The 144,179-nt window shown below is 46.5% G+C and overlaps 2 protein-coding genes, 4 long non-coding RNA genes and 1 pseudogene across 6 annotated transcripts; 2 read left to right on the top strand and 5 right to left on the bottom strand.

The window, feature by feature from the left end:
- Positions 1-39,316: 39,316 nt before the first annotated feature.
- LOC144299387 (uncharacterized) lies at positions 39,317-127,088 on the top strand. Its single transcript, XR_013366123.1, has 3 exons — positions 39,317-39,507; positions 40,047-40,137; positions 126,798-127,088. It is a non-coding gene; the product is annotated as an uncharacterized LOC144299387 (long non-coding RNA).
- Positions 52,352-89,989, bottom strand: LOC144299359 (uncharacterized). The gene is made up of 4 exons (XR_013366109.1): positions 89,883-89,989; positions 81,750-81,856; positions 78,531-78,652; positions 52,352-52,522 (listed from the first exon to the last, which is right to left on the bottom strand). It is a non-coding gene; the product is annotated as an uncharacterized LOC144299359 (long non-coding RNA).
- LOC144299358 (uncharacterized) lies at positions 72,656-79,439 on the top strand. Its single transcript, XR_013366108.1, has 4 exons — positions 72,656-72,698; positions 74,984-75,037; positions 77,260-77,348; positions 78,509-79,439. It is a non-coding gene; the product is annotated as an uncharacterized LOC144299358 (long non-coding RNA).
- On the bottom strand, positions 97,703-108,171 carry LOC144299624 (nebulin-like). The gene is made up of 9 exons (XM_077875015.1): positions 107,383-108,171; positions 106,604-106,709; positions 106,403-106,507; positions 103,049-103,155; positions 101,391-101,591; positions 100,994-101,098; positions 100,230-100,364; positions 99,242-99,343; positions 97,703-97,855 (listed from the first exon to the last, which is right to left on the bottom strand). The coding sequence occupies exons 4-9, from the start codon at positions 103,091-103,093 to the stop codon at positions 97,703-97,705; spliced, it is 741 nt and encodes a 246-aa protein (XP_077731141.1). The 5' UTR covers positions 103,094-103,155; positions 106,403-106,507; positions 106,604-106,709; positions 107,383-108,171.
- LOC144299376 (nebulin-like) lies at positions 108,744-113,317 on the bottom strand. The gene is made up of 6 exons (XM_077874931.1): positions 113,166-113,317; positions 112,188-112,500; positions 110,773-110,877; positions 110,562-110,666; positions 109,618-109,725; positions 108,744-108,840 (listed from the first exon to the last, which is right to left on the bottom strand). The coding sequence occupies exons 2-6, from the start codon at positions 112,326-112,328 to the stop codon at positions 108,820-108,822; spliced, it is 480 nt and encodes a 159-aa protein (XP_077731057.1). The 5' UTR covers positions 112,329-112,500; positions 113,166-113,317; the 3' UTR covers positions 108,744-108,819.
- LOC144299392 (uncharacterized) lies at positions 120,009-129,348 on the bottom strand. The gene is made up of 3 exons (XR_013366131.1): positions 128,206-129,348; positions 127,465-127,559; positions 120,009-120,338 (listed from the first exon to the last, which is right to left on the bottom strand). It is a non-coding gene; the product is annotated as an uncharacterized LOC144299392 (long non-coding RNA).
- Positions 122,239-124,521, bottom strand: LOC144299362 (peroxisomal trans-2-enoyl-CoA reductase pseudogene; annotated as a pseudogene).
- Positions 129,349-144,179: the final 14,831 nt, after the last annotated feature.

Below are 144,179 nucleotides of genomic sequence, written 5' to 3'. Positions count from 1 at the left end.
TTTACTGCATTGGATGTAAAAGGTGCCTTTTTCAGCCTGCCTTTAGCAACCAAGAGCCAAGACCTTTTCGCCTTTGAATGGACAGACCCCGAGAAAGGCATCAATGGCCAGCTCACCTGGACTCGACTGCCACAAGGATTCAAAAATTCACTGACCATCTTCGATGAGGCCTTACACGAAGACTTGGGTGAGTTCCAGTCCGAGCACCCTCATTTGACCTTATTGCAATATGTACATGATACCCTGTTGGCAGCGGAAGACCAGGACACATGCCTGCGAGGCACCAGGGACTTGCTCCAGACAATAGCGGCTCTAGGATAACCGGGCTCAGCTCAAAAACCCCAGATCTGAAGAGCAGAGGTGAGCAACCTAGGGTACACATTAGAGGATGGACAAAGATGGTTGACAGACGCACAGAAGGAAACCGTCCTAAGGATCCCACAGCCACAAACCGTATGCCAGGTACATGAATTCTTGGGATCAGCAGGGTTCTGTCGATTATCCATTCCGGGTTTTGCCAAGATGGCTAGACCCTCCTCTATGAGGCCACCAGGAACCAGCAGAATTTTGAATGCATAGAGGCCATGAACAAAGCCTTTAATGATCTTAAAACAGGCCTTGCTGTCTGCCTCAGCTCTTGGGTTGCCCGACCTAACCAAGCCCTTCTACCTGTATGTGGACGAGAAAGACGGGGTGGCAAAAGGGGTCCTCGTCCAGTACCTAGGTCCCTGGAAGAGACCGATAGCCTATCTCTCGAAAAAGTTGGCCATGGTAGCCACTAGATGGCCCCCATGCTTAAAAATTATTGCCGGTGGCCACTATGGTCAAGGACGCAGACAAACCGGCCATGAGGCAAGAACTGCATGTTACCACCCCACATGCTATTGAAGGGGTACTTAAACAGCCCCCAGACTTCTAGATCAGCAATGCCCGTCTGACCCATTATCAGAGCCTGCTGCTAAACCCCACCAGAATTTGATTTAAGGCACCAACAACCCTGAATCCGGCAAAGCTACTCCCTAACCCAGACTGGGACCCCCCTCTACATGTGTCAAGAAATTGTGGCACAGGTGCATGGAATCAGAGCTGATCTCCAGGACCAGCCACTGCCTAATGCGAACACCACCTGGTACACGGACGGCAGCAGTTTTGTCCTAGAAGGAATCAGATTCGCGGGGGCAGCCGTAACCATGGAAACGGAGAGCATCTGGGCAGCACCATTGGCAGCCGGAATATCGGCTCAATGGGAAGAAGTGATCGCACTGGCCGAGGCGCTAACCGTGGAGAAAGGTAAACGAATAAACATTTATACTGACAGCAGGTATGCCTTTGCCACCGCGATATCCACGGAGCCCTTCACAGGGAGAGAGGGCTTCTGACAGCAGAGGGAAAAACTATTAAACATAAAACAGGGATCCCTGGGTGCTCAGCGGTTTAGCGCCTGCCTTTGGCCCAGGGCACGATACTGGAGTCCTGGATCGAGTCCCACGTTGGGCTCCCCGCATGGAGCCTGCTTCTCCCTCCTGCTGTGTCTCTGCATCTCTCTCTCTCTCTCTCTATGTGTCTATCACGAATAAATAAATAAATAAATCTTTAAAAAAATAAAAATAAAACAGAGATCCTTGAACTCCTAAGGGCCCCCTGGCTGCCCAAGGACCTAGCTATCACTCATTGTCCGGAACGCCACAGAGCAGTACTACCAGTAGCCAGGGGAAGCCGAGTAGCCGACTCCAAAGCTAAGGACGTGGCCCTTATGATGACCCAGGTTTTAACAACCACACTACCTGATGCGGGGGCTGCAACCCTGCCTGATACTCCCAACTATACTGACACTGACTTGCACTGGATCAAACACTTGCCTACGACCCAATGCTTGCGTGGCTGGTGGAGGGCCGCAGACTCCAGCCTCATCCAGCCAGAGGAACTAGGACGGCGAGGCCTATCCAAAATGCATCAGAGTACTCATATGGGAACAAAGAAAATGGAAGACCTCAAACGGCACGAAAAGATCAGTATTAAAGGCTCTAGAGCAAAGATCAAGCAGATATTGGCGAGCTGCCACGCATACCAGTTAATGCCACTGCCCGTGGATCTCACCCAGGTACCCGACTCTGAGGGGACCGCCCAGGAGCCTACTGGGAAGTGGACTTCACTGACGAAAAACCTGGAAAATACGGGGACAAGTATTTACTAGTGTTTGTGGATACTTTTTCAGGGCAGACAGAGGCATTTCCCAACAAACATGAAACAGCACAGACCTTGACCAAGAAACTGCTAAAGACATCTTACCGAGGTATGGTTTTCCTGTTAGAATTGGATCAGACAATGGCCCAGGATTCGTCTCTAAGGTAACACAGGGAGTGGCACAAATACTTGGGGCAGATTGGAAATTACATTGTGCGTATAGGCCCCAAAGCTCAGGACAGGTAGAGAGGAGGAACAGAACATTCAAGGAGACCTTAACTAAATTAGCTCTGGAGACTGGCGGGAACTGGGTGACTCTCCTCCCCTTTGCCTATATAGGGTGAGGAACTCCCCATATAAGGGGGGACGGACTCCCTACGAGATCATGTTCGGTCTTCCTCCACCTGTTATCCCCAATTTAAAACCTGAGGTGCTTGCTGAATTGGATGATCACCCACTTCTTTTCACTCTCCAAATGTTACAATGAACCCATGAGCAGGTGTGGCCTAAGCTGAGGGCCCTCTAGGAGACTGGGCCACCCCCGGACCCCCATCAATATCAGCCAGGTGATTGGGTGTACGTGTGGAGATACCAACACCAGACACTTCAACCTCCCTGGAAGGGACCCTTACATCGTGATCGTGACCACTTCCACCACTCTCAAGGTTGACAGGATTACGCCCTGGGTCCACTACACCCACGACCAGCCAGCTGACCCACACGCCTTTCTCAAGGACTTTGTTCCAGAATGGAAAAGCCAACCAGAAAAGGTCAATCCCCGAAAGCTAAGACTGAGCTAATCTCACTTATTTCCCACCTCCAAGACTCCCTAGTCTTAGGTTGTCCTTCAAAATAGAAGGCGATTATACTTAGTCTTCTTACAACAAAGGGTGGGGGGTTATGTGCTGCCATAAACGAAGGCTGTTGCTTCTATGCTGAAATGTAAATCGGGGCGAGAACAGGAACAAGGTTGGATCGAACCCTGGTTTAATCATTCCCCCTGGCTGACTACCATGTTATCCTCCCGCCGTCCCACTCATCATCAGCCTCCTCCTTCTAACCTTCAGACCCGGCATCATTAATCGATGAGTAGCTTCTTGTCAAAGATCGGAGTCAATACAGTCCAACTTATGGTACTCAGGCAACAATGACAACCACTGCCTCTTTAGACAGAAACCCAGAACCGGAAATTGGATCCTGCTTAGGATCCTAGGAAAAGAGGAGAATGTGGCACCCAGGGAATTTAACAAAAATCCCCTACCCCTGTTTTAGTATATGTGCTGCCGAAGCGAGCACAAAAATCCCCTACCCCTGGACAAGCGGAGCAGGACTAACTCCATTTTCTGCTGCACCCGCCACCTCCTGCTATGACCCCCACAGGACCTGCTTATTGCTTAAGGCGCTGCCCCACCCTAGTCAAGCCACTGAGCACACCCTTACCCGAAATCAGATCATAAAAATGTAACCCCCGCTTGTGCCCCCCAACACTGCGCGCCAATTCTGACCAGAGTGATAGGCCAGTTCAAACGGTCACCATAGGGAGGGTAAATTGGGAGTCAACTGGCCCCCAGTTGCGGGCGGACTCACATGACTGTGCAACCTTCTGTGTGTGTTACAATCCCGTGGGCCACTGGCCCCCGGAAAGCTGCTACGCCTCTGAGCCCCGGGGTCCAAGTCCCTGCTCCGCCGTGTCGGGTATACTTGGACCCAAGCTCGAGCTTGTAAAGAAACCCTCGTGTGTTTGCATCGGTGTCGGCTCCTGGGGGCTTTCTCGGATTTGCTACCTGGGGCACAACGTGGGGTCCTGCTCCCGGGAGCGGGGAAGTCCGTCTCTTTCCTGCTGGACACGGGGCGACTGGCTCCATTCTGCCTTCCACTCGGGTGCCGGGTTCCCCTCTCCAGTGGTGGTGGTGGTGGGAACTGATGGCACCTCCATCTACTCCACGGACGGGCTCCCCTCTCACCCTCCTTCCTTAGAACTCCTTCCTGCCCGGCTCCTCTCCTCGGCCGGGATATCCTACACAAACTCAAGGCCACCGTTCGTCTTTCTCCCTCACCCACTGCCTCTGCTCACCTCGTCTTACCCTTCACTTCTCCTGATCCCTCCACTCCACGCCCCCCGTCTCCCTCTACCCCTTAACCCCCAAGTCTGGGACACCTCTAAACCAATGGTGGCCACTCACCACCCCCCAGTCAAAACCCACTTAAAAGATCAAACCCCCCCGCCTCCTCTCCTTCTCAGCCCCAATTCTCCATTTCGGAAACTCACCGACGGGGACTTAAACCTAGTACAGACCGACTTGGCCAGCACGGCCTCCTTATCCCCAACAGCTCCCCGAGCATCACCCCCATTCTCCCTGCCAGGAAACCTTCTGGAGCCTATCGCCTAGTACAAGGTTGAAGACTCATCAACGAGGCTGCTAGCCCTCTCCACCCGCTGGTGCCCAACCCATACGCCCCACTTTCTACTGTTCCCTCCACCGCTACTCACTTCTCACGCTTAGGCCTCAAAGACGCCTTCTTGATTCACTGCTCCTCCACGCCCACATTCATACGTTCTCTTGGCCTTCCCATGGGAAGACGCCGACACACATACCTCAGGACAACTGGCCTGGACGGTCCTGCCTCAGGGACTCCAAGGATAGTCCCCAACTCTTTGGCCAGGCCCTTTCTAGACATCTCCAACAATGCTCTTTCACACAGAGCACACTCCTCCAAGAAGTCGATGACCTTCCCCTTTGTAGGCCCTCCCGACCTTCCTCACAGGAAGACACTGCTCTCCTCCTCAGCTTCCTTGGTTCTAAAGCGTACCCGGTCACTCCCTCCAAAGCGCAACTTTGCACCCCCACGGTTACCTATCTGGGTATATCCTTAACCCCTACACCTCGAAAACACTCACTGGAGACCACCTCCGCCTACCACAACGCCAGCATCTCCGGCCTCCCCTCTCCCCGCCAGAACGCCGACAACCTTCTCTCTTTCTTGGCTCTCGTGGGTTTCCTCTGGTACTGGATGCCTGACTTCGCTCTCCTGGCACGACCCCTCCACAGGGCAGCCAAACCAACCCCACGGGGGCCACGGACAGACCCCTCCCCTGTCAAACACCTTTTCTCCAAACGGGAAGACTGCCTTACTTTGGGACCCGTTTCAGCTCTTCCAGATCCCCCAAAACCTCCCTACTTATTGACTGATGAACGTTCCCGCTCGGCCCCTCGCCTCCTGGTACAGCCAACAGGACCAACGGAGCGGACACGGGCGTACCTCTCACAACAGCTAGATGTCGCCGCTCAGGGCTGGCAACCATGTCTCAGAGCCCTGGCTGGGGCCGCCTCCCTGACAAAGGAGGCCCTTAGACTCACTCTACAAGGCCCCTCACCGTTTTCTCCTCTCACCACCTGGGACACAGATCTACTGAGCCAGAAATCTGTTTCTCATCTGGACCCCTCTAGACTCCAACTTGATCTTCTCCTCTTCACCGAAAACCCGGACATCTACCACCTACCAACCTCTCGTCTAAATCCTGCTCCCCTCCCGCGGGTGGGTACTCCCCCCGCGACTCACTCAGAACCCTCCCGTTCCTGCCCTCAACTCCTGCACGAGCTGACTCCTCCACGTCGGGACTTTCCTATCAAGCCCTCCCGAAGCCTGACCGAATCCTCTTTGTGGATGGTAGTTCTCTCATCGCCCCGGACGGCCAGAGAGAGACACGCGGCCTACGCCGTAGCTGCTTACCCTCGATGCCGTCCTGGAGGCGGCTGCCCTCCCCCTCGGGACACCACATACACTGCCTCCAAATACGCCTCCCTCATCACACACACACATTCTGTCCTCTGGCAAGAGCGAGGGTGTCTTACCACCAAGGGTACCACCCATAATCAATGGGCACCTCATTTCACAACTACTGGAGACCCTCAGACCCCCCAACCACACTCAAGTAGCCACTGTCCACTGTCGTGGACCGACCCTCCAAGGACCTGGTGTCCCGAGGCAACAACAAAGCCGACTCTCCACTGCCCGACCCACTGCCTTAGACCCCCACCAGCTCCCCTCCGTTTCCTCCACACACCACAGTCCCCCTCTTACACACACCAGGAAACTCACACAGACACCCAAAAGGATGGGAGGAATCGCCAGGGACAAAGGCCGCATCTTCATTCCAAAGAAACTCGCTCTTCCAGACCATTCAGCCCCCATGATCGTTTCAGACATACGGCAGGCCCTACACGTCGGGCCCAAGGCCTTACACCAGTTCCTACAACCCCTTTTCCACCCTCCACATGTGCCACAGGTTACCGGAGAGGCGCCGAAGTCTTGCAAACCCTGCTCCACGGTCAACGCTCGAGGGGGAATTCGCAGGCCCGGCGGGGCCCAATCCCCAGCTCTGCGCGCACCAACCTGGCGAGGACTGGCAGCCTGACTTTTCCCACGTGCCACGCCATAAATCCTTTCCCTACCTGTTAGCCTCAGTGGACACCTTTACACGGTGGATAGGGGCTTTCTCCATACCTCGGGACACTGCGGAGGCGGCGGCCACCATAGCCCTCCAACACATCATTCCGAGGTTCGGCCTCCCACGGACCCTACCATCTGACAACGGCCCGGCCTCATCTCCAGCATCACCCAGCAAGTCTCCGAGAGCCTAAATATTACCTGGAAACCCCATATCCCATGCCAACCCCAGTCTTCGGGTAAGGGAGAGCGGGCCGACGGCCTTCTCGAGGGACGTCTCACCAAACTGCCCTTGAAGCCCGCCCGTCCTGGCCACCCTCCTCCCGCTGGCTTTAACAAGGCTCAGAGCTTCCCCTAGAGGGCCGTGGGGTCTAAGTCCCTTTCAGCTTCTCGTGGGCGGCCCTTCCTGCTCACTCAAAATCTTCCCGTCACCGCCTCCTCTGCTCCTATCTTGCCTACCTTACCTAACTCTTCTAAGAGCCCTCCTGCGGGCCCATGCGACTCAGTCAGCCCGACTCCAGGGGAACCCACAGCAGATACTCCCCAAGCCCTGGCCCCAGGGGATAGCGTCCTGCTACAAGAACTATACCCAAAAACCTTACAGCCTAAGCGCACCGGTCCCGATACGGTGGTCCTTACGACCCCCACGGCCGCCAAACTCCTAGCACACCACCCGCGGGGTACACAGCTCTAAGTGAAAGCGAGGCCCCTCACAACACGGATGCGCAGGACCACCTTTGGGACCTACTCCAATACTGCTATGGCTCCATCCTCCTCCCCCTGGTCCTACCTCCTGGTCACTCCACCACTGACCCTGGGTTTAGGTGGACGTTTACATGACAGAAACCTGGCACCGGGGAATGTCCACCACTGATTGTCAACCACTGGGTTGCCAGGCCCTCATCAATTTCTCCATCCCCAATTGCCAGTCAATTCCTGTATCCACATCTGATCCTAGAATCTCTTCCACCTATGATCAAGACCCATCCTACCTGCCAAAACTACCCGGTTGAAATCCACGGATGCTGCCCTTATCGCTACTGGAATATTCATCGCCTTGGCCACTTGTGCCGGGACCCTTTCGCCGGCACCTTTGCAACCAGTGACCCATGAGGCCGCTTCTACAGAACACACAGTAACTATAGCCTAACTATTCTGGACCCTTGGGATTCCCACTGGGCGACGGGGGTAACCGCAAAATTGTACCGCTGCCCCTTTTCCTCCTACCCTACCGTCTTCTCTCCCCGCATCTACACGACATACACACGTGCGGGTCTCACTTCCACCAATCCAACCCGACCGAAGGAACCAGACTCCCACCATATGTGCACAGGAGCAACTTCTCCAAACCCACCTACAGGCTACCCCAGCTCAGGCCCGGGGCGGGGCCCCTTCTCCTAGATGAAACTTAGCCAACAAGGCACTTACTTCCCTCTCCAGCCTTTCAGGCATGGGCAATCTGTCCCACTGTTTTATCTGTGCCGCCTGGGGCAAAGCCCCCCTCTTCCCTGGTGGCCGTTCCCCTCCCTAACGCATTGAACTGCGCCAACCTCACACCCGCACCTCCAGGGCATTGCATTCTCCCTCTCTCCTGGACAATGCCTTATTCACGGACCCTCTCAACCACCACTTCCCTTTGTGTTACTCCACCCTTAGGTCTTCCCTGCGTGTAGTCACCCTGTCAAATGTGACCTCTCATCACGCCCCGATCCGTGGTCTCTCTTGGCGCAACGGGCAGCCTTTCTGAATCTCTAGGTACCTCTGCCTCTCTCCTCTGTCTGCCTGTCTCCCTGGTTCCGCGACGAACTCTCTCTAGTCAGGCAGAAGTAGCCCTCCAGGCCAGCCTCCCGGAGAAGCACAAACGAGTGATCTTTCTCCCACTACTTATCGGGGTCTCCCCGGCTTCAACCCTGGTGGCCGCCCAAGGACACGTCACTGGCGAGACAGGACCCAGGTAGGAAACCTGAACCATACCTTACTTACCCAGACCCCATAGAAAGGCAGAAGCGCTCATCGCCCCGTACCGCTTCCTCCAGTCACATGCCCCAATGCCTATCAGCCCGTACAGACACGAGCCCTTAGCACGCCCCCTTCAAAAGCCGGCTCCCCCGGCTCTGTTCCCTCTCGGGGCCTGGGAACCTCGCCCCAGATGCACCCACTGAAAGCCTCTTTTGACCCACATTTGCCTGGCCTCTCTAGTTCATTTGCCTACCAGTCGCATGAAACCTGAGATTTGGTGCCGAAACCCGGGAGGAGTTCGAGGTCCCGCTCTGGAGGGAGCCCCTCTCCTCTCACCACCAGGACCTGAACTGAACCCCACGCCTCGAGACGCCGGGTAGGTGCCCCCTGATTCCGTGCCCCTGTCCCGCTGGTCCTGCCGGAAGCCGCGGCCGCGCCAGGGCAACTCCACAGAGCCAGCGGGTGGCTCTCCGGTGCTCCCTGGGGATCAGGAGACGTCCTCATCCTTAGGGCCACCTCTGTTTCTCTGGTGACCCTGGGCTGCAAACGGGGACGCCTGTCTTCAGTCTCCGGGTTACCCGGTGCGAATCATGGAACTGCCCAATCCCAATGGGACCCCGAAACTCCGACGGGTTGTCTACTGTCCAATTTCAAAACCCGGGGCCGGGATCCCTGGGTGGCGCAGCGATCTGGCGCCTGCCTTTGGCCCGGGGTCCGATCCTGGAGACCCGGCACCGAATCCCACGTCAGGCTCCCGGTGCATGGAGCCTGCTTCTCCCTCTGCTTGTGTCTCTGCCCCCCACCCCCTCTCTCTCTCTCTGTGTGACTATCATAAATAAATAAAAACTTAAAAAAAAAGAAAAGAAAGAAAACCCGGGGCCTTTCCCAGGACCTGAAAAGGCGCCGCCTCAGCCTCATTCATTTCTCTACGGTGGCCCGGCCCCAATATTACCTGGACAATCAGTCTCCATGGCCCCTGAGGGTACTTCTGACTACCAAATTCTCACGGCCCAGGACAATCTCTAGACCTCAGGGCAAGCGGACCAAGGTCCCAGACATGCAGGCTTTCTGGGACCTCCGCTCTCGCCCCTCTCTCTGCTCCCAATGTTCCACCACCCAGGTCCTTTCGGCGCGGGAGCCGCTCCCTCCGCCCCCTCCACCCATTCCCTCAGCTCCAAGAGCCCCCGAATCCTTTCCCCCTTCCCCTGTCTCAGGGTCCCCTGACACCCTGGCCCGAACACCTACTAGGGGAACGCCAGCCCTGCCCCCTGCCCCCTTCTCCTCCTCCTGCCTCCCAACCACACACCTCCTTACCCGTTTCTGACCCCCAACCTTCACCCCCCTACCTCCCCTCCGATCCAGGTGCACAAGATCCCACAAGGTCTCGCCTCCCCTGACCTGGCCGGCCCCCTGCGACAGGTGGTGGGAGCTGAAGGGATCGTTCGGGTCCACGCTTTCTCCCTTCAGGACCTTTCCCACATGGAAAAGGGGGCTGGGCTCTTACTCTGCTAACCCGGGACTGCAGCCAAGAATTCAGTATTTGGCCCAGGCAGAGGGCTTGCTTGACTTGGCAGGATTTGCATGTGCTGCAGACCACCCCCCTTCCACCAGAGGACAGGGAGCGAATGCAGGCTGCCGCCCGACAACACGCCGGCCGGGTCCGTTTCACCGACGGGGCTGTGCCAATCGGTGCTCGGGCGGTTCCCGCCGAGGATCCCGCACGCCCTTAGCAGACGGGCCAGGAGCGGGGGGGCCGCCGCCGCCGCCGCCGCCGCCGCCGCCCCACGTCCACTGTCTCCACGCTGGCACGCGGGCGGTCTCTAACAGGGCTGTCTGTCAACTACGCTAGGGTCCGGCAAGTCGCTCAGAACCCAGATGAGAAGCCTGCTCTTTGCCTTCAGAGGCTCGCTGAGGCTGTAACCCAGTACCCTCGCCTGGACCCTGCCTCCCCGGCCCCGTCCAGGGCTACTGTGGTGGCGACGCGTTTTCTCTCTCAGTCCTCCCCGATACCCGGAAAAAAAAATTCAAGAAGGCCGAAGAGGGTCCCCAAACTCCCATTCCCGACCTGCTGACCATGGCATTGAACGTCTTGAACACCCGAGACGAAGAGCGGCTGAACCGCAGGGGCAGGCCAGACTGCAGCTGCAGCTGCAGGTGCAACTCCACACCCCAGCCTCGCTGGCAGCCCTGCGGCCGGCGGGCTCCGGGAGGCACACAGAGGGGCACCCCACCGCATCCCGCCTGGGGCTTGCGTCAGACGCGGCACCGAGGGACACCGGGCCCGTCAATGTCCCAGGATCACGGAGCCGACGCGGCCAGGCCCGCGATGTCGAGTGACGGGCCACTGGAAATCCGCCTGCCCTGGTCTCGGGGCATCCTCGGCGCCTCCACACGGAGGCAACCCTGAGCCGCAAAGTCCAACCTTCCGACTACTCGGACTGGACCACGACTCGCGGGGCCCAGACTCGGACACCCCCTAACCCAGGCCGAGCCTGCGGTGTGGGACCCAGGGAATTGAACAAAAATCCCCTGCCCCTGGACAAGCGGAGCAGGACTAACTCCATTTTCTGCTGCACCCGCCACCTCCTGCGATGACCCCCACAGGACCTACTTATTGCTTAAGGCGCTGCCCCACCCTAGTCAAGCCACTGAGCACACCCTTACCCGAAATCAGATCATAAAAATGTAACCCCCGCTTGTGCCCCCCAACACTGCGCGCCAATTCTGACCAGAGTGATAGGCCAGTTCAAACGGTCACCATAGGGAGGGTAAACTGGGAGTCAACTGGCCCCCAGTTGCGGGCGGACTCACATGACTGTGCAACCTTCTGTGTGTGTTACAATCCCGTGGGCCACTGGCCCCCGGAAAGCTGCTACGCCTCTGAGCCCCGGGGTCCAAGTCCCTGCTCCGCCGTGTCGGGTATACTTGGACCCAAGCTCGAGCTTGTAAAGAAACCCTCGTGTGTTTGCATCGGTGTCGGCTCCTGGGGGCTTTCTCGGATTTGCTACCTGGGGCACAACGTGGGGTCCTGCTCCCGGGAGCGGGGAAGTCCGTCTCTTTCCTGCTGGACACGGGGCGACTGGCTCCATTCTGCCTTCCACTCGGGTGCCGGGTTCCCCTCTCCAGTGGTGGTGGTGGTGGGAACTGATGGCACCTCCATCTACTCCACGGACGGGCTCCCCTCTCACCCTCCTTCCTTAGAACTCCTTCCTGCCCGGCTCCTCTCCTCGGCCGGGAGATCCTACACAAACTCAAGGCCACCGTTCGTCTTTCTCCCTCACTCACTGCCTCTGCTCACCTCGTCTTACCCTTCACTTCTCCTGATCCCTCCACTCCACGCCCCCCGTCTCCCTCTACCCCTTAACCCCCAAGTCTGGGACACCTCTAAACCAATGGTGGCCACTCACCACCCCCCTGTCAAAACCCACTTAAAAGATCAAACCCCCCCCCCGCCTCCTCTCCTTCTCAGCCCCAATTCTCCATTTCGGAAACTCACCGACGGGGACTTAAACCTAGTACAGACCGACTTGGCCAGCACGGCCTCCTTATCCCCAACAGCTCCCCGAGCATCACCCCCATTCTCCCTGCCAGGAAACCTTCTGGAGCCTATCGCCTAGTACAAGGTTGAAGACTCATCAACGAGGCTGCTAGCCCTCTCCACCCGCTGGTGCCCAACCCATACGCCCCACTTTCTACTGTTCCCTCCACCGCTACTCACTTCTCACGCTTAGGCCTCAAAGACGCCTTCTTCATTCACTGCTCCTCCACACCCACATTCATACGTTCTCTTGGCCTTCCCATGGGAAGACCCCGACACACATACCTCAGGACGACTGGCCTGGACGGTCCTGCCTCAGGGACTCCAAGGATAGTCCCCATCTCTTTGGCCAGGCCCTTTCTAGACATCTCCAACAATGCTCTTTCACACAGAGCACGCTCCTCCAAGAAGTCGATGACCTTCCCCTTTGTAGGCCCTCCCGACCTTCCTCACAGGAAGACACTGCTCTCCTCCTCAGCTTCCTTGGTTCTAAAGGGTACCCGGTCACTCCCTCCAAAGCGCAACTTTGCACCCCCACGGTTACCTATCTGGGTATATCCTTAACCCCTACACCTCGAAAACACTCACTGGAGACCGCCTCCGCCTACCACAACGCCAGCATCTCCGGCCTCCCCTCTCCCCGCCAGAACGCCGACAACCTTCTCTCTTTCTTGGCTCTCGTGGGTTTCCTCTGGTACTGGATGCCTGACTTCGCTCTCCTGGCACGACCCCTCCACAGGGCAGCCAAACCAACCCCACGGGGGCCACGGACAGACCCCTCCCCTGTCAAACACCTTTTCTCCAAACGGGAAGACTGCCTTACTTTGGGACCCGTTTCAGCTCTTCCAGATCCCCCAAAACCTCCCTACTTATTGACTGATGAACGTTCCCGCTCGGCCCCTCGCCTCCTGGTACAGCCAACAGGACCGACGGAGCGGACACGGGCGTACCTCTCACAACAGCTAGATGTCGCCGCTCAGGGCTGGCAACCATGTCTCAGAGCCCTGGCTGGGGCCGCCTCCCTGACAAAGGAGGCCCTTAGACTCACTCTACAAGGCCCCTCACCGTTTTCTCCTCTCACCGCCTGGGACACAGATCTACTGAGCCAGAAATCTGTTTCTCATCTGGACCCCTCTAGACTCCAACTTGATCTTCTCCTCTTCACCGAAAACCCGGACATCTACCACCTACCAACCTCTCGTCTAAATCCTGCTCCCCTCCCGCGGGTGGGTACTCCCCCCGCGACTCACTCAGAACCCTCCCGTTCCTGCCCTCAACTCCTGCAGGATCTGACTCCTCCACGTCGGGACTTTCCTATCAAGCCCTCCCGAAGCCTGACCGAATCCTCTTTGTGGATGGTAGTTCTCTCATCGCCCCGGACGGCCAGAGAGAGACACGCGGCCTACGCCGTACTTGCTTACCCTCGATGCCGTCCTGGAGGCGGCTGCCCTCCCCCTCGGGACACCACATACACTGCCTCCAAATACGCCTCCCTCATCACACACACACATTCTGTCCTCTGACAAGAGCGAGGGTGTCTTACCACCAAGGGTACCACCCATAATCAATGGGCACCTCATTTCACAACTACTGGAGACCCTCAGCCCAGACCCTCAGACCCCCCAACCTCACTCAAGTAGCCACTGTCCACTGTCGTGGACCGACCCTCCGAGGACCTGGTGTCCCGAGGCAACAACAAAGCCGACTCTCCACTGCCCGACCCACTGCCTTAGACCCCCACCAGCTCCCCTCCGCTTCCTCCACACACCACAGTCCCCCTCTTACACACACCAGGAAACTCACACAGACACCCAAAAGGATGGGAGGAATCGCCAGGGACAAAGGCCGCATCTTCATTCCAAAGAAACTCGCTCTTCCAGACCATTCAGCCCCCATGATCGTTTCAGACATACGGCAGGCCCTACACGTCGGGCCCAAGGCCTTACACCAGTTCCTACAACCCCTTTTCCACCCTCCACATGTGCCACAGGTTACCGGAGAGGCGCCGAAGTCTTGCAAACCCTGCTCCACGGTCAACGCTCGAGGGGGAATTCGCAGGCCCGGCGGGGCCCAATCCCCAGCTCTGCGCACACCAACCTGGCGAGGACTGGCAGCCTGACTTTTCCCACGTGCCACGCCATAAATCCTTTCCCTACCTGTTAGCCTCAGTGGACACCTTTACACGGTGGATAGGGGCTTTCTCCATACCTCGGGACACTGCGGAGGCGGCGGCCACCATAGCCCTCCAACACATCATTCCGAGGTTCGGCCTCCCGCGGACCCTACCATCCGACAACGGCCCGGCCTCATCTCCAGCATCACCCAGCAAGTCTCCGAGAGCCTACATATTACCTGGAAACCCCATATCCCATACCAACCCCAGTCTTCGGGTAAGGGAGAGCGGGCCGACGGCCTTCTCGAGGGACGTCTCACCAAACTGCCCTTGAAGCCCGCCCGTCCTGGCCACCCTCCTCCCGCTGGCTTTAACAAGGCTCAGAGCTTCCCCTAGAGGGCCGTGGGGTCTAAGTCCCTTTCAGCTTCTCGTGGGCGGCCCTTCCTGCTCACTCAAAATCTTCCCGTCACCGCCTCCTCTGCTCCTATCTTGCCTACCTTACCTAACTCTTCTAAGAGCCCTCCTGCGGGCCCATGCGACTCAGTCAGCCCGACTCCAGGGGAACCCACAGCAGATACTCCCCAAGCCCTGGCCCCAGGGGATAGCGTCCTGCTACAAGAACTATACCCAAAAACCTTACAGCCTAAGTGCACCGGTCCCGATACGGTGGCCCTTATGACCCCCACGGCCGCCAAACTCCTAGCACACCACCCGCGGGGTACACAGCTCTAAGTGAAAGCGAGGCCCCTCACGACACGGATGCGCAGGACCACCTTTGGGACCTACTCCAATACTGCTATCGCTCCATCCTCCTCCTCCTGGTCCTACCTCCTGGTCACTCCACCACTGACCCTGGGTTTAGGTGGACGTTTACATGACAGAAACCTGGCACCGGGGAATGTCCACCACTGATTGTCAACCACTGGGTTGCCAGGCCCTCATCAATTTCCCCATCCCCAATTGCCAGTCAATTCCTGTATCCACATCTGATCCTAGAATCTCTTCCACCTATGATCAAGACCCATCCTACCTGCCAAACCTACCCGGTTGAAATCCACGGATGCTGCCCTTATCGCTACTGGAATATTCATCGCCTTGGCCACTTGTGCCGGGACCCTTTCGCCGGCACCTGTGCAACCAGTGACCCATGAGGCCGCTTCTACAGAACACACAGTAACTATAGCCTAACTATTCTGGACCCTTGGGATTCCCACTGGGCGACGGGGGTAACCGCAAAATTGTACCGCTGCCCCTTTTCCTCCTACCCTACCATCTTCTCTCCCCGCATCTACACGACATACACACGTGCGGGTCTCACTTCCACCAATCCAACCCGACCGAAGGAACCAGACTCCCACCATACGTGCACAGGAGCAACTTCTCCAAACCCACCTACAGGCTACCCCAGCTCAGGCCCGGGGCGGGGCCCCTTCTCCTAGATGAAACTTAGCCAACAAGGCACTTACTTCCCTCTCCAGCCTTTCAGGCATGGGCAATCTGTCCCACTGTTTTATCTGTGCCGCCTGGGGCAAAGCCCCCCTCTTCCCTGGTGGCCGTTCCCCTCCCTAACGCATTGAACTGCGCCAACCTCACACCCGCACCTCCAGGGCATTGCATTCTCCCTCTCTCCTGGACAATGCCTTATTCACGGACCCTCTCAACCACCACTTCCCTTTGTGTTACTCCACCCTTAGGTCTTCCCTGCGTGTAGTCACCCTGTCAAATGTGACCTCTCATCACGCCCCGATCCGTGGTCTCTCTTGGCGCAACGGGCAGCCTTTCTGAATCTCTAGGTACCTCTGCCTCTCTCCTCTGTCTGCCTGTCTCCCTGGTTCCGCGACGAACTCTCTCTAGTCAGGCAGAAGTAGCCCTCCAGGCCAGCCTCCCGGAGAAGCACAAACGAGTGATCTTTCTCCCACTACTTATCGGGGTCTCCCCGGCTTCAACCCTGGTGGCCGCCCAAGGACACGTCACTGGCGAGACAGGACCCAGGTAGGAAACCTGAACCATACCTTACTTACCCAGACCCCATAGAAAGGCAGAAGCGCTCATCGCCCCGTACCGCTTCCTCCAGTCACATGCCCCAATGCCTATCAGCCCGTACAGACACGAGCCCTTAGCACGCCCCCTTCAAAAGCCGGCTCCCCCGGCTCTGTTCCCTCTCGGGGCCTGGGAACCTCGCCCCAGATGCACCCACTGAAAGCCTCTTTTGACCCACATTTGCCTGGCCTCTCTAGTTCATTTGCCTACCAGTCGCATGAAACCTGAGATTTGGTGCCGAAACCCGGGAGGAGTTCGAGGTCCCGCTCTGGAGGGAGCCCCTCTCCTCTCACCACCAGGACCTGAACTGAACCCCACGCCTCGAGACGCCGGGTAGGTGCCCCCTGATTCCGTGCCCCTGTCCCGCTGGTCCTGCCGGAAGCCGCGGCCGCGCCAGGGCAACTCCACAGAGCCAGCGGGTGGCTCTCCGGTGCTCCCTGGGGATCAGGAGACGTCCTCATCCTTAGGGCCACCTCTGTTTCTCTGGTGACCCTGGGCTGCAAACGGGGACGCCTGTCTTCAGTCTCCGGGTTACCCGGTGCGAATCATGGAACTGCCCAATCCCAATGGGACCCCGAAACTCCGACGGGTTGTCTACTGTCCAATTTCAAAACCCGGGGCCGGGATCCCTGGGTGGCGCAGCGATCTGGCGCCTGCCTTTGGCCCGGGGTCCGATCCTGGAGACCCGGCACCGAATCCCACGTCAGGCTCCCGGTGCATGGAGCCTGCTTCTCCCTCTGCTTGTGTCTCTGCCCCCCACCCCCTCTCTCTCTGTGTGTGACTATCATAAATAAATAAAAACTTAAAAAAAAAGAAAAGAAAGAAAACCCGGGGCCTTTCCCAGGACCTGAAAAGGCGCCGCCTCAGCCTCATTCATTTCTCTACGGTGGCCCGGCCCCAATATTACCTGGACAATCAGTCTCCATGGCCCCTGAGGGTACTTCTGACTACCAAATTCTCACGGCCCAGGACAATCTCTAGACCTCAGGGCAAGCGGACCAAGGTCCCAGACATGCAGGCTTTCTGGGACCTCCGCTCTCGCCCCTCTCTCTGCTCCCAATGTTCCACCACCCAGGTCCTTTCGGCGCGGGAGCCGCTCCCTCCGCCCCCTCCACCCATTCCCTCAGCTCCAAGAGCCCCCGAATCCTTTCCCCCTTCCCCTGTCTCAGGGTCCCCTGACACCCTGGCCCGAACACCTACTAGGGGAACGCCAGCCCTGCCCCCTGCCCCCTTCTCCTCCTCCTGCCTCCCAACCACACACCTCCTTACCCGTTTCTGACCCCCAACCTTCACCCCCCTACCTCCCCTCCGATCCAGGTGCACAAGATCCCACAAGGTCTCGCCTCCCCTGACCTGGCCGGCCCCCTGCGACAGGTGGTGGGAGCTGAAGGGATCGTTCGGGTCCACGCTTTCTCCCTTCAGGACCTTTCCCACATGGAAAAGGGGGCTGGGCTCTTACTCTGCTAACCCGGGACTGCAGCCAAGAATTCAGTATTTGGCCCAGGCAGAGGGCTTGCTTGACTTGGCAGGATTTGCATGTGCTGCAGACCACCCCCCTTCCACCAGAGGACAGGGAGCGAATGCAGGCTGCCGCCCGACAACACGCCGGCCGGGTCCGTTTCACCGACGGGGCTGTGCCAATCGGTGCTCGGGCGGTTCCCGCCGAGGATCCCGCACGCCCTTAGCAGACGGGCCAGGAGCGGGGGGGCCGCCGCCGCCGCCGCCGCCGCCGCCCCACGTCCACTGTCTCCACGCTGGCACGCGGGCGGTCTCTAACAGGGCTGTCTGTCAACTACGCTAGGGTCCGGCAAGTCGCTCAGAACCCAGATGAGAAGCCTGCTCTTTGCCTTCAGAGGCTCGCTGAGGCTGTAACCCAGTACCCTCGCCTGGACCCTGCCTCCCCGGCCCCGTCCAGGGCTACTGTGGTGGCGACGCGTTTTCTCTCTCAGTCCTCCCCGATACCCGGAAAAAAAAATTCAAGAAGGCCGAAGAGGGTCCCCAAACTCCCATTCCCGACCTGCTGACCATGGCATTGAACGTCTTGAACACCCGAGACGAAGAGCGGCTGAACCGCAGGGGCAGGCCAGACTGCAGCTGCAGCTGCAGGTGCAACTCCACACCCCAGCCTCGCTGGCAGCCCTGCGGCCGGCGGGCTCCGGGAGGCACACAGAGGGGCACCCCACCGCATCCCGCCTGGGGCTTGCGTCAGACGCGGCACCGAGGGACACCGGGCCCGTCAATGTCCCAGGATCACGGAGCCGACGCGGCCAGGCCCGCGATGTCGAGTGACGGGCCACTGGAAATCCGCCTGCCCTGGTCTCGGGGCATCCTCGGCGCCTCCACACGGAGGCAACCCTGAGCCGCAAAGTCCAACCTTCCGACTACTCGGACTGGACCACGACTCGCGGGGCCCAGACTCGGACACCCCCTAACCCAGGCCGAGCCTGCGGTGTGGGACCCAGGGAATTGAACAAAAATCCCCTGCCCCTGGACAAGCGGAGCAGGACTAACTCCATTTTCTGCTGCACCCGCCACCTCCTGCGATGACCCCCACAGGACCTACTTATTGCTTAAGGCGCTGCCCCACCCTAGTCAAGCCACTGAGCACACCCTTACCCGAAATCAGATCATAAAAATGTAACCCCCGCTTGTGCCCCCCAACACTGCGCGCCAATTCTGACCAGAGTGATAGGCCAGTTCAAACGGTCACCATAGGGAGGGTAAACTGGGAGTCAACTGGCCCCCAGTTGCGGGCGGACTCACATGACTGTGCAACCTTCTGTGTGTGTTACAATCCCGTGGGCCACTGGCCCCCGTAAAGCTGCTACGCCTCTGAGCCCCGGGGTCCAAGTCCCTGCTCTGCCGTGTCGGGTATACTTGGACCCAAGCTCGAGCTTGTAAAGAAACCCTCGTGTGTTTGCATCGGTGTCGGCTCCTGGGGGCTTTCTCGGATTTGCTACCTGGGGCACAACGTGGGGTCCTGCTCCCGGGAGCGGGGAAGTCCGTCTCTTTCCTGCTGGACACGGGGCGACTGGCTCCATTCTGCCTTCCACTCGGGTGCCGGGTTCCCCTCTCCAGTGGTGGTGGTGGTGGGAACTGATGGCACCTCCATCTCCTCCACGGACGGGCTCCCCTCTCACCCTCCTTCCTGCCGGGCTCCTCTCCTCGGCCGGGAGATCCTATACAAACTCAAGGCCACCGTTCGTCTTTCTCCCTCACCCACTGCCTCTGCTCACCTCGTCTTACCCTTCATTTCTCCTGATCCCTCCACTCCACGCCCCCGTCTCCCTCTACCCCTTAACCCCCAAGTCTGGGACACCTCTAAACCAATGGTGGCCACTCACCACCCCCCAGTCAAAACCCACTTAAAAGATCAAACCCCCCCGCCTCCTCTCCTTCTCAGCCCCAATTCTCCATTTCGGAAACTCACCGACGGGGACTTAAACCTAGTACAGACCGACTTGGCCAGCATGGCCTCCTTATCCCCAACAGCTCCCCGAGCATCACCCCCATTCTCCCTGCCAGGAAACCTTCTGGAGCCTATCGCCTAGTACAAGGTTGAAGACTCATCAACGAGGCTGCTAGCCCTCTCCACCCGCTGGTGCCCAACCCATACACCCCACTTTCTACTGTTCCCTCCACCGCTACTCACTTCTCACGCTTAGGCCTCAAAGACGCCTTCTTCATTCACTGCTCCTCCACACCCACATTCATACGTTCTCTTGGCCTTCCCATGGGAAGACCCCGACACACATACCTCAGGACGACTGGCCTGGACGGTCCTGCCTCAGGGACTCCAAGGATAGTCCCCATCTCTTTGGCCAGGCCCTTTCTAGACATCTCCAACAATGCTCTTTCACACAGAGCACGCTCCTCCAAGAAGTCGATGACCTTCCCCTTTGTAGGCCCTCCCGACCTTCCTCACAGGAAGACACTGAGCAGAGGCCTCATGGGATAAACAGCTCCCACGGAGCCTTGCACCTGCTAGGGGGCGAAGCATGTCCCACATGTGCACACACCTGAGAATCAGCATGGCCGGTCCCTCCCCCAGAAGACCAGCTGGAAGGACAGGGGAAGAGCAAGTTCCTGTCCAAGCAGCGCTAGAAGGTTCAAGGCTAAATCTAGGCACTTACAGTATATAAAATCAGAGGATACCCCTTCTTGTTTTTTGTTTCCCGCACCCTTTCTTCTTTTTCCTGTACTAGTTGTTTTTAGCTAATCTGCGTGAGCAAAATGACTAGGAGGAAGGATTCACCACAAAAGAAAGAATAAGAAACAGTCCTCTCTCCCACAGAGCTACAGAATTTGGATTTCAATTCATTGTCAGAAAGCCGATTCAGAAGCACAATTATGAAGCTACCGGTGGCTCTGGAAAAAAGCATAAAGGATTCAAGAGACTTCATGACTGTAGAATTTCGATCTAATCTGTCCAAAATTAAAAATCAATTAAATGAGATGCAATCCAAACTGGAGGTCCTATCCTGCTAAAAGATGAAAGGGTCAACCAAGAAATTAGAGAATTAAAAAATTCATGGAAGCTAATGAGAATGAAGATACAACCACTCAAAATCTTTGGGATACAGAAAAGCAGTTCTGAGGGGGAAATACATCACAATACAAGCATCCATCCAAAAACTGGAAAGAACTCAAATACAAAAGCTAACCTTGAACCTAAAGCAGCTGGAGATGAACAGCAAATGAACCTTCCACCAGCTGAAGAAGAGAGTTAATAAAGATTTGAGCAGATCTTAACAAAATAGAGACCAGAAGAACTGTGGAACACATCAACAAAACCAGGAGCTGGTTTTTGAAAGAATAAGATAGATAAACCATTAACCAGCCTTATTAAAAAGAAGAGAGAAAAGACCCAAATTAATAAAATCAGGAATGAGAATGGAGCGATCACCAACACCAAGGAAATACAAAGGATTACAATAACATATTATGAGCTGAGCAGCTATACACCAATAAATTATGCAATGGAGAAGAAATAGACGCATTTCTGGAAAACCACAAACTACCAAAACTGGAGCAGGAGGAAAGAGAAAACCTGAAGAGGTCGATAACCAGGGAGGAAATTGAAGCACTCATCAAAATCCTCCCAAGACACAAATACGAGGGCCACATGGCTTCCCTGGGGAATTCTATCAAATGTTTAAAGAAGAAACCATGCAGATTCTACTAAAGCTGTTTGAAAGATAGAAAGAGATGGGATACTTCCAAACTCGTTATATGAGGCCAGCATCACCTTAATTCTAAAACCAGACAAAGACCTGTCCAAAAAGGAAATTACAGACAAATATCCCTGACGAACACGGATGCAAAAATTCTCAACAAAATACTAGCCAATAGGATCCAATGATACATTAAGAAGAGTATTCACCATGACCAAGTGGGATTTCACCGCGGAACGCAAGGCTGGTTCAGCACTCCTAAAACAATCAATGTGATTGATCATATCAGCAAGAGAAAATCAAGAACCATAGGATCCTCTCAATAGATGCAGAGAAAGCTGCATCAAAATACAGCATCCATGCCTGATCAAAACTCTTCACACTGTAGGCATAGAGGGAACATTCCTCAGCATCTTAAAAGCCATCTATGAAAAGCCCACCCCAAATATCATTCTCAGTAGGGAACCACCGGGAGCCTTTCCCCTAAGATCAGGAATACGACAGGGATCCTGAAGTGGGATTCAAATCCAGAACCCGAGGATCATGAACTGAGCCAAAGGCAGATGCTTAACCGCTGAGCCACCCAGGCGTCCCTCATCTCTCACTTTCAACCAAAAGCTAGAAACAATTAAACTTAATAGGCATGTTGAATCCCTAGAGAAGAGGTCAAAAGCTTGGTGTGTTGTGCCAGTGAGCCAAATTGTGAATGTAAAGGAAAAGTTCTTAAAGGAAATTGAAAGGGCTATTCCAGAGAACACATAAATCCTAAGAAAGCAAAAGAATCTTACCACTTATATGGGGAAAATTTTAGTGGTTTGGATGGAACATCAAACCAGCCACAATATCTCAACGCAAAACTTAATGCAGAGCAAGGCCCTATCGCTCTTCAATTCTGGGAAGGCTGAGAGATATAAGGAAGCTGTAGAATAAAAGACTGAAGCTAGCAGAGGTTGGTTCCTAAGATTGAAGGAAGGAAACCATCTCTATAACATAAAAGTGCAAAGTGAGGCAGCAAGTACTGATGCAGAAGCGGTAACAAATTACCCAGATCAAGCTAAGACAACTCATGAGGGTGCCTACACTAAACAAATTTTTTTTAAGATTTGAGAGAGACAGCACCCACCCGCACACTCGTGAGTGCACAGTGGGGAGGGGAAGAAGGAGAGCGAGAGAGAAACTACAAGCAGACTCCACGCCGAGCACAGAGACCAACACAAGGCCCAATCTCACAGCCCTGAGATCATGGCCTGAGCAGAAACCAAGAGTAGGATGCTTAACAGACTGAGCCACCCAGGAGCCCCACAATAAATTTTCAACAGAGACGAAACAGACATATGGGAGGAAGATGTCATTTGGGACTTCATGGCTACACAAGAGAAGTCATGGCACGCTTCAAAGGAGGGGATGACTCCCTTATTAGGAGCTCATGCAGCTGATGACTTGAAGTAGAAATCTAAGCCCATTTACCATTCCAAAAATCCTAGTGCCTTTAGGAATTATGCTAAGTGTACTCGACAAATGGAGCCTGGATGACAGCACACCTGTTCACAACATGGTTTACTGCGTAATTGAAACCCACTGTTGAGAACTACTGCTCAAGGGGGAAAAAAAAGATTCCTTTCAAAATATCACCGCTGACGATACACTTGGAGACACATTCTGATGGGAGTTGTACAATGGCATTAATGTTTTCCTGACTGCTACACATCTGCTCTGTAGTGCATGGATCAAGGAATAAGTATGCCTTTCAGGTCTTATTATTTAAGAAACAAATTTTGGAGGTGCCTGGCTGGCTCAATTGGAAGACATGTGACTTGATCTCAGGGTTGTGAGTTCAGGCCCCATGTTGGGTCTAGAGATTTCTTTAAAAAACCTAAAAATAATAATAAATAAATTTGTAAGGCTACAGCTGCCACAGTGATTCCTCTGATGGATATAGGCTAAGTAAACTGAAAACTTCTGGGAAGGGTTCACCATTCCAGATGCCATTGAGAACACTCTCATGGTACCAATGCAGGAAAAAAATCCAGAATAGAGACACAAAAGATGAAAGCAAATTACTATAAAAAAAATGACCAAATAATAAAGACAGCAAAAGACAAAGAAAGGAACACAATAGCAAAAGAAAACAACCAAAATGGCAATACTAAGTCTTCATCCATCAATAATTATTGAAATGTTAAAAATTAAACTTTTTTATTTTATATTTTAAAGATTTTATTAATGTATTCGTGAGAGTTAGAGAGAAGGGGGCAGAGATACAGGCAGAGGGAGAAGCAGGCTCCATGCAGGGAGCCTGACATGGGACTCGACCCTGGGTCCCCAGGATCACGCCCTGGGCCGAAGGTGGCGCTAAACTGCTAAGTCACCGGGGCTGCCCATAAACTCATTAAAAAAAACAAAAAAAAAGAAAGAAAGAAAGAAAAAGATGTATTTTTCCAGAGAGAGTGCACATGCATGTGAGCAGGTCAAGGGCAGAGGGAGAAGAGAGAGAGAATCCCAGCAGACTCTCTCCTGAACGCGGAGCCAGACATGGGGCTTGATCTCCTGACCCTGAGGTCAAGATCTAAGCCAAAACCAAGAGTCAGATGCTCAACCGACTGAGCCACCCAGGTGCCCCAGCATTAAACTCTTTACTCAAAAGCCATAGAGTGGCTGAATGGATAAATAAAACAAGAACCAGTAACATGCTGCCATAAGAGACTTGTGGTATATTGAAGAATACACACAGACTGAAAGTGAAGGAATGGAAAATATTCCATGCAAATGGTAACTAAAAGAAAGGGTGGCTCTGCTTATGTCAGACAAAATGGACTTTAAGTTAAAAATGGTCTCACGAAACGAAGAATGCCATTATGTAATGATAAAAGGGTTAACCCAGAAGTAAAACATAAGACTTGTAAATATACATGCACCCCACATCATAGCATCACAGTGATAGACAGTAATCCCCCTCACCCACGGTTTTGCTTTCCATGGTTTCAATTACCTGTGATCAACTGTGATTTGGAAGCAGATGACCCTCCTCCTTCTGAGGTAAGATCAGAAGATCAACAGTAGCCTAACACTACGTCACAAGGCCTACGTTATTCACCTACTTCATCTCATCACACAGGCATTGCGTCGCCTCACATCATCATAAGAAAAGGGGTGCGTACGGTACAATAAGGTATTTTGTGAGAGAGAGACATTCACATAACTTTTTTTAGGCCATGTTGTTACAATTTTTTGTACATTAGCTTTATCGTTAATATCTCACGGTACCTAATTCATAAAGTAACCTTTATCATAGAAATAGATGTTTAAGAAAAAAACAGGATATGCAGTTGATCTGTGAACACCACAGGGTTGAACTGCATGGGTTCACTTAAATGTAGCTTCTCAAAGAGCTGCCAACATTAAGCCACAAGGCATTTATTTACAACCGCATAGGACCAAACTGAAGGCCTTTAGCACAGACGTCCCATCTGTTGTTGCCTTCTGAGTACCTAGAGAGGCTCAGTGAGGCTGCCAGCATCCGCCCACCACAGGAGGTCCCAGGACTGGGCAGGTCACATCATGTACTAATGGGGTGATTGGGCTGAACTCCTGGGGCTGGCAGGTAGAAGGCTGGGCTAAAGTAGAAAGTGCCCAGAGGGCAGAGACAGTGCCGCAAAGAGAGCCCCACACCCCTGGTGCCCTCGTCCCTCCCAAGTCCTCCATGCAGTAGGTGTGACTGCAGGCCTTGGGCCCCTCCTGGGCTGGGTGTGGACTCCTCCTCCTAGTGGTGCCCTGGCCCCATGGCCTCCTGGAGGCCAGCACACTCAAGTTTGGCTACAGTAGCTGTTGACCATGGCTTGTGGTACACCAGCAGGCAGATGGGGCAGCTATACTGAACCTCCAAGATACTGCTGCCACCTTTAGACCCACCCAGTGACCTACTGATGAGCCAAGGCTACCAGGCTGCAGGACATGGCCATCTCGGGGCCACCATTCCTGTCACGAGCCAGTACACTCACGTAAGTATGTATACAGTACCCTGACCCTATCTTCTCTTTTTTATTAGAGTGCAGGTGGGCAAGTTGCGGGAGGGAGTGGGAGAGAGGATCTTAAGCAGGCTCTATGCCCAGCATGGAGTCTACACTGGGGCTTGAATTCATGACCCTGAGATCATGTATGGTCTACGTTGAAATCAAGAGTCAGATGCTTAACTGAATCATCCAGGTGCCCCCACACCCTTGAAGGTAGACTCCATTGGGCGTGGAGCCCAATGCAGGGCCTGAACTCATGACCCTGAGATTGAGACCTGAGCCGACATCAAGAGTTGAACTCTTAACTGAAGGAGCCACCCAAGCACCCCTATTTTCTCTTCTTTGTGATTTTTTTTAGTATTTCCTTTTCTCTAGTTTACTTTACTATATAAATACAGTATATCATACATATAACATAAAATATGTGTTATTCCTGTCGGTAAGGCTTCTCACAATAGTATGCCATTAGTACTTACGTTTTGGGGGAAGACAAAAGTTATATACAGATTTCTCACTGTTGGCATCCGTATCCACCATGCTGTTCTCAAGGGTCAACTGTACTAACAAACTAAATTCAACAGCACATCAAGAGAGTCCTATACCCTGACCAAGTGGGATTTATCCTTGGGATTCAAAGTTGGCCTCACACATGCAAAATCAATGCAAATCAATGTGAGACACAATACAAACAATGAGACACAAATATTACATCATCATCATTTCAACAGACGCAGAACATGTGACAAACTTCAACACCAACTCATGTTCAGTAAAACTTCTAAAACCTCAACACAATAAAGCCCATCTATGAAAACTCTACAGCTAATATAACCAGTGCGTTAAACCTGAAAGAACAAGGCAACGATCTCCACTCTCACTACTGCTACTCAACACTGTTCTGGAAGTCCTAGCCTGAGCAATCAGGCAAGACACAGAAACACAAGGTGTAGAAGTCATAAAGAAAAAAGTAAAATTATCTATTCACAGGTGGAAAGATCATATATGTAGGAAAGTGTAAAGACTTTCCACAAAAACCTACTAAAATTCAGTAAACTTACACAATATAAAATCAACATATAAAAATTGGAGACATTTCGAAAGACTAACAATGAAATACCTAAAAAAGAAATTAAGAAAACAATTCCATCTACCATAACAACAGCAAGAATAAAATACTTAGGAACCAAAAGAGGTGCAAGACTCGTATGCTGAAAATTATAAACACTGATGAAGGAAATTTTCAAAGACACAAATAAATGGAAAGACATTCCAAGTTCCTGGATTGGAAAAATACTGTTAACCTATCCATACTACTCAAAGTGAAGCCTCCATCTCCTTGACTCCTTCTCACCGTCTCTCTCATTTCTCCGCCTGGGAGGGGTGTCCCCAGCTCTCCTCATATCTGGGTGCTTCTCAACACTCACCTATGAGTCATCAGAAGGTTCACACAGAAGCCTCAATTCCCTGATCTTCCCCACCACAACCCCCCTCAAAAAGAATAGGGGCTATAAAGGAAAACCCCAGTTCTGTCTACCTCCTTCAAAGGGAAAAACCTGGGGCTTCCCTGCTGGGAGTCTCTCCTGTGTCTCCGTTACTCTTCACACAAGTGACTTCTGACACTTTAGGCGTGAGGCGATTTTTCCCTGCAATGAGAACTCAGTCACATCACATCTCTGATACCATCCACCTGGAGATAGTGGCGGATCCCAACTTACCCGCCCAGTCCCACAAGACCGCCCCCGCCCTACTTCAGATGCCAATAGTAGTTAAGTCCCCAGGTTATACAACTTGTCTGATCTGGATGCAAATCAGAGGCTCCCATGAGCACCCCCTCGGGTTGGAGTAATTTGCTACAGTGGCTCACAGATCTCAGGGAAACACATTTACCAGTTATAAAAGGACAAACAATACAGATGAAGAGCCGGATGAAGACTTACACAGGGTGAAGTCCTGGCGGGGGGAGGACGTGCAGGAGTTTCTGTCCTTGTGGTGTTGGGGTACATCTAGGTGGAAGCTCTCCAAATCCCCTATGACTGGGGTTTTAGGGAGGTCTCCTCACATAGGCATGATCAATCATTCCATTTCCAGCCCCTCTTCCCTGCTCTGGAAGATGAGGGATGGGGCCTAAAATTCCAAGCTCGTAATCATGGCCTCATCTTTCTGGGGACCAGTCCCATCTGGGAGCCATCTGAGAGCACAGCCTGAGCCACCTCATTAGAACAAAAGATGATCCTAGCACCCTTATCACTTGGGAATTTATAAAGCTTTCAAGAGCCCTCTGGGGACTCCTGGGTGGCTCAGTGGGTTACCCTGCCTTTGGCCCAGGGCGTGGTCCTAGTGTCCCAGGATCCAGTCCCACATCGGGCTCCCTGGGCGGAAGCCTACTTCTCTCTCTGCCTGTGTCTCTGCCCCTCTCTCTCTCTCTCTGTCTCTCTCATGAATAAATAAAATCTTAAAAGAACAAAAGCCCTCTGTCAGGGATGGGGGTCAAAGACCAAATGCTGGAACAGAGGATGTTCCTAGTGTTATTACTTAGGAAATGACAAGGTTTCAGGAGCTCTGTGCCAGCAACTGAGGGCAGAGACTGATGCATATTCTCAATCATCTCATAGTGCTCCTAACTCCAATAAGCCCTCATCAGACTGGTATTCCTTCTGTCATTCTTACAGCGCTCCTTTGAAACCAGCTTTCTTACGGGTCTGCTGACTTGGTTTAGTGGGCCCCATCCTCTTTCAAAGCTAAGTTCTTGGAGAGCAGACACCCCGAATGTTTACACCGTCTTCCCGGTGAGAGCAGTTTCTGAACAAAACAGGAAGTCAACAAATATTTGAATAAATAGTTGAATGAACGCTCCGTGTTGATCGTATCACGTTCACCTATTCCTTTGATGAACATTTCATTGACCTTACTTTATAAACTAATGTTTTGAGAATTAACTCACCCAACTGCGTGTTGTTGAAAGTGGGAACACTGAAGCATAATGAAAGGGAAACTGGGTAAACAGACTAGAAGTACCAGTGTCAGGCGAAGTTGTCCTTTTATACGCAGCATCAGAACACTTGCACAGTGTCCATGTTTGACCAGTGCTTGTCGATTTCATGAAGAATTGAGCCCCAGCTGGATCCAGAAACAGCAGTCCCCACTGGAGCGTTGGTTGTGTTTTCTTGTTTTGATAGTTTTCCTTGAAGCCACACCATCCGGGAAATCCACAACCACAGCTCCAGGACAGATGCTGCTCCTCTTCCCCATCAGGTCAGCTGTGCGTTTTCATTGTCAGGCCACTGAGGTAGAATTAGTTGACTCCATGTCGGCCCGCTGGGGTGGTTGCAACATTTCCTGCAACTTGGCGTGCACCCGGGCAAGTTCCACTCTGTTGAGCTTCCCCCACCTGTATTCATCCAAGTATACAACACATTCAGCAGGAACAGGGGACTGCACACGCTTCAGCTCCTTCAACCCTCCTAACTGTTGAAGCACGTTCGTGATGCCCGATGTGGAGATGACATTGTCGTAGAACACGAGCGAGGGGAGGCTCGAGCAGCAGCACAGAGCAGGCAAGCAGGGTTCGGAGCTGGGCTTCCTTCAGCCGGCAGCTGCACAAGTTCAGGTGCTGTAGAGTGCCAGACACCTCCCCCAGCAGAACCTGGAGGGGCCCAGGAACCGTGTGGGACAGGTTATTGCCACAGAGAACCAACTCCTTCAGGCAGGTGGCACGAATGCTCTGGGACAAGTAGGTGATGTCATTCTCAATGAGCCTGCATCCATTGATCACCAGCGTCTCCAGTGGTTTTGCAGGCCATTGTGGACAGACAGACACAGTCACTTCTTGGAAACTCGAGTGTCCCACTAGATACATTTGGGAAAGATCCAGAAATCTGGCCTGAGAAATTGGCACAATGCCTACCTGAGTCTGGATGCACATGGTGGGAGCCAGGCTTCTGTAGTGGTTAAGACCACAGAGTGTGGAGTGAAACCCATCCCCGCTGGCCATGGGACCTCTCTGTTTGCAGACTATGGAGTCAGGCACCTCTCAGCCTTCGCTTCCTAATAAGCCCCATCAACACAATTATCGCACATGCTCCACAAAGTGTGGCTGAATTAATGAAATTTAGCTATAGCTCCTACACATAGTAAAGCATAGGTTTTACTGGCTGGAGAATTTGGGAAGATGGTTCCCCATGCTTCTATTTACTCAAAGACCAGGCCCCAGGAGAACAGCTCTGTATTCGGGGGGGTAGGGGGGGGCAGGCTACAGAGAAGTCTGTGAGACACAAAAGAGAGGAAGGAGTTCATCAAATCAGCTGAGCTTAGACATTGGTGAGGGGGCAGTTCCCTCCCTCAAACACCACCCTGACAACCTACCATCCTGGTTCACTTTCTCTACATAAGCTCTAGGAAGACGAGACCCTGAGTTTGGTCAGAGTTTCATATCCATTCTTAGCTGTCTGCTTGGCACGGACTGAGTGCGTGAAAATGAATGAAAGAGTGAATGACAGGCCAATTTCAGACCTGCATCTTTCTCTTCTATAGCAATCGACAGCCACTGGCTGGTCCAAGACCTCAGCCTTGCAGTCTGTGTCCTCAGTAACTCTGCGGCCTCACAGGATTGGAAATCCAGGCTTGTCTCTGCTCCGACGCAGCGGGGTTCAGGGACGACTCCAGGGATCCTGGCCCCTGGCCCTTCAGAGGGACTTGTCACACACTCACTCAGCATCTTATGCAGCTGGCCCGAGAGACAGCCAAAGATGAGATGGAGCTTCTAGAGGCGGCCCAGTGGACTCAGCAAAAAGAAACAGTCTGCAGGGAAATCCCAGGGGATGTCGTTCATGATGAGGTTGCCCAGGTTGCTCATTTACCCTTGCGCGGGTAAAAAAACTGGATTAGGTCAGAACGGGAGCAGAACGTACTCCTGTAATGAAGCCTCAGCTCCCGGATGGTCTCCAGCTCCAGCATCCCCAGGATCTCGACAAGGCTGAGGAATGGCACTTGGACAATGACCAGTGTCTGACAGTGGAGGCGCAGACCGCCATGGTTCTTCTCGACTCTCTGGAGTATGTACGTGGGGAACCCAGACAGGTGGAAGAAGCCGAACAAACCACCTAGGAAAAGGTCTCTGTGTATTTCCTCGGGTTCTCGGTGATGCTAAGGCTGTTCTTTGTAACTGGGTGTCAGCTTGTCCGCCTCCGGCTCTTCTAGCATGTGAGTGATGACAAAGGGTGCAGGAGTAGCCTCCGAGCACTCCTCCCAGTTGGAGTGCTCAACGTCATGGGTAAAATCCAGCACCTTCAGCTTTGATCTCCTGTGGGGAATGAGGAGGAGAGCAGACATGAGGAATTTCAGGCCTGCAGAGCGGGGCCGGCAGGAGACCAGCAGCAGCGGCAGACCCTGGGGACCCACCACTGTGCCAACCAGCAGCCCTGCCCTCTGCCGTCCACTACGCCTTCTAGGTGCCCTCCTTGCTTCCCCACATTATACGTTGCCGGGATACCACCCAGGAACCCAGCCACACTCTTAACCACCTCAGTAGCATGATCAGCTCTGAACTATGCCAGGACTCTCTTCACGGAGGGACTCTGACAATGGCCTCAGGGCCTCATGATGACAGATGCTGCACCACCAGGAGAGGCTAGCACATGCTTGGACTCCACATCCCTGAATCCAGCTCCCACTTCTGCAATTCACTGTGCCCCTACCAGCACCCCAACTCTCCAGTTACCTGGGCCAAACTGCGTTAGGAGGAACCAATTCCAGCCCATCCAGGACGGCTTCCAAGAGGTCTTGAGTTCTTGACTGATCTCTTAACGGTCCCAGACGGAGGCAGGGAAAGGGCCAGGCCTGCACCATTGCTGTCACAGTCTTCGTGTGTCCCCCATCAAAGGCTGCTGTGGACAGAGTTGGGAAAAGGCCCACAGGGAGCTCTTCCAGGTCACGTACAGCTGAGGCCTTCTCATTCCGCAGGCTCTGTGCTGCAAGATCCAAGAGATTGAGAGGGTCTTGTCCACTCATCTCCACCAACCTGGCACAAGGTTAAGGGAAAAGCCTAAGTAGATTTTCACAGTGCTCAGCCTCCTCCTGTTGGCACAGGACACTCAGCCTCAACCACCCATCTTAGCAGGAAGTGAGACCCTAGGCGGTCCTCCACCTCTCCTGCCATCCTACAACTTCTAGTCCTAAATCTTCAGCTCTTTCTCTGCTAGGTTCACCCAGTGTCCCTTAATACCAGCTAAGTGAAGGAAAACAATTACGGCTTCATCTCCATTCTTTATTGGACTTCAGAGAGTATAAATTGTTCCAACCTAATTTCCTGAACTTTCCCAAAGATCATCACCATCTCCAAGGTGATTTCAAGGAGCCGGACAGAATAACCCATCTCTTACCCCAGTCCAGTGGTAAGAGGTCGGGTCCTGAGGTTTTGTTTGCCTTCTCTGGCAAGCAGAGCTTCTAAAACAGTAACGGCAACTTTCCACAAGTTCAGATCTGTCCTCCTTCCTGCTCTATGGAATACGTTCCTATTCACATTCTACCAAGCTCAGAGCAATTCAGAGACTAGAAAATTATTTTTAAAAAATCAAGAAGACATAAAAAACCCCTCTTATGGGGCTAGTGAATTTTTGACATAAAATGTCAGAAAAAGACAAGAGAAGGGAACATTAAAGCACCATCGTGGGGTGCCTGGGTGGCTCAGCTCTGCGGCTGCCTTCAGCTCAGGTCATGATCCCAGGGTCTTGGGATTGAGCCCCGAATGGGGCTCCCTGCACTCAGCGAGGAGTCTGCTTCTCCCTCTGCCCTTCTTTCCCCGCTTGTCCTATCTCAAGTAAATAAATCTTCTTTAAAATGTACCATCTCAAGTATAAGTAGATACAAAGGTCGTTACTAAAACATTACTAAGAAGAACTAATTGGTGTTCTTTGAACAGAATCACAAAGCATTTCTTCTAGGAACAAGAGCAGACTGACACATTTGAGAATCTCTCAGTGAACTTCTGATGACACAGGACAACTGAGCCTGAGTGCTCTCAGCTGCCTCCTGAAACCCTAAATGAAGTAAAGGAATAGCTAAGACCATAAAGTCAAGGAGAATGAATTAGCCCCCTCTTCAAGAAAAGCCAACTTTAGAATCTGAAAAAGGTGGATTGGGAAACTAGTGTGCAGCCTACAGAAGCCAACACCTAAGCCTATACAGGTGGTGAAATCAGAAATCAATTGCAGAACCCACGAGGCCTCAGGAGCAACAGCCGCAGGCAGGGCCCCAGGCGAGGGCCAGAGCCACCCGCCAGCACTGTGGTACTCGAGGAGGCTCTACAACCAAATGCTAATTTACCTCCACCACCAGCACGGCCAGCAATCCACACCCGGGCCCGACCTTCCTCTACTTCCCACCCCGACTGCTCTGCTGCTCCCTGGAGCAGTGCTCAGCCCTCACATCCCATGGCAGGCTGCTCTTCTGTGGGGCACAAGGGGAATGCGCTGGGGCAGGTTTGGTACGTGAGCATTTAGAACCACCAAAACACTGGACTATGACCCAACTGAGCATGCTCCACTTATGTATGAGCAGGAAGGGGCACCTGCTCAGAGCTGAGGCCCGGGAGGCAGCTTATGGAGCAGGCAGGACAGGAGGGCACACCAGGCCCCTGTCACAACCACCAACTGTTCTGATGGCAGAGCTCCTCGGAAGCAGGAGGGCCCTTGCTGCAGAAGTGGCTGTGTGTGAACCCTCCCCTGTGCTTCTGAAATGTCCCATTTCTCTGAAGGAACAGCCCAAGAAGAGCCACATGCCTGGAACCCAGAGGGGTGTCTCTGCCCTTGCCCCTCCCTCATGCCCCTCTCACTCAGCAAAAAAGTCAGTCCAACTACTTGACTCCTCATGAGGGATGTATATCCTACTGATGGCTGCAGAGGACACAGAAAAGAGGTTCTCCAAAGGTCGGCAGTGAGAACTCCCACACTCTGAGGCGACCTCCATTCCCCTCCCCCTCAGCCTGTCAGCCTTCCTCCCAAATGCCTTTCTGAGGAGGAGCCATTCCCGCCTACAGCTGCTCCCACCTGAAGCCACTAAGCATCTCCCCGATGCGCATCTGCGCCTGAAGGATCCTCATCAACCTCCCTCTGTAGTTGAGGTGGCTGTTTAAGCACAGTCTACTTGTCACACTGACTTCTGCTTTCTCCCTTTGTGGAGATTCTCAGCCCAAGGCCTCGGGCCTCTGCCCAGCAGGTAGGAGGAGATGAGGCCTCTGGCTTCTGAGTGCAGCCAACAATGGGTCACTCCTCTTCTCCTCCACAAAATCCAGGATCTATTGCTGGCCAACTGACCACGTGCACCACCTGAATGCACTTCACCTATGTGGGAAGGGTCTCCCCTGAGATTCCAGTGGCCTCTAATCCTGGGGAAGACTCAGAAGAGGAAGACCAGTGAGTAAATGATGGCCTTGGCCACTGCAGCTGGTCTTGGGCTATGATGGATACTCATCTTGTCCTCCCTGCATTATTTGTTGCAGATTCCCCTCAAGGTCCCTACAAACTCTGCTGTCCTCCTCGCTAAGTTGCCAGGTGGCCTTCCTCACACCTTCATCTCTAAAATTTCTGAGCCCCAGCTCACCAGGCCTCTCTTGGCAAGGGTTGTGGCACTTGTCTTTTTACTGTTACAACAGGGCAAGGGAATACCAAGAGGGTCTTGGATGAATCTCCTGGGAGTCAAACTTATTGCTCTTTATGCCCTGGTTTTAATTTTTTTTCCGATTTTATTTATTTATTCATGAGAGACACAGAAAGAGAGGCAGAGACAGAGGCAGAGGGAGAAGATTTCCCTCGGGGAGCCCGATGTGGGACTTGATCCAAGAAGTGCAGGATCACGCCATGAGCTGAAGGCAGGTGCTTAACTGCTGAGCCACCCAGGCGTCCTTCTATGTCCCGGTTTAAAAGCAGCCCTATCCTTTCCTAACCTGGGTCATTCACTCCAACCAAGAATGGGGGCTCCTTTGCTTGCCAACTCGGTGCTAGACACAAAGAGGATAAAGTCTTCAGGTGGCAGCCGTGGCTTCTAACTCTGTGGGACTCCTCCGCTCACCAGTGGATAGTTGTGGAACCTAACCAACGTTATCACTTGGTGGGTTTGACAGAACTTACCTCACAAGATGCAGTTCTGGGCATGCGGTCATGTCATGTCCAACGGTCTTCCACCAGGGCCCAGCAGCATTACAGGAACGGCTTTATGAAACATATCCGAGCCACCTCTGTGGACAGCATGGGTTTGCTCCAGACTCCTGGAAGGTATCGTTCCCTACCCATGATACACCCAATCTTCTGAGATCTGCTCAGTCTTATGCCCAAGTAACAAGGCTGCTTTCAACTGCAGCTTAGACTCTGCTGCTCTGCAGAGAACTTTCCTATTCTGGGATACACTCAAAAGTCGAAGTCTTTTTGGGTTCAGTCAGTTAAGAGTCTGACTTTGGTCAGGTCGTGATCTCAACGTCCTAGAATGGAGCCCTGCGTTGGGAACTTTGGCTCAGGTTGTGATCTCAATGTCCTGGGATCGTGCCCGGTGTTGGGATCTGTGCTCAGCAGGGAACCTGCTTCTCCCTCTCCCTCTGCTCCTGCCCTGTGCTCTCCTTCTTCAACAAATAAAACCTTTTTTTTTTTTTTAAGTGGCAGTCTTTTGTGTCACCTGGTATACAAGGCAGAGAGTGTTCTGAGATGTGGAATATGTTGTCTCCAAAACCTGAAAAGTCCTCTCAGGCATTGTGCTTCCTTCTCTGCAGGAGATTCAAGTGGTATAACTCATGTTTTACTTTGGATGATAGGACCCAGCATGTCCCCAACTGTTGGGGCACTCAAAATTGTTCTCATGTGGCAGATAATGGAATCTTCACAGGCATCTTCTCCAACAATGGAATGCACGTTTCTTACCAAGGCTTCCAATGTGCCAGACATTTCCTGTAATCTAACTCCATTGACAAGCTATCAGAGGAGCAAATCGGCACAATGTTCTTCAGATACCCAGGTGGTACGTGAACTATGACAGACTGGAAAGGTACAACCCTGGAGCAATGGGAAATGCATACTGTTGTCTGCTCCATGTGAATCCAAATGGTATCTGATAGGGATAGAAAGAAACACATTTGCCAACTAATGTTTGTATACCATGTACCTGAGAAGTCATGAATCTGGCTTGAGCGAAGAGACTACATCTGGCATAGCAGCTTCAGTTGGGGCTACTATCTGGGTGAATTTATGGAAATTTCGGCCAACCTCCAGGATGAATCTGGTTTCTGCAGGGGTAGACAGGTGAATTAAATGGAAATATGACAAGGACCATCACTTGAATCCTTTATATCCTTAAGAGGAATAAAATTAGGGATGCCTGGGTGGCTCAGTAGTTGAGCATTTGTCTTAGGGTCAGGGAGTGATCCTGGGGTCCCAGGATCCAGTCCCACATTGGACTCCCTGCATGGAGCCTGCTTCTCCTCCCTCTGCCTATGTCTCTACCTCTCTCTCTCTGTCTCATGTGAATAAATAAAATCTTTTTTAAAAACAAAGGAATAAAAAAAACACCAAACAAAACAAAACAACAAAAGAGTAATAAAAATATCCGTCATTCCTCCTAGATTGTGATATTGTTTTATACTTACTATTTTGACCAGGGATGGAAACAGGTACAGAGGCCTCCACTTGGCCTCCACAATCATGATAGTTCTGATCCTACAAATGAAAGGCGCAATGTGTGTTCTGCATGGATTTTCAAACATTCTATTCCATTACACATCTGCAAACTGAGTAATGTCACACGGTTACCATTGTGAGCTGGATCCTGACCTGGGATTCTATTTATTTGGCTCCCCATAGGCCCCATCCTAACAGTGAGCCACGATTATGTTTTGTATATCCAGAAACTAATGTTAACTCTGACCCTACATCCAACAATATTAAAATTCTTGGTATATTCCCCCTTCCCCAGTCCACTCCTCAAATTACTCCTAGAGTCCAATCCCCCTTGTTTATTTACATTTACCCAAATGTGGTAGGCAGCCTCCCAAATGGCCACAATGATTCTAGCCTCCTGGTATTCAGTCATTCCCTTGTGAAGTCCCCTGCCTCACTGAGTAAGGCAGACCTGTGACAATCTGTGACAATTACAATGTGTGACTTCCAACGTTAGGTCATAAAAGGCATTGTGACTTCCGCTTTGCTTCCCCTGGATCACTTGCTTTCACGTCATGGAAACACCCAAGTAGCCTTATGGAAACATCCATGAGGCAAGGAATTGAGGCCTCTGGTCAAAAACTTACTGGCCGGGCACCGGGGTGGCCCAAGTCATGATCCCAGGGTCTTGGGGTCAAGCCCCACATCAGGCTCTCTGTTCAGCAGGGAGCCTGCTGCTCCCCCTGCTTGTGCATGTGAGTAAGCTGCCTTGGAAGTGGACATCCCAGGCTCAGCTCAACCTTCAAATGACTACAGCCCCAACCCACATCTTGTGTGCATTCTCAGAGACACCATGAGCCAGCACTATCTGGCTAAGCTTTAACTAGATTTTTGACCCACAGAAACCACGTGAGATAACAAAAATAGTCAATTATGCTACTAAGTTTTGGGGTAACTTATTGCACAGCTACAGGTAAAAGATATGCTGAATAACTGTACGAAAATTCCTGGAAGAATATTTATCCCCTTGCCATACATACATGGTCCTTTGTTCTGGGGACCTGGCTTCCTCTTCAAAGACTAGACAGTCCCAGGCCTGAACACTGACTAGAACTTGGCAAGGGATCATGCCTTTGTATTGAGCCGTCTTCAGCCTCCCATCATCCAGCCTTGATTTCTTTTGATAATAAGAGTACTACTCCTGGTGGCTGACCTTCCATTTTGTACGAAAAACACTGGGCTCTTCAAACCATTTCTGGAACCCTTTGTGGGTTGGTGCCTTGGCTGCCACTCCAACCTCATGGCTCACAGTAAATGGTGTAAACCTGGCCTCTGATGGTTCAATGCCACCGCCTGACCTCAAGTGCTGCAGGGTCCTGTCATCCGTTTCTATGACAGCCACTCTTACTGTTTGTCAGCACTGGCCTATGCACGTACCCCACCACTGAACTGTTTAACGACGCTGCTGTCCCTCTCATCAGCATATTCCTAGAGCCTTGGTAAATGATGTGTTTGTCGGTGCTTCCTGTGGAATATATCCATTTGCTTGGGTTTTCTTACCTTAGAAAGTCATCCTATGTATCCCAGCTTCACAATCCCTGAGCGGTTTAGCCTTCAGCTGCCATCTGTCAGGGGTCCAGCAATTTCAACCTCACTGAGCACGGGCCGTAGCTTCCTTTCATGCTTCTAGAAGCCATCCTTGTAGCAAGTTCACACAAACTCCTGCGGTCCCTGACAGAATGTCAAACCTTGTATCTCAGAAGAATACTCCCAAAGCAGTAAATTCACCCTACCCAATCTGAATCCCCCTCTCCTTTATCAAGCACCTATACTCCAGTCCCAAACACAGTCCCCAAGCTGGTACTTGCTGGTTAGGTCGTTCAGCCTCCTTAGGGTGTAGTACCTTCATCTGCCTTCTCAGCCTGAGCGCATCTCCTGCTCTGTTATGCTGGAACATAGCCCCTGTTACACACAAGGGGAGAAACTGGAGAAGAGGGCAAGAAGAGCAAATTCTGTCTCAGTGAAAGATAGCTCTGCAAGTATTCAAACAAAAGACTTTGATGGGGTTTTTGTTTCTTAGGGGTATGGTTTTTTTGTTTTGTTTTTGGTTTTGTGCTTTGGTTGTTTTCTTTTTAGGTAGGCCTCATGCCCAGTATGGGGACAGAACTCACCCCCGAAAGTCAAGAACTAAGCCAAGATCAAGTGCAATGCTTAACCAACAGAGCAACCCAAGTGCCCTAAAGATTTTAGCTTTGCTCGTTTTGTTTTTAAGATTTTATTTATTCTTGAGAGAGACAGAGAAAAAGGCAGAGACCTAGGCAGAGGGAGAAGCAGGCTCCGTGCCAGGAGCGCTATGCAGGACTTGATCCCAGGACCCCAGGATCAAGCCTTGAACAGAAGGCAGATAGATGCCCAACTACTGAGCCACCCAGGCGTCCCAAGATTTTAGTTTTTAATAGAGTGGGAGGGCAGCCCGGGTGGCTCAGTGGTTTAGCGCGCCATCAGCCCAGGGCCTGATCCTGGAGACCCGGGATCGAGTCCCACGTCAGGCTCCCTGCAAGGGGCCCGCCTCTGCCTCTGACTGTGCCCCTCTCTCTGTCATAAATAAATAAAATTAAAAAAAAACTAGAGTGGCTTGGCCCACTCAGTCCCATGGGCTCAGAGGGTTAAGGACGATTTCAGATCACAGGGGCCTCAATGCAGGTAACTCCATCGACACGCCCAGGGGCCAGTCTTTCCCGAACGGGAGGACTTTAGCACAGCAAACCCGCCGTGGCTGGGAGTTGAGGCTTCTCGGGAACTCCGCTTCCCTGGGCAGTAGGTCCCAGGCGGACCCTTAGCTGCTCGGCCCGCATCCCCCGCGCCCACCAGCCCGAGAGGAAGGCGTCCTGGCCGCTCCCCAGCAGCTCCCGAGGCGGGCTCTCGATCGCCAGTCGGCTCCCTGCCTCCGTGCGCCCGGCCCAGCACAGCCGTCCAACGCCGGGGTCCCCCTCGCTAACCACTTACTCGTCAGGACGCTCCCCAGAGCGCGTGATGTGCGCGGGCTCGTGCCCTCCGTCCGCGGGCCGCCCTCCCGAGTCAGCGATTCAGCGCCGCTGACGCCCTGACCCTGACCGTGGGGCCTGCGCATCCGCAGCCCGAGGCGAGGCCCCGCGGGGGGGGGGGCGGGGGCGGGGGCGGGGCGGCTGCGACCGGGCCTAGCACGTGCCCTCGGGCCTCGGGTCAAGGCGACCAGGCCGCGCAGGTGGCGCAGGCGGCTCGAGCCCGAGAGAACGGCTCCGCCGGCCCGGCCCGTGGTGCCGCCGCCCGCACCCCCGGGGCCGACCGTCCGCCGTCCCGTCACACCCGGGGGCGCGGGGAGCCTGGGCCAGGCTGCGGCACACCCCGCCGTCCCGCGGCCTCGCAGGTGGGCTCGGGGCTCCTGCTCCACGTGGCGAGGCCCGGTGACCCCGGAGCCCCCCGCCGCTGACCATGGCGACGTGGGGACCCGAGTCGTCCCAAGAGCCCGGAACGGAAGGCTCAGAGCCTGACCGCGGCGCCGCGAAGCTTCCTCTGGCTCCCACGGCGGCGCCGGGAGGGGCGGCTTCTCCCTGAGTCACGTGGGGTGTGGGAGGGAAGAGCCTGCGCCCCTCCCCGGGTCACGCGGTCGGCAGCGGGCACAGCCCCGCCCCTTCCGTGGGTCCCCTGCGGGGAGGGCCTGCGCTTGTGGGTTCTTTGGTGGCCAATTAGCCATCATAGAGCGTAACACCCAGTGCTCATCCCGTCAAGTGCCCCCTCAGGGCCCGTCACCCAGTCACCCCCACCCCCGCCCTCCTCCCCTTCCACCTCCCCTAGCTCGTTTCCCGGAGTTAGGAGTCTTCACGTTCTGTCTCCCTTTCTGACGTTTCCCACACGTTTCTTCTCCCTTCCCTCATATTCCCTTTCACTATTATTTATATTCCCCAGATGAATGAGAACATACACTGTCTGTCCTCCTCCGACTGACTTACTTCACTCAGCATAATACCCTCCAGGTCCATCCACGTTGAAGCAAACGGTGGGTATTTGTCGTTTCCAATGGCTGAGGAATATTCCATTGTATACGTAGACCACAGCTCTTGACCGGAGGCTCCTTCCACAGTTTGGCTATTGTGGACATTGCTGCTAGAAACATCGGGGTGCAGGTGTCCCGGCGTTTCATTGCATCTGAATCTTTGGGGTAAATCCCCAGCAGTGCAATTGCTGGGTCGTAGGGCAGGTCTATTTTTACCTCTTTGAGGAACCTCCACACAGTTTTCCAGAGCGTCTGCACCAGTTCCCATTCCCACCAACAGTGTATGAGGGTTCCCCTTTCTCCACATCCTCTCCAACATTTGCTGTTTCCTGCCTTGTTAATGTTCCCCATTCTCACTGGTGTGAGGTGGTATCTCATTGTGGTTTTGATTTGTATTTCCCTGATGGCCAGTGATGCGGAGCATTTTCTCATGTGCGTGTTGGCCATGTCTATGTCTTCCTCTGTGAGATTTCTGTTCATGTCTTTTGCCCATTTCATGATTGGATTGTTTGTTTCTTTGGTGTTGAGTTTAATAAGTTCTTTATAGATCTTGGAAACTAGCCCTTTATCTGATATGTCATTTGCAAATATCTTCTCCCATTCTGTAGGTTGTCTTTGAGTTTTGTTGACTGTATCCTTTGCTGTGCAAAAGCTTCTTATCTTGATGAAGTCCCAATAGTTCATTTTTGCTTTTGTTTCTTTTGCCTTCGTGGATGTATCTTGCAAGAAGTTACTATGGCCGAGTTCAAAAAGGGTGTTGCCTGTGTTCTTCTCTAGGATTTTGATGGAATCATGTCTCACATTTAGATCTCTCATCCATTTTGAGTTTATCTTTGTGTATGGTGCAAGGGAGTGGTCTAGTTTTGTTCTTCTGCATGTGGATGTCCAATTTTCCCAGCACCATTTATTGAAGAGACTGTCTTTCTTCCAGTGGATAGTCTTTCCTCCTTTATCGAATATTAGTTGCCCATAAAGTTCAGGGTCCACTTCTGGATTCTCTATTCTGTTCCACTGATCTATGTGTCTGTTTTTGTGCCAGTACCACACTGTCTTGATGACCACAGCTTTGTAGTACAACCTGAAATCTGGCATTGTGATGCCCCCAGATATGGTTTTCTTTTTTAAAATTCCCCTGGCTATTCGGGGTCTTTTCTGATTCCACACAAATCTTAAAATAATTTGTTCTAACTCTCTGAAGAAAGTCCATGGTATTTTGATAGGGATTGCATTAAACGTGTATATTGCCCTGGGTAACATTGACATTTTCACAATATTAATTCTGCCAATCCATGAGCATGGAATATTTTTCCATCTCTTTGTGTCTTCCTCAATTTCTTTCAGAAGTGTTCTATAGTTTTTAGGGTATGGATCCTTTACCTCTTTGGTTAGGTTTATTCCTAGGTATCTTATGCTTTTGGGTGCAATTGTAAATGGGATTGACTCCTTAATTTCTCTTTCTTCAGTCTCATTGTTAGTGTATAGAAATGCCACTGACTTCTGGGCATTGATTTTGTATCCTGCCACGCTACCGAATTGCTGTATGAGTTCTAGCAATCTTGGGGGGGAGACTTTTGGGTTTTCTATGTAGAGTATCATGTCATCGGCGAAGAGGGAGAGTTTGACTTCTTCTTTGCCAATTTGAATGCCTTTAATGTCTTTTTGTTGTCTGATTGCTGAGGCTAGGACTTCCAGTACTATGTTGAACAGCAGTGGTGAGAGTGGACATCCCTGTCTTGTTCCTGATCTTAGGGGAAAGGCTCCCAGTGCTTCCCCATTGAGAATGATATTTGCTGTGGGCTTTTCATAGATGGCTTTTAAGATGTCGAGGAATGTTCCCTCTATCCCTACACTCTGAAGAGTTTTGATCAGGAATGGATGCTGTATTTTGTCAAATGCTTTCTCTGCATCCAATGAGAGGATCATATGGTTCTTGGTTTTTCTCTTGCTGATATGATGAATCACATTGATTGTTTTACGGGTGTTGAACCAGTCTTGTGTCCCAGGGATAAATCCTACTTGGTCATGGTGAATAATTTTTTTAATGTACTGTTGGATCCTATTGGCCAGTATCTTGTTGAGAATTTTTGCATCCATGTTCATCAGGGATATTGGTCTGTAATTCTCCTTTTTGGTGGGGTCTTTGTCTGGTTTTGGAATTAACGTGATGCTGGCCTCATAGAACGAATTTGGAAGTACTCCATCTCTTTCTATCTTTCCAAACAGCTTTAGGAGAATAGGTATGGTTTCTTCTTTAAACGTTTGATAAAATTCCCCTGGGAAGCCATCTGGCCCTGGACTCTTGTGTCTTGGGAGGTTTCTGATGACTGCTTCAATTTCCTCCCTGGTTATTGGCCTGTTCAGGTTTTCTATTTCTTCCTGTTCCAGTTTTGGTAGTTTGTGGCTTTCCAGGAATGCGTCCATTTCTTCTAGATTGCCTAATTTATTGGCGTATAGCTGTTCATAATATGTTTTTAAAATCGTTTGTATTTCCTTGGTGTTGGTAGTGATCTCTCCTTTCTCATTCATGATTTTATTAATTTGAGTCTTCTCTCTCTTCTTTTTAATAAGGCTGGCTAATGGTTTATCTATCTTGTTAATTCTTTCAAAGAACCAACTCCTGGTTTTGTTGATCTGTTCCACAGTTCTTCTGGTCTCGATTTCATTGAGTTCTGCTCGAATCTTTATTAACTCCCTTCTTCTCTTGGGTGTAGGATCTATTTGCTGTTTTTTCTCTAGCTCCTTTATGTGTAAGGTTAGCTTTTGTATTTGAGTTCTTTCCAGTTTTTGAATGGATGCTTGTATTGCGATGTATTTCCCCCTTAGGACTGCTTTTGCTGCATCCCAAAGATTTTGGATGGTTGTATCTTCATTCTCATTAGTTTCCATGAATCTTTATTTTTAATTTTTTAAAATTTTTATTTATTTATGATAGTCACACAGAGAGAGAGAGAGGCAGAGACATAGGCAGAGAGAGAAGCAGGCTCCATGCACCGGGAGCCCGACGTGGGATTCGATCCCAGGTCTCCAGGATCGCGCCCTGGGCCAAAGGCAGGCGCCAAACCGCTGCGCCACCCAGGGATCCCCTCCATGAATCTTTTTAATTCTTCCTTAATTTCCTGGTTGACCCTTTCATCTTTTAGCAGGATGGTCCTTAACCTCCACGTGTTTGAGGTCCTTCCAAACTTCTTGTTGTGATTTAGTTCTAATTTCAAGGCATTATGGTCTGAGAATATGCAGGGGACGATCCCAATCTTTTGGTATCGGTTCAGACCCGATTTGTGACCCAATATGTGGTCTATTCTGGAGAAAGTTTCATGTGCACTTGAGAAGAATGTGTATTCAGTTGAGTTTGGATGTAAAGTTCTGTAGATATCTGTGAAATCCATCTGGTCCAGTGTATCATTTAAAGCTCTCGTTTCTTTGGAGATGTTGTGCTTAGAAGACCTATCGAGTATAGAAAGAGCTAGATTGAAGTCACCAAGTATAAGTGTATTATTACCTAAGTATTTCTTCACTTTGGTTAATAATTGATTTATATATTTGGCAGCTCCCACTTTCGGGGCATATATATTGAGGATTGTTAAGTCCTCTTCTTGGACAGATCCTTTAAGTATGATATAGTGTCCCTCTTCATCTCTCACTACAGTCTTTGGGGTAAATCTTAGTTTATCTGATATAAGGATGGCTACCCCTGCTTTCTTTTGAGGACCATTCGAATGGTAAATGGTTCTCCAACCTTTTATTTTCAGGCTGTAAGTGTCCTTCTGTCTAAAATGAGTCTCTTGTAGACAGCAGATAGATGGGTCCTGCTTTTTTATCCAGTCTGAAACCCTGCGCCTTTTGATGGGGTCATTAAGCCCATTCACATTCAGAGTTACTATTGAGAGATATGAATTTAGTGTCATCATGATAACTATTCAGTCCTTGTTTTTGTGGAATGTTCCACTGAACTTCTTCTTAAAGGGGAATTTTAAGAGTTCCCCCTTAAAATTTCTTGCAGAGCTGGTTTGGAGGTCACATATTCTTTTAGTTGCTGCCTGTCTTGGAAGCTCTTTATCTCTCCTTCCATTTTGAATGAGAGCCTTGCTGGATAAAGTATTCTTGGTTGCATGTTCTTCTCATTTAGGACCCTGAATATATCCTGCCAGCCCTTTCTGGCCTGCCAGGTGTCTGTGGAGAGGTCTGCTGTTACCCTAATACTCCTCCCCATAAAAGTCAGGGATTTCTTGTCTCTTGCTGCTTTAAGGATCTTCTCTTTATCTTTGGAATTTGCAAGCTTCACTATTAAATGTCGAGGTGTTGAACGGTTTTTATTGATTTTAGGGGGGGGATCTCTCTATTTCCTGGATCTGAATGCCTGTTTCCCTTCCCAGATTAGGAAAGTTTTCAGCTAGAATTTGTTCAAATACATATTCTGGCCCTCTGTCCCTTTCGGCACCCCCGGGAACACCAATTAAACGTAGGTTTTTCTTCCTCAGGCTGTCGTTTATTTCCCTTAATCTATCTTCATGGTCTTTTAATTGTTTGTCTCTTTTTTCCTCAGTTTCCCTCTTTGCTATTAACTTGTCTTCTAGGTCACTCACTCGTTCTTCCACCTCGTTAACCCTCGTCGTTAGGACTTCTAGTTTGGATTGCATCTCATTCAATTGATTTTTAATTTCTGCCTGATTAGCTCTAAATTCTGCAGTCATGAAGTCTCTTGAGTCCTTTATGCTTTTTTCTAGAGCCACCAGTAGCTGTATAATAGTGCTTCTGAATTGGCTTTCTGACATTGAATTGTAATCCAGATTTTGTAACTCTGTGGGAGAGAGGACTGTTTCTGATTCTTTCTTTTGAGGTGAGGTTTTCTTTCTAGTCATTTTGCTCAGTGCAGAGTGGCCAAAAGCAAGTTGTATTGGGAAAAGGAGAAAAAGGAGAGAAAGAAGGAAAGAAAAGAGAAAGAGAAAAAAAAGGAAGAAAAAGAAACGAAAAAGAAAAAAAAGGGAAGAAAAAGAGAAAGAAAAAGAAAGAAAGGAGAAAAAAGGGGGGTGGGGGAAGGAAAGAAATCAAAAAGCAAAAAAAAAAAAAAAAGAACCACGGGGGAGTATCTTCTGATTCTGTGTACTTTAAGTCCCTTGGCTTCCCCTGGAAGTTGTCAGTCTAGCTGGTCTTCTGGGGGAGGACCCTGCTGTGCTGATTTTCAGGTGTTAGCAGTTGGGGGAGCTGCTCTGCCCCTGCGTGGTGCAGGGCTCAGTGGGGGTTGTTTACCCCGTGAGGCCCCAGGAGCAAGAGCCCTAGTGGCGGGGCAGCTCTGGAAACCTGGATTCAGCCCCCGCAGGAACTCCGGAGCGTCTGCAGGGCCTGAGGCTCCGGGGCGGGGCCACTGATCTGCTCAGCTCGGGGCAGGAGCGTCCTTGCTGTCCTGGGCCCTCCCGGCCTCTGCCTGTCCCGGGGGAGGCCGGATCCTGGGCTGTGTCCCGGCGCCCTGTGCTCCGGAGCCTGCGCTGTTGGATTCGCGCTCCCGGGCCGCGCAACCCCCTCCGTGGAGCCGCCGCCCGAACCTCTCCGAGCTGCTCCGGGTCCCGCCGGGTCCCGCCGTGCGCGCTGCAGCCCTTAGGGAGCTCGGCGCACTCTCCTGGGCGCGCAGTTGCTCTGTTACTGTCCCGGGGAGCCCGAGGGCATCCCCGCCCTCCTGGGTCCTGCTCCAACTCCCTGCGAGCCCCTTTCCGCCCGGAAAGGTTGGTGTAGCTCCTGCTTCTCCGGGAAGGGGCTCTCCTGCCCTGGGGACACTCCCCCGGCCTCAGCCCGGCTCCTCGCGGGGCCCCTCCCCCTTGGAGGCCTTTGTTTCTTTATTTCTTTTTTCCCGTCTTCCTACCTTGATAGAAGCGCAAACTCTTCTCACTATAGCATTCCAGCTGGTCTCTCTTTAAATCTCAGGCCGAATTCATAGATTTTCAGGAGAATTTGAAGGTTTTCTAGGTAATTTGGTGGAGACAGGTGATTTGGGGACCCTACTCTTCCGCCATCTTGCCCCTCCCTCCACTGTTCCTGTTTTAGACACCAGGAAACAGGTTCCTAGAGAGGTTTGTTGATCCTACCCTGGGTCACGTGGTGTGAAGGGCAGAGCCGGGCTTGCAGCGGACTACACAGATTCAGACGCTGCAGCATCCCCACTGTGCAGTGCTGTCTCCACTGCCTTGTCACCAGTCAATATCTGTCCTATTCACCAGGTGCAAGGAGGTGTGTGCAGCATGACCAGGTGAGTAAGAACTTCAAATTATCTGCCATCTTTGATCCTAATCATTCTCAGGAAGACACACATAATATACCCACACGATAAAAAGTCACCCACTAGGAGATCCATCAAACACATCACCTGGGCACAGCTCTGCTCAAGGAGATCTTGGGGTGGGGGAGGCTTTCTGGGAGGGGGCAAACAGTGCCTCCATCGGAGGAACACATTCAGGGTACCTGGAGCATAGCCTAGGTCATGGCTGGGCCAGGCAGTAAGGGAGACGATGTCTCTTGCAGAGGAGATGGCACTTGGATGGAATCAGGAGGTGGCAATGAAGACCACTTGCCACACACACAGCTGAATGATATTGATGTTTTCAGTGGTCTCCAGGAAACCCAGACAAACATCAGCCACATCCTCCTGATGGCTGGAGAGAGCCTTTGGGCAACTGGGGATGATTTGTATGTATTTTAAAGATATAATATGGCTTTACAATGACTGGAAGCTTTACCTCATATCATGGAATCCCTGCATGTGTTGTTTCTTTTTCATCAAGTGCAAGCCTTATCAACATAGTATTTGATGAAACATCCATGACCAAAAATAGTTTTTTAACTGTATCCAAAACAGCTCTTTTCTGTGAAGATTAATTAAATAAAAAAGTATTTACTTATTTATTTTTAAGTAAGTAAATAAATTTTTTGTGGAAGAAGTTGTACATAAACAAAACACCAAAATCCACCACTAAAAAATTGTACCTATAATAAGTTTAAATTTTTTTAAGTTGGAGGAGGAATACAATCCAACATAACTGTGTCTAACTCAGGATGTTTACAGTAGGCTGTTGTCCATATCAGCCAGAGGTGCTATGTCCTAATATTCAGTATACAATTCTTAACACAATTTCTTTTTAAAAGACACTAACCTCGAAATAAGTCAATCGGAGGACAAACATTATATGGTCTCATTCACTTGGGGAATATAAAAAATAGTGAAAGGGAATAAAGGGGAAAGGAGAAAAAATAAGTGGGAAATATTGGAAAAGGAGACAGAACATAAAGACTCCTAACTCTGGGAACGAACTAGGGGGTGGTGGAAGGGGAGGTGGGCAGGGGGTGGGGGTGACTGGGTGGCGGGCACTGAGGTGGGCACTTGATGAGATGAGCACTGGCTGTTATTCTGTATGTTGGCAAGTTGAACACAAACAAAAAAATAAATTTATTTAAAAAATGACACTAACCTCTATTTTTACCATGAATGTCATGTATGTGACCTAACAGTATCATGTGACTGCATGTGGCGTTTCACCTGAGATGATTTTTGTTTACCCCAGGGATCATGACCATGGCCTGAGAATATTCAAATGAATACGGTTTGGTCACTGACTAAGGTGAAAATGGCAGCTTAGAGACCTCCCAAAACTCTCTCTTCCAACAAAGCAATCAACGTACTGGCAACAAGTGCCACCATCATTATTTTCAGAATTCTGGCAATTAAACAAAACTTGCAGCAGTAGGGGAAATACTGAATCCAGGAAACAAAAGTTTAAAAAACCCAGCTAAGCCACAGTCAGAAAGACGCATGAGATTTCTGCTGTTGTCATTTGCTTAGATCCCATTCCCTCCCCTGCAGTCTCATGACAGTTCAGAAAAATGAGCAGCAATGTTCACAGTGCAAGTCAGCAATGTGGGATACCTGGGTGGCTCAGCAGTTGAACCTCTGGCGTTGGTTCAGAGTGCGATCCTGGAGTCCCAGGATGGAGTCGCACATCAGGCTCTCTGCATGGAGCCTGCTTCTCCCTTGCCTGTGTCTGCCTCTCTCTCTCTCTCTCTCTCTCTCTCTCTCTCTCTTTCTGTCTCTCATAAATACATAAAATATTTGAAAAAAATTTTTAAAAAGAAAGTCATTCATATGGCAGCCACTGGAGAGAGCAGAGCTGGCCTGGAGCCCCCTCACCACCTCCCTCCTGGAGAATTATAGTAAATGGGCCAATCCGGTGGAAACTGTGTAAGACCCAATCTCTTCAACTGTCCACATTGAGTCTGACTGGGAAGGTGCCCAGAATTAAAAGCCTTTCCCTGGCATAACTGTCAAAAAAGACATAAAAGAGAAAAAGAAGAGGGGCAATTGTTCAACTTGTGATTGCTTAAAGTGATGGATAACAATTTGAGCAAACAATAGGCTAACAAAAGCCTTAAGCGAGCACTAAGGGGCTTTGAGAAGCTCCAACTTCTCAGGAATCCAGAACATGCACCTTGTAGGGCTGTGTGCATGCTCCGCAAACCTGACAAGCTCCCCTACACTGGCACCTCTGGCTGACCCTGATGCTGTGCACAAGCAAGAAGTGAGGGTTGCAGCAGAGTTTTCAGCTGTTGGCTCACTATGAAAGGCCCCTTGGCACAGATGGAGCCACTCCTCCTGTTTGAGGCTGCTAATGCATACCCTACCCAGTCACCGACTGACCACCAGCATTCAAGCCAGGCCTACAGTGGCCACGCATGAGCAATTTGCCAGCTTGGAGAATTAGTTTAGAATAGACACTAATATCTTATTAGACAGCAATGACAAAAAGCAGTAACATCAACTCCGGGGGAGGCATAAGGTCTGATACCAAGAGTTTCCAAGTTCTATTATTTATTATTTTATTTATTTTTTAAATATTTTATTTATTGATTCATGAGAGACACTGAGAGAGAGAGAAGCAGTGACACGAGCAGAGACACAGGCAGAGGGAGAAGCAGGCTCCATGCAGGGAGCCGGATGTGGGATTCGATCCTGGGACTCCAGGATCACACCCTGGGCTGAAGGCAGGCACCAAACCACTGAGCCACCCAGGGATCCCGCAAGTTCTATTATTTTAAAGCCCAGCCTATACTTCCCTGCCTCTGGGACAACAAGAGATCTGGAAGGGAAATACAAATTCTGGCTCTATGTAGAAAAGCATTGGCACAGAGGATTGAGATTGCCTTCCTTACACAGGCCTGGCTCTTAGGTTGGCCGCCAGCTATGTCCAGTTGTAGGAGGGGCTCTGTTCCCAATGAAAGAGCTAGGGAATTATCTGTCTTTGCCTTTTTCTAGTTTTTGGTGTTTTCTGGAAACTCAGGGCTTTCCTTGACTTGAAGCTGCAGTATTGCCATCTCTGACATTCCATGCCCTTTGTCTCCGTGTCTGTGTTTCCAAACCTACAACAGCCTACATTGGACAACCTGTAAGGACAACAGCCATTCAATTAGGGCCCACCCTAGTCCAGTGTTAACTGTATCTCAACTGGATTATATCTGCAAAGATCTTATTTCCAAATAAGAACACATTCACAGGCACTGTGGGCTTTGACTCTTCTATATGGTTTGGGGGTGGGGGAGGACACAATTACAGCTATAGCAGGGCTGAACAGCAGACTTGAGCAGGAGGAAGACAGAACCAGTAAATTTGAAGGTAGGTCACTTGACATCCAGTCTGGTAAATGGCACATTAAAAAAAAAAATCTAAGAGCACGGGAAGAGAATGAGTGGAGTCCCAAAGCCCAGAGACCTGGGTACTACTATCAAGCATCCCAACACAGGCACTGAGACAGTCCCCAGAAAAATAAAAGACAGGAAGGGATACTGAGAATACATGAAGGAGTAATAGCCCAAATCGTAGCACATTTCATGCAAAACAGTCATCTAAACATTGAAGAAGTTCAACAAAGATAGGATAAATCCATCCCCTAGCACAATGTTTCAAGGCCAAAGACAAAAGCTGAATCACTGGAAGTGGCAAGAAAAAGGAAAGCATCATCATGTAGAGGCTCCTCAATAAGGTGAATGACTTATTTTCATAAACTACAGAGGCCAGAGGCATCAGGGTGACACAAAAAGGTTCTGGAGGGGATCTCTGGGTGGCTTGGCAGTTTGGCACCTGCCTTTGGCCCAGGGCATGATCCTGGGGTCCTGGGATTGAGTCCTGCATCGGGCTCCCTGCATGGAGCCTGCTCCTCCCTCTGCCTGTGTCTCTGCCCCTCTCTCTCTCTCTGTCTATCATAAATAAATAAATAAATAAATCTTTTTAAAAAAACAAAAAGGTTCTGGAGGAGAAAATCTGTCAAGCAACAAATGTGCATCTAGCACAGATATCCTTCAGCAATGAAGGACATGTCAAGACCTTCCCAGATAAATAAAACCTGAGAGAAGCCTCTGCCGTCACCAGCTCTACAAGAAACGTTAGGGGGGAGTCCTTCAATCTGAAAGGAAAAGACAACAGAGTACCTCAATTCTCCACAGAGAAATAGTCACAGAGGGAAACATACAAGCAAGTATAAATGCCTAGGAGGGTAAGATGTATATGGAATAAACATATAAAAATATATTCTTCTGATTTTCAAGAACACTACATAAAGTAAATAAAAATAGGTGTTGATCAGCACACAAGGTAAAATGTAGGGTGTAGGACAATAATGGCACAGGGAAGGGATATCAATTGGCTAAGGTCGATGAATGCCTTGGAAATGAACCTGGTCTTAAGCCAATTAGACTGTCATACATAAAGAAGTTAACTGTAATGCCCAGGAAAGCTACTAAAACTATAAGCCACAACACATGGGAAAAGCAACATGGGGATTTAGTAATTCCTCTAGAATAGAACACCAAGAAGAGCAATAATGTAGGAATGTGAGAACAAAAAGACATAATGCATAGAAAACAGATGGAAAAAATGAGAGTATGCAACGCTACCTGAAAAGTAATTAGGTAAATTTACACAGTCCATTAAGAGGCAGAGACTGGAAGAGGGAATAAAAATCTGTCATCTCTCTGCCATCGTCCAGAGTCCCCCTTTACGTCCAGGACACAAGTAGGATGAGGCTTAATGATGGGAAAATGGGCACCAAGCAGATATTAACCCAAAGAACTAGACCAGCTTTGTTAATATAAGACAAAACTTATGGCATTTTTTACAGAAAGGAGGATGATTTATAGTAACAAAAGTGGCCACTCTTCACGAATTACGAACGTGTCACACTTAACGAGAAGGCTCCAAAATACATGACATGAAAGGATAGAATTGAAGAGAGGTACGGACCCCTCAACATAATGCTTGGAGGCTACAATACTTGACTTCTGACAACTCAGAGACTGTTATTTCTTGTTATGCTCACATCAGCACCATGGGGTGGGCAGAGTGTGGGGCTGGGGGCCATAATTTAAGGTGAAGGGCACAGAAGCTTGGAGAGATGAAGTGACTTGCTCAGGGTTGCAGCACAGATGAGGGAGGGTTCTGAGGTGGGGGCAGCAGATGGTTCCCTGGTCACCTGGATATGAGCTCATACCCTGTGCACCAAACCAAGCCCTGCCCTCACTTCCTTGTCCACATCCTCCTGCCCAGCACTGTTGCAAGGACTGCAGCTGCCCAAGAGAATGGCCCAGATCCCGAGCCATCTCTTGGTTCTGCATTTCAATTCCTGACACAAATGCAATATCTTTCCCCCAAAGAAGACCCCCTAGTGGACTGAGGGGAATCCAAACATGTCTCCACCTCCTTCTCACTTAACTCTGCACCCACACAAGTTGATTCTCTCAGCAGCCCTGCTCTGAGAATTCCTGATTCGGGTGACCACCCTGGATGACCAGTAGTGTTCCTGACTCCCAACTGTCGTAGAACCCAGGACATTCCAAACCAACTGCACACATGACAGTTCCCCAGAGAATTAGCTTGGATCTTCAACTGACCAAACCTCATTGTGAATCCATTAATGAACGAGGACAGGGGCTCCTGGTCAGGCTGGTGTTCGGTGGCTTACTGCTTGAAGTCTACAAGCCCCCATGTCTTCTAGACTAAAATCTGTACAGCCTAGACTCAGGCCTTGTGAGAAGGCCTCGTGCAGGAAGTAGCTGCACTAGCTCTGAGTGGGCACCTTCCCAGCTCCTTCTTTCATCCCAGCGTCTAGGCTCTGCTGCACAAACTAGTTACTTCTCTCGAATCTACATACTGATTTACCCCCACAGTACCTTCAAAGCTACAGTCAGTGGAAGTGATACTCGTGGCTCTCCCTTGTTGATGGCCAGATGCCCCTGTGGGTGCTGTGGAACCCACTGATGGGGAAATCCAGTAGAATTTATTGGCTGCAGGTGGTTATGCTGTGACTCCCGTGTTTCAACTCTTTATGATCTTTTTCTTCTCATAACAGGAGTCATGATCCTGGAAAATACACCAAAGATAGAACCATTAACATGCAGCTCGGGAAGACTGAGGAGGCAGGTCATCAGGGTGCCTAGGGCACGTGTGTGTGAAGCAGGCCCATCCACACCTTCACACAGGCCTCGAGGTCCCCTGTGTCCATGGAGGGTCTCTAGGGCAGCTGCACAGGGGCCTCTCTTCCACGGAAACACGTTCACACATCAGACTCTGGAGGGGTGTGCAGGCTGGCATGAGCTAAGGGACAGGGGAGCCTATGTAGTGACACCAGAGGAAATATTTGTTAACATCAACTACTCTGGGAGTCGTCTTTCAGGTCCAGCAAACAGGACAGATCCATGAAGTTTTGCACAAAGGCCTGTAAATCACAAAGGGGAGAGTTTACCTCTCCACCATCTCCTGGCTCACACTAGAACTCAGCCTCTGGGTTCTCACATACAAGAGAGGGGGGCTGTGGCCCTCAGGTCACGTCCCCTGTAGGTCAGTGACAAGCCCTACAGTCTCCCCAGCACAAGTCCCAAGAAGCTTCACCAAACAAACCCCACTTGGACATGTGGTAGTGGCAGAGGGAGGGAAGTGCAGACCTGCTGAGACCGATAATTTTCAAATAGCAAGAAAAGATGACTCCAATATAGCACAGTCAAGCTCATGAATCCAGTTCCTCTTACAATTACAGCATTCAGAAACGTGACAGGAGAAAATCAGAGTTCTGCACAAATTTCCACTACCTTTGGGATTTCTTATCCACCTTCCTCAGCCTCCAGAGGACTATGGTCCACCCCACTGTCCCAGAAGTCCTGACCCACTGCCTGCTACCTGAGGGCTCTTCTGATGTTGAGTTAGAATGCACCCTGACTTCTGTCATTGCACTAATGATGCCCTTAATACATTTAAAATTGTTCTTTGAAATAGAAAACACGAGGCAGCGTTTTGGTAGCTTTCTCTGAAGTATACAGCACTGATGTAACGATAGCAATTATCCTTGAAGTGATGAGTCAACCTCCGCAGTACCTTCATCTCTTTCAGTTTATGGGGTGTACCCGGGTGGGTGTACAGAAGCGCATTTTCTTGAATTTCCAACTGGAAGGGAGAGATGTGGCTGTGCAGGACTGCGTGACTTCTGTCTCCACCCCAACACACGTCCTGGGAAATGCACAGCAATAGGGAGCAGTGTTGGCCTACTCACTAGTGTGCTATAAGGAGGCTAAATGGGGTTTGCTACAAGTAGGGCCTGGAGCCCAGGCAAGGATGTGTGCTTCACAATTTCTCTGTAGATGTGTAGCAATTGAATGACTGGTTAAGGAGTTAGACATCTGGTCATGGGTGGATCTAGAAAGCGGGCTTGGATGGCTCCCCAGCACGGGAGGTGAAAAGATTATGAAGTTTTTCCTCTGATCTGTTAAATTGTCCCACTCCAAAAGTTTATCTTCTTCTTGTTTTGTTACTCAAGCTGGAACCCACTGGTCAGTACAGAGGCAGCGTGCTGCTGACAATGCTGCCAACCACCTGTCCTCTAAGTCACTGTGTGTGGTAGAGATCTTCAGGGATGGCCTTGGAGACGATGCTGCTTTTGGATGATGTTTTGAGAGCTGCTGAAAAGACCTCCTACTGCTTCCTTCTGCCACAAATCACACAATTCAGAACATAATCTGTAAACATTGGGGTGCAGGTGTTCCAACATTTCATTGCATCTGTATCTTTAGGGTAAATCCCCAGCAGTGTAATTCCTGGGAATCAGTGAGGGTGACAAAACATGAGACACTCCTAACACTTGGAAACAAACAAGGTGTGGTGGAAGGGGAGGTGGGCGGGTGGTTGGGTTAACTGGGTGATGGGCACCAAGGGGGGCACGTGGTGGGATATGCACTGGGTGTTATGCTATATGTTAGCAAATTGAACTCCAATTAAAAAAATAGAATAAGAAGGGAAAAAAGGGATCCAAGTCATTTAGAATCAGTAACAATTTTGCAGTCTTGTCAAATTTCAAAACAATAACACTTCATTTTTATTTTTTATTTATTTTTAAATTTTTAAAAAAACTTATTTATGATAGTCACAGAGAATGAGAGAGAGAGAGAGAGAGAGAGAGAGACAGAGACCTAGGCAGAGGGAGAAGCAGGCTCCATGCACCGGGAGCCCGACGTGGGATTCAATCTCTGGTCTCCAGGATCGCGCCCTGGGCCAAAGGCAGGCGCTAAACTGTTGTGCCAACCAGGGATCCCACACTTCATTTTTAAAATGAAAAAAAAAAAAAAACCACACAAACTTTTTCAAGTACTGAAGACTTTTCATCCTGAGTTTGTTACAATATGAACACCCAGGATAGAAAGCAGCTGTCATCCAAATATTACCGAGGTGCCCTCCTGCAGCCACTGGGGGGACAGGTGGAAAGACCCGGTGGATTCATCACCACTGGGCCTTGGGGAAGAGCTCACAGCAAGTGGGCATCGCCAATGGCTGTCGACACCTGCTCTGGTTCAGAGGGACAGTGGCTCCTGTTGGACATGGCTGTGAAATTCTCAGGAAAGAGGAGGGGGAAGGCAAAGACATTTGGAACTGGTGAGCATCTTCCTGTGGGATTGATCTTTGTCTTTCCCAAGTGATTTATAATCTGTCCCACCTGCCTCTATGCTCACATGCCAATCACTGTTTTTTTTTAAGGACAGTTAGGATCTTGTACCAAAGCATCTGGTACAATTTCATTCTCCTACATGCCAATGTGGAGACACTGCCCCCTCTCAGACGTCGTGACCCTCTTGCTCAGCTCTTGCTCTGCGTCTGCAAAGTGTGTTGACCACAGTGGGGAAGAAACAGTAGAGCCATTCTGTGAAATGCTTAATTTCCACTTACCATATGAGGGGCACACCTTAGGGCCCTGAAACACTGGCCTATGGTAAACTGTGTACAGACCCTGTCACGGAGATTAGAGCTGTTTACATCGTTAGGCATAAGTTACATCATGACCTAAAGGATGGAACCGAGCCTCTCCTTTGCCTTCCTGGGCTTCGCTTTCAGCCCAGAGGGGCAGTGCCCCCCTCTGACTATGCCTCTAGGGTTCCTTGCTTGGCTAATGGACAGTCAGACGGGCTCTCCATCAAGAACAGATCACACATTCCCTTTGTCACATCCCTGCCTCCTGACATCATCTTGTGGAGTGAGAGACATGTCCTCTTGCCATGCGAAGGGGTTAGCTAGCACTGGAGTCCTCTGGTTCCTTGGACCCCCGTGTTCTTCACCATTGCAGACCTTGAGACATTGGAGCACATATCAAAAATGAGCTTGCCTTTTTAATGTGTTTCCTTTCAGTCTTGGTTAGTCCTCTGGGGTTGGAAAGGAATGTTTGTATATGCCGCCCAGCTAGTTCAAAGACATACAGCATTGTACTTCCTTTGTGGTATCTCACCCCCTTGTGATTTCCTTTTTTCTTTTTAAAAATATTTTTTTATTTATGATAGTTACACACACACACACACACACACACACACACAGAGAGAGAGAGAGAGAGAGAGAGAGAGAGAGAGAGAGGCAGAGACATAGGCAGAGGGAGAAGCAGGCTCCATGCACCGGGAGCCCGATGTGGGATTTGATCCCGGGTCTCCAGGATCGCGCCCTGGGCCAAAGGGGATCCCCAAAAAACAAGTCTTATCAAAGTATGAAGAGATTTTAAATGCTACTGATGATTAAAGAAAGTGAACACAGGGATCCCTGGGTGGCGCAGCGGTTTGGCGCCTGCCTTTGGCCCAGGGCGCGATCCTGGAGACCCGGGATCGAATCCCACATCGGGCTCCCCGTGCATGGAGCCTGCCTCTCTCTCTCTCTGTGACTATCATGAATAAATAAATAAAATCTTTAAAAAAAAAAAAGAAAGTGAACACAAAAGCATACGAGAACATCAGGCCGTGTTCAGCGCGACATCATTTGTTCTTCCAATTTCGATTTCCTAGAGTTCTGCTCTAATATTGTTATTTCTCTTCTGCTGCGTGGTTTTAGCTCCCATCGCTGTTCTTTCTCCAGCTCCCATAAGTGTGCAGTTAGCTTGTGTACTTGAGATTTTTCATTTCTTGAGGCTTCTATTGATATGTCCTCCCTCTAATACCACCCTTGCTGCATCCCAGTGGTTTTGAACCATTGTGCTTTCATTTTCATTAGTTTGCATGAATCTTATACATTCTTCTCAAATTTCCTGGTGGACCTATTCATTCTGAAGGAGTAGGCTCTTTAACCTCCAAGTGTTTGTGTTCCTCCCAAATGTCCTCTTGGCAAGGAGTTGAAGTTTCAAAGCACTGAGGTTTGAAAAATACACAAGGAGAAGTCACAGTCTTGCATCAGTTCATGAACGCTGATTTGTGACCCAGTATGTGATCTACTCTGGAGAAAGTTGCCTGTGCAGCTGAGAAGAAGGTGCACTGTGCTGCATTAGGATGGAATGTTCTGTATCTATCTGTGAAGTCCATCTGGTCCAGTGTGTCATTCAAACCCTTGTTTCTTGGTGATCTTCTGCTTGGTGACATGTGTGTCCCTTGCTGAGTGTGGAGTATTGACCTCTTCTACTATGAGGGTTTCATTATCTGTGTGTTTCTTTAATTTGGTTATTAATTCTATTGGAAAAATCAGGCATCAGATGACCTGAAGGAGGAGGAGTTGCAAAATCTGAATAGACAGAGCTGAAAGTTGGATTATTAGTCAGATCCGAATCGGACAACACGTGTGCCTACGAACAATCTACCTAATTGCCTAAAGGAAAAGGCATAAAGTGGAGAAACAGTTCTTTTTTCTTATACCAATCTTTTTTTTAAATAAATTGATTTTTTATTGGTGTTCAATTTACCAACATACAGAATAACACCCAGTGCTCAACCCGTCAAGTGCCCCCCTCAGTGCCCGTCACCCATTCACCCCCACCCCCCACCCTCCTCCCCTTCCACCACCCCTAGTTCGTTTCCCAGAGTTAGGAGTCTTTATGTTCTGTCTCCCTTTCTGATATTTCACCCCACATTTCTTCTCCCTTCCCTTATATTCCCTTTCACTATTGGAGAAACAGGTTTTTAATAGCATCATTCAAGCTGACAACTTCTAATTTTGCCTCCATCAGGAATTTGTCTACTGAGCCTCTCAAATATCCATCCACCTTCTAGGTTGGTAGGTCCACTTCTAGGTCTCCAAATGTTTCATCTCTGGGTGGTCAGAAGGAAACTAAATTGCAACCCCTTAATAAACAAGGTTTCTCTTCTAGTCTCTCCTACATCAGCAAATGACTCAAAAGTTATCCAGTAATCAAACCAGAGGACTGAAAGCTTCTTTTTTAAGCTCTTTTATCAGGACACCTGGGTGAATCAGTGGTTGAGCATCTGTCTTTGGTTCAGATAGTGATCCCAGGATCCTGGGATGAAGGCCCACTTCAGGCACCCCACAGGGAGCCTGCTTCTCCCTCTGCGTATGTCTCTGCCTCTCTCTGTGTGTCTCTCATCAATCAATAAATAAAATCATTTAAAAAACCCTCTAATACATTACCACCCACATGCAATCAAGACATTTTATAAAATTAATTATAAAATATATATTTCAAGTCCAGGTGCTTCTCTCAACAGCCACCACTTTAATTTTAACCATCATTTTCTAGTCAGGACCACTACTCCAAATCCAGCCAGTACAAACTGAAAGAGACTTGTCAGGCAGGAACTGGGATGGTATGTTGGGAGACACCCTATTTTCTTCTACACAGATATATAAAAGATTAATAAAATATTTTTAAATGATGACACATGGATGGGAGCACAATCATGAGAAATACATGTATCAAAAGGCAAAAGGAAACACCAATGTGAGCAAGGCTTAATCCACGTGCATAATGCCCACTGTATTATGAATAAGGTGAAGTTTACTGAGAGCTCAGGTCTACAGGGAGATAAAACTGAGTGATCCAGGTGAGATAGTCCGTCAGATGCAAGCTCCATGTTTAAAACCAAGGACCACAGGAAGATTCTCACTCTGATGAAAGCAGAGGTGCCAAAATGGATGCAGATAACTTTGCAGGGCTACAGGAGGCTTAGAGTAGCATCCTGGGATTTTTATGGTAACCACTAGAAGCATGATTAAACTAGAAATCCAGCTGATCCAAGATGGTGATGTAGACAGACCTGAACTCACCCTGTCTGTGGACACATATCTCTACCAACAGCAAGAGAGACAGATACATGCTCATGAAGGGAACCCCCAGTCCTGATACAACAATCTACAGTGGGGAGGGATAGTACTGAGGGGCCATGAGCAGATTTGTCAGCACTGGGGTACAGAAGAAAAGCTGGAGTTGAAAAGAGCAACTAGAATATAAAGGAAACTGTCTTACAACCCTGACAAATGGCAGGGTGGTGGCTGGGACTCTCTCCTTGTTGGAGGCGCTGGCAAGTGCTGTGGTTTACAATATCCCTCCCAACTTGACAATGTAGACAGGAGCATGAGCTGGAAGTCCTAGCACACCTACCAACCCGGACTCAGGCTCCCAGCCCACACCAGTCCCTGCCTGTCTAAGAAGGCAGCCTCAGAGCAGCACACACTGAGAAGCCCTGATCAGCACTCACTACATATCCGGCTGTCTTGCCAAGGTGCCACAGGTGGACAACCTCAGAATAGTCCACGTCCACAGAAATTTCTCTCCAAAAGGCTTGCTTGGGCCCTCCTCGTGTGGAGTGCCCTGAGACCTCCTGGCTCCTGCCTGCTTGGCTTCAACCATCCAGGCAGGAAGCTTTCTTCATCCAGCACCTCAGTTTCCTGGCATGAATCCCAACCCCAGCCACTCCACTAGGGTTTCTTCTCTGGGGAGCACACTAGGACCCCCCCTGGCTTTCCAATCTAGCCGAATTTCCACACCAGGGTGACCCTGGTGCTGAGTGCACTGACAGACACCAGTTTGCAGCCAGTTCACCTTCAGCTGCCTTACTAGGGTGCCCTCTGAACAGAGAAACCTGGGACCACCCTGGCTCAGACCCCTTTCAGTTCCAGCTATTCCTCTAGGCAGCCCCAGTACAAAATGCCCTACGCCTCCCAGCACATGCCATCCATAGCTCCATCCAGACAATCAGTCACCAGGTGCACAGTCTACACAGGGAATGACCATACACAAGACCATCCCTTCAAGTTAGGAGAAGATTTTATTTTTATTTATTTATTTTTTTTTTTGAGAAGGAGATTTTAGGCCTAATTGTTTTTTTTAAAATTTTAATTAATTAATTAACTAATTTATGATAGAGAGAGAGAGAGAGAGGCAGAGACACAGGCAGAGGGAGAAGTAGGCTCTATGCACTGGGAGCCTGATGTGGGATTTGATCCCGGGTCTCCAGGATCGCGCCCTGGGCCAAAGGCAGGCAATAAACCACTGCGCCACCCAGGGATCCCCTAGGCCTAATTTTTAAAACAACAACAACAATGACAACACAGGAAGTCGAAATGAGGAGAAAGAAATATGCTTCAAATGAAAGAACAATAAACTTCAGAAAAGAAACTAAATGAAACAGAGATAAGCAATAGGTCTGTTAAAGAGTGTAAATTAATGATCATAAGAGATGATCACTGGATTGGATAGGAAAGTGGAAGAACTCAGTAAGAACTTCAACAAAGAGAAGGTATAAACTAAAAAAAAAACATTAAAAGGACTCATACATTTGGAGAATATAAAAATTAGTGAAAGGGAATAAAGGGAAAGGAGAGAAAATGAGTGAAAGTATCAGTGAGGGTGACAAAACATGAGAGACACCTAACCCTGGGAAATGAACAAGGGGTGGCAGAAAGGCAGGTGGGCGGGGGGACGGGGTCATTGAGTGATGGGCACTGAGGGGGGCACTTGACTGGATGAGCACTGAGTGATATGCAATATGTTGGCATATTGAATTCCAATAAAAATATACGAATATATAAAAAAATGAAAAAAGAGCTAAAGAATACAAACAGATACAAAAAATACAATGGAGAGAATCTAAACTAGATTTGTGGGTTCCAAAGAACAGATTGGCAGTCTAGAAGACCAAGTGATGGAAAGCTTGGAAGCTGATCAGTGAAAAGAAAAAAATAAGTATACAATATGAGGATAGATTAAGGGATTTCTTTTTTTTATAATAAATTTATTTTTTATTGGTGTTCACTTTGCCAACATACAGCATAACACTCAGTGCTCATCCCCTCAAGTGCCCCCTCAGTGCCCATCACCCATTCACACCCCCCCACCCTCCTCCCCTTCCACCACCCCTAGTTCATTTCCCAGAGTTAGGAGTCTCTATGTTCTGTCTCCCTTTGTGATATTTCCCACATATTTCAGATTAAGGGATTTCTTGGGCATCATGAAGCAAAGAAACTTTCACATTATTGTGGTCCCAGATGGAGAAGAGAGACAGGGCAGAAAACATAGTTGAAGAAATATTCTATGAAAACTTCTTTCACAGACATCCAGATTCAGGAAGAATGAAGAGCTCAAAAAAAGCAATCCAAAGAGACCCACACCTGACAAAATAATGAAAATGTCAAAAGTTAAGGATAAAATAGACTTAGAAATAGCAAGAGAGAAAACAACAAGTGCTATGTAAGGGAAATGCCTTCAGGCCATCAGTTGCATTTTTCAGGAGAAACCTTGCAGCCCAGAACAGAGTAGCAAAGGAAAAATCCTACAGCCGAGACTACTCCACTCAACAAGTTGATCATTCAGAATTGATGGAATTGAAGAGTTTCCCGGACAAACAGGACTCAAAGGAGATTATCGCCCCTAAAATGGCACTACAAGAAATGCGAAGGGACTTCTTTTATGTGGAAAAGAAAAGGTCATCACAGACTTAAGAATATTAGGAATATCTTTTAAAAAGGAGAAAAAATGAGTGGGAAATATCAGAAAGGGAGACAGAATATGAAAGACTCCTAACTCTGGGAAACGAACTAGGGGTGGTGGAAGGGGAGGTGGGCAGGGGGTGGGGGTGACTGGGTGACGGGCACTGAACTGGGCACTTGACGGGATGAGCACTGGGTGTTATTCTATATGTTGGCAAATTGAAAATTATTTTTCCTCCCTGCCACACTCCAGGCACTTGGCTGGTTACCTCTCTAGAATAATCGCAGCCCTGGTCAGCTTTTGATTCATTTCCTCCTCCTCATTTCCCCATGTATCATTGGCTCCAAACTCTTTCATGATCCCTCTTCTCCCTCAAACCTGTCTTGCTCTCCAGTCAACTCTCTGCCTCCTTCATCACTGGATTCCACGGATTCCATGTGCCAACCATCTGTTATTCCCTCTTGTAGCCTTGATCATCAACCCCTGCTACACCTTCATCCAGGATACTGCTGCATCTAGTCTCTTTCAAGAACCATACTGCACATTCCCACTTCACCTACAGAATATCTGTATTTGAGGTAAACAAACAAATATGTAGAGGATTCCCACTCAGCAAAGTTGTGAGAACAAACTAGCTCACTATGTATTTCCTCTACCGAAGTCCATTGCAATACTGAGCTTCTGTTCACATGAGTGAGGTTGGTGCATTACAGATTTTGAAATATGCCACTTAATATTTTCTTCTACATGCCAACTTGCAAAACAGTACAATATGATGGCATCTCATTTGTGTAAAGATGGCATACACATGGTCAGATAGGGGTACAATGATTGAAGGAAACAAAGACTGAAAACAACCCTGTAGAAAACTGCTTATATAGCTAACAGGATTAGCAGGGACATTAACTTTGCTTTAAATGTTGCATATATATCAGTGTTTTTTGGATTCATTGCTTCATAATCTAGATTGCTTACATTTTACGTACTACCTGCACTCAGGTCAGAAATATTTAACAACAGAAGAAAAATATAGAGAATCAACTGAGACCCTATAGTTGTTCACAGGACTTTACCACTGGAATGAAAATCTACATAATTTATCTGCATCTGAGAACTTCACTACTGACTAACATCATTAATTAGAGTATCATGACTAAAGAAATGAAATTAAAAGTGAAAATATTTTATGCAGTGAGAATCACACTTTTCCTTACATTTAAACGATGATGTCCAAATAAAAGATTTCACAGAATGGCAAGACATATCAAGGGCAAAGTCTCAGAACATGTAGCTCAAGGCAGAAATTAAGCATGAGGGAGAGAACCAGGATCCAACAAGTTTGATGGATGCCTTTTCTATTAGCGATTTTAGTTTTTAGCTTCACTGCAGAATAATATATGTGCCAATGCTGCACATTGAATATGTACATATTTAGGAGCGAGAACATAACACACTCTGATGCGCGAGTGGAGAAAGCAGTTTCTCCACAGACCAACGGTTAACGTAGGCAGACATTGGGATATAAAAATTCTGTAAGGCTGATCTAAATGTGTCCACTTCACCAACAGCTCGTAATAGTAGAGGCAGGAGTCCAACCCACCTTGGCCTTCCACTAGGCCCTCATCCAAAGGGCTATATGTCCTGCACCACAGACTTTGGAGGGCTAGCATGGCTGGCGAGAAGCTTTAAGACTTTATATCCATGAGGCAGGATAAATACTGGCTTGTGATTTCTTGGATGTTCCTCCCATTGAGAGGTGGGGATACGCACTTCGCTGTAATCAAAGAGGAAATTGGCGCTTACTTGCCACTGCAAGGTCCCCTGGACACAACATGGTGTAACATTCAAGTTTATGCTGCAAAAGCTCATCGTTTCCATTGGCCACTTGGGTCACTGCCCTGAGGAGCCCTCAGCCATCAAGTTAGAGGTTGGCTTGCTCTGAAGAAGCCCTGACAGTGGCAGGGCTCCTGTAGGCCTTCTAGCCAAATGCAGCCTCAACGACAGACATGGAGGGAGTCACCTCCAGAGGATTCCAACCCATAGCCAGAGAGTCTTCCTTACTGAGACTCCCCCAAATCATAGAACAGAAATCATGCATTCCCAAACTATGCCCTGTTTGATTTCCTCACCATGACCAGAGTAAAGTGGGTGTCTCATGCCACCAATTGGAAGGGGGGATACGTTAAAGCACACTTTTTATAATAAGGTCGACAAAAATAACACACATCTAGAAAATATAAATGCTATCATAGACCATACACTGACATCACAGTTTCCCTTCTGCTCCTCTCTGCTGCCTTCCAGGTTCTCCTGCTGGAAGCAACAACCATTGCCCTTCTGGACATCCCTCCAGATGTATGAATTCAGAAATTAGTAGCTATGACACCACAACAAGTATTACCTAAAAGCCTCTGCTTCATTGCGACTGTTCCCCCCAAATGAGAGTAGAGTCTGAACATTTTTTCATTGCTCTTTTAATGCTGCTCCTCTGGTCAGATGATTACACTTTCTTAAGTTTCCTGTAATTGATTTTCGTTTATTCCCTCAAGTTCTCTACACAGGCACACACTTTTTGATCTAGCTGAAGATCATATAAACTCCCTCATTCCTTTCTTTCATTCATTTATCTTTTCAGTCATTTATAAAGAATTTCAGGTAGTCCTAAAAATATTCTAGCACTATGAGTCATATAATAGATGCAGAGTATATATATTCCATGATATAACCAATTGGAATTGAGTTAATTCCTCGCATTACCTAACTGGAAGTTTGCTCATCTGATAGTACTTCAGATGGCAGTGTGGCTGCGCTTGCCCTTACTCCTGTGTCCCGCTGCCACCCTTTGTCCTTCACTCAGATCCGTATGCCTGGCTCAGTTGTCATGAGATCGTCCTTAGAGGGCACTTGCAATATCGAATCCAGCTATGGGAACTTGGGCAGATTGCCTGTGGAGAAAGAAAAATGCCCTATTCTGGATTCTCCTACCACATGTGGCTGCCACAGTGGATTTTACCATCGACACCCCGATACAAGAGTGGTTTGTGTGTGTGTGTTTGTTGCCCCTGTTCTGGCTCTTGTGTCACATTTACTCCATTCCCAGAGACCAGCACAGGGTCTGCCTAGGGCACATTAGCAGATGGGTTTTCAGTGAGTGATTCATACTATCCTCATGTGGAATACAATGTAAGCACAGCATTCCTTCTGCCATACATGGGATACTCTTTGGAACCAATTTTGCGACTTACTGGCAGCTATGAAGAACCACGTCTCCTACAATAGGTCAGTTCAAGCTCATATCGGCCCATGCATCTTGGCTCTTTGGCTGGGGACCAGGCACTGCCCAATGCTGCCACTCCGTTGGATGGGTGGGGAAAAATCAAAAGACTTGAGGCCGTGGCATCATCAGGTATTAGGTACAGAGAAGCTCCCTTGCAAATTTTAAAAAAGAAAACCGTATCTGGGGGCATCACAATGCCAGATTTCAAGTTGTACTACAAAGCTGTGGTCATCAAGACAGTGTGGTCCTGGCACAAAAACAGACACATAGATCAATGGAATAGAATAGAGAACCCAGAAGTGGACCCTCAACTTTATGGCGAACTAATATACGACAAAGGAGGAAAGACTATCCATTGGAAGAAAGACAGTCTCTTCAATAAATGGTGCTGGGAAAATTGGACATCCACATGCAGAAGAATGAAACTAGACCACTCCCTTGCACCATACACAAAGATAAACTCAAAATGGATGAAAGATCTAAATGTGAGACAAGATTCCACCAAAATCCTTGAGGAGAACACAGGCAACACCCTTTTTGAGCTCGGCCACCTTAACTTCTTGCAAGATACATCCACGAAGGCAAAAGAAACAAAAGCAAAAATGATCTATTGGGACTTCATCAAGATAAGAAGCTTTTGCACAGCAAAGGATACAGTCCACAAAACTAAAAGACAACCTACAGAATGGGAGAAGATATTTGCAAATGACGTATCAGATAAAGGGCTAGTTTCCAAGATCTATAAAGAACTTCTTAAACTCAACACCAAAGAAACAAACAATCCAATCATGAAATGGGCAAAAGACATGAACAGAAATCTCACAGAGGAAGACATAAACATGGCCAACACGCACATGAGAAAATGCTCTGCATCACTTGCCATCAGGGAAATACAAATCAAAACCACAATGAGATACCACCTCACACCAGTGAGAATGGGGAAAATTAACAAGGCAGGAAACCACAAATGTTGGAGAGGATGTGGAGAAAAGGGAACCCTCTTACACTGTTGGTGGGAATGTGAACTGGTGCACTGTTGGTGGGAAAGGGAACTTGTGCCGCCACTCTGGAAAACTGTGTGGTGGTTCCTCAAAGAGTTAAAAATAGACCTGTCCTACGACCCAGCAATTGAACTGTTGGGGATTTACCCCAAAGATTCAGATGCAATGAAACACCGGGACACCTGCACCCGATGTTTCTAGCAGCAATGTCCACAATAGCCAAACTGTGGAAGGAGCCTCGGTGTCCATCGAAAGATGGATGGATAAAGAAGATGTGGTTTATGTATACAATGGAATATTACTCAGCCATTAGAAATGACAAATACCCACCATTTGCTTCAATGTGGATGGAACTAGAGGGTATTATGCTGAGTGAAGTAAGTCAATCAGAGAAGGACAAACAATGTATGTTCTCATTCATGTGGGGAATATAAATAATAGTGAAAAGGATTATAAGGGAAGGGAGAAGAAATGTGTGGGAAATATCAGAAAGGGAGACAGATCATAAAGACTCCTAACTCTGGAAAATGAACTAGGGGTGGTGGAAGGGGAGGAGGGCAGGGGGTTGGGTGTGAATGTGTGATGGGCACTGAGGGGGGCACTTGTCGGGTTGAGCACTGGGTGTTATTATGTATGTTGGTAAATTGAACACCAATAAAAATTATTTTATTAAAAAAATAGAAAGATGAATGGAAAAAAAATAAAATTCTATGTTTAGAACAATGTCCTATTACCTGCTCTTTCCCACCCAATCACCCCTCAATGAGGTAATTGTTAGAGAAAATAGAGAGCCATGAGTACTAATGCAATTTTCTGTGTACTTCCTAAATGACCCAATGATTCCTTAGTTCTAGATGCTTGGAATGAATCTGCAATGTCAGAGATTTGTCTCATAGCATTCTGTAGTGTCGTGTATCTCCTTCATTTTAAATTATGGCAACTCCCTCGGTGTATGCTGCAATGTTCACTTCTTCTATTTTTTGGGCACTGGTCACTTACATCTGTATGGCGGGGACTTGTGACCACAACACGAGGATGGGGTTACTTTCTGATGCATGATGAGTGTGAACACAAAGATAACCCTAGAGTTTCGTTAGCTAACATGCTTCGATGAAAGAAAGGACTGACCCTGTGTTTTCATGGAACCCTCCAGTGAGGCTATTTGGAGTCTCGTTTTCTTACTCGCTCAGTGAATAGTAGGTCATCAATAGGCATAGCACCAGGGAAATACTCAAGCAATTCATAGCGATTGAGATAACTAAGTGTACAAGTTAAGTTACATACTAAGGAAAAGGATAAAACTTAATAGAATAGGGGACTTTATCTAATTTGATAATTATGTGTTGAGAGGGAGAAAATGGCTTTTTAGGTTTTGAAATTCATTTATTGATTTATAATTCAAAATTTATTTTAAATTCTAGTTAGTTAATGTATATATAGTGTAATATTGCTTTCAATTGTAGAATTTAGTGATTCATCACTTAGATTTATCACGTAGGACTCATCAAATGGAAAGGATTTTAAAAACTCAATTCAAATTACTGTTCTCTATTGCTCTTACAGCAAATGTTAATGTTGTCTCTAAAAGTGTCTGATAACTGAGGAATAGCAGATATGGGAGGAAGGAGGATTTCTAATCAAGAAAGGAACCTCTTTTGATACCTAATATGATTGATCCCTCTTGACCTTGCAAGTTTTTACTGTCACCTCTATTAGAGTGTGGGTCACTTTCTCTGCTATCATTGTTCTCACAAACAGGGAATAGGGTGTTGGCCACCTTCCATTTTTGAGAAAAGACATGTCCTCTTAATGCCACACTTGGTCTGTGAGGATACCACTGGGCCAGACAGCAGCAGCTGGAGCAGCACGTGCAGACCTGCCTTCACTCTGAAAGTTCTATCATGACCCATCACCACGGTGATGTGATGATGCTCACCTTTAATTCCAACTGTCACTCTCTGAGCCAATCAAGTGCAGTTTTGTAGCAGGTGAGACGCTCCCTACAATGGGAAATCTGAAATGCTGTTTTAAAGGTATGTTCATTCTGATTTTCTGAATTCTGTTCTCTCAAGTTGGCTTGCTGACTGGTTCAGAAACTCTTCTTCTTCTTCTTTTTTTTTTTTTTTTTTTTTTTTTTGCATTTTCATTTCCACCGTCCCATTTGTCCACATTGTAAGATGAATGTATTTTTCTGGTTTTCCTGCATTACTTAATTTTGATTGTTTGATGAAGCTGGCTTCCTTATATATCTTCTACATTTAAAAGAATGTCTACTTCTATATGTCAACTTTGTCCATATTCTTATAAAGAACACACTCAGGAAACACACCACACTGCTCTTATGGATCACCTGGCAACATATGACGGGGAAAGGTCAGCTCTTCTCAGTGTAGATGTCAAAATCTGAAAGCAAATGTGAGCAGTCTAAATCCAGACATTTTCAGATGGAAGGAAACTGGGATTCCCTGTGGTATTTTCAGGGGTTGATGTGGATGCTTTCAGTGGCTGTCTGAGCAATGCCTTGGAGTGAATGAGAAGGGACCTGGCCATCGGGGAGGTGGAGTGAACATCTGTAGGCGAGTCATGGATGGTTGGATGGTCCTCAAAGAGAGTCCTGGGATGGAGTCTCGAGGCCGTGCATAGGCAGGGGACTGTCTAAGAGGAGACAGGAGCCTGTCCCCTGCCCTGACAGGGTCTAGAGAGGATGAAGAGAGCTGGGAGTAGAGAGAAGGTGTGAAGGAGGGAAGAAGGAAGGAGCAGGGAGGCACTCCCTCCAGCCAGGGTAGCTACATTTACCCTTGGACAGGCTTTATTCCAGGTCCCTAGACCATACCTTAGATCAAATGCAGAACAGTCAGCATCATGAGTTTAATTCCTGTCCATGATCCATCACACAACAGTGTGGCCACTCTGGAAAGTTCCCTCATTTCCCTATCTATCAAAGCCTACATTGTAAACCATGAGTTATCCCCCTGCTTCCCCTCCTGATGGTGCTACTATGGGCATTCCAGCAGCGGGTTGTCACGTGGCCTCCATGAGCTCTAGAGCGTCATTTCCATATGAAGGCTAAAGAGGGAACTTCCATCCTTCCATGCTGTGGAGCCATCTGAGTCCCCTGTCTAGATCCACCCAAGACCAGACCTCTAACTCATTCTGTAGCCATTTGAGTGCTGCATACCTACAAAGCAATTGTGAAGCATCCAACCTTCACTGTGCCCAGGGCTCTACTTGCAGTCAATCCCATTTCGCCTCCTAACAGCACTCCAGTGAGTAGGTGGTATGGACACTTCCACATCTCAGAACAGGGAACCGAGGCACATTGGGCTTTCTGGAACTCTGTCAGGTACGTGCACCTTCTAAGTAGGATGAGAACCCAGGACATAAGGCCTGCTCATGGTGCTTTGCTGCGTTGCTTTTTTGTTTTTTTAAACTTTTATTTATTTATGATAGTCACACACACACACAGAGAGGCAGAGGCACAGGCAGAGGGAGAAGCCAGCTCCATGCACCGGAAGCCGGACGTGGGATTCGATCCTGGATCCCCAGGATCGCACCCTGGGCCAAAGGCAGGCGCTAAACCGCTGCGCCACCCAGGGATCCCTGCTGCGTTGCTTTAATGTCTCTGATAAATCGGGGTATTTGCCCACAAAACCTGTCTATGGGGGTGGTTCAGTGCACACCTCAATGCAAAGTCTTCCTAAGTCCAAGTTGGAGGCATGACACTCCATGGGGCAACAGTTGTGTAGGGGGAGTAGAAGGCTGAAACAAGAGTCAATTTGGACTAATTCCCCATGGACTTCTGCCCACAAGATGCCAACACTGCTTTCTATTGCTATGCATTTCCCAGGAACCTGTGGGGAGGATGAGACAGAAGCTGCCCAGTCCACTTCGAGAAAGAAGAGATTTAAGAAAGTGCGCTTCTCTCTGCACAACCGGGTATACCCGATCAGTGACACAGAAGAAGGTATTGTGAGAATTTACTCATTAAGTGGATTTAAGAATAATTCTTTCACTAGTGACATACAAATAGCAGAACAGTACAAAATGCAGTGACACATTTTTCCATGACTTCAAATGTACAAATTTAACTGTTTCAAGTCGATCACCTTACTATAACCATGGAAGTCAACATGCATTTCCAAGTGTAATCTGGGCACCCATGTTCGCGACAGCAGTCTTCCTAAGAGCTAGAGATAGGCACAACCCCCCAATCCAGCATGGGATGAAAGGACACCTAAAATGTGATATGCACACAGGACAGAATGTAACTCAGCCATAAAAAAACCCCAAATGGCTCAATATGCTACAAAACGGATAGATCTTGAATAACCAATATGCTGTTTGAAAGAAGGCATAGGGAGAAAGAAGTAAATTACTTGACCCCACTTAAGGGATCAAATTACAGTAGGCAAACCCATAGACCCAGAAAATCGACACTCGGATGGCTGGAGGCAGGAGGTGAGGGGAGGAGGAACATTCATCTCTTTATGGGGACAGAGATTCCTTAGGATGGAAAGGTTTGGATGTAGATCAGATGGCAGTGCTAAGTACACAGCACCATGACTGTAAACAGGGCTGCAGAGCATTACTTACTTATTAATAATAGCATCAACAACGTCTATTTCATCACACAAAAATAACCATCCAAAGGAATAGAGGACACGTACATAGCAGTATGTGTGAAGGCATGGAAGCTGAACTGGTCCTCTGACAGGTGAAGAAGTGGGAAGGTGGCTGGCCTTTACAGTGGGAAGGATGACTCAGGGGACACAGTCATGAAATGCAGAATGCATCGAATGTTTTGCATTTTGAGACTGACAATTGCTCACTATATAGATCCATTAAGCTTGAAAGCAAAGTCCAGATTCCTTTTCCTTCTTGCTCATCTGCTCTTCATTTCTTTGTCCATCGAGGAAGTTAGCCCAACAGCAGGTCGGGTCTTGCTTGCTCACTGTTCACACCTGAGCACCGTGTCCCCGTGTTCACCTCAAGCAAAACTCCCTAGGCCATTCCTGGGCAGCAAAACCTATTTCCTGACAGATACCCTGTGTCCTTAGATCCCACGGAGGGACCAGCCGAGGACCTTCCCACGGACGAGGCAGAGGAACGTGCCTCATCTCTCCCTGAGGTAAGCTTGCCTCTCTTTCTCTGAGAAGGAAGGTTGCTTCATTGGTTTCTACTTCAAGGAACACAGGACCAAATTTGGATAATACACCTGAGGGATGAGACAAGCAGTCTCCTTTGTGGGGAGAATGGTGAATGAAAGACTATTGCCAATGACAGCAGACACAAAAAGGGGGGTATAACAGGGCAGCCTGCCTTACAAATTCTGTGGCATACAGCACCCTCAACAGCAGAAAGTACTTCCCTCTCAAAAAGAATTTTGGATCAGTTGATCAGATTGGATTTCAGAGATCTGTTATTGAAAGCTCAAGCATCTTTAACAGGGTCCTCTTTCACCGGAGCGGGGGAACACTGACCCAACCTTTGTGCTCCACCCAGTCTCCTTCAGTTCTCACCAAACAAAAGAGCTCTGCAAACAGGGTACATGATGGTGTGATCCTCACTGTTTTTCTCTTTTCTCCAATCGCAGGTGGATGCTGAGACTATCCAAAACTGTATGTATTTTAAAGTAACATTTTTGGCAGTGAAATCTCGTGTCAATAGAAGTGTGGCCTCTGATCCCGGATTCCTCCTGGGAATGAGGGTCCGGGTGTGGTGAGAGAAAACTGTCCACTAAAGCTGTGAGACCATGTTGTACAGGGCCTGGAGGAACTATGGCATGTAGGAGGTGATGGTTTGTGTGCATGTGTGTCAAAGGGCGTCTGTGTCCACACTAGCGAGTATGTGTGTGTCTGTGTATCTATGTGGTATGTGAACGTGAGTGTGTGATTTCCCAGGAGGTATTCCCACACTTGCAGCACAATCGAGGGGTCAGCTTTCCAAAGTCATCTCATCACTGTGACACCCCTTACATGCTCATCCCTCCCTCACCACAGCTATATCTGGAGGATGCTTCCATTTACTTTCCTGAGAAGGAGATGGGGCAGAGATGAATGACCCAAACCCTTGACCCCCCCCACGTTGACAGCCAAGGTGGGAACCCAGGGGTTGGTCCGAATGTGGCTCTGGGCTATTGATGCTCACTAATCACTCAGTCATGGTGTCATTAGCTCTCAAAGTAGGCAGCAAAGGAGATCCAGCAACTGGGTCCTTCTCTCAAAACACCGATTCTACCAAAGCCCCCTACACGGCCCAACATTACCCAGAGGCCTCCATGGTCATGTCAACAAGGGCAGCTATAGGTGTACATATCAATGATTTGGGCCTGTCACTGGTGTTGAGTGCATATAGGAAAGGCCACATATTCCTGGAGAGCCCACAGATCCTGGACAGGGTGAGGCCCCATAGAGGGGAGCGCAGTCCGTACTTCCTAGCCACCCACATGCACACACTTGACTCCTGTCCTCATCCTTCCAAACTCCCTGACAAGTTCCCAGGCAGCCCCTCCAGCATCCTCACGCTGGCTCTGTGTCCTCCTAGCTCCAGTTGAGTCCCTGACTCAGGAAATTCCCAACTCAGAGGCGGAAGAAGAAACCTCAGCTCTCTCAGGTAAAGTCATTTTCTGCATAGGAAATGCAATTGATGCTTTCTTTCCATTTCCAAGGAATTAATTTCCTTGGCACTGCCAGTTAGTCCCGAGTTTCAATCACCCACTGATACCAAATTTAGAGGGGCTTTTAGAACCATCACCATTGGTTACACAACAAATGGCATCAAGCATTTTCTAGGAGTTGCTTTTCCTTCATGTCACATAGCTTGTTTGCTGAACAAAATGGAGCTATGAGATCTGACATTCAAATTTGGAGCCTTTCCTGCAGGTCACATTTACTACTTTTTTGTGATCTTTGACTCGAGGACTGTACTCCAAGTCACTTGCTAATGTCACCAAGAGAACAAAAGTCATGTGCAGATGTGCACAGAGGGATGTGATCCTCATAGTGTTTCCCTTTCACTAACTGCAGGAGGAGGGAGACCAAGATGGTTTCTTTATCAGACACTTCTCGAGGAGGAATGTGACTGATGCACAAGGTGGGTCTTTCCCCTCTGCTTTGGCCTGGAGAGCCTCCCTGATCCTGGGTTCCTACTGCGATGGAGGGTGGGGTGGTGGGAAAAAAATGACTGTCCAGTAAAAAAAAAGGTTGACTATGTTCTACAGACTCTGGAAGCAAGCAGGTCATTTAGGTATTGTGGCTTGTGTGTATGACGGCTGGGGGTTGGTCCTATGTGAGTGGATGGGACGTGACTGTGCCGGTCAGTGCGTTGAGTGTGTGTGTTCCTTCACGAGACATTTCCCAATTATGCAAATCAACCCTAGTGTCCAGTGATCAAAAGTAAACCTCACCCCACCGGGCACACTGCTTAGGATGCCACATTCCTCCCTCACCACAGCTGCACCTGGAGGTTTGCTTAGTATTCCTTTTCCTCAGAGGGGGATGAGTCAGTAACAAAGGGCACAACATCAGTCCTAGCTGGGGATGTGTCTCATGCAGGGTCCAAGCAGAGAAGATTCAGGAAGATATTTCAGAGTATTTCCTAAGAGCTTCATTATCCTTAAAAATAATGCTTTCAACTTATAAGCCCACACTGAAGTGTGAGGGGCAAATAGGAGCTCAAGGTAAAGCTTTGTCATTAACTTGGTGCCCAACACCAAGTTGTTGCAAATCGCCTACATGGCCTGGGCCAGGGCCAGGTAAAAGTACGCCAGTGCTCATGACAGGTGCCCCCACACCCAGTCACACACTTGCCACTGGCTGGGTGGCTCCTGAGTGAAGGGATCCCCAGTGACCTGAAGGACACCGGCATTTTGCAGAGAAAAGGACTGGAAAGAAATAGGATGTAGGCCTTGTTAAAATGCAGGGATGTCGGTTGGTTGAAAGCTTATATACTTAATTTTCCTTATGATGAATGATTAATGAACAATTATAAAACTCAGCGGAGGTTTCCTTGGATTGAATGAGCCTGCAGCAAAGTGTCTTTGAATCAATTCCCATCTTATGGATGAGCTGAGATGCAGGTAGGAACGGTGCCTGTTGAACCGGAGCAAAGCAACGGTCTTGAAGAGGTCCGCAACGCAGTGGAGCTTTGCTGAACTTCAAAGCGGCGCCGGGCTCACAGGACTCTGTCCGTAACAGGCCCTGTGCGTTTGGGGTTTACCCTCTTTCAGACAGACTATTTCATAAGGATTCGATTCCCTGTAGGAAGGAGTCAGAGGCAGTGTTTCTACGCACTTTCCTGCTCCTCTCCTCGGACCTCCTTCCTCCAGCAAAGATCGCCTGGCATCAGCTCGGTCCATCTTGATGACCTCCCTGCCTAATAACATACAAAGCCTCAAATTATCTACATCCTCAGGAGCATTGCTGTGGGGTTCACTTTCGGGATGCCTTTTCATTCTGTTCCCTGTTGAAGAGGGTATCCTTTCCCCATCCTGTGGTCTCCTCAAGGATTAACAAGGCATGAACGAGTGAATTTATTCTGGAACTCTCTATTCTGCTGCAGTGTGTCCCTACTTTTATGCCAGCACCGTGCTGCTTGCCTAGTACAGCTGTCTCAGGTACTTTGAAATCTGCAATAACCAAGCCACCACCTTCTTCTTGTTTCTCAACAACGTTTTGGCTATTTGTGTTCCTTTGTGGTCACATTTGCATTTTAGCAGGTTTTCCATTTTTTTAACGTGACATTGTGACTGAAGGCTGTGACATCGCCTCTGGGGGCCATTTATCCTAGAAACGAGGTGTTCACCTCAGCCTTTTAGTGTTCAGTGGGCTCACATAGTGCCTGGCACCTGTGTGTGTGACCAGGACAACCTACACGTGGATGTTGCTAACGGGCCAGCAGTTAAAGCAGGAGGAATGAGCAGGGGTTATGTCTTGCTCGTTGTTGGACGCTAGTGCTCTGCAGTCCAAGGGGAGTCTGTCTATACTCCATCTGTCACAATCATTACCTCGATAACTACATGAAAACGATTACAGAAAATAAACCCTCCAATGCTCACTCACCCTAGCCACATGTCAGGGGTCTCCATAACTGGTGGAATTTCACATGCCACATTTGGAGGGGAACAGTGTAAAGGGCGAGTAGAATGGACATGATGAAGTGGATTCCACAGCTGCTTGGTCTCACTGCAAAATTCGAAACTGTGATCTCTGCCCCGTTGAAGGTCTCTGACTCCCCTAAGCACAGTGCACATCTGAGAACACACCAGAAAGGTCAGGCAGGTAGATGCCGCATGACCCGCAGAGAACTCAACTAGAGTAGGATGAATGGGTGAGCCCCTCCCTCCAATAACAGGATTGCTCATGCTTGTGTTCCTACAGATTTGTGTCTGGAGAGCATAGACGGCTCCAGCAGTGGGGAGGAAGACTCGGCAGGTAGGGAACAGGGCTCAGGTAGGGAACAGTGGCAGAGGGCTCCTGGGAACCTGGGGTTGCATCTCCTACTCTGGAGAATGCAGAGGGTGGGCAAGAAATCAAAAATGAAAGGGAAATACTGGCTAGCAATCTGATTCGTTCATCTCCTATTTTACTGACGTCATAGGACCAGAAATTGTGTCCAGGGGCCTTCGGTGTGTGCCGCATTTCTAATCCCCCTCCCTGGGTTTGCTGTCTTATGATCTATCCCATACAATGTGCACTTCCCACCCTTCTCTGCTGCCAAACGTCAAAGCTTGGTTTTGTTGCCCAGCACCACTCAGCAGTCGTGTGGCAGAGATTGGGTATCGTTCTTGTCATTGCCCTATGATGGACATGACCTGGGTGCCAGAGCAACCCTCTCCCAAATCTGAGAACCAGGAAACTAAGTTGTCATGTGAGCTCAGAGGTGGATGAGAAGGAAACTCTGTCCCGTGTAAGATACATGACGTGTAATGGACCTTCATGCTCCTGACCCATTTCCCATACCTTAAAGTCGACTCCCAGAGTTGGAGATGTTAAGGGGCATCTCCCCTACGGTCACTACATACATGCCTGGGTTGCTTAGGTCATGCCAGCTTCACCACACAAACCAGTCTGTCATAAACATGCTTCCATGAGTGAGAGGCCACATACTGAAGACCTGGAGATGCTCCTTGGCCACAAGGCACCTACCGGCCTGTGTGAAGGTGTGGCTGGGCCCGCTTCTCTCTCTCTCTCTCTCTCTCTCTCTCTCTCTCTCTCTCTCTCTCTCACACACACACACACACACACACACACAGTCTTTCCCAAGCATCCCTCGGACCTGTCACCGAGAACGGCCGAGGCTGAGGACAGAACATATGCTAGCAGGGCTACAGGGTCACTGTTCTTCTCACCATCCAATTCTCCAGCCTCACAGCATAGGCCTTGTCCCCCTACACCCTCCTGATGCCCACCCCGTCACCTGTCCTCAGACCTGCACCAGGGCCCTACCACCCTACCCTCCCTGTAAGGTTCAGCGCCAGGCCTGGCTGGCACCATGTGTTCAGTGGGCTACCCTATTGGATATTTTCCAGCACTTCACTTGAAAATTCAGGGGGAATTTTGAAAATTGACTACCCTCTCATTTCCACTTCTGCTCTATAACACTTCTGGGAACAGATGAGGTTGCTTAAGGCGGGCTCGTGTGCCAAGAAAGACCATCTTGTCCCAAGAGCAAACACTGGATATGTGGACACGTGTGGCACCGTCTCATTCAAGTTCCCCAGCCATCCCAGACCAAGATAGTTTCTCCTCACACAGAGGGTTCAGGGGATTGACTGAGTGGGTGCCAGTATATCTCCTGCCAGTCCTTGGCTACCAATATTTAAGAACAATATGATTGTTGGAGGATGGAAAGGGGAAGGAAATGGAGAGTTGTTAGGAAAGGAGGAAGGGGAGTAGGGAGAGAGAAAGGTCATGTCCTGGTCACACTGTCACAGGGACAGTACCTCCCAGAGGAGGGACAGGATGACACACACATCATTCCTAGGCATGGAGAGAACCTACGGGTGGGACACGCAGCTGGGAGACGAGAGACCCACTTCCACCCTGTAGACATGAAGGGACTAAGTGCAGGGAGGCCCCAGGGCTGAGGATCCATCATCTTGAGGTCAGAGTCCCTCATCCCAAGAGGAGCAAGCCATGGGTTCTCACCCCTGCTAAGTTTCCATTTCCTTTCCCATGGCCATGCCAACCTCATTGCTGCCCTGCGCACTGGAAGACAACTCCACGGATACCGGGGATTCACGTGAAAGGAGCAACACTGTGCCTGTAATTAATTCTTCTCCTCCACTCTCTCTTTCACCTCCTCGCTCTGCTGCTCATAAGCACTTGTTCCTAGCTCTTCCCCAGCTCCCACCTTGATGATGCCCACCCTGAAGACCATTGTCTGCTGCAGGCATTGGGTCTTGGCACCTGCTCCGTCTATGGAATGATGCTACAGCCCTCTTTACCCCTCTTTCAGCATCACACTGACCCTTCACCACTGAGTCTGGGGATCAGACCTGAACAGCCCAGCAGGGAGTGGGGCTGGGGTCAGCAGGATGGAGTCCACCCTGTAGGAGAAGCCTAGGGAAGGGTACCTGCTGGGTGACCCCACTCAGTGTCCCCACTCCCTGCTTGGTTATCTGTGGTCATGCCCGATTCTGCCTCCCTTTCAGCTCTCAAGAAGCATCCCTTCCACGGACATCAGGGAAGCAGCGAGGGAAGAAATATTTAAGTTGGAAGAAAAGGAGGAACTAGGAACAAGGTGAGTTTGGCAGAAATAGAGGAAGCAACACAGGCACATGTTCTCTATCACCTCCCTGACCTACTTGTTGGCACCTCAGGAAAACCACCCAAAAAGCCTGGGTGCTGCCCTTCTGGGCTGAGCAATAAGAGGAGACAAGAGGAAGGCCATGATCCCTACAGGCGCTGAAGGATGACCTGAGTACATCTTACAGGGAATGGGACTCAACCCATAGAGGCCCTGAGGGGGCTGAGCCATGACCAGCAGAAGCTGCTGAACCTGGAGGGACAGGACTCAAGAATGTCTGTGCACTGCGCCCCTGTAGCAGAGGGCCCCCAGAGTTGTGCACCCCCTTGTTGTGCAGGACCCAGCCCTGCCCTTCCTACTGCTAATGGCAGCAGACAGGTTGCCCCAGAACATCATTAGTTGGGGTGGTGGCCTGATCCCACACTTCAGGTGTCTGAGGAATGAGTGAACATCACACAGAGCCCCAGGGCCATGCGAGCAGCACAACTCAACTCGACTAGGGGTGCATCCCTGGGGCACAGAGCAGACCCGGGCATCAAGCAGGGACATGTGGATTGCCACTCAATTGGGAGCTGCCCATCTCCCGGGGTCTCCTGAGCCTCAGCGAAGCCTTGGAGGATGTTGGGGGGTAACCTCATGCACCGTTTCACCATGTGAGTGTGAGGCTCTATCGATTGTTCTCAATCTGCAGGCGGCCATCGGGGGGAAGGACCCACCGTCCACTCCCAATTTCACCCATGTCCATCCCTCAGTGTGAGCACCGTGCAAAGTCACTTCCTGTGCGAGACCAGAGCACATCATCCCTGCCAGGCTGCCTGCAATGCTCATGGGCACAAAGTCTCCTCCACAAAATGGGCAGGTTGAGGGCTCCCCGAGACAGTGGGAAAGGCACAGCTAAGCAGGAGGAGGACCCGGCAGTCACAGTGGGCCACAGTCAGGGAAGGGGCCCCCGGGACACTGGGGATATAGCCTTCATTTAGCCCCGGGGGCCTGGAGGCTTCACTTTGCTCATGCCACACATGCGTCTTGCAGGCAACCTCCACCCCCAAATCCTCAGAAGGCAGGTCCAACAAGAAACCCTAGACTCCTAGGTAGAGCTGCCCCAAACAGCACAGCACTCCATCTCCTACAACTGCCCCTGATGTTTCCCGCAGCAGCACAGCAGGACAGTCTGACCTCATCCCAGAAGCTCCAGATTCGCCTGAGGTCCTCAGAGACGGCGAGCCACGAGATGCCTCGGCCTAGGTATGCAGCTTCGGTGGGGACTCAGAGGCTGGAAAGGCGTGAACTGGATGCACCTGGACAGAAGGAGAAGAAACACGCCTGGAGGATCTGTTCCCCTGGACGTGACATGGCAGGCCTCCACAACAAAAGACCTTTGTGCTTCTCACAAGCAGAATGGATCCCAGAGGACATGACAAAGGGACCCTCGGAGATGGACACCACACCCAGAGCGGGGGGTCCTCATCACTGCTGATGATGGACACTCTGAAAAGGAAGCAATGATACAGGCTGTCAGGCATGCATTTTTGGGGTGAGACTGGCCACCTGGAACTGCGTTCAGCAAGCAGCCCTCCTGGCTTTCCGCCTGTCTGCTGGAGGGGCTGTTCCTCCTCCAGCTCTCCGGTCCTCCCCTGGGGGGACCTGTCCTCGCAGTGAGCGGCGGCCTGGCTCCCGTGGTCGAGGGCCAACCTGTTTGCAGGGTGGCCACTAAACGCCTCCCGTCTGGGACACATGTCTGCCTGCCTTGATTCCAGAGGCTGTCCCAGGATCCTTCTCATAACCATCACTTACCTATCCCGATACAAGCTGGTATTTTGGCAACTAGTAAAAAAGATCACTGGCTAACTCATCGGTTGGGAAAAGAGCGTGCAATACAGTGGAAGCTGCTGGACAACAAGTCTTGTCTGACCCCACACCCCCGTTGGAAAGTCCCGAGTCTCTGACAGTTTGGGTAACTCCTCACCCTTACTTTCCTTATTTTCTTTGACAATGTCACAGCAGGGAAAATACTATCATTTTCAATGTTTATTAATGTATTCCTCACACAATTTTAATGATTATTAATAGAACTATGAGTTAATACACTTGATTAATGTGATTGTTTCTGCTTTTATTTGTAAGGCCTTTTAAATAATAAGAATATCCCAAATTGCAAAAAAAAAAAAAAAAAGGCGGCAGGTGGGGGTGACTGGGTGGCGGTCAGTGAGGTGGGCACTTGGGATGAGAACTGCATGTTATTCTGTATGTTGGCAAATTGAACACCAATAAAAAATAAATTTATTATGAAAAAAATAAAAAAAATAAAACCCTTAAAATAAATAGATAGATAAAACTCAAGCAAGCAAACGAAAAGCTGATTGGGAGGAGAAAAAAAGTAAACAATCTTGTGGAGCCAAAGACTTATTAATGTACATGGAAAGAGGACAAAGATTTAGTTTCTAACTCCAAGTATCAAAATACCTTCTCCATGAGGCAGTCCTGAAATTTTATTTTATAATCTTGATCTTTGTGGTATTTCAAGAGATGACATCTCTTAACTTTAAGAATGTCACAGAAGATTAATCCCATTTACACAAGATGAGTACTTCTCTGAGCAGTCGGTTTTCAACCTCAAGTCTTTTGGGTAGCTGAACCAACCCATAATTAAAGCGGTCTTTTCTCTGACATCGTAACTTTAGTTTTCACATGAATAATCCCATAAAGTTGCTTAGCTCCACTTGGGGGGACAGACACCGTAGAAAAGCCAAACTCAATGCCAGATACCATCCTTGTTACATTGGACTATTTTGAAGGTTAGAGTTATCAGTACTGGTAGGAGAGAGGACTAGGAGTAGGGTCGGGCTGTCCATTGGGGTGTAGGGAGCCCTGGGGCCAATTTCACTTAGTGACCACCCCAGAGAGGGGTGATGTAGAGAAGGCTCGTTCAAATTATCCTTGAAGTGATAAAGATTGGGGATGTCACAAGAAGACTAAAATTATCCTAGGGGATGGACTTTGAGGGTAGTATACAACTCTCTCAGCTTCTATTTGAAGCAAAATGGTCTGCCCCTGGCCCCCAACAATAGAGAACCAGTGCCTTGGTGTGTTGGTACAGTGCAGCTTTGAGCAGCACACATGCGCATTATACATTTAGGGAAGAGCATGCTAACTACCTTGGATGTTTCGGGAGATGCCAGCACTATGTGCTCAGCCCACTGGATCTCATGCCACTAGACACCAGGGGTGGGATCTACATGTCTCACAGGGTCAGGGGACAAGGTGCTAGTCCAACTAGCAGACTCCTTTCAGCTCCAAATGAAAATTATGGAACTGAGATACTGTTTCAATTCTGCTGTTTCAATTCACATTTCTCTTTAGAGATCACTCTAATGACTTTAAGATGCCTTGAAAGCCTAGAGCAGTATATTCTTAAATTGAGGGGTTATGAGACGTTGATTGGTCTTTTGTCCGAGTTTAAGTCCCAGTGTGCAGCCAGTCCTCTAGGGATTCCAGTTCTGGTAATGGGTGTAGTGCATCTGTAGGTGGGCTCTGAAAAATATGCTGCTAAGAACGGACTGTCTACCCTGAACTGATTCATTTCATATGTTTTTAAAGATACTATTTGTTTGAGACAGAGAACAAGAGAGAGAGAGAGAGACCTTGAGCACAGAGGGGGAGAGAGAAGTAGACTCCCCACTGAGCAGGAAGCCTGACTCAGGGCTTGATGACCCATGATATTATGACCGGAGCCACCCAGGCTCCTCTAGTTTCAGATCTTTACCAACAGGTAATCTCATTATCATTAAAAGCCAGCTGCGTCCTTGATCATGTGGTATGGGAGATGAAAGCCCGTCCCCTCCTAATTCTAACCAATGTGTCATTCTCACGATTTAGGTGGTCAAGAGAAGAAAGGGAACGAACTTTTTCTGAGTGTCCACTAAGAGCCCATCTCTGTGCCAGGAATGTTATATATGATACCTTGTTCCACCTAATTTAATTATCGTGATTTTTAACCATAGTCCACATATAAGAAAACAGAGGCTCAGAGATATTAAGTAAATCATATAGAGTCATAGTGGGCAGGTGACAACAACAGGATTTGAAACCATGTTTGGCTGACTCCAAGACCATGACTTTATGGATAAATAGCAATGACTTCTCAGGAGTCCCTAGCAAATGCTACCAAGGAATTATAAGAAGGGGTCCTAGCTTTGCTAACTGAGAGGACCAATGAGAAAAACAACAGGCTTTTAGCATCTCTTAGCATCATTCTTGGCTCCCGTGCCCGACTGATACTGTTGGTGCCTTTTGTTGTTTCAGTGGTGTTGTTTCCACGATCCATTTGAGCCACCCGGGCACCCCAGGATATTTTTCTTTAACCCAGTGTACCTCGGTGCCAAATTCCCAACTTACCTCACTGACCATATATCCTTTACGTCTTTAGCGTGTTTCAGGGCTTTGGTCTGTTTCCCAGCATGATGGTGGGGTCTCTCTTTGGTGGCAAGTTCAACATAAAGATACTAAATGATCAGAGAATAGGGATCAGATGTTATAGAGACAAAACATTTGTTATTTAGTATTCAGTCATTTTCATTCACTTCTAACCCTTAAATGGGAGTGTCTACTTGTTTTCGTCCTGATGTTTTCACGTATGATATGCATTTCTTTTCATTTGTTTCCCTCTGTTTCACATTCGGAAACACATACACACACATCCGAGTCACCTAATACCCTTACTGTTGAGTGTGGCCTGATCTAAATCCATGTGATAAAGAATGCCGATGGAAGAATGAGAGGATTCTAACAAAGCTCTCAACACATTCTCCCCCCATTTTGTCTGAATGCATAAAAGTGGTCACGAACAATAGATGGGTCCTACAGAAGGAATCAAGCAGTTCGGTCCACAGACCGTTCATCCACCCAATGACGAAAGTTGTACACGATTTAGAAAGACAGACGTGGTATTGCTTGCTTAGGTAAAACACAGCCACAGTTATGATGGCCCCAAAGAGAATTGCTTGAAGTTAAGGGCCACGAGGCTGCATCAAGGACAACCCAGTGTGACAATCTGTTGCTGGGCTGCAGTGGGCAAGTATACATAACCACCCACTGTGACGCCAGCGCTGCAGGTTTGTGAGGCTCTGCTTATGAATCTCGCCTGACTCTGAAGCTTCTGCCCTCGCTTGGCTCTTCAAAGATCAGGAGTATCAGGAACTGAGGTGAAGACTGACTTCTGCTTTTTGCCTGCAGCCCTGTACAATACCTGGACATAAAATAGTCATTATCATTATTTCTGCTTTATTTGCATGTTATGGTCTCTGCTGAGAGATGCCTTTACTGCTTACTTCATAGAGAAATCGGGGATTGTCCTACTGTCCTACTGCAACAATCTTGGTTGCTGCTCAAAAAACCAATAATATATTTACCTCCTTAGCCCTCCCTTTCTTTTATCCTTTTTTTTCTTTTCTTTTCTCCTTTGTGTCAAACGAAGACACATTCTGTAGCTTGCCCATGATTCAAGCCTCCTACTGTGTTCTTGGGTCCTGCTCTCCCCTGTCCCATTCTAGGAGCCTCTGCCAGCAATTATCCGCTTCCCCTCTATATCTTCTCTATATCTTCGACCTTCCTGTTTCTTCAGTCCTTCATCTGCAAACAAAGTTTGCTCCCTTCCTTCACTAAGCCTTTTCCAATCTCTACCAATGATTTTGTTTCTTTCTACCTTTCACAGCCAAGCCGACTACGTATTTCTTCTTTTTCTCCTTAATTAATTTCTCAAGGTAACAGTATGGCTTCCGTGCAACCACACCAAGGTAGTCACTGTCCTTAGGACCGCCAAAAACTTCACAACGACCAAATGCAAGAAAGGTTCTCTGTAGCAACTGAAACTGCTCAGCTGTTTCATTCCTGAAAATGTTCTTCCCTGCTCCCCATCCTGGTGCTCTCTCCTAAGTGGCCTTCCTAGGAACTCCTCCATCTATGGTTCTGCCCTTCCCCAAGGTTGCCACTAGCTGGAGTCAGGGTTGGCTTCTTTTACCGGATACGTTCCCCTTGGGTAATCTCGTCTGTTCCTGTGACTTCAATCATTAATGTGAGATGGAGGATTTCCAAATGGATATATCCAGTGTTTCTCCTAAGTCAGGCCCAAATTTTCTTTTCTTTTCTTTTTTTATTGGTGTTCAATTTACTAACATACAGAATAACCCCCAGTGCCCGTCACCCATTCACTCCCACCCCCCGCCCTCCTCCCCTTCTACCACCCCTAGTTCGTTTCCCAGAGTTAGCAGTCTTTACGTTCTGTCTCTCTTTCTGATATTTCCCACACATTTCTTCTCCCTTCCCTTATATTCCCTTTCACTATTATTTATATTCCCCAAATGAATGAGAACATATAATGTTTGTCCTTCTCCGACTGGCTTACTTCACTCAGCATAATACCCTCCAGTTCCATCCACGTTGAAGCAAATGGTGGGTATTTGTCATTTCTAATAGCTGAGTAATATTCCATTGTATACATAAACCACATCTTCTTTATCCATTCATCTTTCGTTGGACACCGAGGCTCCTTCCACAGTTTGGCTATCGTAGGCCCAAATTTTCAAAAATGTTCTGAACTTAACCATGTTCAATGCAGAATTTTTTATATTATCTCCATCTCCAGCCCAAATTTGCTTCCTTATCTATTTTCTCTACCTTGCTAAAAGACTCCTTGATCTCCCCGTCATGCAGACCAGACACTTGGGGGAGTCATCCTAGACTTTTCCCTCATTCCCACAACAAATGATCACGAGTTCGGGGCTCCTAACTTTGTGACAGCCTTTAAGTCTGACCCACCTTCTCCTTTTTCACAGATACAGCCCTAGTTCGGCCTCTTATATCATTTCTTCTCAACACATCTTCAAAAGCCTCCCAAAACACCTCCTCTGTTGGACCACTCATTCATCTTTCACAAGTCTGAGAAAGAGATTTTCTTAAGGCTCTGATCTAATCATATCTTAATGCTCAGAAAGAATTCTTTTTTAATTAATTAATTAATTAATTTATGATAGTCACACACACACACACACACACACAGAGAGGCAGAGACATAGGCAGAGGGAGAAGCAGGCTCCATGCACCAGGAGCCCAATGTGGGATTCGATCCCGGGTCTCCAGGATCGTGCCCTGGGCCAAAGGCAGGCGCCAAACCACTGTGCCACCCAGGGATCCCGCTCAGAAAGAATTCTAATTCCACATATGAGAAAGGTCATATGATATTCGTCTTTTTCTGTCTGCATAGTTCACATTGCATTATGCCCTTGAGGTCCATTCAAGTTGTCACAAAGGGCAAACTTTCATTCATTCTGATATTTGTAGCTGCCTCCTACAGGACACCTCTTAGTCACTTGGCTCTGAAGGTCAAGGAAGCTTGTGCTCTTGATCCCATGAAACTCTTATAACAAAGAACACCCAGAAAGGAGCTCATAGCCCTGTCTGGGGTCTGATTTTTAAAACTGTAACCAGGAGGGATCCCTGGGTGGCGCAGCGGTTTGGCGCCTGCCTTTGGCCCAGGGCGCGATCCTGGAGATCCAGGATCGAATCCCACGTCAGGCTCCCGGTGCATGGAGCCTGCTTCTCCCTCTGCTTGTGTCTCTGCCTCTCTCTCTCTCTCACTGTGTGCCTATCATGAATAAATAAAAAATAAAAAATAAAAAAAACTGTAACCAGGAGACACCCCTCTAAGATCTAGGTCTGGTGGCTGGTATGGCTTACTCTTGTGGGTCCCCTAGGACTGTAACCAATGGAGAAAGAGTTCTTCAATAGCAACCACCCCCCAGGGCATAGCTAGAGAAAACAGAGTCAGGAGCTCAGTCTTCCTGTAAAGGAGGCGTGTTAGCTAATCGTTGTGACTGCAGCTTGAGGGGCAGGCTTCTAATTAAAAATGCATCTTGGGGCGGACTATAATCCTTTTCAGAGAATTTAGAGGACATATTCTATCATCGTCTTTAACCCTCTGGTGTGCTTCACAGTGCCAATATATCCTGGAAGGAAGATTTCTACACACCTGGTCCCTGGTTTATGCAGCTGCCACAGGGGATACCCCTTGATTGCCTGTCACTGGTAGCCTGGGGGGCTTGTATTCCTGAGTTCCACAGGACTATGGTAATTGGAAGGACAGTTTTTAGCAGGCTACCACCCCAAAGGCACTGCACAGACAGCATACTCGGGCAAATTCCCAGTCTTTCTGAGCAGGAGGCCTCTTTTCTTTTCCTAGATCTTTGGCCTGAGGGGTAGGTCTTAGGTCTGACACACATCTAGTGGTCAATAGAGCTGCTAAAAAGGAACGCAGGTTGTTGAATGACCTACAGTATTCATTCATTCATGAATGAATGAACATAGTAAGAATGTCACAAGAAGATGGAAAATATAGGAAACTATGGAATAGAAGACACAGAGCTGAATAATACAAAACTGAGCTGAAAAAAAAAACTGAGCTGAAAAATACACTAGAGGGTTTCAACAGAAAATTATAGATAAGGCAGAAGATCAATTAACTTGAAGATAAGACAGGGAGCTCACCTAATCAGAACAGCAAAGGAGAAGGAATGAAAAAAAAAGTGAAGATAGCCTTATAAACTTGTGGATAGCATAAAATGGACTAACATTTGCATCATAGGGCTTCCCAAAGTAAAAAGAGAGAAAGGGACAGAAATCTTATTTGAAAAAATAATGGCTGAAATACTAAATTCCCTAACCAGGAGAAAAAAACAGACATCCAGATCTAGGAAGCACAGAGGGTTTCAAATTAGGGGATCCCAAAGAAATAAACACCAAGACACATAATAATTAAAATGTTAAATTTAAAGACAAGAAGAAACCATTAAAAGTACCAAGAAAAAAATAATTCGTTACATACAATAGAACACACCCCTCTCCCTGCGCCCCCCCCCCCCCACCATAAGAGTATCAGGTATTTTTCAGCAGAAACTTTGCAGACCAGAGGGAGTAACACAATACATTCGAACGGCTGAAAGAGAAAACCTTCTGACCGACACTAGTCTACTTGGCAAAGTTATCATTCAGAAGTGAAGGAGAGAGACTTTTCTAAACAAGCAAAAGCTAAAGGACTTTCTCACCATTAATACAGCCTTACAAAGGATGTTAAAGAAAAAAAAAAGCAGAAACAACCCAAGAGATGCTAAAGAGATTTCTTTCAATTGAAAAGAAAGGGTGCTAATTAGTGTTTAGAACACATATGATAATAGTTCTCACTGGAAAGGTGCATATGTGGTAAAAGACAAATAATAAAAATAACTGATTACAATTAAGTAAGGGATACACAAAAGAAAAACATGTAAAATGTGACATCAGGAACATAAAACATGGGGGGAAATAATGTTGAGCTTTACAATGGGATCAAACTTAAGTTGTTATCAACTTAAATAGACTGTTATAGAAGTTGCTTCACGATAGCCATAAAGGAAAAACCTGTAGGAAATATGCAAAAGATGAAAAGAAAGAAATACAAGCATACCACTAAAATAAATCAAAGCACAAAGGAAGAGAGCAAGAGAGGAAGAAAGGAAGAGATCAAGACTATACAAACAGCCAGAAAACAATTAATAAAATAGCACTAAGCCTATAATACATAATCAATAACTAGTCAAAATGTAAATAGACTCAATTCCCCAATCAAAAGACAGAGTGGCGAAATGGATTAAAGAACAAAATCTACCAGGGCACCTGGGTAGCAAAGTCAGTTAAGCATCTGATTTTTGGTTTAAGCTCAGGTCATGATCTCAGGGATGTGGGATTGAACCCCAAGTCAGGTTACATGCTTGGCACAGAAACTGCTTGAGATTCTCCCTCTCCCTCTGCCCCTCCTGCTCACGCTTGTTTGCTCTTTCTCTAAAATAGGTGAATAAATCTTTAAAAAATAAAATAAAAATTAAGACCTATCTGTATGCTGCTTACAAGAGACTCACTTTATATGTAAGGACACAGAGAGACTAGAAGTGAAGAGGTAGGAAAAGATATTTTGTGCAAATGAAAACCAAAAGAAACGTGGAGGAGTAGCTATACTTATATGGACAAGACAGACTTTAATAAGAGACAAAGATGGGCATCATATAGTGATAAAGGAGCCAATTCAACAAAACATATAACATTTGTAAATATGCACCCAACATAGGAGCACCTAGATATATAAAGCAAATACTAACAGACCTAAGCAGAGAAACAGCAATACAATAATAGCTGGAGACTCTAATTTCGCACTTATGTCAATGCATAGATTATCCAGACAGAAAATCGATATGGAAACACTGGCCATACAGTAGACCAGATACTTAAAAATATTCCATCTAAAAGCATCAGAATACACATTCTTTTCAAGTGTAGGATACTGAACAACAACGGGACAAAGAAGAAATCAAAAGAGAAATAAAAAAAAAAATCTTGAGACAAATGAAAATGTAACATACCAAAACTTACGGAATGCAGTTCTAAGGCGAAAGTTTATAACAATGCCTACCTCTAAAAACAAGGACATTTTCAAAAAGCAGCCCAACTTTACACCTAAAGGAACTTGAGAAAGAAGAATAAATAAGCCCAAAGTTAGAGAAAGGAAGGAAATAAAGATCAGGGAAGAAGTAAAATACAAACTAAAAATACAATGGAAAAGATCGATGAAAGAGCTGGTTCTTTGAAAAGATAAACAAACTCGACAAACCTAGACCTAGACTCACCAACTAAAAGAGAAAAACTCAGAATGAAAGAGGAGATGGAATACTGGATACCACAAAAATACAAAGTATCAAAGAGATTCCTATAAACAATGATGTGCTACACAAACCGGACAACTTGAAAGAAATAGATAAATTCCTAGAGGCATACAACACCCCAACACTGAATGATGGTGAAATAGAAAATCTAAACAGACCAATGATGAGGAAGAAGATGGAATCAATCATCAAAAACCTCCTAACAAACAGAAGTCCAAGATCAGAAGGCTTCATTGCTAAATTCTACCAAACATTCAAAGAATGAATACCAATCCTCTCAAAGTCTTTTAAAAAATAGAGGAGGTGGCTCAGTATTTTATCATGCTCACATCATTGTTCCAGTGAGGCAAGTGTGGAAGAAAAGGAATGACTAAAGGATAGCCAGTCTTATTCCTCAATGTGGATGCACAAGACACACAAAATCCTAACAGGAATTGGGAAAAGGAGAAATGGAAGATTTAAATAATTCTGAATCCAAATAGCCAAGAAAAATAAAGGTATTTCAGAGATCCCAATAACCATCTCAAGTTACCATACAATGTTTTACGACGTGGTAGCTGGAGGACAGGCGTGCTACTTAAAGCAGTGCTTTCCAACACTGGCTGCATATTAGAATCATTATTAGAATCATTATGGAGCAGCTAAAAGCACGCAGATGCCTACATGCAGAGAATCAGAAAGTCTGCTGTGAGGCTGGGGAGTCAGAGCCCACTCAAGGGAGGTTTAGAAATACTTCCCAGGTGGTTCTAATATATGGCCAGTGCAGAGAAGCACTTTGCTGAGATACAAGAACCTAGGCATTCCTGGCTAAGTGCTGGTGCCAGGGGAAGGGACGCAGGTAAGCTTTCAGCAAAGCAAATGGGCTCAATTTAGCATTTATGAAAGCTAAAGAACTTATCACCCTCTGCCGCTAGCTCACTAGGAGTGTAGGAAGCTGCACACCCCCACCCCCTCACTGCAGGCAACCTTTGGTGTGCCAGGACATCTTTAAGTCTAAGAGCATAAGTGATTCCTAATAGGCAGCCACTAAAACTATTGAAAATGGGGAGTCAGTCAAGTGGCCTGACTGCCAATGTGTGGCTTCGCTCAGTGAAGTCTGATGAAGCTACACGACAAAGATGAGTTGAACGAGAATAGCCAACTCATCTGTAATAAGAAAAGCATTTACATTTGTGGAACGCCCTTACCTTTAGAAAGCACATTTAATCACTGGCCAACATGGACATCTATTACAGCCAAGGCACTATGGGACACACATCTAAATAAGACGGGGTCCAACCCTCAAGGAACGAGGAATGGAGGGGAGAGCACAAGATCTATACCCAACTAGCTGTGATAGACTGGAAGCCCCGAGGCCAACTGACAATGAAACAAAATAGTTCAGAATTTGGTGTGTGGGCTGCAGAGCAGGGAGCCATGAAAGACTTTTCAAATGGCACCACCAAGGTTAGGGTTTCTGATGACAGGGATTAAAGAGCAAGTTTTGAAATAAATTAAATAAATTTGGTTTGGAGACCACAACAATAGTGTAACATAGGCCTTTCCAATTTATAAAATTAACTCTCTGCAGCTCCAGTCACAGGTAGTCAAGTACCAACATCCTTATCTTACCAAAAGGGGACAAAATAAGGAAACTGAGGCAAAACAAGGTCAACTGACTTGCTTAGTTAGACACGGTAGGCACTCCATAATTACATCAGAGGGGAGACTTTTTTTTTTTTCTAAGCGCAGTTGCCTGTTTGACAGAGGAATAAGTCAGTTGCAGTGACAGGTTCAGCATCCTTACCTCGCTCAGCTGTGTCTTCAGTTCCTGTACTTTTCTGTATTCTGGAGTGTCAAGCACCACTTGGTATCTGTCTCACATCTTCCTCGCCTTATCAGTGTACAGGTAGTTAGACCTAAAGAAAAAAAAGAAAACAGAAGCACAAGTTAATCAGTCATTGAAAGAATTATATTGAGGCTGGTGACGTGGTAATGGAAGCTGTGCCAGGGTAGCTATGTGTCATGAAGATGTGCACTCGCCCAGAACTTGCGCACGTGCCGGCAGCGGACCGTGTCAGGAATGTCACACAGGAAGCAGCCCAGTCCCGAGGATCTGCAAGTCCTCCTTATATTAAATCTGTGTGGCAGAAACAGAAATAAAGCTGGCCAGGATTAAATGCAAACCAGGAACCAATAAGAGTAGTGAGACCTTCATGTTGATACAGGTTTCATTTTGGTTGAACACGTCCACCCTATACTCTTAGTTGGCTTGCACTCAAATGAATCACAGGTTTTTAAATTTAATCCTGAGCTAAGGAAAATATTGCTATTTGTTGTTCTTATACTGATGGGAGGAAAGCATGGATTGAATGGAGTGGCCTTTCAGGAGATGGAAACATTTAAGGAGAAACAAACATGGGAGGAGGAAGTTGCTAATGAGGATGGGCGTGGGGATGAGCAGGAGAAGGATACTACATGGGACCCAGGACGAGACGAGGTAGGGTGAGGGGCCGGTCATGGTTCAGTGTTGAATTCAGAGTGGTGGCCAGCAATGCTTGTAATTCCTAAACGTTCTTCCTACTACTGTTTCCGTGGTTGGAGAAATGCGGGGTCCCGCTTCCACACAATTTCACCTCCAAGCTGTATACCCAGTGTAGGACTCAATGCAGCAGGCAGTTCAAAGATCACCGGTTGGCTTACATGTACACAGCCCCTTGGTAAGAGCTTTTCTGAAAGACCCAGACGAGATGCTTACATCACTGGTGATGTCTCCCACGTAGCGGCAACGGATCACTTGGGGTGTGTAAGGCAGTGAGATCACGTGGCCTTGCATCTTGAAGAAGTCTGATTTGTAGATCAACTGAAAAAATGGCCCAAAACACACACATCAGAGACCACATGGCTGACATTCCTCCCGGGGTGCCACAGCCTGCCCTCTCTCTTAAGAAAATACTCACCTCACTGACAGCCTCTTGTGTCTTCTTGACTTGGCGGATTTCAGGTGTATCAGGAGTTGTGTGAATCTTGTCTTTCAGTCTGTGGTACAATTGTTAATACACGTGGATGGAACTGGAGAGTATGATGCTGAGTGAAATAAGTCAGTCAGGGAGGACAAACATTTTATGGTCTCATTCATTTGGGGAATATAAAAAATAGTGAAAGGGAATAAAGGGGAAAGGAGAAAAAAATGAGTGGGACATATCAGAAAGGGAGACAGAACATGAGGGACTCCGAACTCTGGGAAACGAACAAGGGGTGGTGGAAAGGGAGGTAGGTGGGGGGTGGGGGTGACTGGGTGACAGGCATTGAGGGGGGCCCTTGATGGGATGAGCACTGGGTGTTATGCTCTATGTTGGCAAATTGAACTCCAAAAAAAAAAAAAAAACTGTCGATACTATCTCTACACTGGAAGCAAAACCACTGCAGGTATTTAGTGTGGGAAGATGAGGGCAACTGTTGACTAATCAATAATCAAATATTCTACACAAAGAGCCATTAGAGGAGCAATTAAGGATCAAGGAAGTGTCTGACAGGAAAATAGAGGAAATGGTACTTATTTTAGTTAGGTGAAGAATTCTGAGCATAAAGTCTTCCACATTCTATCAGATGGTTGGATATGGTCAGATATACAGGCCAACCATGTATATAGAAAACCAGGGTCACGAATTAGACTAAAATGCAAATTCATTAGTAATTGTTTCATAACGAATCTCAAAAAAGGAATTAATTTACATCATAATCTGTGAATTGGGATTGACAATGGCATTGCCAAATACAAAAAGACGTCACCGATGGATACAAACACCAAAATGGTAACAAAAAGGACCCTCTCATTCCTTGATGATACAGAGATTTCTAACTAACATATAGTACAAAGCCGTGGCCTCTGAAACTCAATACCCCCCCCCCCGCGCAGAATCAACATTCACTGTACCTCACTGGTAACATTGTTCACCCTCTGGACATGGACAAATGGGATTTCTTTAGGGCCAAGTGTGTATCTGTGTGCCTTGATGTGTTCCCACTCTTCTCTGTATTTGTACTGGGAAGGCAGAGTCAGAACGAGTTCGCTGCTGGGTCACAAAGAGTAGCTGTACATTCCTCACACAGGAAGGAGCTGCTGCTTACATTTGAAAATCACTCTCCATGGATTAAGTACAAGAAAAAGTCAGGGACAAAATGTCACCAGTAAACAGGACCTTGGCAATTATTTTCTTGGCTATATAAGCCAGGTGCAGAGAGGAATAAAATTCAGTGTTGCCTAGAAAAACCTGCTGGCAGGCAGCTATGAAAATAAAAGGGAAACCGTGTGTTTTTATGTTTTTTAAAAATTTTTTCTTGGTGTTAAATTTGCCAACATAGAGAATAACACCCAGCGCTCATCCCATCAAGTGCCCCCGTCAGTGCCTGTCACGCAGTCACCGCCAACCACCGCCCACCACCCCTAGTTCGTTTCCCAGAGTTAGGAGTCTCTCATGTTCTGTCTCCCTCCCTGATATTTCCCACTCGTTTTTTCTCCTTTCCCCTTTATTCCCTTTGACTATTTTTTATATTTCCCAAATGAATTAGACCATAGGATGTTTGTCCTCCTCCGACTGACTTATTTCACTCAGCATAATATCGTCCAGTTCCATCCACGTTGAAGCAAATGGTGGGTATTTGTCATTTCTAATGGCTGAGGAATATTTCATTGTATACATAGACCACATCTTCTTTATCCATCCATCTTTCGATGGACACCGAGGCTCCTTCCACAGGTTGGCTATTGTCGACATTGCTGCTATAAACATTGGGGTGCAGGCATCCCAGCATTTCACTGCTTCTGTATCTTTGGGGTCAATCCCCAGCAGTGCAATTGCTGGGTCGTAGGGAAGATCTGTTTTTCACTCTTTGAGGAACCCCACACAGTTTTCCAGAGTGGCTGCACCAGTTCACATTCCCACCAAGAGTTCAGGAGGGTTCCCCCTTTCTCCACATCCTATGATTTGTAGTCTCCTGCCTTGTTAATTTTCGCCATTCTCACTGGTGTGAGGTGGTATCTCATTGTGGTTTTGATTTGTATTTCCCTGATGGCAAGTGATGCAGAGCATTTTCTCATGTGCATGTTGGCCATGTCTATGTATTCCTCTGTGAGATTTCTGTTCCTGTCTTTTGCCCATTTCATGATTGGATTGGTTGTTTCTTTGCTGTTGAGTTTAAGAAGTTCTTTATAGATCTTGGAAACTAGCCCTTTATCTGATATGTCATTTGCAAATATCTTCTCCCATTCTGTAGGTTGTCTTTTAGTTTTGTTGACTGTATCCTTTGCTGTGCAAAAGCTTCTTACCTTGATGAAGTCCCAATAGTTCACTTTTGCTTTTGTTTCTCTTGCCTTCGTGGATGTATCTTGCAAGAAGTCACAGTGGGCGAACTCAAAAATGGTGTTGCCCATGTTCTCCAGGGTTTTGATGGAATCTTGTCTCACATTTAGATCTTTCATCTGTTTTGAGTTTATCTTTGTGTATGGTGCAAGAGAGTGGTCTAGTTTTGTTCTTCTGCATGTGGATGTCCAATTTTCCCAGCAGCATTTATTGAAGAGACTGTCTTTTTTTCCAGTGGATAGTCTTTCCTCCTTTGTCGAATATTAGTTGACCATAAAGTTGAGGGTCCACTTCTGGATTCTCTATTCTTTTCCATTGATCTATGTGACTGCTTTTGTGCCAGGACCACACTGACTTGATGACCACAGCTTTGTAGTACAACCTGGAATCTGGCATTGTGATGCCCCCAGCTATGGCTTTCTTTTTTAATATTCTCCTGGCTATTAGGGGTCTTTTCTGATGCAACACAAATCTGAAAATAATTTGTTCTAACTCTCTGAAGAAAGTCCATGGTATTTTGCTGGGATTGCATTAAACATGAAAATTGCCCTGGGTAACGTTGACATTTTCACAATATTAATACTTCCAATCCGTGAGCATGGAATATTTTTCCATCTCGTTGTGTCTTCCTCAAATTATTTTAGAAGTGGTCTGTAGTTTTTAGGGTGTGGATCCTTTATCTCTTTGGTTAGGTTTATTCCTAGGTATCTTATGCTTTTGGGTGCAATTGTAAATGGGATTGACTCCTTAATTTCTCTTTCTTCAGTCTCATTGTTAGCGTGTAGAAATGCCACTGACTTCTGGGCATTGATTGTGTATTCTGCCATGCTCCCAAATTGATGTATGAGTTCTAGCAATCTTGGGGTGGAGTCTCTTGGGTTTTCTGTGTAGAGTATCATGTCATCAGCAAAGAGGGAACGTTTGACTTCTTCTTTGCCAATTTGAATGCCTTTTATTTCTTTCTGTTGTCTGATTGCTGAGGCTAGGACTTCTAAGACTATGTCAAATAGCAGTGGTGAGAGTGGACATCCCTGTCTTCTTCCTGATCTAAGGGGAAAGGCTCCCTGTGCTTCCCCATTGAGAATGATATGTGCTGTGGGCTTTTCGTAGATGCCTTTTAAGATGTTGAGGAATATTCCCTCTATCCCCACAATCTGAAGAGTTTTGATCGGGAATGGATGCTGTATTTTGTCAAATGCTTTCTCTGAATCTATTGAGAGGATCATATGGTTCTTGTTTTTTGTCTTTCTGATATGATGAATCACATTGTTTTATGAGTGTTGAACCAGCCTTGCGTCCGGGGATACTTCCCTCTTGGTAATGGTGAATAATCTCCTTAATGTACTGTTGGATCCTATTAGCTAGTATCTTTTTTTTTTTTTTTTTAGAAAGTTTGTTTGTTTTTTTTAATTTTTTTAAAATATTTATTTATTTATGATAGTCACAGAGAGAGAAAGAGAGAGAGGCAGAGACACAGGCAGAGGGAGAAGCAGGCTCCATGCACTGGGAGCCCGACGTGGGATTCGATCCCGGGTCTCCAGGATCGCGCCCTGGGCCAAAGGCAGGCGCCAAACCCCTGCGCCACCCAGGGATCCCTATTAGCTAGTATCTTGTTGCGAATTTTTGCGTCCATGTTCATCAGGAGTATGGGTCTATAACTCTCCGTTTCGGTGCGGTCTTTGTCTTGTTTTGGAATTAAGGTGATGCTGGCCTCGTAGAACGAGCTTGGATGTATTTCATTTCTATCTTTCTGAACAGCTTTAGTAGAATAGGTATGGGTTTTTTTTTTTTTTTTGGTTTCTTCTTTAAACTTTGGAATAAATTCCCCAGGGAAGCCATCTGGCCCTGGACTTTTGTGTCTTGGGAGGTTTTTGATGACTGCTTCAATTTCCTCCCTGGCCTGTTCAGTTTTTCTATTTCTTCCAGTTCCAGTTTTGGTAGTTTGCGGCTTTCCAGAAATGCGTCCATTTCTTATAGATTGCTGAATTTATTGGCGTATAGCTTCTCATGTTTTTAAAATTGTTTGTATTTCCTTGGTGTTTGTAGTGATCTCTCCTTTCTCATTCATGATATTATTAATATGAGTCTTCTCGCTCTTCTTTTAATAGGGCTGGCTAATGGTTTATCTATCTTACTAATTCTTCAAAAGAACCAACTCCTGGTTTTGTTAATCTGTTCCATAGTTCTTCTGATATCTATTTCATTGAGTTCTGCTCGAATGTTAATTTGTCAAATCTCTTCTTCTGCTGGGTGTAGGATCTATTTGCTCTTTTTCATCTAGCTCCTTTAGGTGTAAGGTTAACTTCTGAATTTGAGTTCTTTCCAATTTGTGGATGGCTGCTTGCATTGAGATATATTTCCCCCAAGGACTGCTTTTGCTGTATCCCAAAGATTTTGAATGGTTTTATCTTCATTCTCATTAGTTTCCATGAATCTTTTTAATTCTTCCTTAATTACCTGGCTCACCCTTTCATCTTTTATCAGGATGGTCCTTAACCTCAACGTGTTTGAAGTACTTCCAAACTTCTTGTTGTGATTTAGTTCTAATTTCAAGGTATCATCCTCTGAGAATAAGCAGGGGATGATCCCAATCTTTTGGTATCGGTTCAGATCTGAGTTGTGATCCAGTATGTGGTCTATTCTGGAGAAAGTTCCATGTGCACTTGAGAAGAATGTGTATTCAGTTGCATTTGGATGTAAAGTTATGTAGTTATCTGTGAAATCCGTTTGGTCCAGTCTATCATTTCGAGCTCTCGTTTCTTTGACATGTACTTAGAAGACCTATTTAGTGTAGAAAGCGCTAGATTGAAGTCACCAAGTATAAGTGTATTATGATCTAAATATGTCTTAACTTTGGTTATTAATTGATTGATATATTTAGCAGCTCCCACATTCGGGGCATATATATTGAGGATTGTTAAGTCTTCTTCTTGGATAGATCCTTTAAGTATGATACAGTGTCCCTCTTCATCTCTCACTACAGTCTTTGGGATAAATTTCAGTTTATCTGATATAAGGATGGCTACCCCTGCTTTCTTGTGAGGACCATATGATTGGTACGTGGTTCTCCAACCTTTTATTTTCAGGCTGTAGGTGTCCTTCTGTCTAAAATGAGTCTCTTGTAGACAGCAGATAGATGGGTCCTGCTTTTTTATCCAGTCTGAAACCCTGGGCCTCTGTATGGGGTCGTTAAGCCCATTCACGTTCAGTTACTATTGAAAGATATGAATTTAGTGTCATCATGATACCTATTCAGTCCCTGTTTTTGTGGATTGTTCCATTGGACTTCCTCTCCAAGAGGAATTTTAAGAGTCCCCCTTAAAATTTCTTGGAGAGCTGGTTTCCTGGTCACATATTCTTTCAGTTCCTGCCTATCTTGGAAGCTGTTTATCTCTCCTATTGTGAATGAGAGCCTTGGATAAAGTATTCTTGGCTGCATGTTCTTCTCATGTAGGACCCTGAATATATCCTGCCAACCCTTTCTGGCCTGCCTGGGTCTCTGTGGAGAGGTCTGCTGTTAATCTAATATTCATCCCCATAAAAGTTAGAGATTTCTTATCTCTTGCTGCTTTAAGGATCTTCTATTTATCTTTGGAATTTGCAAGCTTCACTATTAAATGTCGAGGTGTTGAGCGGTGTTTATTCATTTTAGGTGGGGGAAGGCCTGTGTTTTTAGTCCCAGCGCAGCTTGGAAGTTAGGACCTGCAGGGAAGAGAGGAGCGACTATTTTTGAGGCCAACAAGTGGCTTTCCAGATGGATTTACCAGAAAAAAAAAGACATATTAGGTGGTTGGATCTGCAAGTGTCTGATTTGGATACTGTAGGTTTGGGTCTTTGGTTTTGTGTACTGGCTGGCCGGCAAGCTTGGGTCCCAAGACTCCGAAGGCAGCAGAAGAGGGCTGCAGGCTGTGTGCAGCGCCCCCGGGCTCTGCCCTGCATGGGGCTCCCTAGCATCCCCAGCATCCCTGCAGGGTGGTGGGAGCCACTGGGCTAGGAAGCCCCAGATAGCAGGAGCCCCTTCACCCCCAGCTTTCTGCTCAGTGTGCAGAGGGCATGTGGTGGGGCCAGTATCGGAGCCAGCTAGCCCACAAGCAGTCCTGTCTGCCCAAGGGACGCACACAACATCCTGTCCCCAGGCAGCTGCAGCCGCCCATGGGGTGCCTGGGGTCACAGGGATGCTCCTACGCTTCTTGAAGCAAAGGCGCCTTGATGACCACACTCAGCGGGGGCCTCCACACACACCCCCGGCCCCCAGGGGCCCAGGTCAGCGCCCCTCCCCTGGCAGGCCGTGGTGCGGGGAGGCACCTACATAGGTGATCTGGTAGTGCTTTTCCCTGGAATGCTGGAAGGCGGCTGTGTCACCAGGGAGCCGGTATCCTGTGCGCTGGTCACGTCGGCCGGCACCTGGGTACAGGTCCTGCGGAGGGCGAGGGGTCAGGCTGCGCCGGGGCCCATCGAGTCATGCGCATCGCACGCGGCCCATGCCAGGCTTTCGGTCGGGATGCAGCGTGTTCTTGTTTACCAGGCCGATGTCATGAGGAGTCAGAGGAGTTCAAAGGGCCAGGTAACTAATGCATCATCCTTGACCCCCTGCTTCGAAACCGACAGGTGCCTGCGTGCTCCACTGCCCAGGCCTTGGGCTCAGGTCACATCTCTGAGCCCATCAGTCTCCCTGCTCGACCCCCACCCTCCTCGCTAATGCTCCCTCGCTTCCACTCTGTCGAGTAAATAAACCAAATCTTTAAGAGAGAGAGACAGAGAGTGAGAGAGATGCCTGGGGGTGCTCAGGGTGTGACGCTGGGTCATGGGATTGAGTCCCCAACGGGTTCCCGCAGGGAGCCTGCTTCTCCCTCTGCCTGTGTCTCTGCCTCTCTCTGTCTCTCTCATGAATAAATAAAACCTTAAAAAAGAGAGTGAGCGAGTGAACGATGAGTGAAGGGGCCCATAGGAAATAATTCTTCTATGTTTTGAACGTATGCCCAATTACCTGCATGGAATCGAGCAAGAAAACGGGAGCAGTAGAGAGAACAGGCAGTCAGTGCCGCCTGTGTCGTGAACCCTTAGGTGGCATTCACATCATCACAGTCCCGGAGACAGTCATAATGATAAGGCACATCCCTGGAACCCCATTCCTCCAATAAACACAGTGTCAGGCCATGAAGAGGTCACGATTCCCCAATCCCTGGCAGATGGGGGAAAGGAGTTTCTGACCATGATCCTAAATAGCCTGTCTTTGGGGGGGAGATCCAGGAGTAGGAATAGTATCAGAGACATCAAAGAGCAAATGTTTTTCAATATTCAGTACAGGAGAGTGACATCAAAGAGGGAAACCAATGTTGCCTGAGCAGGTAACACCCAAAAGGGATATTAAGTACGTGAGTGGAATCCAGGTCTTTCTCTTCTGAATTCCAACAGTAATTTCTAGCCCTTTCTCTTACTACTAGTAGTCCCTTATGATTATGTGTCTTCTCTTTGTCATCTTGGTTTTAAGTTGTTTGAGAAAGGTTGGCTTTCTTTCTCCCTCGTATCTTGTAAATGTAAATGCAATGTTGCTCTAAGAATGCCCATTGCTTGCGTGGTGTAAGAATCCCACCAACCAGGAGGGAAGACAGACTGTGTACTGTTTGGGTTTTTTCTTTGTTTTTTAACTCAGGTGAATGGAATAGCATTGACAACTGAGAAGGTCAGGCTGAGATAAAGCACAAGCCAAGGAGGTTTCTGCAAAAGCCAGTGGCCTGGCCCTCGGAGGCCGCCCCTTAGACTTCTGCTGCCCCCTGCACTGGGTTCTCACTGCTCACCTCACTCTGGAGCTTGTGTGCATGAAGGGCCCATCCAGTTCCATTGTTTTCATAGTTGCAGCCACCTTGCCTCTGACGCTATCCATGTAGTCATGGTGGTAGATGGCCTGTGTCAGATAGAAGAGGGGTCAGCTGATTCTGATCACAGCAGCATCATTGGAAAGAAGCAAAGTAAATGGAAACCTAAGTCTCTCTTAAAGGAAGGAAGGAAGGAAGGAAGGAAGGAAGGAAGGGAGGCAGGGAGGGAGGGAGGGGAAGGGGAAGGGGAAGGGGAAGGGGAAGGGGAAGGGGAAGGGAAGTAGGTAGGTAGGTTTCCCTTTGCCTCAACAACTGATCCATCATTGTCTTGTCCACAGGCTCGCAAGTGGGCATGTGGACCCCACAGCATGAGAGAAGCAGAGGACATGGCTCAGCAAAGGGAGGGAACAGCGGCTATGGTACGGCTCTAAGTTTCAAAACAATGGGTTTTTACATTCTAACTCGCTGGTGGGATTTGATATTTACTTACTAATTTGCGGGCTTAGTTAAAAGAAAATAAAAGAGCAGCCGTGTGCTGGCTCTGCCCCCCAAGTCAGAGAGTGGATGTGGCATGGGGCCGAGGCTTGGGCACCGGGCCTTCCCAGACCACGGACGAGGGGCCCCATGAAACCCACACCGCTCACTGCACGGCCTGCCCCTCCTCACCCTGCCATGACCAGCTCTAATTTTCCAGAGGGCTGACCAGCAAGATACAACTGCTGCTCTTGACACGAGGCCTCAAAAAACAACTTTTAAAGCAAAAAACTCTAAAACACTGAGTATTCCATAGAATTATAGCATTTCTACCTCCACCTTGGGAACTGATTGAACACACCAGGTTTTAGGAAATATGAGCAGAACCATAAGTACTATCTAGGACACTAACTCTGGTCTCCCAGTTAGCAAAAGCCACTTACTTTTTCTTTTCTTTTTTTTTTTTGCCACTTCTGTTTGAGTGGTGGCCCCATTTATTACTGTCCACACGACTTCCCCACGGGGACTTACATCACTCAGTTGTTTCCCACTTTTCACAGCCTGCACATAGACTTGTGTGTCTGTGACCAACTTGTAGCCATTCCTGGTCTTCTGTGTGTGAGATTTGTACTTGATCTGCCAAGAGGAATAAAAGAAGCCTGTGGTAGACCGTTTACGGTTCTAGAAATTGCTGCTTTCATGGAGGGTTTGGTTGCTTTTAACTCATGACATTTACTTTCATTAGCACATATTCAATCGACCAGGAGGCATTTGAATTTTAGGACAATCTGCATAATCGATGCTTATAGTCCTATGGAGCTTCTAGAGCCTTCTAGCAGGCTTGACAACTGCTCTTCTAGGAACATTTACGCATTTTTACTGAAACCTTTATTACAGTGTTAATTTGCTTAGCAAATTCTCTCTTTATAAATAGGTCCTGTCTATAGCGTCACAAACACCTCAAAAGTGAGATTTCCCTAATAGGAGAATCATGTGCTTGATAGATCTGAAATAGTCCAAATGTAGAGAGAGGTTCCAGGGAAGGACAACAGGACAGCTCGACCGTGTTGTTGAATAGAGAGCTACGCGCATTCCAAGAAACAGCCGTTCCCTGCTCCTTAGCATTCTTCTCCAGATCAGCCATCCTCAACACCATTTAAGACATAGCTGGTCTGTGACAATGTACATAACTCCCCCTTTGACTTAGACTACGTAGAAAAGGAAATACACTTTAAAAAAAAAACCATAAGATAGGGCAAACTCACATGGTTACATAGAACATAAGCATGCTTGGCATGAAGAATTTCAGGAATGTCCGAGATGTAGCATCCAATGCCCTTTAGCCAGTTGAGGTCATCCTTGTATACAATCTAAAGATTGCGGTGGATAGAGGGAATTAGAAAAAAGAAACTGACCGTAACTCAAACACCAAAAACACAGACACCCAGTGGGCCTGGGAGGACTTTATCGAATGACATTCGAAAGGTGTTATGCAATGAGGCTGTGGGTGCCGTGTTTTCACGTTGTCTTCCAGGGACAGACCCATGGGTACAGAGGACAGCAACGCTGGAAGAAGGCCAGGGTACATGCAGGTGGGTCTGCTTCCCCTCAGGATGGGCATGTGGAGCCAGCACGGGGGACCTTCACAAGCAGTGGGCTTACGTTGCTGTAGATCTGATCTGTGACTTTCCTGATGTGGCTGTTGACTTGCAAGTCAGGGTGGCAAATCCACTCACAGAGGTGTAGGCAGTAATCAATCTCACTGCCTTTCTTCTGAGATTCCTTAGCAGTAACCATCTCCACCATGTCAGGCACGATGTGGATTCTCATCTTGTTCTTTTCATAAACTGATTTATATAGGCGCTGGGAAGATAAAATAACATGCCAATTATGTAGGAAATTGTGCAAGGTCTCAAGGCAATCTGGTTCTTAAATCCTTCTTATACACCAGAGAAGTCGAGGTAAAGAATGTATGGCAATCAGGTGGGATCTGGTAAATATTAAATTAATTCCGTATACTGTCTAACAAAGTCTTTTACTAAATACGCATCTCTAGGCCAGAAGGCATTGAAAAATTTTATTGGACCACTAGCATTTAAACGAATGGAATAGAATTGAAAAGATCAGAGTGTATTGCCTTTAGTTTGGCAGTACATAGTCTTCTGTCATATGTCAGAAGGAAGTCACATAAACGTCAGCTGTGTGTGTGTGTGTGTGTACTTGATACAACATTCTCACTGGTAAAAAACAGGGTTTGAGAAATACTGATCTAAAATGCTATGTAAGGGACGCCTGGGTGGCTCAGCAGTTGAGCATCTGCCTTCGGCTCAGGGTGTGATCCTGGGATCTGGGATCGAGTCCCACATCGGGCTCCTTGTGGGGAGTCTGCTTCTCCTTCTGCCTGTGTCTCTGTCTCTCATGAATAAATAAAATCTTTAAAAAATAAAATAAAATAAAATGCTATGTAAAAGGTTCACAATTAAGAGGTAAAAGTCTCTAAAGGAGGTTAACTTCTGAAAGAGAACTAGCTTCTTAGGACTGCAATGAAGGTTATAGGTAATTTTACAATAAAAGGCTTTACTTAACATTCTGGGCATAAAGGGTTGAAGTTCATAAACTTTTTTTAAATATATTTTTTATTTATTTATGATAGTCATACAGAGAGAGAGAGAGAGGCAGAGACACAGGCAGAGGGAGAAGCAGGCTCCATGCACCGGGAGCCCGACGTGGGATTCGATCCCGGGTCTCCAGGATCGCGCCCTGGGCCAAAGGCAGGCGCCAAACCGCTGCGCCACCCAGGGATCCCCGAAGTTCATAAACCTTAATACGATATCTAGATAGCTCATTGTAATTTTAGATTTTCTTTTACAATATACACAAACATATAATATATAAAACACATGTGGATGGAACTGGAGGGGATTATGCTGAGTGGAATAAGTCAATCAGAGAAGGACAAACATTATATGGTCTCATTCATTTGGGAAATATAAATAATAGTGAAAGGGAATTAAAGGGAAGGGAGAAGAAATGGGTAGGAAATATCAGAAAGGGAGATAGAGCATGAAGACTCCGAACACTGGGGGTGGTGGAAGGGGAGGAGGGCGGGGGGTGGGGGTGAATGGGTGGCGGGCACTGAGGGGGGCACTTGACAGGATAACCACTGGGTGCTATTCTGTATGTTGGCAAATTGAACACCAATAAAAAATAAATTCATTAATAAATAAATAAAACACATGAATCAGTAGAAAAATTCTAGGAGCGGAGAACTGGGGAAGGTAGAGGGTGGGTGAGAGGCCATCACAATGCACTTGACTTACATTGCTAGCCAGATGCTTCTGGTTCTTAGCATGCATCAGGGACATGGTACTGGTAGGCAGGATGTAGCTGGTGGCTTCACTCCATCCCAAGCTTCCTTGTACAGGTTCTACAGGGGTTATAAACCATTTTGTGAGTACAGAAAATGCACTCTGGTTGGATCTTTAGAAGGGGATTTTTCCTGTATCTTTTTTCAGACACTGCTTAACAACCCCTGATCTTCATACTCAGCAGGACCCAAGTCCCCCTCAGTAAATAATGGGTTTAATGCTGTGACCATAATTTTCTGGTCCATTATTCTGTTCTCTTCCATAGTACTTATTTCAGTTTGGCAGTTATCATGGAGCACTGCATCTTGACAACAGTGGTGAATGTATGAATATGCATTTGTACAGCTATAGTACTGTAGGCCACAAAGAGTGACATTTTACTGTATGGAAACGAAAACAAAGTTTTTGACGCTGTGTTCCTTTGCTCTAGGTCTAGGAATTCCTGAAGGGTGAAAACCACTAACTTAAAATCTATTTATCCTATCTTACATTTTTGTAGCTAGTGGGAGCTCAAGAAAGATTTCCACTCCTAGGTATTTATTTACTCAAGAAAACAAAAATTACATATGCACAAAAAACTATACTCAAATGTATATAGCAGCTTTATTCATAATTGTCACAAACTAGATACAATCCAGGTGTCCTTGGACTGTGAATGAATAAATTGTGGTATATTCATACAATGGAATATCACACTCTGCAATAAATCCAATAAACTACTGGTTTTTACAGCAATGTGTAGAGTACACATGTGGATTTTACTAAGACAAAGAAACAGACCTGACGGCTGCAGACTTCATAATCCCATTTGCAGGACATTCTGGAAAAGGTTTTTCAAAGTTTGTTTCTTTAAAAATAGGTCCAGAAAATGCTTCTATGGGTCTCAAAGAAGGAAAAGGAAGAGGGTAATTTTGAGGTGATAGATTTTCTGTGGCTTCACTGGGGTGAATACATGACTTTGCATTTGTTGAAAGCCATAGTCCAGAGGCACCTGGGTGGCTCAGTGGGTTAAGCATCTGCCTTCAGCTCAGGTCAAGATGAGCTTGGAGAACGCTGCTCAGAGGGAAGTCTGCTTCTCCCTCTTCCTCTGCCCCTCTTCCTGCTCATGCTCTCTCTCTCTCTCTCAAATCAATAAAATCTTGTTTTAAAAAACATCCTGTAGTACTATATACTACAAAGAGTGATTTACTGTGTGTAAATTAAAACAGAATCAAGCTGAATGGGGAAGAGGACGCCAATGGAATAGAAATCATAACAAATAAACCTAACTGTGTTACAAATGCATAACAAGACTATGCTGAAGGAAGTGAGTTAGAAAACAATTTAGTTTATTTTTGAAAATGGTATTTTGACTCATTAAGCTATAGACAAAAATAACCAAATAAGATACTGTAGTTACTACATTTGTTTCTCACAGGAATATGGGTTACCAATTCTCAAAACTATGTGCCGATAAAAGTTGAACAAATAGGAGCGCCTGGGGGGCTCAGGGGTGAGTGTCTGGCTTCAGCCCAGGGCGTGACCCTGGGGTCCTGGGATCGAGTCCCGCATTGAGCTCTCCTCAAGAAGCCTGCTTCTCCCTCTGCCTGTGTCTCTGCCTCTCTCTGTCTCATGAATAAATAAATACAACCTTTAAAAAAGTTGAACAAATAAGCAAACATGTCATAGGTAATGAGGGCCAGGCTTTCTAGGAAAAAAAAAGCCACAAGTTGGAAAAATAAAAGATAGAAGTCTAAAGTCTGTAGTGTTGAATGATATAGGAAGCATCAATAGGAACTCATGGTTCAAAGCACACATATAATTAGACAAATATAGAAATAAATACTGATATGTATGCATATAGAGGTTAGTATCCATAATATATTTCTAAGCTCTGTCCATAGAAGGGTCCCAGCAGCAGTGAGCACGCCTAGTGCTGAGATTTTTGCCTTTGAAATGCCAATCCTTAATATATAAATCAGGGCTCCTTGGAGAGGGGGTATCTGGAGCAGGTAAATACAAGATGAACATCTTGTGGTGCCAGAATGTAAGGAAGCACTCAAAAACAATGACAGAGTATGTTAAGTTCTTATAGGAGCCACCCTGAAAGGCACCCAATGGGGAAAGGTGAAATGATTTGAGCAACAAAATAAATAGCAGTATTAGACTACATCACGTAGAAGAAATTAAATATCCATGAGTTCAGATATAATTACTTACTGATACAAGTAAAAAAAAAAAAACCCAAATGGTAGGAAGAAAGAGTGGTTTCTTACCGAAGAATTCCAATTGATAAATGTAGGAGGGATGAAAAAAAAAAACAGAAAATCACCAATAGGCATATTTTATACTAAAAGTTGTTTCAGGCAAGACCCATCAATAGATGGTAAAATACATGAGAGAACATTTGAAGAGAAACAGGCTATCTGCAAAGTCCCAAAATATCTCCCTCCATGATATGTATTAACAACAAAGGGAAAAATCACGACATTACAGTAGAGAAGCTCAGCAGCCAGCCACCTAACCAAGTCACCACGTTCAACATCACCAGTTACCGGCATCACGTCCCACCTGCCATGATGCCGGAGAGAAGCTTTTGTGTTAAACTCGCCAAAAATGGACTGTCTTGATCTAATCATAAGAAGACATCATATAAAACCAAATGGAGGGGCATTCCACAAAATAACCGGAAAGTATTCCTCAAAAGTGTTACAATCAGAAAAAGACAAGGGAAAACTGAGAAATGATCAGATTGAAGAAAGCTAATGAGTCATATGAATTAAATGCAAAATGGGATGACAGGCTGGCGCCTGACATAGAAAAGCACATTAGTGGAAAAACCCTGGTGAAATCTGGATGAAGTCTGTAAGTTACACTGCAACAAGGTTAATTTAGTTTCCATGATTGTATTACAGACAAAACTATGCTGGAATTCTCTGGACTCTTTCTGCAAGTTTTCTGGAAACCTAAAAGAGTTTCAAAATAAAGTTTTAAAAAGTTTGTTGAATTAACCAATTCAGAGGAGACAAAAAAAAAGTGTCTTTGTAGGCTGTACGCCCCTTGTCCCTGGAGAAGCCAGGGAAGGACAAGTCCAGGGTGAGGGTAGCCTAGTTTCAACAGTGCTCACCTGCAATAAGGAAGGAGCTCCCAAATCTGTGCCAATGCACAGCATGGTGTGATATTCCACTTCGGGCTCAATGAATTGTCACTAGGACTACTGAGGAGATAAAATAGGAAACTGGAAGTGCCTGAAAAAACCTGGGCGGTAAGGTGCTTATCCCAACTATTCCGTTATTGTCTCCAGGGAAGAAGAGAAAAATAACTCACTCTGCTGTAAAGATTCTTCAGGTTCTTGGTTCTGTCATAATCCACTGTTTCTAGGACTGTTGTATCTTTGTCCTTAATCTGATGATAATTTTCTTTACATTTCACCTACACACAAAAAAGATGGGTTATTCTTTTCTGCTGTTCAAAAATACAGAAGGACAGGAATGGCTTGTGTCGGGAGAGAAGTCCAAGAAGACGCACCTCACTGGCATTAATGCCACTTTGAAGAGCAGTCACCTAAAGTGGTGTATCTGTGACCAGGTTCTAATTCTGCAGATTTTCTTTACCTGCTGCCATGTACCCGTATCTGTAAAGAAAAACCAGGCACCGGAAATGGTAAAATACACGTCTGCCATCAGCATGAGCAGTTTGTGCCAACTTAGATGAGCCTTTACTTCATTCTGGGTTCCTGCTTTAATACTAACAGAGACACAGTCGTTCTGTGTTCCTGCCAACTTTGTAGGGTTGTCAAAACCTGGCTCTTTGCCAGATCCTCTTCACCATTTTGTTGCCTTTTCCATGCATGCACCCCCATCCCTGAGTGCCTCAACCGTCCGTGAACCTGCCCTAGGAGAGCTAAACCATATCCTGGGGACATTTTCCAAATATCTACTTTTTTACTTCAGAACTTACCTCCCAAAGGTCAAAGCATGCATTTGCATTCTACTCTCTGCAGGCTAACCTAAGCAACTTCTGTATAGATGCTTGAGGGTGGTTCACTCTGAAACACCTCACGGGAAACGTTCTGGGTAAACCTCAAATGCTTAAACCCCTGGAGAGACCAAAACCGAGAAGGTCCCACACCAGAGCAGGTCACCAGGAGAGGCTGTATCAGGCAGGGGCCTCTGGTTTCTGTGGCTCACATACTGTTAGAGCAGCTTTCTCTAACCCGGGCACAGGGCTGGCCTGGTTGTCACCCCACTGAAAGCACCACGATTTCACTGATCCACAGAGAGCCAGTCCTTCTGGGAAGATCTCACCTGACTCTGGAGATCACAGGATTTCTTGGCCTGGAGGATCTGAGGCATATCCCAAATGTAGCATCCCATGCCTTTCAGCCGATTCAAGTCATCCTTATACACGTTCTGCAGGAAAGAAGGGATGATGAGAGGTGACAGGTACTAACTGAATTTACAATCGGGCATTTTGATAATTTCCCATCAGCCATTGGCTGTGCTGAGTGCTTAGCAGTCATAGGGTGGGCCCCGCACCAGCTGGAGGGCTTTCCCGCTCTGACCTAAAGAAGCCTAGGAGGAGAGGAAGAGCTAAAGTTTTGTCTGGAGTAAAAAACAGGTTAAATATTTAACACAGGGGTCACATGGCTCAGAGGGGATTCTCACACCAAAAAGTGGTTATGCGTGCCACTGTGCTTTAAAAAGCAGTACAATTTATGAATACGGGGACAAGTGGAGCATAGGGGGCCAAGACACGGTTGAGTGAAGGTGTAACTAAGTCAAGCTGCAGAAAGGGCATCGTACATTGCTCAGGATGTCCTGCATGCTGTGGGCCCGAATTACGCCGGGTTCTTCTGGGAGAGACATCCACTGGTGGAAGTAGTGTTGGTACTCTAGGTCACGGAGGATGTACTGACAGTGTTTGGCCAGCACGTGATTCATCATATCGATGGGGATGTGCACATTTGCTTTGGTATCCGCATAATCTCTTCTGTAGTTCAATTAAGCCCCCCTTTTTTAAAGACAAAAAGAAGGATTAAAATGTTAATTATTCAGATCCATCTCTCTCGGGGTCTTATCCCTAGTATAGATCAGTACCTTTAGGATGAACAAAGGCTAAAGAAGATACTTTTTAAATAGATTCTTCATTCCCAATGTCCCTTCCTTTCAAAACACAGGGGTAAGTAGTCACCTTGTTGCTTTCTCCTTTTTCCAAACACAGGTACTTCACTGTGGGTTTGGAAGTGCAGAAGGGAAGGAAAGGGAGGAAAGCCCATATTTACCAATGGTAACTGGCAGGGGTGGGGATGAATCTCAGGGAAGGAATGACTCCTTCCTCACCACCCCATGCCTCTCTCAACCGAAGAACGGTTCACAAACAGACCCCCTAATAGCACCCTCCAGGGTACAAATCCTCCGTCACAGTGAGCTTTGCTTTGCTTACTGCACTCCTCGTCTTTTGGAAATCCAGGCACTGGACCACACCAGGGAACTCACTGATTTCTTTTCCAGCCAGGTAGTGGCCCTTCTGCTTCTCATATGTCTCTTTGTATTTAAGCTGTGAAGTAGGCACAACTTAGTTGAGAATCTCTGGGATTTTTGGACCAGCTCCCGAGAGAAGACTCTTAAATGCACGGAGGAAAAACCACCACTGACCTCTCTGTTCACATAGTTGGCATGCTTAGCTCCCACGATGGGAATGTAGCGCCTATGCAAGGTGCAGCCGTAAGCGTTGGTCCCTTCTCAAGCCCCTTTGTACAGTATCTGGAACAAAGGAATATGTGTCAGCAAGTTTGCAGTCAACTTCCTTCAGGTATTGCTAAAAAGAAAATGGTAAAACCAAGGTAAAATATTTATGTTTAAAGGCCAAGAGCCCTTACTGCGTCTACCTAAGAGTATGGGAGAATCTTCTATCTTACTGCAGATTGAATCTACAAACACCAGGGTGTTCTAGGACATCTATAACAGAGAATAACTGTATTTAAAGTTATGGTAAAAGTGGAAATACATTTTCACATAGGTAGAGAATCACCAAAGACTGCTTCCCATTGGGCATACACACAGACACAGGGCACGCGCGCACACACACACATCATCCTTAAATCAGCTGAATTAAATTAGTCTTCCGTCTGTTGGCTGGAGATATTTATACATGACTGCCAGAGAGGGACTGGCCTTTCCTCTCTTTTCCCTGTTAGTGGGTGTTCAGTCCTCTGCGCACCTACAGCTGGTATAGCACCTGCTACCTTATTATCTATTTGCCTGTCCATCTCCCTCATTGGCATGGGCTCCTGAGGGGCTTCTCTTACTGAGTGTTAGCCCCGTAGCACTTCCTCCAATGACTGGCCCATTACTGGAGCTCAAAAAGAAAAATACCAGCTGAATAAATGCTACTTCTAATAAACAACAGCAGTTATTTCTAAGAAGATTAAATGCAATGATAGGTCTTTTAAGTTCAGTTGTTCACAAAATCAGCCAAGAAGATGAATTAAGAGCTTAAAATTAAGAACTGAGTTGTAAATCAAATAAAATAGAACTTACAGTACTGTAGAGTTTTCTCATGTCTTTGGAGTGGGTGATATATGGTGTATCTGGAGAAAATAGATACTTGCCCTTCAATACTTTATTAAATGTTTCTTTATGTTTTACCTAACAAGAGAAAACAAGACAAAACCAATCCACATCTTTGGTCAATATAAATGCATATTTAAAGTTTCATAGTTTCGGGGCAGCCCGGGTGGCTCAGCGGTTTAGTGCCACCTTCAGGCCAGGGCATGATCCTGGAGACCCGGGATCGAGTCCGGCATCGGGCTCCCTGCGTGGAGCCTGCTTCTCCCTCTGCCTGTGTCTCTGCCTCTCTCTGTGTATCTCTCATGAATAAATAAAATCTTTAAAAAAAATAAAAAAATAAAGTTTCATAGTTTCTACCCAAAAAGATAATAACCAGTCTACATTTGGAGATTTAAAACAAACTAATTGGTTAGATTTCAGTTCATTTTGCCTAATACAATAATTTGGACAAGAATATGGATGCTTTTTAAAAGAAGAAATGGGTAGGAAATATCAGAAAGGGAGACAGAACATGAAAGACTCCTAACTCTGGGAAACAAACTAGGGGTGGTGGAAGGGGAGGAGGGCAGGGGTTGGGGGTGACTGGGTGACAGGTACTGAGGTGGGCACTTGATGGGATGAGCAATGGGTGTTATTCTGTATGTTGGCAAGTTGAACACCAATAAAAAATAAATTTATTATTTAAAAAAATAAAAAAAATAAAACCTGCATTCTCACTCTGAAAAAAAAATGTTCGTACAGTACATCTCTTACTAGGGACTTTAAAGACATGCCCACCAGAGATGATCTTCTAGTTTCCTGCCCCACTGTCCATTTTCTTACAAGCAGTTACCTGGAGGTGAGCAAATGCAGTCAATGACACACAATGAACTCCCCAGTCCATGCACACATCACTATACACAAAGAAAACTTACATCACTTTGACTGACTGAGTTAATCTTCACCAAAACAATCTCTGGAGGATCCACCACACTTGTGAAGTTAGGACAGTTGTCGAGATCAGCCTTCTTGTATTTTATCTGCAAGGAAACAGAGATGATTAAGACTGGTCTCCTTCCAGTGGGTACCTGCCCCCACATGACAGGCAAGGCGGCCAGGCATTAGGTAAGAACAGGGTTTGTGTACCTGATTCACCATTTCCTGGTTCTTCGTAACCCTCACGTAGTCCACAGAGTCCACGGGTATCCAGACAATGCCACGGAGCCACTCCAGGTCAGCCTTGTAGACATCCTGAGAGCAGGAAGAGAGATACAACGCAGGCATAAATGACTCAGGCACAGGATTCCAGACTGTAGGTCTGAAGCAACTTTTTCAGGAGCTTTTTAAGGATTTCCCTCTAGTGACTGTCATCTCTTGATGCAATCATGATTTCACCTGTTCACCAGAGAGGTATCCTGTGAGCCTATTATTATGAGCAAAGTACTGTACTAGGTGCTTTCAGAGATAAGTACAAAGGAATCTGGTGTGAAGAGAAGTCCTTTATAAGTGGAGAGTGTAACAGCAAGAACACTCAAGGGCTATGGGAGCTACGGGCAGGGAGCCATTGTATCTAGCATTGAGTCCAAGGAAGGGTTTTACCAGGGAGGGTGGGTTTTTAGAAGGATTTATATTTAATTACTTGGTACGTGGGAAATTTAGACTAACTACACAAAGGAAGTGATACAACTAAATGCTCCTGTATGGTAGAGTAGGGGACACATGCCCCTGGCCAGGCCTAGCTCTCCCCCTCCCCACCCCACATCAACCACAATGGAGCTGCTGATCTGGTTAAATGTCCATGACCATCGTTCTGCTGCAGCAACAGGGAGGTGGCAAGTTCAAGCTCACCACCTGGTGGCAGGCAGCCTCTGATTTCCTGTTTCCAAAGTGGTAATGAGAAGACCAGGTGGGTTAGCTCCAGGGTATGTCTGAGCATCAGGTCGATGCATGGAGTTTCTGTTCCTTAGGAACTGCTGGCGGCAGCTACACGTCTGGGCTCAGGCCTCACTGCAAGGTGGCCTAGGTCATGTATTCTCTTCCCTACCCTCACCCAAAGCTCTGTGCAAGCAGATTCTGGGCCCTCAGGTAGTTTATCAGGATTTTGTTTCTCTTTTGCTTTGATTCTTTGCAAGCAAGTCCTACATCAACACCTGAAGAAGAGACGCTTGGCAAAGGGCATACCCAGGTCTTTGCCTACACTAACTACAACCCCCATTTACTCTCCATTCTCACCCCAAGCCATTTATTATTTTAAATCAGCTGATAATCTCCCAGGCCAATGTGAGATGTTGGTGATGTCAAAGATGATGCAAAAACAAAAAAAACAACCAATGAAAAAAATTGGCTTTGAACGATACTCGGAAATAAGTCGTCAAAAAGGCAAAGCTGTCAATCACTGCTCCTGGTCTTTCTCTACAAAAGATTCAGCCTCAGTTCCCTTCTGGGAACAAATTCAGTATTTATGGCTCAAAGTTTCAAAGCCCGGTGCTTCCAGAGTACTGCCTGTAACTCTCTGAGTACACCATACATTCCTAGGTCATTAAGAAACAAAAATTACTTACATTGCTCTGTAGGTCAGAGGCCTTCCTTGCCTGGATAATGTCATTTTGGTCAGGATGACACATCCATTGGTGCAGGTAATTACGGTAATCAATATCACTGACGAGGTCCTGCCCATGCTTGGCAGCCAACACCGACACCATATCAGCGGCTATATATTGATCTTGGCCTTTGTTTTATGGTAGTCCTCTCTGTATAGTCTGTCATTCTGAATCTGGCCTGTGCGCTCAAACCAAACCAGTTTAGGATCATCTCTCATCGTCGAACACCAACATAATGACCTCTTTGTTTTACATGTTCAGCTTTGTAGTTCAGCTGGTGGGAGAAAAAAAAATAGAGATTCCATCGGTTGTGACAAGCTCTCAAGGAAAAGGGGAGCTTGAAACATCAGCACACACAGCCCCTCAGCCTTTTGTCACCTGCCTCCCCGAGAATAAAGAACAAAAAGCACTGACATAATAAATATGAAGAAATACCGATTTAAAAGTAGGAAAAATACATTCGTTTTCTAATTCTGCCTATGTTTTATTGGAAAGCTTAGAGATTTTAAGGAAGTGAGGGAATAGAAGAGAGTAAACACTCAGACCATAGCTTTTAAAGAAGCCAACAAAACAAACACTCTCAAAGCCCAGAGAGGACCAGAAGGGTAGAGGACTCCAAACATCCCCAGGCCTCCTAGCTCCAGGAGCCCCCAGCGTGCGCTCCTAGAAGGATAAATGACCTCGCTCTGAATGTCACCAGAGTGATGGGCGTGAACAAATGGTACGCGTCTGGAGGCAAAATGTAACCCGTAGCCCGTAGCTTTTTGTTTCTCCCAGCCTTCCTTGTAGAGATAGTAAAAGACAGAGAGCCACAACAGAGCTTAACCTAAGGAGTCAGAGGGCACTGGTCATGTGCATACATCTCCCCACCGTTACATTCCGGTCCTCGGTTCCCCCTCCCCCGCCCAGGAGTATCAGGCATCTGGCTGAAACCCATACCTGGTCCAGCATCTGGGCTGTCTCCTGGGCAGTGTGCAGCAAGGGGGTCTCGGTGAGGGTGTACTGTGATTTGGCATCATTCCAATCTTTCTGGTATTTACTCTGGAATTGAGAAGCCAGAGGTTTAACATACTTGATATTAAGAAATCATAATGTTGCTCGGGAAAATGCTAGCATCATCTCATGATTACAGTCTGTGTCTCAGACAATGACTGCACGCTGAGCTAAAGTAGGTGAAAATCTTTGGAAATGACATTTCATGATCGGGTAATTTTAGAATGACAGGTACTCACATCATTTAGGATCTCACCGCTTTGTTTTGCAGTCTCGTAATCAGCTCTATCATCCACGGGAGTAAAGTTGAGAGTTTCTATTTTTGGGCGGTATTTTTTCTATTGGAAAGAAAATATCTTTCCTCTCAGGCAGGACAAAGACACACTAGATTTAAGGGTCTTTCTCTACTAGAAGCACAGAGAGCCATATCTGAACGGCACCCTTCGAGACAATTTGACCTTTTTCTTACCATTTTATTTTATTTTATTTTATTTTATTTTATTTTATTTTATTTTTTAATTTTTTATTGGTGTTCAATTTACTAACATACAGAATAACCCCCAGTGCCCGACACCCATTCACTCCCACCCCGCGCCCTTCTCCCCTTCTACCACCCCTAGTTCGTTTCCCAGAGTTAGCAGTCTTTACGTTCTGTCTCCCTTTCTGATATTTCCCACACATTTCTTCTCCCTTCCCTTATATTCCCTTTCACTATTATTTATATTCCCCAAATGAATGAGAACATACACTGTTTGTCCTTCTCCTATTGACTCACTTCACTCAGCATAATACCCTCCAGTTCCATCCAGGTTGAAGCAAATGGTGGGTATTTGTCGTTTCTAATGGCTGAGGAATATTCCATTGTATACATAAACCACATCTTCTTATCCATTCATCTTTCATTGGACACAGAGGCTCCTTCCACAGTTTGGCTATTGTGGACATTGCTGCTAGAAACATCGGGGTGCAGGTGTCCCGGCGTTTCATTGCATCTGAATCTTTGGGGTAAATCCCCAATAGTGCAATTGCTGGGTCGTAGGGCAGGTCTATTTTTAACTCTTTGAGGAACCTCCACACAGCTTTCCAGAGTGGCTGCACCAGTTCACATTCCCACCAACAGTGTAAGAGGGTTCCCTTTTCTCCGCATCCTCTCCAACATTTGTGGTTTCCTGCCTTGTTAATGTTCCCCATTCTCATTGGTGTGAGGTGGTATCTCATTGTGGTTTTGATTTGTATTTCCCTGATGGCAAGTGATGCAGAGCAGTTTCTCATGTGCGTGTTGGCCATGTCTATGTCTTCCTCTGCGAGATTTCTCTTCATGTCTTTTGCCCATTTCATGATTGGATTGTTTGTTTCTTTGGTGTTGAGTTTAAGAAGTTCTTTATAGATCTTGGAAACTAGCCCTTTATCTGATATGTCATTTGCAAATATCTTCTCCCATTCTGTAGGTTGTCTTTGAGTTTTGTTGACTGTATCCTTTGCTGTGCAAAAGCTTCTTATCTTGATGAAGTCCCAATAGTTCATTTTTGCTTTTGTTTCTTTTGCCTTCGTGGATGTATCTTGCAAGAAGTTACTATGGCCGAGTTCAAAAAGGGTGTTGCCTGTGTTCTTCTCTAGGATTTTGATGGAATCATGTCTCACATTTAGATCTCTCATCCATTTTGAGTTTATCTTTGTGTATGGTGAAAGAGAGTGGTCTAGTTTCATTCTTCTGCATGTGGATGTCCAATTTTCCCAGCACCATTTATTGAAGAGACTGTCTTTCTTCCAGTGGATAGTCTTTCCTCCTTTATCGAATATTAGTTGCCCATAAAGTTCAGGGTCCACTTCTGGATTCTCTATTCTGTTCCACTGATCTATGTGTCTGTTTTTGTGCCAGTACCACACTGTCTTGATGACTACAGCTTTGTAGTACAACCTGAAATCTGGCATTGTGATGCCCCCAGATATGGTTTTCTTTTTTAAAATTCCCCTGGCTATTCGGGGTCTTTTCTGATTCCACACAAATCTTAAAATAATTTGTTCTCTCTGAAGAAAGTCCATGGTATTTTGATAGGGATTGCATTAAACGTGTATATTGCCCTGGGTAACATTGACATTTTCACAATATTAATTCTGCCAATCCATGAGCATGGAATATTTTTCCATCTCTTTGTGTCTTCCTCAATTTCTTTCAGAAGTGTTCTATAGTTTTGAGGGTATAGATCCTTTACATCTTTGGTTAGGTTTATTCCTAGGTATCTTATGCTTTTGGGTGCAATTGTAAATGGGATTGACTCCTTAATTTCTCTTTCTTCAGTCTCACTGTTAGTGTATAGAAATGCCACTGACTTCTGGGCATTGATTTTGTATCCTGCCACGCTACCGAATTGCTGTATGAGTTCTAGCAATCTTGGGGGGGAGACTTTTGGGTTTTCTATGTAGAGTATCATGTCATCGGCGAAGAGGGAGAGTTTGACGTCTTCTTTGCCAATTTGAATGCCTTTAATGTCTTTTTGTTGTCTGATTGCTGAGGCTAGGACTTCCAGTACTATGTTGAACAGCAGTGGTGAGAGTGGACATCCCTGTCTTGTTCCTGATCTTAGGGGAAAGGCTCCCAGTGCTTCCCCATTGAGAATGATATTTGCTGTGGGCTTTTCCTAGATGGCTTTTAAGATGTCGAGGAATGTTCCCTCTATCCCTACACTCTGAAGAGTTTTGATCAGGAATGGATGCTGTATTTTGTCAAATGCTTTCTCTGCATCCAATGAGAGGATCATATGGTTCTTGGTTTTTCTCTTGCTGATATGATGAATCACATTGATTGTTTTACGGGTGTTGAACCAGCCTTGTGTCCCAGGGATAAATCCTACTTGGTCATGGTGAATAATTTTTTTAATGTACTGTTGGATCCTATTGGCCAGTATCTTGTTGAGAATTTTTGCATCCATGTTCATCAGGGATATTGGTCTGTAATTCTCCTTTTTGGTGGGGTCTTTGTCTGGTTTTGGAATTAAGGTGATGCTGGCCTCATAGAACGAATTTGGAAGTACTCCATCTCTATCTTTCCAAACAGCTTTAGGAGAATAGGTATGGTTTCTTCTTTAAACGTTTGATAAAATTCCCCTGGGAAGCCATCTGGCCCTGGACTCTTGTGTCTTGGGAGGTTTTTGATGACTGCTTCAATTTCCTCCCTGGTTATTGGCCTGTTCAGGTTTTCTATTTCTTCCTGTTCCAGTTTTGGTAGTTTGTGGCTTTCCAGGAATGCGTCCATTTCTTCTAGATTGCCTAATTTATTGGCGTATAGCTGTTCATAATATGTTTTTAAAATCGTTTGTATTTCCTTGGTGTTGGTAGTGATCTCTCCTTTCTCATTCATGATTTTATTAATTTGAGTCTTCTCTCTCTTCTTTTTAATAAGGCTGGCTAATGGTTTATCTATCTTGTTAATTCTTTCAAAGAACCAACTCCTGGTTTTGTTGATCTGTTCCACAGTTCTTCTGGTCTCGATTTCGTTGAGTTCTGCTCGAATCTTTATTAACTCCCTTCTTCTCTTGGGTGTAGGATCTATTTGCTGTTTTTTCTCTAGCTCCTTTATGTGTAAGGTTAGCTTTTGTATTTGAGTTCTTTCCAGTTTTTGAATGGATGCTTGTATTGCGATGTATTTCCCCCTTAGGACTGCTTTTGCTGCATCCCAAAGATTTTGAACGGTTGTATCTTCATTCTCATTAGTTTCCATGAATCTTTTTAATTCTTCCTTAATTTCCTGGTTGACCCTTTTATCTTTTAGCAGGATGGTCCTTAACCGGAGGTTTTCTTTCTTCACTCATGAAGCATCAGGTTAATTTCAGGTCACTTATATTCTTTCCACGGCCTAAACCCTCCTTTCTTCCTAGGCTTCCTAGGCTTTCTTCCTACACTTCCTAGGGAAGTGTAGCCCCATCCCATTACCCTCCAAGGCCACCCAGGCTACAGAGCAGATCTTTGTGCTGTGACAGAGATTTTCTAGACCTGTGCTGTCTGATGTGAAAGCCATGAGACACATGTGACAACAGACCACTTGAAATGTGGCTCATGGGACTAACTCAATTTTTAGTTTTATTTAATTTCAATTAATTTCAATTAATAGCTACATGTAGCTACATGCTACATTTTTGGACAGTACAAAACTAGAATCTATAGAAGTCAGAGACAGGAAACATTCATTCGTAATCTCACCAAGCTATGAAATCCACTCCTATGATGCTATTATGGCATTGGCAAGAAAACTGAGAAATATAATATGTCCCTTTTTAAGGAACAGTGAATATTGGCAATTATTGGCCAATCTCACTTTTTTATAAAGATATTTATTTATTTATTCATTCATTCATTCATTCATGAGAGACAGAGAGAGAGAGAGAGAGAGAGAGGCGCAGAAGCAGGCTCCATGCCAGGAGCCCGACACGGGACTCAATCCCAGGACTCCAGGATCACGCCCTGGGCCAAAGGCAGTTGCCAAACCGCTGAGCCACCCAGGGATCCCCTCACTTTTGAAGCTGGATGTAAAAGTCCTAAACAATGAAACACTGACAAATCGTTCTCTTAAAAAGATGATCATGTATGATTGATACCAGGAATGCAAGAAGGGTTAATGTCATTAATTATTTAACTGTGTCAATGGCGACAGGAAAATCAAGTAAGGGATAGGAAGAAAATTCCTGAACCTGATATTTAGTAGTGGTGTTCTATATACACTGCCTTTAAAGTCAAATAAGAGCCACCATTCACATCCTGCACACCTGATGCACCCTGCACGTCCAATTCAGGGAGTGTCACTGATCCAGGGCCCACCCTGTTGCCCACAAGAATCCCTGGCAGCCTGGAGCAAGGGCCACACCTCACATGTGTTGCTCTGCACCAAGGACTGCGTGCAACAGACTAGCTCCTGGGAGACACTTTGGTTTGAGGACTTGCCAAGGACTTTGCTGAACCTGCTTGAGAGTGCCTGGTGGATCTGGCACACTTCCACCTCACCTTGCCTCCCTAATTGCCTCATCGCCTATGTCCATCTGTAGCTCTCCAAGCCTTCCTTGGCTCCTTCCTCATTTTCCTTCATAGACAACTCCCCTAGTAAAATCCTTGCACATTTTCCTATCTTAGCATCTGGTTCCTGTGGGGCCTGGACTAACTCAGATGTCATATCGCCGCTTCTATTCAACACTGTACTGGACATCCTGTCACACTTTTACAAGGAAAAAGGTTGTATGAGAACAGGAAAAGAAGAAACAAAAGTGCTAATAAATGTAGATCATATGACTCTTTACACAGGAAATCCAAGACAATCCTAGACAAACCTACAGAATAATAGAGTTCAGCCAGGTTGTGTCACATAAGATTGACATATAGACATCAGTGGTGCTAGTATGTATCAGTAACAACCATTGGAAAAATGTAATCGTCATGATTATAAGGTCCCAATCACAAGTGTACTAGATGGTCCTTAATAAAAGCAACAACAACAACAACAACAACAAAATAAATAAATAAATAAATAAATAAAAGCAACAAATGTTTCTCAAGATGTCTTTAAAAGATTTCAAAATTTTGGACCAGAGTATATATAACGTGACAATCACTTAAATTGACTTTTAACTTTCTTATAAGTTCTAGATAATAACAACCATAATGCACAGATTGTTAAGACAGCAAAAGGACACTGCTGGGGGGCTGCATGGTGGTGCAATCAGTTGAGCGTCCACTCTTGGTTTCTCCCAGGGGTTGTGGGATTGAGCCCTGCAGAGGGCTCCAGGCTCTGCGCTCTGCATATAGTTTGCTTGAGACCCTCTTTCCCTCTTCTTCTGCCCCTCCCCACCACCCTCTTGGGCTCTCATAAATAAATAAATAAATAAATAAATAAATAAATAAATAAATAAATAAAGTAATTAAAAAAGTACACTGTTGGGAGAAATAAAATTTTTTTTTGGGGGGGAGAAATAATTAAATAAAATCTCCTGTCAGGGGATCCCTGGGTGGCTCAGCGGTTTAGCACCTGCCTTTGGCCCAGGGCGGGATCCTGGAGTCCCGGGATCGAGTCCCATGTCAGGCTCCCAGCATGGAGCCTGCTTCTCCCTCCTCCTGTGTCTCTGCCTCTCTCTCTCTCTCTGTCTATCATAAATAAATAACTCTTTAAAAAAAATCTCCTGTCAACCCAGTACAACCCCTTCACAAAATGTAGACAAGAATGAAAGTTTTGTTATTAAGCATTAAACCAGACCATGATGCCTATCACAGGCATTCAGGTAAAGAAATTGGAATGATAAAGAAATCTCACCCTTTTAGATAGCTAGGCAGAAACAATCCATTACATACATACAACTGTCTTAGTCCAAAGGAAAAATTAAAACTTGGAGCCAAGTGCTTGGACAAAACTTCCACAGAGTTAGGGAGACAGAACCCCACACTCCTCTGTGTTCACCTTTCACAGAGGTGGCTCCAGAAAGACACACCTAGAATGCAAAACTGGCAAAAGGCTTGTTCAGCTTTTTAAAAGATTACATATGTGTGAAAAGAACAAAGAAGATTAGGATCACAAATTTTCAAAAGGAAATGCTGGAAAGAAAAGCAGGGGAAGAAGTGTTCTTTCCCTTTTGGCACGAGGGACACATCAAAGTTCTTGAGACTAAAGCAAAGTTATTTGTTTTGTATATTTTGTAATTGGAGTTCAATTTGCCAACATATAGTATAACACGCAGTGCTCATCCCGTCAAGCGCCCCCCTCTGTGCCCATCACCCAGTCCCCCCGTCCCCCCGCCCCTTCCACTACCCCTTGTTTGTTTCCCAGAGTTAGGTGTCTCTCATGTGCTGTCACCCTCTATGATATTTCCCACTCATTTTCTCTCCTTTCCCCTATAATCCCTTTCACTATTTTTTATATTTCCCGAATGAATGAAACCATATAACGTTTGTCCTTCTCCAAATGACTTACTTCACTCAGTGTAATACCCTCCAGTTCTATTCATGTTGAAGCAAATGGTGAGTATTCATTGTTTCTAATGGCTGAGTAATATTCCATTGTATACATAGACCACGTCTTCTTTATCCATTCGTCTGTCGATGGACACCGAGGCTCCTGCCACAGTTTGGCTATTGTGGACATTGCTGTAAAGTAAAGTTTTTAGTTAGAGGCAAATTCATAGTCAGTTTCTTCAATTACTAAAGAACACTGAACATATAAACTCTACAATTCATTTAATAAGAATAAAATCAACCACAAAGGCAGCAGAAGAAAGGGCATAATTACGAGCACTTGAAGATAAAATAATTAGCAGAAAAACAGCATTAGGAGAAAAATAGGCAGACTGTAAAGAAGAGAAAAAGAACTAATCAGAATTAGAAATGGCAAAGTGACTATACCTATGGACACGGATCATATCATGAGAACCAAGAGAAACAAAGACAGAACGAGCAGCACTATCAGTATTTTGTTAATGTTTGAATTAGGACAAGCATACACACTATCAACATTGGGAAAGCTGTGGCCAATGCAATATGACATGTAATGCTGGTGCTCTCAATAGCAATTAAAAGAAAAAGAGATAGAAAAAAAACCCATGTATTTCAGTGGAAAACTATGCATCCTTTATAATGTATACCCTTTTAGATTATCAGATTCTAGATTATCAGCTCAGATTCCTGTTCATTATCTTTGTGCGATTTTGTAACTCCTTGTATGTTGTAGGTAACTGATAGATATATAATTCTATCTAGCCTGGTAGTGACTTTCCGCTAATTTCCACCTGTGGAAAAGCAGTTTTATCTTTATTCATAATTTATCTCACCATCCCTTTATGTCATATAACTGCACTGTTTGGATTCTTCTTTTGAATTGGCTAGAACATCTGCCTCACATATTCACTTTATAACTCTATATGAGAGTCATGATTCTACCTTTTTTACCAATAGAAAGCTAAAAGAAAAAAATTTTTTAAAGGCTAATATAATAAGAATATTTTTATTGATGTGACTGGATGGGAATGTTGAGTATATCCAGCAAGAACTGAATAGTAAATGTACAATGGCAAAGTAACTTAGACACATGAAAGAAACCACACCCTAACCAGGCTATCACTAGGGATGACATTAATAATAAATATGTGAAATAAAATTAAGAATAGCAAATTACTGATGTAATGGAATAAAATTAACAAAACTAAAGACTTGTCAATGGGCAGAAAGCAAATATTGAAAAGATATAAATTCTTAACTTATTGTTATAATCAGAATATTTTTGGTAATCTGTCTAAATAATTATAACTTTAATCTAGAAGAAACAACAAAATAAGAGAATGCTAAAAGATACTAACTTTACCAGATATTTGCATAAAGTAATATTGACCCAAGAACAAAAACCAACTGATGAACATAAATAAAGGAAGCTCTCCCAAGAGCTCACTGTATTATTGAAGGATCTAGTCTTCAGGGGATCCCTGCATGGCTCAGGGGTTTGGCACCTACCTTCAGCCCAGGGCGCCATCCTGGAGTCCCAGGATCGGGTCCCGCATCGGGCTCCCTGCATAGAGCATGCTTCTCCCTCTGCCTGTGTCTCTGCCTCTCTCTCTCTCTCTCTCTCTATCATGAATAAATAAATAAAATCTTAAAAAAAAGAAGGATCTAGTCTTCAGTATCCAGATTGTTGACTACAGATAGCTAAGACAAAAAGACGAGCTTCTTTGGAGAAGATTCCAGTGAAAGGTGGCTCAGCAAAGTGAGGGAAACTGCCTGTCACAGTTAAGGTTTAGGCAGCAGGAGAATCTGGCAGCTAACTCTTCGTCCTCCAACCTCCACTCTCAGAGCTTTCCCACAAATCCAGCAGCAACAAACCCTCCGCAATGCTTCCCTGTCTCAGGGACACCTGGGTGGCTCAGGGGTTGAGCGCCTGCCTTGGGCCCAGGGCATGATCCCGGATTCCCCGGATCGAGTCCCACGTCGGGCTCCCTGCATGGAGCCTGCTTCTCCCTCTGCCTGTGTCTCTACCTCTCTCTCTCCCCCCCCACCCCGTGTCTCTCATGAATAAATAAAATCTTTAAAATAAAATGCTCCTCTCTTCACAAACATCGGATAGCTTTGAGAGAGATGAATTTGTAAGATGCGGGCAGCCCCGGTGGCGCAGCGGTTTGGCGCCGCCTGCAGCCTGGGGTGTGATCCTGGAAGCCCGGGATCGAGTCCCGCGTCGGGCACCCTGCATGGAGCCTGCTTCTCCCTCTCCCTCTGCCTGTGTCTCTGCCTCTCTCTCTGTGTCTATGAATAAATAAATAAAATCTTTAAAAAAAAAAAGAATTTGTAAGATGCATCACATAGGAAAGAAAAAAATCCACTACCAATAAAACACCCAGTGAGGGTAAGGCCCATACTGATTACTGAGATGCCAATCCCTGATGTATCCATGATGCACAATGAATAGGACTTTTTGGTAGGTGGACGTATAGCGTGAAAAAATAATTTTCTAGAGGGACACCTGGGTGGCTCAGCCGTTGAGTGCCTGCCTTCGGCCCAGGGCGTGATCCTGGAATCCTTGGTTCGAGTCCCACATTGGGCTCCCGGCATGGAGCCTGCTTCTCCCTCTGCCTGTGTCTCTGCCTCTCTCTCTGTGTGTCTCTCATGAATAAATAAATAAAGTCTTTAAAAAATAATAAATAAAGTATGTTAATTTCATTCATAAAAAAGTCTTTAAACACAGGCTAAACAACATTGGTTGGGGCTTAAGAATGCATTTATTTCAGGAATAGTTTCTGCTTGGGCATAACTGATAACATTCAAAAGGCAGAAAGTGATTTTTCCGTACAAATTATTATAACTCTAAAGTACCAAAGGGCATTCTGGAGATACTAAGACATTTGGGGATAAAAAACATATGTAGTTTCCATAGCTTGGCTTTATTCCTGAAAGACTCCCTCATCCTTTTGACAACAGAAATATCCCCCGCTCGCTAAGGCCAGTTGTATATCAAATACTCCCATATACAAAGACTGGCCCCATCCCCATCCACCAATTTTCCAGTGATAAGAGAAGCTACAGGAGACAGCAGGAAGCAGACCAATAGGGAGATCTCTCAGGAACTCCAATTTGCTTCGCTGGAATTTTCTTAACCGTCCAAATACGTCTTTTGCCAAAGAGCCATAGTTGTCAATAGCAGTCAGGGAATAAATGACGCCAGGGGCAACACAGTTGCTCCTTACTCCGTTCTGGCCTATTCTACAGCCAAGGATTTGGTGAGATTGTAAACACCTGCTCTGGCAGCTGCACTATACACAAGTCCTGGAAATCCATTTTAAACAAGGATAATATTATTCAGAATGGATCCTCCATGCTCTTTCATCCAGGAGTTGTAAACTGCTCTCCACATGTAGAAGGTGCTCATCAATTTGGTTTCGATCACAGCATGCCATCCCTTTGCACTGATGTGTTTTGCAGGAGACCTGAACTGACCTCCTCCATTGTTTACAAAAAATTGATCTTACCATAAATATCTAAGGTGGATTTGACCAAATTGTTCACCGCCTTTTCTTTGCAGATGTTGCATTTTATGGGAGTGACCTGAGCCTGGTGGGCTCAGTTCATCTGCAGTAGATTTTAGTCAATCAAAGTTACGTGACGCAATGACCACATTACACCCCAGCTGCAAGATCTTGGTCATGATGGCCTTTCTGATACCTGTGTCCCCTCTGGTGATGATGGCCAGTTGGTCTTGCAGCAAGCCAGCAACCAGCCAGCTCTTGCCCTTGTCCCAAGTGCCCATCTCCACCAAGCATCTGAGTCTTAGGAGTGCTAAAGTCACTTACATGGTAAAAAATAATAATAATAATAATAATATTTTTTACTTTATTTATTCTTGAGAGACACATACACAGAGAGGCAGAGACATAGGCAGAGGGAGAAGCAGGCTTCCTGTAAGGAACCCAATGTGGGACTCCATCTCTGACCCCGGGATCATGCCGTGACCCGAAGGCAGAAGACACTCCACTCCTGAGCCATCCGGGTGTCCCTACAGGAAAATTTTTATGTTTAAAAAAAAATCAATAGCCTGTCTAAATTATCTCATTTTATTAAAAATAGATTATCATTTTAAATACTGATATTCCGTCAGAAGTCTCTTATTGACAGTTATTTTGAATTTCAAACTATAAATAACCCAGAAATAAATTTTGTTAAATGCCTTTATCCAAATTTCAGGTTATTGAGTATATGCTTCCTTTACATCTTTTTCTCCTTTATGGAGATGATCATGTGGGATCTCTTCCTCTCTTTTGTGTCAATATGGTGAGGTTTGGTTTTGTCTTTTTTAAAGACTTTATTTATTCATGTCAGAGAGAGAGAGAGAGAGAGAGAGAGAGACAGGCGGAGGGAGAAGCAGGCTTCATGCAGGGAGCCCGATACGGGTTCGATCCTGGGTCTCCAGGATCAAGCCCTGGGCCGAAGGCAGGCGCTAAACTGCTGAGCCACCCAGAGATCCCCAATATGGTGGGTTTTATTAAAAGATTTCCTCATATTGGACTATCCTTGCATTTCTAGTATTTCTCACTTAGTCACATGCTATTATGACTATCAATGCCATTGCACCAGTATTTATCAATGAGATTCGTCTGTAATTTTCTTTTAGAGACCGTTTTGTGAATTTGTGTTTGGGATTTTTTTTTTTAGTGAAATAGCTCTGTCAATTTTGATCTGTGTTGGACTTTGACTTGAATCTAGTGTGGTCTGGGGTGAATGAGCTGGCTGAATGACAGACCCTATCCTGTGATAGGTGGAAAGAGGATACTTCCGTGAAAAACTATGCATTGCTCATATCTTACTTGTTCAGTCTAGTCTTCACTATTTCCTAGTCTTTCATGGTTTTTAAGCTACTTCAGAAGACAAGTGATAGCAATGCAAAATAATTCTTGTCTCTGGACATGTACATTCTGTCCTATTCAATTGACTTCTCCTCACTAGCCGGTTAAATAAATCTTTAACACTTGTTCGTTTTTGTATCTGCATGAGTCATGATTTTATCATTTTTAAATAATCTATTTTTATTGTAAAAATATATTTATATCATGTATATTTATGTAAAATATACATAAAATTGCCATCTTAACCATTTTTTAAAATATGCGGGTCAGTGGCATTAAGCACATTATTGTGCACCCATCACCACCATCCATCCCCAGAACTCTTTCATCCTACTAAATTGAAATTGTACCCAGTAAATAATAACCCTCCATTCCTCTATCACCTAAGCTCCTGGGAAACCACCCTTCAACTTTCTGTCTTTATAAATTGGACCGCTCTACATATCTTTGTAAGTGTGCTAGGAGGAAACACTTCCTACCAATTCAGATGCAGTGATCTAGAGACTATTAATTAACTGACAGATTTGGGATCCCTGGGTGGCGCAGCAGTTTGGCGCCTGCCTTTGGCCCAGGGCGCGATCCTGGAGACCTGGGATCGAATCCCACATCAGGCTCCCGGTGCATGGAGCCTGCTTCTCCCTCTGCCTGTGTCTCTGCGTCTCTCTCTCTCACTGTGTGCCTATCATAAATAAATAAAAAAATTAAAAAAAAATTAACTGACAGATTTACAGGAGAAAAGACAAGATTAATTTACACACTCACGCAGGAGCATTCAGATGAAGAGGCTCCCTAAAGAGCTGGAGATAGACGTTTATATACCAACTGAACAGGGGAAAGCGATGGAAAGCAAAGAAAGAGCTTCTCTGGAAAAGACTAAGGAGCTTTTAGGAAAACAAATGGAAAGTATGATATTGTCATGTTTGCCACTTCTCAGATGCAAGTGGTCCAGGCTGAGAGTGAAACTACCCCAAAGAGGGATTTATGGCAGCTTCTCTCTCAGAAGGATAAGCCTTTAGTCAGATACATGAGACCCAGAAAGGCTTCTGCATTTGCTGTGTCATAAATGACTTCAGTTTAAAATAACCTTGCTCCAACTCAAGGGGTATAAGTGGATCCATACAAGTGGAATCATATAGTATTTGTCCTTCAGTGACTAGCTTATTTCATTTAGCATAATGTCCCCAAGGTTCATCCATGCTTACAATGTGTTAGGAATTACCTTCCTTTTAAAGACTGAAATAAAATTCTGCTGTACTTATATATTACATCGTGTTTATCCGTTCATCCATTGATGGACACTTGAGTTCCTTCCGCCTCTTAACTATTGTGAATAAATGTGCTTATGAATACAGCTGTACAAATTCTTCAAGACCCTCCTTTCAATTCTTTGGGGTATATACCCAGAAGTAAAATTGCTGGATATATATTTTTTAAGATCTTATTTATTTATTCATGAGAGACACAGAGAGAGAGAGAGAGAGAGAGAGAGAGAGAGAGGCAGAGACACAGGCAGAGGGAGAAGCAGGCTCCATGCACCGGGAGCCCGATGTGGGATTCGATCCCGGGTCTCCAGGATCGCGCCCTGGGCCAAAGGCAGGCGCCAAACCGCTGCGCCACCCATGGATCCCCCAAAAGGTTTTAATATTTAATTGTAAAGGTGGGCAATAAATCTAAATTGTGGTATCATTATGATTTTTTCTTTTTTAAAGAGTTTACTTATTTCTTTTAGAGAGAGAGAACACAAGTTGAGGAGGGAGAGGGACAAGCAGTCTCTGCACTGAATGTGGAGCCTGATGTGGGATTTGACCTCATGACCCTGAGATCATGCTCTGAGTCAAAATCAAGAGTTGGATGCTCAACCGAGACACCCAGGTGCTCCTCATTGTGATTCTTAAAACGAGAGATACACAGTGACTTATTTTTCATGGCAAATATTTTTAGATCCATAAAGCTTTATGGTAATTATCCATGTGTTATTTGTTTTGGTCATGCTGTCAAATTTGTAATAAAGCTTCTTAACCCAAAGGAAAAATAAAGTTACGTGTAGCAAAAAAATTTTTTCTCTCTGTAGTGTGTTTGAATCTATTAAGATATATATGCTCCAGGGGCATCTGGGAAGCTGTCAATTAAAATGTTTGCCTTTGGCTCAGGTCATTATGCCAGGGTCCTGGGATCAAGTCCCATGTTGGGCCTGCCTGCTGCTCCCCCTACTATTCTTTCTCTGATTGATAGATAAATAGATAGATAAATAAATAATCTTTTTAAAACAGATATATATGCTCCAAACAAACCTTAAAGAAAAAACAGCAAAATGTTATTGTTTTCACTCTTCACACACTGCTATAAACATTCTCATTAGCTCACACAGTCCTTCCAGCTGGCTTACGTATACTTACTTCCCTTCGGCTTCAGGGATTGGGGGAATGGCTGGAAGTGCACACGAGGCTCTTTTTGTGATAAATTGTAAGCAGGCATACATTCAGCCAGAAGCCTTCCAGATTGGTCATATAAAAACATGGAGAGCAAAAAGAAAATGGAACTGAATGACTACCAAATTTCTACTCAGTACAGAACATTTTAGACTTACAACAGTAACTCTAAAAGCTCCCATTAAGCACGTTCAATATTAGTTTATAACCATTATCTCATTTAATCTTCACACACATACAATTTATGTGGTATATAGCATCTTAATTCCCATTTCAGAGCTGAGGAATGCTCTGCTTGAGGTCATGCAGCTAGTAATTGGAGCTAGGGGTTCTTAACATTGCATACTCTTTTCACCCTGGGGATGCTACTGAACTCAAAGGGCAGTTCTGAGGATTAGATGTGCTGAGGCACATTGTTTCCTTAGCCTCCTGCCTACCATGGAGTAAGTAGTCATTCATTATATGATCGCCATTAGTATTGAATCATTACTATTTAATATTAAGTTATATTAATACAAATAAAACAATTAAGTTATTAATTGTGCATATCTGGGTCCTATGTATAGGTTTTCCAACCGTTTTATTCAATTCCTGTACTTCAAGATCATATAGCACACAAGTGAGAATATCTCCAACTTTGTGATTATAAATTAATAAAGGGTTAAGACTAGGAATACAGAAGTACTCACAGTTCAAATTTTAACTCACCATTTGTGAAATTGTGGGTCAGGATGATGTTGTAATAGGTAATAGGGCCATCCTAGTTGCTGGACAATGTTCTGGTCAGGAGTCCATCGGCAGCACTTTGGGATGGGTACTCCATTCTGGAGTCTGACTTTCAACACTTGCAGTCCAGAAATTCAACTTAGTCAGTCTATGGAAAATTACTGAGGCTCTTGGAAATTATTAAAATGAACCAAACTAACCAAATAAGTAATCTTTAAATCATATTATCAATTGTGTATATATAATTAGAGACATACCTCTCCTAGAAGGGGCTATTCTATCCCCTTATTGTCCTAGCAATGAGAACAAATTCTTGCTCACAGGTGGTCCATTGGAAATCACTTCCCTAACCAGAGTTAGGGAATCTCCCTAACCAGAGTTCTTCCTCCCCAAATCTCTCCCCTATTATGTGTTTTGTTTTCTGGTAGCAGTTATCACTACCTAAAATTATCTTACTTCCTCCTAGATTGTCTGCCTTCCTCCATTAGAATGGCAGGTTCTCTGATGTTTGTTCACTGCCATATCCCTAACTTCTAGAACAGAGCTTGACACATAGCAGGAACTCAATATATGCTTGAATGAATTAATGTCATCTGGAGGTTGTAAACCCAAGTTAGATGCAAGTCAACTTAAGCTTCTTTCCCTCAACAGGAAATAGTTGCCCTGTCACTGAACTGAGTTTAGGGACAGTCCTCAGAGATGGGTCGGCCCCCTCGGACTCAGACCCCAGAGCAGGTGGAACCTGGCCCAGCCCAGTGATCTGTGTGTCTGCTCTCTCAGCTGCCCTCCAAAGCCCTGGGATCGACTTGCCACACTCACTTGCACCCTGAGCCACAGCTTCTGGTATAAGCAGAAACCACGGAGCCTCCCAGTTTCTCTTATTCCTTTCTTCAGGTTCAAGGACCCCTAAGGCTCTGGGTCCCTAGTTGGTGTTCTGGACCTAAAGATATGGGCATCTGCTTATATCTAACTCTAACCTGTTGTGGCCCAATGATCTCCTCCCTGCAACAAAGAAGGACTGAGATATGTAGATTGAGAACTGTGATCCTTCTTGGTTGTTAAAATAACTTACAAGTTATTATGGTACTAATTTTGGGGAACAGCAATGGATACTGAGTTTGTGCTTAATGCTCGACTGTTCCCCTCCCATATTCCCATTAAATATGTTTGAGAACTCAAAAGGCTAACTCCCAAGACCACCCTGAAATAGAGTCCTCCAGTCTTTTTTCTTTTTTTTATTAAGATCTTATTTATTTGAGAGGGAGAGTATCTGCACACAGGAGTGGGGGGTAGAGGAGACGGGAGGGAGAGGGAGAAGCAGGCTCCCCGCCTGAGAGGCTGCAGCGCCTGGCATTCCAGTAGTGCTTTGTGTGGACTCAGGGGACCATTCCCCCGGTGACTTTGAAGGGAAGCCTTCTGAGAAGCTTGGGACCAGAAGAGTTCAGGTGCAAGAGGAATAGGGATGGTGTGGACCTTGAAGACCCTGATCCCATCATAAAATGTTGTGGTGTCCTGGGGGTCTCATGCAGGACTGGGGTGCCAAAGTAGCAGACACTCTGTTCAGCTTTGTCGGGGCACGATGCCACTGTGTATCCAGGCTCCAGCTGTTATCTTTTCTTTTTTTTTTTCCAGCTGTTTTCTGAGAGCCACTTGTTATTGTCTTCTCCTCATAAAAGTGAGGGGAACTGATTCTTCAAGTTGGTTTTATAAGATCACTTGAACTACTTCTCAAATGACTGAATTCACAAGCCAGGTCACAGACTATCCTAGTTCAGGTAACAATGACCTGCAATGCACACGTAAACCTCTTATCTGCCAAGTCCACTGCGTACTCCTAGCCACAGACTCTTTTACTCTGGACATCACCCTGATCCTGGGTGGCTAAATACATGTCCATCGTTTTCACCGGATTGTCCCATCTTTTCATGGTTCTACTTCTGGTTTCTTCTGCATCCTGTTCTGTGCAGTTCCCTGCTGCTCTGGATCTATGCAGTCCCTTTAGGGGAATGTGCTGACCTCAAGATGCTCCTGGCACGAAGGTGGTAAGTGACAGCATCCAAAACCTGGTTCAAAGTTCATGCTATTCCATGATGTCACAGGAGCTGAGGCCTGTCTACACAGTGGCCTACTTCACAACTCCCATAAATAGCCTATATTCCATAAAACGCAGGGGTTGGTCACTATCAGGAGATTGGAATGAAACTTAAAATAACTCCACCAATCCAAATAGGAGGGGTCTGCCCTCAGTTTGTTTTGATCTTTTTTAAAAAAATCTTTATTTTATTTTATTTTTTATTTTTTTGAGAGAGACAGCATGACCAGAGGGTGAAGGGCAGAGGGAGAGGGAGAGGCAGAGAATCCCAAGCAGGCACCACACCCAGCTCGGTGCCTAACTAACATAAGATCTGATCTCACGACCCTGAGGTCATGACCTGAGCCAAAATCAAGAGGAGGGCACTTAACTGACTGAGCCACCCAGGTGTCCCTCAGTTTCTTTTTCTATTAACCCTTTAAGATAGAGATCTTTTGTATAAGTGAGCAGTAGGTAGAAGAATTGGTGGCACCAACAAAGACCAACAGGACTCACAGCAGGGTCGTCTGTCTTCAGTGGTGCTGGGAGCAGGTCTCTGCGGACTTAACACTCCCTGCATATCACGGGGAGATGGCCACCTATCGCTCAGGTCCTTAAAAATGTTTGTTAAATTCGTTTAGGCAGGGGTAGAAGTACTTTCTAGAAACTGAATTTAATAGCACCTGTCAGGGAGAAGAAAAGCCTATTGTTCAGATCGAAAAGGCTCACAGAGTCAGAAAGTCTGAGGAACTCAACAAAATAGCCTCTGATGTGCGGCACCATGGGGGGAAGGGTTCCAAGGTCCTGGGGGAGACAGGAGAACCGGAAGTCAGCATCTCTGTTGCCTGAGACCTCAGCCAGCTCACTCCTCCTGCCCCTTCCCCATCCTGGGCAAGTGGCGCCTCTAACAGTGAACCCAGGAAAGGAAAAGACAGCAGGAAAGGGAAAACAGGAATAGAAAAATGGAAGGAACAAACAGAATAAAAATAGTAAGATGAGAAGAATGTGGTTTTTTTCCTCGGATACCAAATATGTGTTGTTTTCCACACCAACCAATTCTGACACTAACTGGGTATCTAAAAATTCAATTTAATGACACCGCCTAGCTGGAGTTACCATCACATTCCACACAGGTTAAATGGCTCAGTCCCACAAGACTATGTGCACTTCAGATGCCAGATAGGAATGGGGGGGGGGTGCTCAGGCTACCTGTGCTTCTGCCAACTGCAAATGTGGGGGCTCCCCTGACCCCTCAGGTATGATTACGACTCACCTTAGGAATGCACTTTACTTACAATGACTGGTTATAAAGGATCTACCTCAGACACAGCCAAAGGGAAGTGATGCATAGGACACTGTAGAGGGTGGGTGCCACAGAACTTCCAGGGCTCCTCCAGGGTGCCACCCTACCAACACATCCATGTGCCCACCAACCAGAAACTCTCTAGAACTTGTTTTGAGGGGTTTTATGGAGGTTTCATTACACAGGCGTGATTGGCTGAATCAGTGGCCATGGTGATTGAGCTCAATCTCTGATGCCTCTCCCCTCCTAGAAGGTTAGGGATGAGGCTGAAAAATTTAACCCTCTCATCACCAAACCTTCACACAGGCAAAAATCTACATATACATTTGGATTTCCCAAAATGTAACTACTAATAACCTAATAGTCGATTAACACACATTTGGTATGTTACAAGTCTTATATACTGTATTGTTAAAATAGAGCTAGAGAAAATAAAATCATTAAGAAAAATCACATTTATACTATTGTACTGTATCTGTCCAAAAAGAGAAAATCCACCCTTGCGTTAAGTGGACCTTTGCAGTTCAAACATGTTGTTCAAGAGCCCTGCTGTGGGGCACAGCTACAGCAGTGCTTAGAAAGAAATTAAGAGATAAGTGCTTAGGTAATAAATATACCATAGACAAAATGACCTTACTGGATGTGAACTCCATTCTGTGGGAGATTGACTAGCCTTCTCTTGAGGAATAGACACCCACCTATGAGCCTGGCTACTGGGTTCCTGAACTTTTCCCATAACTACCCAGAAGAGTTGCAGTAGGAATGACTGGACAGAGACAGAAACTGAAAGCTATGACTTTATGTGGCCAGAAACCCAACATAATCTTTGTACAAAGAGAAAAGAGAAGAAAAAATGGCATTGGCAGAAAAAGCAGGATTGTAGCACAGGATGGTCTTGATCCATTGACCATTGGGTTAGGGGTCCAGCACCCTTCTGCTACCTTTTCCTCTGTTGTAACAAAGATCCCTATTGTCGGGGCTATAGGGAAAAAACACTTACGGCATGCCTGTAGCACAGTGAAGGGGTTGATTCAAACTAATTGGAAGCCCAGGGTCCTTAAGCACTATAAAGCCATCATACCATGAGGGAGGCTCCTAACCCTGAGGGTGCTAACTGGAAAATTTTTGGAGAAAGAAATTTATACAGATGAGAAGAAATGTAGGAGAATCACTGAAGTGTATACTGAGTGTCTAGAGGAAGGAAGAAACCTGACAGTGAGGAACTGAAGCAAAGCTAAAATAAGGATCCACCACTTGATCCAATTGGAAATTCAAAATCTACTAAAAATTTCATATGATAACTGTGGGACCCAAGGAATTTAACAAAAATCCCCTACCCCTGGACAAGCAGAGCAGGGCTAACTCCATTTTGTGCTACATCCGCCATCTCATGTATGACCCCCACAAGACCTACTTATTGCACTCCCCCCACCCTAGTAAAGCCACTGAGCACACCCTTACTGGAAACGGGCTCATATAGGAATGCGGAACCCCTAAACCGCAAAGAATGTAAACCCCGCCTTTTGCTTGCCAATCCCGCGCGCCAATTCTGACCAGAGTGATAGGCTAGTTCAAATGGTCACTGTAGGGTAAACTGTAATTCAATTGGCCACCTGCGTGTGGACCGACATGACTGTGCAAGTCTGTGTGTGTTACAATCCCGTTGGCCACTGGCCCCTATAAAACTGCTACGCCTCTTACCCTCGGGGTACAAGTCCCTGCTCCACTGTGTCGGGTATACTTGGCCCAAGCTCTAGTTTGCAAATAAACCCTCATGCGCTTGCATCAGTGTTGGCTTCTAGGTGGTTTCTCGGATACGCCATCTTGGGCACAATAACAAAAAGACACACATTGGCTTTGTGCCGCTATTAACACAGATTCTTTTTTTTTTTTTGATTCTTTAATATTTGCCTTAAATGTGTCAGTTGGTAAAGCTTCACAGCCTTAATCCTGAGGCTCAAGTTATAGTTGTATCTGGAGACCCCAAAAATTTAACCAAGGTACTCATTATAACCCTTTAGTAGAGTTACTGAATATGAAGTGGAGGACAAATAGGTAAGTTTTACCTTAATCATCCAAACTATTACTGTCCTGCGTAAATCTTCACAGTCATAGCACCCATTGCCTCAAAATATCCCACATTGGGTGAGAAAGCTCTGTCCAAGTGAGTAATAAATTAAAATTAAGACTTTGGGGGCAGCCCGGTGGCTCAGTGGTTTTGCACCGCATTGGACCCAGGGCATGATCCTGGAGACCTGGGATGGAGTCACACATCGGGCTCCCTGCACGGAGCCTGCTTCTCCCTCTGCCTGTGTCTCTACTGCTCTCTCTCTGTCTCTCTCTCTCTGTGTCTGTCATGAAAAAATAAATTTTAAAAATCTTAAAAATAAATAAAAGACTTTGGTAATTACAGGGGCACCTGGTTGGCTCACTTGGTAGAGCATGTATGTGACTCTTGATCTCAAGGTCATGAGTTCGGGCCTGATGCTGGGCATGGAGCTTACCTTAAAAATAATAATAATAAAAAAAGACTTTGGTAGTAACAAATTGGCTTGACAAAAGTGAATCCCCATGGATGCCCCTCATCTATTAAAACAGTTAATATAGCCCAGTGCAAAATAAAAATTAAAAATAAAATAGGGAAGATGGCGGAAGAGTAGGGTCCCCAAATCACCTGTCTCCACCAAACTACCTAGAAAACCTTCAAATTATCCTGAAAATCTATGAATTCGGCCTGAGATTTAAAGAGAGACCAGCTGGAATGCTACAGTGAGAAGAGTTCGCGCTTCTATCAAGGTAGGAAGACGGGGAAAAAGAAGTAAAGAAACAAAGGCCTCCAAGGGGGAGGGGCCCCGCGAGGAGCCGGGCTGAGGCCGGGGCGAGTGTCCCCAGGACAGGAGAGCCCCGTCCCGGAGGAGCAGGAGCTGCACCGACCTTCCCGGGGGAAAGGGGCTCGCAGGGAGTTGGAGCAGGACCCAGGAGGGCGGGGATGCCCTCGGGCTCCCGGGGACAGTAACAGCAACTGCGCGCCCAGGAGAGTGCGCCGAGCTCCTAAGGGCTGCAGCGCGCACGGCGGGACCCGGCGGGACCTGGAGCAGCTCGGGGGGCTCGGGCGGCGGCTCCGCGGAGGGGGCTGCGCGGCCCCGGGAGCAGCTCGGAGGGGCTCGGGCAGAGGAAGAGGCTCCGTGCGGAGGGGGCTGCGCGGTTCCAGGAGCAGCTCGGAGGGGCTCGGGCGGCGGCTCCACGGAGGGGGCAGCACGGCCCGGGAGCGCGAATCCAACAGCGCAGGCTCCGGAGCACCGGGCGCCGGGACACAGCCCAGGATCCCGCCTCCCCCGGGACAGGCAGAGGCCGGGAGGGCCCAGGACAGCGAGGACGCTCCTGCCCCGACCTGAGCACATCAGCGGCCCCGCCCCGGAGCCTCCAGGCCCTGCAGACGGAGTTCCTGCCGGAGCTGAATCCAGGTTTCCAGAGCTGCCCCGCCACTGGGGCTGTTCCTCCTGAGGCCTCACGGGGTAAACAACCCCCACCGAGCCCTGCACCAGGCAGGGGCACAGCAGCTCCCCCAACTGCTAACACCTGAAAATCAGCACAACAGGCCCCTCCCCCAGAACACCAGCTAGACTGACAACTTCCAGGAGAAGCCAAGGGACTTAAAGAACACAGAATCAGAAGATACTCGCCGGTGGTTCTTTTTTTGTTTGTTTGTTTTTGTTTTTGTTTTTGATTTGTTTTGCTTTTTGATTTGTTTCCTTCCCCCACCCCCTTTTTTTTCTCCTTTCTTTTTCTTTCTTTTTCTTCTTCTTTTTTTTTTGGTTTTTTTTTCTTTTTCTTCCCTTTTTTTTTTCTCTTTCTCTTTTCTTTCCTTCTTTCTCTCCTCTCTTTTTCTCTTTTTCCCAATACAACTTGCTTTTGGCCACTCTGCACTGAGCAAAATGACTAGAAAGAAAACCTCACCTCAAAAGAAAGAATCAGAAACAGTCCTCTCTCCCACAGAGTTACAAAATCTGGATTACAATTCAATGTCAGAAAGCCAATTCAGAAGCACTATTATACAGCTACTGGTGGCTCTAGAAAAAAGCATAAAGGACTCAAGAGACTTCATGACTGCAGAATTTAGAGCTAATCAGGCAGAAATTAAAAATCAATTGAATGAGATGCAATCCAAACTAGAAGTCCTAACGACGAGGGTTAACGAGGTGGAAGAACGAGTGAGTGACCTAGAAGACAAGTTGATAGCAAAGAGGGAAACTGAGGAAAAAAGAGACAAACAATTAAAAGACCATGAAGATAGATTAAGGGAAATAAACGACAGCCTGAGGAAGAAAAACCTACGTTTAATTGGGGTTCCCGAGGGCGCCGAAAGGGACAGAGGGCCAGAATATGTATTTGAACAAATTCTAGCTGAAAACTTTCCTAATCTGGGAAGGGAAACAGGCATTCAGATCCAGGAAATAGAGAGATCCCCCCCTAAAATCAATAAAAACCGTTCAACACCTCGACATTTAATTGTGAAGCTTGCTAATTCCAAAGATAAGGAGAAGATCCTTAAAGCAGCAAGAGACAAGAAATCCCTGACTTTTATGGGGAGGAGTATTAGGGTAACAGCAGACCTCTCCACAGAGACCTGGCAGGCCAGAAAGGGCTGGCAGGATATATTCAGGGTCCTAAATGAGAAGAACATGCAACCAAGAATACTTTATCCAGCAAGGCTCTCATTCAAAATGGAAGGAGAGATAAAGAGCTTCCAAGACAGGCAGCAACTAAAAGAATATGTGACCTCCAAACCAGCTCTGCAAGAAATTTTAAGGGGGCCTCTTAAAATTCCCCTTTAAGAAGAAGTTCAGTGGAACAGTCCACAAAAACAAAGACTGAATAGATATCATGATGACACTAAACTCATATCTCTCAATAGTAACTCTGAATGTGAACGGGCTTAATGACCCCATCAAAAGGCGCAGGGTTTCAGACTGGATAAAAAAGCAGGACCCATCTATTTGCTGTCTACAAGAGACTCATTTTAGACAGAAGGACACCTACAGCCTGAAAATAAAAGGTTGGAGAACCATTTACCATTCGAATGGTCCTCAAAAGAAAGCAGGGGTAGCCATCCTTATATCAGATAAACTAAAATTTACCCCAAAGACTGTAGTGAGAGATGAAGAGGGACACTATATCATACTTAAAGGATCTGTCCAAGAAGAGGACTTAACAATCCTCAATATATATGCTCCGAATGTGGGAGCTGCCAAATATATAAATCAATTATTAACCAAAGTGAAGAAATACTTAGATAATAATACACTTATACTTGGTGACTTCAATCTAGCTCTTTCTATACTCGATAGGTCTTCTAAGCAAAACATCTCCAAAGAAACGAGAGCTTTAAATGATACACTGGACCAGATGGATTTCACAGATATCTACAGAACTTTACATCCAAACTCAACTGAATACACATTCTTCTCAAGCGCACATGGAACTTTCTGCAGAATAGACCACATATTGGGTCACAAATCGGGTCTGAACCGATACCAAAAGATTGGGATTGTCCCCTGCATATTCTCGGACCATAATGCCTTGAAATTAGAACTAAATCACAACAAGAAGTTTGGAAGGACCTCAAACACATGGAGGTTAAGGACCATCCTGCTAAAAGATAAAAGGGTCAACCAGGAAATTAAGGAAGAATTAAAAAGATTCATGGAAACTAATGAGAATGAAGATACAACCGTTCAAAATCTTTGGGATGCAGCAAAAGCAGTCCTAAGGGGGAAATACATCGCAATACAAGCATCCATTCAAAAACTGGAAAGAACTCAAATACAAAAGCTAACCTTACACATAAAGGAGCTAGAGAAAAAACAGCAAATAGATCCTACACCCAAGAGAAGAAGGGAGCTAATAAAGATTCGAGCAGAACTCAACGAAATCGAGACCAGAAGAACTGTGGAACAGATCAACAGAACCAGGAGTTGGTTCTTTGAAAGAATTAATAAGATAGATAAACCATTAGCCAGCCTTATTAAAAAGAAGAGAGAGAAGACTCAAATTAATAAAATCATGAATGAGAAAGGAGAGATCACTACCAACACCAAGGAAATACAAACGATTTTAAAAACATATTATGAACAGCTATACGCCAATAAATTAGGCAATCTAGACGAAATGGACGCATTCCTGGAAAGCCACAAACTACCAAAACTGGAACAGGAAGAAATAGAAAACCTGAACAGGCCAATAACCAGGGAGGAAATTGAAGCAGTCATCAAAAACCTCCCAAGACACAAGAGTCCAGGGCCAGATGGCTTCCCAGGAGAATTTTATCAAACGTTTAAAGAAGAAATCATACCTATTCTCCTAAAGCTGTTTGGAAAGATAGAAAGAGATGGAGTACTTCCAAATTCGTTCTATGAAGCCAGCATCACCTTAATTCCAGGGCCAGACAAAGACCCCGCCAAAAAGGAGAATTACAGACCAATATCCCTGATGAACATGGATGCAAAAATTCTCAACAAGATACTGGCCAATAGGATCCAACAGTACATTAAGAAAATTATTCACCATGACCAAGTAGGATTTATCCCTGGGACTCAAGGCTGGTTCAACACCCGTAAAACAATCAATGTGATTCATCATATCAGCAAGAGAAAAACCAAGAACCATATGATCCTCTCATTGGATGCAGAGAAAGCATTTGACAAAATACAGCATCCATTCCTGATCAAAACTCTTCAGAGTGTAGGGATAGAGGGAACATTCCTCGACATCTTAAAAGCCATCTATGAAAAGCCCACAGCAAATATCATTCTCAATTGGGAAGCACTGGGAGCCTTTCCCCTAAGATCAGGAACAAGACAGGGATGTCCACTCTCACCACTGCTATTCAACATAGTACTGGAAGTCCTAGCCTCAGCAATCAGACAACAAAAAGACATTAAAGGCATTCAAATTGGCAAAGAAGAAGTCAAACTCTCCCTCTTCGCCGATGACATGATACTCTACATAGAAAACCCAAAAGTCTCCCCCCCAAGATTGCTAGAACTCATACAGCAATTCGGTAGCGTGGCAGGATACAAAATCAATGCCCAGAAGTCAGTGGCATTTCTATACACTAACAATGAGACTGAAGAAAGAGAAATTAAGGAGTCAATCCCATTTACAATTGCACCCAAAAGCATAAGATACCTAGGAATAAACCTCACCAAAGATGTAAAGGATCTATACCCTCAAAACTATAGAACACTTCTGAAAGAAATTGAGGAAGACACAAAGAGATGGAAAAATATTCCATGCTCATGGATTGGCAGAATTAATATTGTGAAAATGTCAATGTTACCCAGGGCAATATACACGTTTAATGCAATCCCTATCAAAATACCATGGACTTTCTTCAGAAAGTTAGAACAAATTATTTTAAGATTTGTGTGGAATCAGAAAAGACCCCGAATAGCCAGGGGAATTTTAAAAAAGAAAACCATATCTGGGGGCATCACAATGCCAGATTTCAGGTTGTACTACAAAGCTGTGGTCATCAAGACAGTGTGGTACTGGCACAAAAACAGACACATAGATCAGTGGAACAGAATAGAGAATCCAGAAGTGGACCCTGAACTTTATGGGCAACTAATATTCGATAAAGGAGGAAAGACTATCCACTGGAAGAAAGACAGTCTCTTCAATAAATGGTGCTGGGAAAATTGGACATCCACATGCAGAAGAATGAAACTAGACCACTCTCTTTCACCATACACAAAGATAAACTCAAAATGGATGAAAGATCTAAATGGGAGACAAGATTCCATCAAAATCCTAGAGAAGAACACAGGCAACACCCTTTTTGAACTCGGCCATAGTAACTTCTTGCAAGATACATCCACGAAGGCAAAAGAAACAAAAGCAAAAATGAACTATTGGGACTTCATCAAGATAAGAAGCTTTTGCACAGCAAAGGATACAGTCAACAAAACTCAAAGACAACCTACAGAATGGGAGAAGATATTTGCAAATGACATATCAGATAAAGGGCTAGTTTCCAAGATCTATAAAGAACTTATTAAACTCAACACCAAAGAAACAAACAATCCAATCATGAAATGGGCAAAAGACATGAACAGAAATCTCACAGAGGAAGACATAGACATGGCCAACATGCATATGAGAAAATGCTCTGCATCACTTGCCATCAGGGAAATACAAATCAAAACTACAATGAGATACCACCTCACACCAGTGAGAATGGGGAAAATTAACAAGGCAGGAAACAACAAATGTTGGAGAGGATGCGGAGAAAAGGGAACCCTCTTACACTGTTGGTGGGAATGTGAACTGGTGCAGCCACTCTGGAAAACTGTGTGGAGGTTCCTCAAACAGTTAAAAATATACCTGCCCTACGACCCAGCAATTGCACTGTTGGGGATTTACCCCAAAGATACAAATGCAATGAAACGCCGGGACACCTGCACCCCGATGTTTCTAGCAGCAATGGCCACGATAGCCAAACTGTGGAAGGAGCCTCGGTGTCCAACGAAAGATGAATGGATAAAGAAGATGTGGTTTATGTATACAATGGAATATTACTCAGCTATTAGAAATGACAAATACCCACCATTTGCTTCAACGTGGATGGAACTGGAGGGTATTATGCTGAGTGAAGTAAGTCAGTCGGAGAAGGACAAACATTATATGTTCTCATTCATTTGGGGAATATAAATAATAGTGAAAGGGAAAATAAGGGAAGGGAGAAGAAATGTGTGGGAAATATCAGAAAGGGAGACAGAACGTAAAGACTGCTAACTCTGGGAAACGAACTAGGGGTGGTAGAAGGGGAGGAGGGCGGGGGGTGGGAGTGAATGGGTGACGGGCACTGGGTGTTATTCTGTATGTTAGTAAATTGAACACCAATAAAAAAAATAAAAAGTAAATAAAGAAAGAAAGAAAGAAAAAAGAAAAAAAAATAAAATAAAATAGGACTTCCTTCGGGCACCTGGGTGGCTCAGTCAGTTCAGGGTCCGACTGTTATCTCAGCTCAGGTTTTGGTCTCAGGGTTCTGGGTCCAAGGCTGGTATTACGCCTTCCTTCAATGATTGAAACTTTGGGAAAACCTAATGATTGAAGAAGTGATTATCCCTACTACTGCTCCGTTTAAAATGTTAAATTTGCCTATTAAACTTTGCCTGTTAATAAACTTGGAAAGAAGGCAGGCACCTCATGGTGGACTACTGCAACCTTAATTCTGAGGTCCCATTCCCTAAGGCTCCATTACCAAACATTATTGAAATTTCCAAGTCCATCCCATCAGTAACAAAGAAATATTCTGAGATTACAGATTTGGCTAATAAATTCTGTTCGTTGTCTATTTCAATGCCTCTCAGCCATAGTTTGTCTTCACCTCCCAAGGGATACAATACACCTTTACCCATGGGGGTACCTCATGGGTACCTCAACAGCTTTGGGATCCATCACATACAATCTTTGAGGGCAAGCCCTTAACTGGACCCAACTTTCTTGACACGCACAGGTATGACATTATATTGATGACATACCTCCTCCAAAGAGAGTCTTCTGACACACTCGTTATGAAGATATGAATCCCAGAGCTCACAAAAGGAGGATGGGTCCTCAATGTTCCATACACAATGCAAGTCCCACCACATCATTTTCAGTTAAAGTACCTGAAAATTATTTGGTAAACCGTCCCTGACACTGTCAAGAAACAGTTGTTAACCTTCTCAGCACAGAAGTCGAAAATCTTTTTGTCTTTTTGGGTTCTCAAAGGCAACATATTCCCTATTTACTAATTTTACTCAATTTGATTGATGCTGTTATTTGCAAATTGACCTCCATGGAATTGATGTAGGAACGAATTAGTGGCAGATGGGGGCCTAAGCAGGGAAAGATCAAGGAAAGGCCCCAGAGTCAGGCTCCTACCCATCCCAAGAAAACAGACATAAGACAGCAAAAACAGAAGAAATAAACGTGGCTCCCTAACTCCAAAATGCTAGGGACTATCCCCCCTTGCATGGCTACTAAGTAATCACAGAAACTCACCAGACTAAAAAGAAATAGGTCATTAAGATGTTTTCAATACAGTCCCTGCTCAAACCAAGACATCACAAGAATCGCAAGCTCATGGGCTACCTGACCAGGCTCACAGATATCCCAGATGTAGAGAAATATTATGGAGGAGGGATCAACCAGAGACAAAGGAACACCTTGCTCATGATATTTATAAGAACATCTTGTTATTACGATAGTTACAAATCCACCACTTTTGTTCTAAATATCCATCCAGATACTGACAAGAAATTTACCAAGTTCCCTGAGCAGTTTCCTATAAAAGACCATAAAAAGCCCTCAGTGGCACCCCTGTCAGGGGGGCCATCTCAATTCTGAGAACTTTCTCTGCATGTCTGCTTAAAAAACTTCTATCACTTTGCTCACTCTGTGTCGTCTGTTCTAGATTCATTCCTTGACTCCTTGAGACAAGAACCAAGCTCTCCTGTATCATTTTGGTGCCCAAACCGGGGGCCACTCCCCTTAAAGGGTGAGTAAATGTGGATTCTATCCTTTCTTTCCTGGGTGACATCTCTCCCTTCGGTAACCGCTTCTTGTAACAGAAAGCAAAACCAGGTACTTGTCAGCCAGTTAAAGGCAGATAGCGAGGCTGCTGGTCTTAAAGACTCAGGTTGACAGGCTTCTGGAGAAAGGTTTGCTCAATCCCCCTTCCCTAAAGGAAGGGAATGTTGGCCTAAGCCTAACCAGCTCCACTTTCTGTTTTCTGGCTTTCTGCATTGGCTTTTCCCCCCGCCTGAGGGCCTTCGCTTATTGTGGGGTCATGCTTGCAAACGGGGCCCCAGGTACTGGAACAGAGAGAAGCAAGGGTGAGGCAGGAAACTTAACTGCAACTGATCATTGTGGAGTCCGAGAAAATTAAGGCCATTCACCTCAAGTTCAGCATTAGCACAAATACAGCCATCTCAGGCCCTGTGAAGAAGAGCTGAACTTTACCTTCCTTCAGTTAAGCCCCATATTAGAATGAGAACAAAGCTCAGAACGCCCTTGGCAGGAAGTCCCATATCAGAAAGACTACAGAGCTCAGAGAATCCCTTATCAGATCTTAAGAAACTCCCCCACCCTTTCCCCTCATATTGGAATGGGAAAAAAACATTCCTCCACCCCTTCTGAAAATTCCCTAGACCAGCCCATGAAAAACCCAGCTGTAACCCACTTCAGGGTCCAAGCTCCTGCTCTGTTGTGTGGAGTATACTTGGACCCACGCTCGAACTTGTAAATAAACCCTTGTGTACTTGCATCGGTGTTGGCTCCTTGGTGGTTTCTCGGATTCGCAATCTTGGGCACAACAATCATGATCGGCCTGACTCATCAGGCACCATGGGGCAAGGGATGCAAGTGAATTTATGTGACCAAAGGATGAGGTCTCCTGTAGGAGAGCCCAGGAACATAAGGTCATTTATAGGATTCCATGTTCATTGATTGGAAGAATTAATATTGTGAAAATGTCAATGATACCCAGGGCAATTGGCACATTTAATGGAATCCCTATCAAAATACCATGGACTTTCTTCAGAGAGTTGGCAAAAATCATCTTGACATTTGTGTGGAATCAGAAAAGACCCCAAATAGCCTGGGGAATATTGAAAAAGAAAACCAGAGCTGGGGGCATCACAATGCCAGATTGCAGGTTGTACTACCAAGCTGTGATCATCAAGACTGGGTGGTACTGGCACAAAAACAGACACATAGATCAATGGAACAGAATAGAGAATCCAGAAATTGTCCCTCAACTCTAGGGTCAACTAATAGTCAACAAAGCAGGAAAGACAATCCACTGGAAAAAGGACAGTCTATTCAACCCAATGGTGCTGGGAAAATTGGACAGCCACGTGCAGAAGAATGAAACTAGACCATTCTCTTACACCACACACAAAGATGAACTCAAAATGGATGAAAGATCTAAATGTGAGACAAGATTCTATCAAAATCCTAGAGGAGAACACAGGCAACACAACACCTCTTTTGAACTTGGCCACGGCAACTTCTTGTAAGATACATCTATGAAGGCAAGGGAAACAAAAGGCAAAATGAACTATTGGGACTTCATCAAGATAAAAACCTTCTGCACAGCAAAAGAAACAACAGAACTAAAAGACAACCCGCGGAGTGGGAGAAGATATTTGCAAATGACGTATCAGATAAAGGGCTAGTATCCAAAATCTGTAAAGAACTTCTTAAACTCAACACCAAGGAAAAAAACAATCCAATCATGAAATGGGCAAAAGACATGAACAGAAATCTAACAGAATAAGACACAGGCATGGCTAACAAGCACGAGAGAAAATGCTCTGCATCACTGGCCATCAGGGAAATACAAATCAAAACCACAATGAAAAACAAAACAAAACAAAACAAAACCCCAATGAGGGCAGCCCCAGTGCCTCAGCGGTTTAGCGCCACTTTCTGCCCAGGGTGTGATCCTGGAGACCCGGATGGAGTCCCATGTCTGGTTCTGGCATAGAGCCTGCTTCTCCCTCTGCCTGTGTCTCTGCCTCTCTCTCTCTG

This window comes from Canis aureus, chromosome 27 (genome assembly GCF_053574225.1).
Source record: "Canis aureus isolate CA01 chromosome 27, VMU_Caureus_v.1.0, whole genome shotgun sequence".
Lineage (NCBI taxonomy): Eukaryota > Metazoa > Chordata > Mammalia > Carnivora > Canidae > Canis > Canis aureus.
The sequence above is the reverse complement of the archived record's forward strand: the minus strand, read 5'-3'. Positions and strand labels throughout refer to the sequence as shown.

Excerpts from the sequence above, each read along its gene's own strand:
- LOC144299376 (XM_077874931.1), bottom strand. The coding sequence starts at position 112,328 with ATGGTGTCGGTGTTGGCTGCCAAGCATGGGCAGGACCTCGTCAGTGAT. Across the intron at positions 109,726-110,561 it reads ACTCAGTCAGTCAAAGTGAT|GTAAAACATAAAGAAACATT; the intron begins GTAAGTTTTCTT and ends TTCTCTTGTTAG. Across the intron at positions 108,841-109,617 it reads TGAGAAAACTCTACAGTACT|ATACTGTACAAAGGGGCTTG; the intron begins GTAAGTTCTATT and ends CCTTTGTTCCAG.
- LOC144299624 (XM_077875015.1), bottom strand. The coding sequence starts at position 103,093 with ATGTCCCTGATGCATGCTAAGAACCAGAAGCATCTGGCTAGCAAT. Across the intron at positions 101,592-103,048 it reads AGAAGCATCTGGCTAGCAAT|CGCCTATATAAATCAGTTTA; the intron begins GTAAGTCAAGTG and ends TTATCTTCCCAG. Across the intron at positions 101,099-101,390 it reads CAGATCAGATCTACAGCAAC|ATTGTATACAAGGATGACCT; the intron begins GTAAGCCCACTG and ends CGCAATCTTTAG.